Source organism: Gymnoscopelus microlampas (genome assembly GCF_963454915.1).
Source record: "Gymnoscopelus microlampas genome assembly, chromosome: 5".
Taxonomy (NCBI): domain Eukaryota; kingdom Metazoa; phylum Chordata; class Actinopteri; order Myctophiformes; family Myctophidae; genus Gymnoscopelus; species Gymnoscopelus microlampas.
In genome coordinates, this window is record NC_139942.1 from 7800824 (window position 1) to 7945002 (window position 144179).

General features: G+C 41.0%; 6 protein-coding genes, 2 long non-coding RNA genes and 1 pseudogene across 9 annotated transcripts; 1 reads left to right on the top strand and 8 right to left on the bottom strand.

Moving 5' to 3' along the window:
• Positions 1-7791: 7791 nt before the first annotated feature.
• Positions 7792-8380, bottom strand: LOC311045837 (transforming protein RhoA-like; annotated as a pseudogene). The gene has a single exon. The product of its transcript is annotated as a transforming protein RhoA-like (transcript).
• Positions 8381-10520: 2140 nt separating this feature from the next.
• LOC311045836 (rho-related GTP-binding protein RhoA-B-like) lies at positions 10521-11415 on the bottom strand (the record flags this gene model as incomplete). The annotated part of the gene is made up of 2 exons (XM_084057890.1): positions 10521-10659; positions 10967-11415. The coding sequence occupies 2 exons, from the start codon at positions 11413-11415 to the stop codon at positions 10521-10523; spliced, it is 588 nt and encodes a 195-aa protein (XP_083914016.1).
• Positions 11416-13983: 2568 nt separating this feature from the next.
• LOC311044882 (transforming protein RhoA-like) lies at positions 13984-14559 on the bottom strand (the record flags this gene model as incomplete). Its single annotated transcript, XM_084056693.1, has 1 exon — positions 13984-14559. One exon carries the CDS (start codon positions 14557-14559, stop codon positions 13984-13986), a length of 576 nt encoding a protein of 191 aa, XP_083912819.1.
• A 4776-nt stretch (positions 14560-19335) lies between these two features.
• On the bottom strand, positions 19336-20115 carry LOC311045875 (rho-related GTP-binding protein RhoA-B-like; the record flags this gene model as incomplete). The annotated part of the gene is made up of 1 exon (XM_084057942.1): positions 19336-20115. The coding sequence occupies one exon, from the start codon at positions 20113-20115 to the stop codon at positions 19528-19530; it is 588 nt and encodes a 195-aa protein (XP_083914068.1). The 3' UTR covers positions 19336-19527.
• A 6900-nt stretch (positions 20116-27015) lies between these two features.
• On the top strand, positions 27016-39588 carry LOC311045870 (UPF0415 protein C7orf25 homolog). Its single transcript, XM_084057933.1, has 8 exons — positions 27016-27152; positions 30799-30973; positions 31871-31997; positions 32418-32585; positions 33733-34057; positions 36839-36982; positions 37466-37674; positions 38404-39588. The coding sequence occupies exons 2-8, from the start codon at positions 30811-30813 to the stop codon at positions 38567-38569; spliced, it is 1302 nt and encodes a 433-aa protein (XP_083914059.1). The 5' UTR covers positions 27016-27152; positions 30799-30810; the 3' UTR covers positions 38570-39588.
• A 4019-nt stretch (positions 39589-43607) lies between these two features.
• Positions 43608-46626, bottom strand: mplkip (M-phase specific PLK1 interacting protein). Its single transcript, XM_084057940.1, has 2 exons — positions 46033-46626; positions 43608-45472 (listed from the first exon to the last, which is right to left on the bottom strand). The coding sequence occupies exons 1-2, from the start codon at positions 46432-46434 to the stop codon at positions 45287-45289; spliced, it is 588 nt and encodes a 195-aa protein (XP_083914066.1). The 5' UTR covers positions 46435-46626; the 3' UTR covers positions 43608-45286.
• A 3244-nt stretch (positions 46627-49870) lies between these two features.
• Positions 49871-79908, bottom strand: afg3l2 (AFG3-like AAA ATPase 2). Its single transcript, XM_084057927.1, has 17 exons — positions 79679-79908; positions 76342-76423; positions 75564-75620; positions 74573-74724; positions 73252-73404; positions 71240-71314; positions 69903-70027; positions 67897-68176; positions 66796-66933; positions 65547-65700; positions 65311-65418; positions 64434-64559; positions 63650-63760; positions 62940-63055; positions 59477-59677; positions 56724-56918; positions 49871-53170 (listed from the first exon to the last, which is right to left on the bottom strand). The coding sequence occupies exons 1-17, from the start codon at positions 79763-79765 to the stop codon at positions 52928-52930; spliced, it is 2403 nt and encodes an 800-aa protein (XP_083914053.1). The 5' UTR covers positions 79766-79908; the 3' UTR covers positions 49871-52927.
• Positions 79909-81145: 1237 nt separating this feature from the next.
• LOC311045881 lies at positions 81146-85454 on the bottom strand. Its single transcript, XR_014600821.1, has 4 exons — positions 84835-85454; positions 84271-84369; positions 84050-84071; positions 81146-82445 (listed from the first exon to the last, which is right to left on the bottom strand). It is a non-coding gene; the product is annotated as an uncharacterized lncRNA (long non-coding RNA).
• A 29997-nt stretch (positions 85455-115451) lies between these two features.
• LOC311045880 lies at positions 115452-120253 on the bottom strand. The gene is made up of 3 exons (XR_014600820.1): positions 119666-120253; positions 119377-119466; positions 115452-117878 (listed from the first exon to the last, which is right to left on the bottom strand). It is a non-coding gene; the product is annotated as an uncharacterized lncRNA (long non-coding RNA).
• Positions 120254-144179: the final 23926 nt, after the last annotated feature.

The window sequence follows — 144179 nt, forward strand, 5'->3', positions numbered from 1 at the left end:
TTAATTTATATACAAGTCCATAAATATATAATTTAGTTAGGCTTAAACATGAGGAGTTTAAGTGAATGTTGGAATTATAATTATAAACACTTAGAATAATTTTCTAATTTCCAATTTCCAAAATCAAACATCTACAAGTGAAAAGCTTGCCTTTTGGCGGCCGGGGGTCAACGGGGGTCCAGGGGTACACGGGGGGCCGGGGGTCAACGGTGGTCTGGGAGTACCTGGCCCCCCGTGTACTCCCGGACCCCCGTTGACCCCCGACAGGTACAAGGGGGTCAACAGGGGGGGGGGGGGGGGGGGGGGGGGCGGGGGTCCAAGCCGGGGTCCACGGGGGCCAGGGGTACACGGTGGGCCGGGGGTCAACGGGGGTCCGGGGGTCACATAAGACACATTTTTTTCGGGCTTGTAGATCTTCGATTTTCGTATAAGAATTGAATAAGTGTGGAAAAACTCATTGGTTTACGATTGGAGTCGTTGGACTAACAGCTATGTCACAAAACTTGAAGAACAAGGCACTGGATTAATAAAGCTTGGCTGTTAGCCTGGTCCGGACCAGGCTAACTTCACAGCTAAATTGCCATGGTAACTAAGGTAGGATTGCTTCAATTTTCTTTCGTGAAACCGAGTCATGGATAAACATATCCAGGTTTACTGGCTAAGTTAATCTGCCGAGACCTTTCGTGAAACCGATTCATGGTTGATCCTGGATAATTTAAGCCAGGATAGTTGATTAAACCCGGTTTATCCCTAATCCAGGTTTCGTGAAACAGGCCCCCTGGTGTAGGCGGGGGGGCGTCACAACGTTCACTGTCAGTTTTGGTGTAGCTCCGAAGAGTAGGCTTTACAAATGTAACCAAATGGGCAACGAGTCCTCGGAATTTAATGAACTAATATGGGAATCGAGGTGAATGATGGTGCACCCACTTTACCTGACCTAGTCACATGACCAGGAAGTATACTGCACCCATTGCACCCAAGCCCCCAGAGTTGCTGAGAAACATTGAAGCCGCCACCCCAGTGGCCAAAGATGGAACTGCAGGCGGGGAGAAATACATGCACGAGCAAAACATACCGAGATATATTTATATATATAGATATAAATATGTAAACATATTATACATAAATACATATGCATCTACATATAAATAGGCATCTCGAGTGTATTTAATAAACATCTCGCGTTCAATCCTTGACACACGGGCTGCCGTAGAACGCAAAAAGGACACTAGTGCGCATGCTCATAACTCTATGGTGTGTCCAAAAACGACTCATTAATTCTACTTCCGGCAGGCTTCCGGGTGCTTCAAAACGCCAGTGAGCACATTCATTGAAATGATAGCTGGGGGCGGGGCAATCCGCCCTCTAGTTATATTATACCTCTATGATTGCACCTGACCAGGAAGTATAAAAGTCTAGTTCCTCCCAGTAGAGAGCCATTTGACTCTGCTGCAGGGGATGGTGTTTCCCCTCTCATGAAGGGTGAAGGAGAATTCATGGGAGGCCAAAGCTCAACCTTGTGTAGCACATAATAACTATGTGTAAGGCTACCCTTTTGTTTGTTGCGGCTAATGCCACTGCTAGCCTATTGTTTGTTTGAGCACATGCTACTGCTGGTCTTTGTTTGTTAGCCTACTGTTTGAGTACATGGATGCTTACGATGCTTATAGCACTTTAATTTGTATCAACATTGTTGTTTTATTCGATTTTATTCAAATGTTTTTATTATTTATTTCAGTCTACAAATGAAGTGACCAGTGAAACCCTGTGTTGTGTCTAAAGACCTGGAGATACTGGTACAATGGTATACATTCTATGCATTGCCTCTTTGTGTATTTTAAAGTATTTTTAGTTTTGTAACATCACTGTCTTCTTGTAGCTGTGGTGCTGGAATTGTCCCCCGCACTTGTCCCTGCATTGTGTTGCAAGAGTTGTGTGTGCATTCACTGCAAAGCAAAGTAGGTTTATGCTGTTTTTTCAGTGGTGCCAACCATAGACATATAAAGGTAGACGCCTCCTCTGGCTCTGAAGTGTCTGTATGGCGTGCGTGCTTCCGCTTCCTTGGGGGGCAGCTGGAAATGTCCGTGTGCGTCACAGAAGGGGCGTTCAGTAGGCCAATCAGAGGCAGGTGGGGGCGGGACAACTAGATTCTGACAAGTCCTGGAAAAGACGCGCTGTGATTGGCCAGTGCCCGTTCCCCCCATTTCCGGGGGGAAAGGGCACTGGCCAATCACAGCGCGTATGGCGGCCACCATACGAAACAGGTCGCTCCAACGAACTGCAGAGGCCAATGAGGTATCTAGGTTTCTATATCTATGGTGCCAACCACTCACAAGGACTGACTTTGTGTTTGTGTGTCTGTCTGTCCATCCGTCCGTATGTTTGTGGACGGCCTCAACATGTTTGTGGACGGCCTCAACATGTTTGTGTCTGGCCTCAACAGCTGCAGCTGATTGAAACTCAAAGATGCAACCAGTTACACAAAACACAAACAGGAGTGTGCAACACATGTGCATAATGAACTCATCAAAGGCACCACTCACTTCACACTGGGTGTGATTTTTAAGGATTTGAATACAGTGTTGCATTGTGTTTAAATACTAGGACTGGCAACTAATGTGTTTTGTCTTTTTCCTTAAACTTTAAAGGGACCACTCCAGCCACTGTTCTCCACTGTTATTTTACTTTGATTTGTTGTTTATTTGAGTTCATTAATTTGAGGCATGGTAGGTACGTTAGGCATAGATTTTGGGACCTTTGGTTTTTATTGATGTGTATGTAAATCCCTGACACTGCATGTTTTTGTATTGATTAGTATGTTATATTGCATGAGTTTGGTGCCAGTTCTGTCCCCATCTCTTTCTCCAATAGTACCAGTTGGTAGTACCGTGTGTATGGGCCGTCCCTATTAGGGGAGTAACTAACGTGTTACTTTAATTGATCATTTCTTGCCTTACTGACTTACTTGTTCCTGTTTAAGGGAAGTTGGTCATATTACACCGTGTTGAACATTCTAAGGTTTAGGGGTTCCTCCTGCCCCCTCCACAAGCGGGAGGTGGCATAGTCAGGCATAATCTCTGCTCCAGTTACTACACTAACTATAATTACTAAGTCGCTCTGGATAAAGACCAGATTGTAAATGTTAAAGTCATTTTCAGACTTTCTATTCAAGCTTTATACTCAATATATAATATTGAAAGTTAGAAGAACTACAGTACATGAAACATTGCATTTCAATAAACATAACTTAGTAAAAGGAAGTCAGAATAAATTGCCTTTTTTTGCCATGGGGTTTTGTATCAAAAGGGCCCCTGATATGGATGTATCATATGCAGCAATTTCACTGGTTTAAACAACATTTACAGTATGTAACCGACTGAGATAGCCTACTGTACAAGTCTAAAATGAAGGAAACACTCAGAAAACAGCCACAACTGTGCACATTTTGATCTAAATAAGGCCATTAAGACATTTAAAGGCTTAATATAATAACACATGTATTTTAAATGCACTTGCATAATATATGCGGTCTTTAAATCTAAACCTTCTAGATTACTAACCAACACAAAGAAATCCTGGATCCACCCTTAAACTCACTGTGTCACCCGGGGGGACCGGGCTTTTGCGACCGTTGCTCTAGAACGCCCAACCCATGGATCTTAGGCTAGCAGAGTCAGTGTCCTCTTTTAAATCGCTTTTGAAAACGCATCTCATATACTATATAAAGTGCTGTTTTAATGCCTTTTTCCCCCCTTATTTCCATTTATCCTCTATATATATCCTCTTGCTGATGTTTGCTGTTTTTAACATGTCTGTAAAGCACTTTGTAACTGTGTTTGGAAAAGCGCTACACAAATAAAATGCAATCATTCATTCGCTGTTCACTAAAGACCTAGAGAGAAGGCGAGGCCCCCGTTACTCAACAAACACCCTAAAGCAACAATTACTATCAGAATATAGAGCTATTTTAATACGTATTTTATTGTCCAGCAGCATTAGGGTCCGGAGCTCTACAGTGTTGCTGTCACGCTGCAGTATCCACTTCGGTGGTGCGTCCTCTTCCCCCTCTAGCTGTGCCTTGGGTTGGTTCCAGTGGTGGAAAGTAACTAAGTACATGTACTTAAGTACAATTTTGAGGTAGTTTTTACTTTACTTGAGCATTTCCAATCGACAGAACTTTTTCTACTCCACTACATCTCAGAGGCAAATATTGTACTTTTACTACAATTATGCGAAAACTTCAGTTACTAGTTACTTTGTAGATTTTGATTATTATTACAAAACATACATGAACCACTTCAGCCCTATATACAGTACATTTCGACCATTTGAAAATAGCTGATCTGCAAGCTATTTTCAAAATATTTTTATACATTTGAAAACTGCACAATGAGTACTTTTACTTTTATACTTCTACTCAAGCACATTTTGAATTCCGGACCTTTACTTGTAACAGAGTATTTCTACATTGAAGTATTGATACTTTTACTTAAGTAAAACATTTGAGTACTTTTTCCACCACTGGTTGGCTCCAACAGTAGCAGTGAACTCACCATCAATTCAATTTTCAATTCAATCTTTATTTCAGACCCAGGAGGATCCATATCACAAGAGAACAACACCACACAATAAAAACAGAAAATAAAATAAAATAAATAAAAATAATGCAAATAGCTCACATTGTTCAGTGTTCAGTTGTTCAGTTCGCGGAGGCCTCCATAAACTGTGTTTTTGCAAGAGGAATGGGCCGAAATCCCATCTGAGCAGTGTGGGCCATGAGTTTCTTCATACAGGAAGCATCATACAAACCAAGGCTTCTCCACTAGTATTATTTCAGTTGGTGTGTTCAATACTTTTTTTCCTGTGTTATTCTACTTAATTTGATCACATAAGATTATTTATTTATGGGCCTTAATATTATGATTTCTTTACATGTGTGGATTTCTACTATTTCTACTAATGTGGTATTGCTACTTTCACTCAAGCAAAAAAAATATTGAGTACTTCTTCCACCGCAGGTTATCAGTACCTGGGGGTGTGTGTCCTAGTCACTTCTGTAGAAACAGTACTGTATTATTAACTAATTCTGATCACTTCTGTTGCTACAGTACTGTATTATTACCTAATCACTTCTGTTGATACAGTACTGCATTATCTAAATCTGATCACTTCTGTAGACACAGTACTCCAAACATGCAAACACGACCCGCTTTAATTGCTTCAGTCTATATTAGCTTAATGACTAGAATTACAATTATACTGTCTTTTTGCATTTGAAATTTAATAAAAATGTTACTTTTCAGGATTCTAATAAAAAAAAAAAATAGCACAAAAATAGCAGATCTACAAGCTCAAAACGTGTCCCAGTGCAACACGTTTTGAGCTTTTAGATCGGCTATTTTTGCTACTTTTGTGAGACATAGAATGGTTAAGTACGGCATTCATTTACGAAAAAATGTTAAAATACGGAGATAAGAGGTGTCTGCCCAACAGTATGCAATGTGGCCCTCTGGAGTGAGTGTGGAAATATAGTGGCCCTCTCCATGCATCACCAAAGTTGCCCACCCCTGAACTAGACCTAGGTACAGGTAGTTGAGGGGAGTGTATACTGTACTGCTACAGAGGACCATCTGTTTCAGTAGGCTACATGTACTTTATTTTTATTACTAAACAAACATTAACCACTCACAACGTGTCGCGATGCGACGCGCTGTGAGCTTGTAGATCTGCTATTTTCAAAAGATCTTTATACATTTTGAAAACTGAAGTGGGACATGCTGCATAAAGGGTACTTTTACTTTTGGTACTTTAAGTACATTTTGATGCCAATACTTTTGTACTTTTACTAGAATTCCAGACTTTTACTTGTGACAGAGTATTTCTACATTGCAGTATCGATACTTTTACTTAAGTAAAACATTTGAGTACTTTTTCCACCACTGACAACCACTTGGATGAATAATACTATATTTTTTATAATAGAATAGACTGATCTGGAAACTCTCTCCGGCAGGAGGTTGAAGATTGTATGTGTCATCCCCTGTCTGTCTTTTCTGTCTTGTCGGTCTGTCTGTCCGCAGCTATAGTCTCGCAAACTGATAGGCTGTTCAGCACCATCCTTCTTTGTGCACACTGCCAGCAGACCCATTCCTGGATATGTTTTTAATCTGTCAGTGACAACTATGTCATCTTCTTTGTGTATTAATAATCACAGATCAATCTTCCCTCCAGGCTATTAAACATAGTACTTGGCAAAACGCCTCAACAGCTAACATGGAAACTTGGTGTTTCCGTATAACATAGTCACACAAAAACACAAAGTGTTTCCATTTAGTGGAAACGTGGGGAAAGAAAATGAGCTTCCAGTCTTTTCATATTGCATGTGTGCATGGTTCATAATACACAAAGGGTTTTTATCAGACATTTTGGACTTCATGTACTCTAAAGGAATATGGGTCACAGTGTACACATAGCAGCTTACTAACTGGCTGTTGGGACAGACATGGGCTTTACAATTTACCATTTTGGCATTTAGCAGATGCTCTTAGAGCGACTTACAATATGGATTTTAGCACTTGCAGTTGGCAAGTGTGGTATGACACACAGCAGTATCCCTCGCTGATCTCTCTGATTACATAGTCATGCGTTGGCAAAGGTTTCAATGGAGACGATTTACTCATTAAAGTATTAAAAAGCATTTGCTATTAGAACGCAATTGAATACTGACAAAAACCTGACCACTTTTGCTTAACAACTTGAGCCCTATATCCTTGTTTAACCGAGCCCTGTATCACTGATTATTATAGACTGATTTAGTGTGTGACCTTGTGTTTTTATTCTGCTTAGTGCAGGCTATTTATATAGGTGTAAACTATTGTACACTGATGTTCATTATTGGTGGTGCTTCTGTAATGTTATTTCTTCCCTTTGTATTGCTGTATCTTACAGTACTTTTCTTATTCTGTATCGGTAACTCTGTAACTCTAACTGCTGTGCTGCTTCTTGACAACCCAGAGGGATCAATAAAGGTCTATCTATATATACTTAGTTGTACGATGAATAGTGATATTATTTATGTGTATTGATTTATTTTTCAATTTGACAAAAGTATTTGTTGACCCAAGAAAAAAAGGCAGTAGAGTTATATTAAGTCTTTAAAGAAAAACAAAAGACAATGGTTGCAATAATTTCCAATATTTTATTTCCAGAGAATATGAAATAAACAAAACCAAGACAAAAGGAGACAAAACTATATATTACATCCTAAATTAAAATAACTATTGGGAGGGCGGGCCGGTCGGCAGGAGGGCAGACCACGGCCACGACACTCTGACTCAAACATAACCATAAACAAACCTCAAACCTAGATCTCTATATGTGGGCATAAAAGGGACACAGGTAGACAGACAGATACAGAGATCTCCATACATGGGCACAAAGGGGAGACAGACAGACGGGTACAACTACCCGTCTGTCTGTCTACTCTGACAAAGCCTTTGACACTATGACTAAGACATATGGGTCGGATTGCCGGTGCAACGGTGTGAGGGCCGTGTAGCAACCTGAACCTCTAGTATAATTAAATAAACCTAAACCTACGTAAATACACAAGATCCACAACACAGTTACAATTTGTAGATCTATTTTAAAAATGTTGTAATTTAATTCTGTGCCCATAACAGGGACGCCAGGGTTAATGCGGTTAAGACATTACCTTTAGCAAAACGTTGTTTTTTTTTGTGAGTGGGTTGGGGGAGTCGGGGTTGCAGGAAGCAGTCCTCACGCTTCCATTTACAGTAGAAGACATTTGCAATCGCATTTCTTTTTTCCACATCGTCGAGGTCCTAGTGCCAGCCTGGTAGCCATTTCTAAAACTTCCCTCACACCATCCTTTGTTTTTGCAGAGCACTCCATGTATCCAAAGGCACCGATCCTGTCTGCCATGTCACGCCCCTCCTCCAGTGTCACTGGTTCTTGCTTCATTTTGGCCAGCTCCCTGCGGGTGTGCTCGTCATCGCTCAGGTCCTTATTATTTCCCACCAAGATAATGGGAACGTTAGGGCAGAAGTGTTTGACCTCTGGGAACCACCTTTCTGGGATGTCCTCAAGACTATCCGGACGATCGATGGAGAAGCACATAAGAACAACATCAGTATCCGGGTACTTAAGAGGACGCAGTCTCTCATAGTCCTCACCACCGGCTGTGTCCCAAAGGCTTAGCTCAACCTGCTTTTCATCCACTTCAATGTCCAGGGTATAGTTCTCAAACACAGGTACAAAAAGCTCTGGAAACATGTCCTTACTGAACACAACGAGTAGACACGTCTTCCCACTATCTCTATCTCCCACTGCGACCAGCTTTCTTTCTAATTGCTGCCATAGCATATGATCACCAGTGAAATGTTTTCTAATGCTTTTGTAGCAGGCTGAGTGTTTTCTCCCACTCTGTCCACTGCCAGAGTGCATGAAGAGTAGGCTTTACAAATGTAACCAAATGGGCAGTGGTGGACAGTAATGGAGTAAATGTACTTGAGTATTGTACTTGAGTACAGATTCTGAGGATCCGTACTTTACTTGAGTATTAGATTTTTTTTGATACTTATTACTCTTACTTGAGTACATTTCCAAGAAAAATATTTTACTTTTACTGCAGTGCATTCCTAGGAAGGCTGTAAAGTACTGAGTACTTTTAAGCCCACTCCACATCCACAACAATGATTCGCCCTGCAACTCCTTGCAACATGGAACTACTTGCAACTACTTGTCTTGCAACCATTTCCCCCAATGGCAGTTGCAAGGAGTTGCATTGGTGCGGTTGACCTTAAAACGTTTTTGTTGCAGAGTTGCGACTAATTGCCTTGGTGCGGTTTGGCCTTTAGGTTGGCTGTTTTCTTGTCTTCCCTAAAATGCAATTGGCCTAACTTCTGCTCTCACACTGGCCGCGTTTCTGTCTTCCCCCTCCGCTCGCCTCTTTGTTACATCTTGTATGGGTGTATAGGAGTAGAAGTATTTCGTTTTGGTTCCTCAGTCATTTCTATGTTTTTATAGGTGTTTCTGCAGGCTTTGTATAACGTAGTGGTTCTACAAGCACATCAGTGCATGCAGTGCTGTAGCTCTGTAGCTCAGTCATTTTGACTGCGCTACAGTCAAAATGTCCACGGTCATAGTAAGTGTGTGAGCGCATGCCCCTGTGTAATTTATAAATAGTATTTTTGTTGCTTTATTGTAGTTCTTAAACTTTGGGGCATATTGCTTACCACCTGATATTGGGTCTGTGGCCAAGAGAAGATTGCTCAAGTGTGGCGGGAGAATTACTGTAATCTTTTTAACTGTGTTAAAAGCAATGCTCTGGTAATTGATAATGTTGAACTTATGAAACCAGTGGAATTTTTCTATTGACCAGATTTGTCTAGCCAAAAAGTGTATTTTAGACGTGAGGTGGGGGGCTCCGAGTGTGCGGGGCTCCAGCAAACAAGAACAGACAACAATGATGAGAGTAATAAGCCAAACCCTCTGACCTAAGTGTCATCTGATAACAAGAAAACAGAACTTCAGTTCAGATCTGATCTCCAGCTGTTCAGGTCAACATAAATACCTTCACATAGTGGCCATTTTACTCTACATCATACATGGGCAACTGGCAGCCCGGGTGCCACATGCGGCCTCCACCTTCACTTAATGCGGCCCACAGGTTAATATCAGAATACTGATATATTATTGATTTCAGCTGCTACAATTGCAAACATGACCCGCTTTAATTACTTCAGTCGTAGTAGCTTAATGACTGGTATTAAAATTCTAAAATGTTCATTTTTTATGTCCAAAATATTTGTATTTAAGTTCATAAAGTTAACATAAGAATAAGTAAATGCATTTGAAATTAAATACAAACTTTACTTTTCAGGATTCCAATCCATACGTGGGCACAAAGGGGAGACAGACAGACGGGTACAATGTCTACTCAGTCTTACAAAGCCTTCGACACTATGAGTCAGACATATCGGTCGGATTGGCGGTGCAAAGGTGTCTCTCTCGCTCTCTAGGTCGTCCTCAGGCGAGCCCTCCATCGTCGCTTCCAGTCTTCCCAGTTCTCCATATATCTGGCCAGTTCGTTGGTACTTAGTGCTCCTGCATCATTCTCCTACATCCACGTATGTTAGTGTGGGACGTCCTCGTGACCGATGCCCGTGCGTTGGTTCCCAGTAGCACCAATTTGCTGGCTGGCAGCTCAAGCCCCCGACACTTTGACATATGGGTCGGATTGCCGGTGCAACGGTGTGAGGGCCGCGTAGCAACCTGAACCTCTAGTACAATTAAATAAACCTAAACCTACGTAAATACACAAGATCCACAACAGTTACAATTTGTAGATCTATTTTAAAAATGTTGTAATTTAATTCTGTGCCCATAACAGGGACGCCAGGGTTAATGCAGTTAAGACATTACCTTTAGTAAAATGTTTTTTTTTGTGAGTGGGTTGGGGGAGTGGGGGTTGCAGGAAGCAGTCCTCATGCCTCCATTTACAGTAGAAGACATTTATTGCTTTTCTTTTTTCCCTGTTGTCGAGGTTTTAGTGCCGCCCTGGTGGCCATCTCCAAAACTTCCCTCACACCATCCTTTGTTTTTGCAGAGCACTCCATGTATCCAAAGGCACCGATCCTGTCTGCCATGTCACAACATTACATTACATTACATTACAGTCATTTAGCAGACGCTTTTATCCAAAGCGACTTACAATAAGTGCATTCAACATAGGTAGGGAACGAAACTACTAATCACCAGAGGTCTTAAGTGCATTTCCTGTAAAAACAAGCAACCAAGAGTATACCTAGCGCTAAGGTAAAAGTGCAATATATCAGCTATCTACTTTCATAAACACATGAGATAAAATAGCCAAATCAAATGAGCACGAGCTAATAGATCCAATACAACAATACAACAATAGTTCTTACAACTAGTTAACAACAAGTAGGCCAGGCAACGACCCTGCTCCAGTGTCACTGGTTCTTGCCTCATTTTGGCCAGCTCCCTGCGGGTGTGCTCGTCATTGCGCAGGTCCTTTTTATTTCCCACCAAGATAATGGGAACATTAGGGCAGAAGTGTTTGACCTCTGGGGCCCACCTCTTTAGGATGTCCAGAAGACTTTGCGGACGATCGATGGAGAAGCACATAAGAACAACATCAGTATTTGGGTAAGAAAGAGGACGCAGTCTGTCATAGTCCTTATCACCGGCTGTGTCCCAAAGGCTTAGCTCGACCTGTTTTTCATCCACTTCAATGTCCATGGTATAGTTCTCAAACACTGTAGGTACATAAAGCTCTGGTAAGTAGCCCTTACTGAACACAACGAGTAGACACGTCTTCCCACTATCTCCATCTCCCACTACGACCAGCCTCTTTCTAATTGCTGCCATAGCGTATGATCACCAGTGAAATGTTTTCTAAGGCTTTTGTAGCAGGATGGGTGTTGTCCACACATGGGCAACATACGGCCCGGGGGGCGGACCCGGCCCTTTGACCATCTTAATTCGGCCCGCCAAGTCCTCAAAGAAAAACAAAATGACCCCCCCAAAAAATTTACATTCTAAAAGGCTGCCGTATGAAAAAAATATTTAAATCGACTCCAAATAATAGTAATTAATATTTGCCATTTGAGTACAATACCTACCTGCATTCGTCCATCCGTATGTACTCAAATGTTTTATGTTAATAGTGTAACAGTAAAACAGTCAACCTTGAGTCCATATTTATAACATGATACAATGTGTTTGATCAGTGACCTATGGAGTGGTGCATATCAGACAAGATAAGATACTGTATACATTTATAGGCTCATTTAAAAGTTGATACGCCATTGACGTGGATTGTTTTATGCAAGTAATCTTTTTATTGTAAGGCCAGAGTACACCAGAGTGATACAGTACAGTACAGCTGTCTGTCTGTCTGTCTGTCTGTCTGTCCGTAGCCATAGTCTTGCAAACTAATAGGCCGTTCAGCACCATCCTTCTTGTGCACACTGCCAGCAGACCAATTCCTGGATATTTTTCAAATGTGTCAGTGACAACTATGTCATTTTTGTGTATTCATAATCACAGATCAATCTTCCCCGCAGGCTATTCAACAGTTGCCCACTGCTCCTAATAGTTAGGATGGGTAAATGCAGAGGATGAATTCCAAGTATGTGCAATTGTACTTGGCAAAACACCCCAACAACTAACATGGAAACTTGGTGTTTTCTTGTAACATAGTTACACAAAAATACAAAGTTTCCATTTAAACTTGTGGAAAGAGTTTCAAGTCTTTTCATATTGCATTGGTATGGTTCATAATACACAAAGGGTTTTTATCTGACATTTTGGACTTCATGTACTCAAGTATTACTTCACATAATTAAAGGAATATGGGTCACAGTGTATAGATAGCAGCTAACCATTAATGTTGTTTGGCCATGGACTTTACCATTTAGGCATTTAGCAGATGCTCTCATCCAGAGCGACTTACAATATGGATTTTAGCACTTGTAGTTGGCAAGTGCGGTATGACACACAGCAGTATCCCTCGCTGATCTCTCTGACTACATAGTCATGCGTTGACAAAGGTTTCAATGGAGACGATTTACTCATTAAAGTATTAAAAAGAATTTTCTATTGGAACACAATTGAATACTGACAAAAACCTGACCACTCTTGCTTAATTTATATAACCATTTGAGGCCTATATCCTAGTACGACCTAGCCCTGTATCACTGATTATTATAGACTGATTTAGTGTGTGACCTTGTGTTTTTATTCTGCATAGTGCAGGCTATTTGTATAGGTGTAAACTATTGTATGCTGTTGTTCATTATTGGTGGTGCTTCTGTAATGTTATTTCTTCCCTTTGTATTGCTGAATTCTACAATACTTTTCTTACAGTATCGGTAACTCTGTAACTCTAACTGCTGTGCTGCTTCTTGATAACTGTTTCCCTCCGAGGGATCAATAAAAGGTCCAACTATATATGCCTAGTTGTACGATGAAGTGACATCATTTATGTTTAGTGATTTTTCAATTTGACAAAAATATTTGTTGCCCCAAGAAGAAAAAGGCAGTACAGTTATATTTAACATCTTCAAAGAAAAACAAAAGACAATGTTTGCAATAATTTCCAATATTATATCTCCAGAGAATATGAAACAAACAAAACCAAGACAAAAGGAGAATCCTAAATCAAAATAACTATTGGGACGGCGGGCCGGTCGGCAGGAGGCCGGACCACGGCCACATCACTCTGACTCAAACATAACCATAACAAACCTCAAACCTAGATCTCTATATGTGGCCTTAAAAGGGACACCGGTAGACAGACAGATACAGAGATCTCCATACATGGGCACAAAGGGGAGACAGACAGACAGGTACAACGTCTACTCTGACAAAGCCCCCGACACTATGACTCAGACATATCGGTCGGATTGGCGGTTCAAAGGTGTCTCTCTCTCTTTAGGTCATCCTCAGACTCGGACTCAGACTCCATCGTCGCTTCCAGTCATCCCGGTTCTCCATACATCTGGCCAGTTTGTTGGTACTTAGCGCTCCTGCATCATTCTCCTACATCCACGTATGTTAGTGTGGGACGTCCTCGTGACCGATGCCCGTGCGTTGGTTCCCAGTAGCACCAATTTGCTGGCTGGCAGCTCAAGCCCCCGACACTTTGACATATGGGTCGGATTGCCGGTGCAACGGTGTGAGGGCCGCGTAGCAACCTGAACCTCTAGTACAATTAAATAAACCTAAACCTACGTAAATACACAAGATCCACAACAGTTACAATTTGTAGATCTATTTTAAACATTTTGTAATTTAATTCTGTGCCCATAACAGGGACGCCAGGGTTAATGCGGTTAAGACATTACCTTTAGTAAAAAAAAAAATTGTGAGTGGGTTGGGGGAGTGGGGGTTGCAGGAAGCAGTCCTCATGCCTCCATTTACAGTAGAATACATTTATTGTAGAATACACTTTTTTCCCTGTTGTCGAGGTCTTAGTGCCGCCCTGGTGGCCATCTCAAAAACTTCCCTGACACCATCCTTTGTTTTTGCAGAGCACTCCATGTATCCAAAGGCACCGATCCTGTCTGCCATGTCACGACCCTCTTCCAGTGTCACTGGTTCTTGCTTCATTTTGGCCAGCTCCCTGTGGGTGTGCTCGTCATTGCGCAGGTCCTTATTATTTCCCACCGAGATAATGGGAACGTTAAGGCAGAAGTGTTTAACTTCTGGGGCCCACTTTTCTGGGATGTTCTCAAGACTATCCGGATTACCAATGGAGAAGCACATAAGAACAACATCAGTATCTGGGTAAGCAAGAGGACGCAGTCTGTCAAAGTCCTCTTGACCGGTTGTGTCCCAAAGGCTTAGCTCGACCATCAATCCATCCACTTCAATGTCCAGGATATAGTTCTCAAACACTCTAGGTACATAAACCTCTGGGAATTGGTCCTTACTGAACACAATGAGTAGACACTGCTTCCCACTATCTCCATCTCCCACTACGACCAGCTTCTTTCTAATTGCTGCCATAGCGTACGATCACCAGTGAAATGTTTTCTAATGCTTTTGTAGCAGGATGAGCGTTGTCTCCCACTCTGCCCACTGCCCATGCTCCTCCCCCTCATCAGTGGGCTGATTGTTACCTGCAGTATCAATGTAGTCGCCTTTCCGCCCGCTTTATGCGTCTCCTCTGTGATTGTAAACATTGGGCTTTATTCTACCTGGTGTAGGCGGGGGGCGTCACGACGTTCACTGTCAGTTTTGGTGTAGCTCCGAAGAGTAGGCTTTACAAATGTAACCAAATGGTAATGTGGGAATCGAGGTGAATGGTGCACCTGACCCAGTAGAGAGCCATTTGACTCTGCTGCAGGGGATGGTGTTTCCCCTCTCATGAAGGGTGAAGGAGAATTCATGCGAGGCCAAAGCTCAACCTTGTCTAGCACATAATAACCATGTGTAAGGCTACCCTTTTGTTTGTTGCGGCTAATGCCACTGCTAGCCTGTTGTTTGTTTGAGCACATGCTACTGCTGGTCTTTGTTTATTAGCCTACTGTTTGAGTACATGGATGCTTACCATGCTTATAGCACTTCAATTTGTATCAACATTGTTGTGTTTTTCTTTTTTAATGTATTATTTTATTTCAGTTTACAAATGAAATGACCTCCAATGAACCCCTGTGCTGTGTCTAAAGACCTGGAGATGGGTGCATTTCTCCTTTCCGACATGTCGCCTTTCCGACGTTGACGAACCCTATACCTAACCCTAACCCTAACCGCACGCGGAAGCCACTAGTCGGAGTGGTGAGATGTCGGAATGGAGAGTGAACACCCCTGGAGATACTGGTACAACGGTATACAACGGTGGGTTGCACTCATAGTGACGTTGTTTTAATTGGTTCTGACTTCTCTCCTCTCCTGAGCAGCATAGCCTATAGTCCTCATCTACAGTGAAATCCGAAAATCACGAAATTTGCACATAGGAGGTTTTGCGTTTTGGCCATCGTTATGTTAGTGTAACCGTGTTCAAGGCCGGGTCCGCCCTGTTACACAAGGCTTCCTTTCCTCTCTTGGGACTGCACTGTGGGACCTTTGTTTTTTATTGGTGTGTATGTAAATCCCTGACACTTCATGTTTTTGTATTGATCAGTATGTTATATTGCATAAGTTTGGTGCCAGGCCTGTCCCCCTCTCTTTCCCCAATAGTACCTTGGTAGTACCGTGTGTACGGGCCGACCCGCCCTTCCCTATTAGGAGAGTAGGGAGACCGGGGACGAAAGTAACACTTTTTGTATTTGCCTTCATAATTCACAGACTACTTGAAATATCCTAGTCATCTTTTGCTATAAGAAACATATATATGTGCCCTAAGTCACAGTGTTACGTGATTGCCCCTGTGACGGGGGCAGTTGTAACAGTGGTTGGGGAGTTTTGTTAAACTTCTGCTGAGATGAAATTATCATTCTATCCTTCCATAGGCAGAGAGAGGACCCTACTGAGCATGTGCACAAGAAGTCTCACCCCTCTAGCTTGTTCCTAATTAGAATTATTGAGTGTGTTACTTTTGCCCCCTGTTACTTTTGTCCCTGGTCTCCCCCTAACTGTAACTTGTCACTTTAATTGATCATTTCTTGCCTTACTGACTATTCTAAGGTTGAACATTCTAAGGTTTAGGGCAGGCTTGTCAAGGTGGCGGCCCGCGGGCGTTTGGCGGCCCGCGGAAAGGTCAAAAAACAAAAAACATCCTGGGTCACTTCCCCACCTTGCTGTCTGTAAATGTCGCTAATGGAAACAAGCGCAAGATGCACATGTACATGGAAAAAATATCACAGCTGGCAAGTGGGTTCAGAAGCGTTTTAATATCTTTGCTAAAGACAGAATTCTCTGTATTTTGTTTCCCACTTCAGACCAATGCTTCGTCAGATGCTGTGTACAACCTTCCTGGATCCCATGCATGATCTCCAGCTGGAACTAATTGAAATGCAGAATGATCACGCAATTAAAAGATTGTTTAATGGTCCCTTGGGGGAATTTGATCAAAATCTGGGACTGGGAACGAAATATCCTGTGTTTAAAATGTTTGCCTCAAAGATCCTCTCCATGTTTGGCACAACATATCTCTGTGAGCAGGCTTTCTCTGTAATGAACATCAATAAATCCAAACTGCGCTCACATCTGACACATGGACATCTAAATAACATCATGAAAGTGTTAACTGCTCAGAATCTGGTCCCTGATATTGACAAGTTAGTTAAAGCAAAGAGATGTAGGCCTATGGTGTCTTGTATCAGCAAGAAGTAAAAAAAAAAAAAAAAAAAGTATTTTTGACACATTAATTCACACATTAATTCAACAGAAACTAAAAATGGACACTAATTAGCCAACAGAAACTGCAAATGTAAATGTAGGCTTTGACAAGGTAATGTGTGTAAATGGGGCTACTTAAAATATCCATTGTTGTGCGTTTAAAGTCCATATTAAAGTAGCTATTTATATATGTGTATGTGTGTATGTTTGTTTGTATGTATACACACACACACTAGTCCAGGGGCCAACACTGATATTCAACACAAATTGGTACCACCTAAGGTGACCGTAAAGTTTTTGTATTTTTGTCTTCCTACATGTCTCTAGTTTATATTTTGGTATGATAACCCTTCCAATCTTGTAGCTTAATGGCAGTTATCACTACCTACCGGCTAATGTATCCGGTAGGAGACACAAAGTAGAATCTTTGTGTCTCCTACCCCGGGCATCAAATTATTGCGACAAAAAACAAATATATCCATGTATTCAAGGCTTCATGGGGTGTGCAATTGATAGAAAATAAATATTTTTTTGGGTGAACTCCTCCTTTAAGTTTTTCAGGGGGACTCTCTACCCATTCAGCTATGACCACCCCAGACCGAAGGAGGGTCAACTTTTACAAGCTTATGGAAAGCAGTCTTTTTGCAAACACCAAAAATCTGAGAAGTTATCAATTGCACACCCCATGAAGCCTTGAATACATGGATATATTTTGTTTTTTGTTGCAATAATGTGATGCCCGGGGTAGGAGACACAAAGATTCTACTTTGTGTCTCCTACCGGATACATTAGCCGGTAGGTAGTGATAACTGCCATTAAGCTACAAGATTGGAAGGGTTATCATACCAAAATATAAACTAGAGACATGTAGGAAGACAAAAATACAAAAACTTTACGGTCACCTTAGGTGGTACCAAAATATGTCTTGGCCCCTGGACTACACACACACACACACACACACACACACACACACACACACACACGTGGTATGTGTGCCCGTGGTGGCTGCCCACCTCAAGTCACCGTTGGACCAATGTGGCCCTCAACCCAAAATGAGCCTGGTTTAGGGGTTCCTCCTGCCCCCTCCACAAGCGGGAGGTGGCGTAGTCAGGCATATTATCAGCTCCAGTTACTACACTAACTATAAGCACTAAGTAGCTCTGGATAAAGACCAGATTGTAAATGTTAAAGTCATTTTCAGACTTTCTATTTAATGGATATTCAATCTTTATACTCAATGGTGAAAGTTGGAAGAACTACATGAAACATTGCATTTCAATAAACGTTTAGTAATGAGGATGTCAGAATAAATAGTGAACATTAAATTAGATATACTATATATTATATAATATATTTATTATATACATATAGAGCTCTTCACAGGTTCAAAATGACGGACCCAACCCCTAATGGACCCCTAAAATTGGGTTATTTTATGGACCCGACAAACCGAAAATGCTGTTCTAACAGTCAGTGGCGTGAATTAACTTTTTTTGCCGTGGGGTTTTGTATCAAAAGGGCCCCTGATATGGATGTATCATATGCAGCAATTTCACTGGTTTAAACAACATTTACAGTATATGTAACCGACTGAGATAGCCTACAAGTCTAAAATGAAGGAAACACTCAGAAAACAGCCACAACTGTGCACATTTTGATCTAAATAAGGCCGTTAGGACATTTAAAGGCTCAATATAATAACAAAAGTATTTTAAATGCACTTGCATAATACATGGTCTTTAAATCTAAAACTTTTAGATTACTAACCAGCACAAAGAAACCCGACATTGTGGACTTGCTGAACCCCATGAGCCAGTGCGCCGGCTTAGATCCTCGGATAGAGCCCTCCTGGATCCACCCTTAAACTCACTGTGTCACCCGGGGGGACCGGGCTTTTGCGGCCCGGGCACCGTTGATCCATTGATCTTAGGCTAGCAGAGTCAGCGTCCTCTTTAAATCGCTTTTGAAAACACATCTCATCTTATAAAGTGCTGTTTTAATGCTTTTTTCCCCCTTATTTCCATTTGTCTCTTGCTGATGATCGGTCGGATTGGCGGTGTAATGTAGGTGTGAAAGCCGTGTAGTGGCCCAAACCTCTAGCACAGGGGGTCCGGGACCCCTAGGTGGTCCTCAGAGCTACTATAGGGGGTCCGCCAAATCTTTGTTCGAGAGGATTTTTTTTAAAACCACTTGAACCCTAGCATCCCTATTCTGAGGGGAACATTAGCCAAAAATAGCAGATCTACAAGCTCACAACGCCTCGCGCTGCGAGGCGTTGTGAGCTTGTAGATCTGCTATTTTTGGCAAAGAGGTATAGGTGTAGAGGTAAAAAAGAGGATTTAAAAAAAAATCTGAAACAATTTTATACAATATAGAGGGGGTCCCTGCTTCATCTCTCTCTCAGTTAAGGGGTCCCTGCTTCATCTCTCTCTCTCAACTAGGGGGTCCTTGGCCTGAAAACGTTGAAGACCCCTGCTCTAGCACAATTAAATAAACGTACACATACATAAATACACAAGATCCACAATACAGTTACAATTTGTAGATCTATTTTTGCTATTTTGTCATTTTAATTATGTGCCAAAAACAGGGACACCAGGGTTAATGCGGTTTAGACGTTGCCTTCAGTAAAAAAGTTTCTTGTGGGTGGGTTGGAGGAGTGGAAGTTGCAGGAAGCAGTCCTCATGCCTCCATTTACAGTAGACGACATTTATTGCCTTTCTTTTTTTCCCACTGTCGAGGTTTTAGTGCCGCCCTGGTGGCCATCTCAAAACATTCCCCCACACCATCCTTTGTTTTTGCAGAGCACTCCATGTATCCGACGGCACCGATCCTGTTTGCCATGTCACGCCCCTCCTCCAGTGTCACTGGTTCTTGCTTCATTTTGGCCAGCTCCCTGCAGGTGTGCTCGTCATCGCGCAGGTCCTTTTTATTTCCCACCAAGATAATGGGAACATTAGGGCAGAAGTGTTTGACTTCTGGGGCCCACTTTTCTGGGATGTCCTCAAGACTATCCGGATGATCAATGGAGAAGCACATAAGAACAACATCAGTATCTCGGTAAGAAAGAGGACGCAGTCTGGCATAGTCCTCTTGACCGGATGTGTCCACAAGCACTAGCTCGACCTGTTTTTGATCCACTTCAATGTCAGCGACACAGTTTTCACACGCTATAGGTACATGGACCTCTGGGAGCTGGCCGTAATAGAACACAATGAGTAGACACGTCTTCCCACAGTCTACATCTCCCACTGCGATCAGCTTTTTCCTAATTGCTGCCATAGCGTATATGATCACCAGTGAAATATTATTTCTAATGCTTTCATAGGAGGGTCACTGGTATCTTTCAATACTAACCCCACAGCTGGTTCTAAGTTGATCTGATGCTCGTGTTATCACTATGATGACGCTATCACTTATTATTATGAGTAACAAAATGAAACGTTGATACTGATGGTAAATATATTCCTGGAGGACAGCTGACCAGCTGTCAGTGTGGTCGGATGTACTGTCCACATCCAGGGTTATTATAGTTCACATTCATTGTGACTTTTTGTTTTCATTTTCAGTTTAGTTTTGGGTTGTGGGTGAGGTGGCTTTGCTAGTTTAGTTCAGTTTTTTAGCTCTATGATTTTAGTAATAAAATAAATGATATTCTGTCTCACACTTGCGTGTCCGTGCAAAGGCTAGACAGATAGCGTACACACTCCCAATAATAAAGCAGTTTCTTTAGAAGAGTATTGTCTTCACTGTAGGTTGACATTGGGTTGACATTTTTTTGTAAGACTGTAAAACAAACAGAGAAATAGAGTTTCAGAAAAACATTCAAATCAATCTATTACAAACAAATAAGCTGCTACCTAGTAACAGTTAGTTAAGTAACAGCAGTGTTGTTGACTACTGAAAACATATACACATAGATGATGTAATCACAGACAACTGCAGCTCACATGGCACAAATGAGTAGACCAGGGATCAGCAACCTTTTTGACATGAAGTGCCAAGTTTTACTTTTTTTGAGGCAGTGTGTTAATCAACATTACGTTTAATTATGACACCACATCAAAATGTTATATTTCCAACTGATTTTGATTGTCCATAGGCTATACATTATTTTAGGATGTAATGATCATTAGACTCAAGACAGAAATAACCCCACCTATCTCCCCTGTCACAGTTAGGAGTTTGAATGTAGAATTATGTGCAGGATGTAATTTGCATGTAGATATGAGGGGACTTAATTTAACTGTCTAAACTTGTTTTGAATATTTACACTGGCACACTTATGCCAGTGTGCCAGTGATCAGCCTCCCCTGTCCCAATGTTGGCACCGTGCCTAATATGTTGCCTACCCCTGGAGTAGACCAACAACAAACACTACTATGAAATTACAAAAGCAACTCAATTGACTACACATCACGGTTCAAACATTTTCTTACACACTTTGGCACAATAATATTTGAGTTTACTCACAGACATATCTACTCCAAGACACACAACGTTGGAGAGCTGTGGAGAACACACTGCAACATTCTTGCTTCTCAAAGGGCAACGAAGGAATAAACAATAAACTAGTTACTTTCACTTTCACTACAAACTGAAACTGGAATATACCGTCTAAGAGAGCATTAAATAACACAAAGCAACCACTAGGTGGGGTAGAAATAACATTTAAAGAGGTCAGGGGCCAGCACAAATAAACAACTTAAAAGCCTCAGGAGATGAATAGGCTCTATGCACAGCAGCCATATTGGGAATGAATTGGGCCCCTTCCTTACTTCCTTCACAGGTGTTACCAATGATACTAATTAAGGTTCTGTTCCATTTAGTGTGGCATAGTGGTTGTCTTATTTTCAATGACCCCCATAACTCCATAACTCTGAGAGTGTACAAATGGAACCAAATGGACCCTTACGGGTCCATTTGGTTCCATTTGTACACTCTCAGAGTTACACACTCACCATAAGGGGCCATTTGGGAACCAAAATGGAGTGTTTCTAGTGAGCCAACATGCACGATATCAGCACCCTGACCAGAACAGCGCCTTCGTTTATATCATTCATTGGTAACACCTGTGAAGGAAGTAAGAAGAGGCCCAATGTCTTTCCAATATGGCTGCTGTGCATAGAGCCTATTGAATCTTCACTATCAGGTCAACATTTGTGTCAGATCCTGTGTCTAGGTGAGACATGACCTTTGACACGATCCAAATGTCTCAATAGAAGAGCAGGGAGACATAATACAACCACCCCCATTGTATAAGTTATATTGTATTTAACATACTCTGCCATACAGATTGGACAAAAGTTACATAGAGCCGCTTTAACTAAAATGTTCTTTTCAAATTCTAACTTTAGTTATTTCATTTTAGTTAACTATAATTACCCAGTCCACAGCTTTGACACATATATATATGGTCAAAGATAACCCAAATATATGGTTTCTGGTCTGGATTGTGTAAATTGATAACACGTGTTTCAAGCTGGTTAGCGGTCCTCCAGGAATATATCATATTATATTAAATGTATATTATATCTGTCTCATAACAATAAGACAGTCCTTGTTCTATTTTATAACTCAGTTGGCGGCCATTCACAACAATGAGCGGTTGCAAGCAGCAACCATTGATGGTGAGCTCAGAAGGCACATCCTGTATCCATGGTACAATAATAATAGGGCCCACCTTTTTAGGATGTCTGGAAGACTTTGCGGACGATCAATGGAGAAGCACATAAGAACAACATCAGTATCTGGGTAAGAAAGAGGACGCCATCCGTCATAGTCCTCTTGACCGGCAGTTAATGTTTGTCTTCAATTGTGTTTCATTGTCTGTAGAACTCTGACAGTCTGACACATGGTGGCGCTAATTGATTGATTGATTGATTGAATAGCCTACTATATTAGTCAGAAATGTAAAGCATTACAGTACGTACAGTCAGACATTAATGAATTGGTTAATTGATCGATAAAGTTATCAACTATCAATTCATGAATTAATTGATCATTTTGCCTCTGTATCGTGATAGCTTTCGATCGTGAGGTTTTAGGCAATACCCAGCCCTAACACGCACACGCACACGCACACGCACACACACACACACACACACACACACACACACACACACACACACACACACACACACACACACACACACACACACACACAACCTACAGTATGTTGAAGAGGGTTTGTTCTGTCTGATAGAGCTACCTAACCGTTAGTTCTGGAACTTTACGATAAAGACCACTGTCTATAGTGTTGCTGTCGGGCAGAAACCTCATATCTGCATATTTTGACCTTTTGTGTGTTTTCGTAAATTAACGGCCGAAAGTAGCAGATCTACAAACACGAAACGCGGCGCGAAGCCACCCGTTTCGAGCTTGTAGATCTGCTACTTTTGAATTTGAATCCTGAAAATGAACAGTTTTGGATGTATGAGGTTTCCCACCCGACAGAGACGATATACAAGATACCCGTATAAGGAACAGGCCGAGATACCCATACAAGGAGCGGGGTCGAAGGGGCTGAGGCTTCATGCTTTGTTGATTGGCCAAGCATTGCGTGACATTTGCGCCACTGAAGCAATATAAGCATAAACACGCACATTAGGACTCCATTTTGTTGTTGTTCAGGACAGAGTCTTTACATCCAAAAGGATTTACAGTGTGAGAAATGTTCGACTGGACAGTACTTGTGAACAGAGGAACAGGATCTTTTGCTGCTACCGCAGTGAAGCACAAGGTGTACACCTTTGGAATTAAGTATTATGACTCTGGAGACGAGACTGACTTTTATACCTACATTTTCAACACTGTCTTTACGCTGGAGGAAGTTGGCCCCAGTGAAAACTGGAGGTTCCAAAACGTTCATTTTGTTTAAGTGTTACTCGCATACGGGCTACACAGCTGTGCCGATAGAATATATTGTCTACATATGGGGAGGGTCTGCGGGGGGTCTTTACCGCAACGTGCTTTATGCATTTGATGTCGACACCCACAGATGGTTCAAACCTAGGGTGTCAGGGACTGTTCCAGAGGAAAGGGGGAACCACTCAGCCTGTGTCTTGGGGAAGGTCATGTTTATCCATGGAGGATACCACTGGAAGACTGGATACACTAATGACACCTACAGGTTGGACACCACCACAATGGTCTGGTCTTTAATTAACACCAGAGGACCACCACCACCTGTTTCATCATAACACACTGCCACTATCATCGGGACAAAGATGTTTGTATTTGGGGGCAGGGGGGTGGACCACTACAACTACATCAAAATGTTTGACACAGAGACCAACTGCTGGCTGAACTCACCTTCTGCACAGCCTTTTCCAGGAGGAAGCGAGTTACATTCAGCCTTTGCCTACAATGGAGAGCTGTACATATTTGAAAACAGTGAATTTACCTTAAATTGCCTGCGGACCTTATAGGTGGTTACCTGTGGAAGTTCAATCCAGAGACCTTCTCCTGGACTAAGGTTGAGTCCAAGGGGAGAGGACCATTCTTTTCGAAGTGCTGTTGTTGTATGGTGGGAGATCGCGTCATCGTCTTTGGGAGTTCCGAAAATTACCACCGCCAACCCAATGACATGTATATCCTAACCTTAAGTCCTAGCCTGAAGATGTTATGCAAGCTAGCTGTTATTCAGTACCGTGTGGAGCAGTCTGAACTCCCTCACGACATCAGGTGGGAACTGGCAGCCATGACATGAGAGTCTTTGAGGACCTGTAACGTGCAATGTTATACAAGTTGTGATGATGAGTTTGATGATGAGCACTGGACCCTTAAGACACTGGGACCGCATTGATCGGCTGACTTCTCACTATTGATCACTGGTTTATTGTGTCTGTTTTCTGCAATACAGAAGAGCATTATGGACTGTGCTCAAGTCATCTGTGGTTTATGAATCCGTGCCAGCAGGTTATTATTTTAGATTCTACTCAATGTCTTCTAAACCCTAACAGTCTTCTGGAAACACTTATGTTAACATGAAAGGAGGCAATCTTTTTTTTTTAATGTGATTTATGGGTGTACTCTTCTTCGGTGGTGCTTGGATCATTCACATTTGAGCTTTTTGGGCCCTTGTCACATCCGTCCATTCCATTTTACAGGGACCTAGGATGATTCCTAAGTTGCGTTAGAGCGCCCCTTGTGGGAAAAATAAATAAGAAGAATTCTCGTGTTTGGCACTCAATGTGTTAACTCATTGACTGCCAGACTTATTTCTGGCTGTGTTTTCCCACTGCCAGCAATTTTTGTTTCTTTTTACCTTTTCAACTGGTCACAGAAAATGTAAATCCATTATGATCGCTTGCCGACCGTTTGTAAACACACACGGTATCAGTGTGCCTCGCACAGAGAAAAAACATTCCAACCGCAACAGCCCCTTGCCTTGTAACAGCATGTTGAAAATAGCATGTCCCGCGAAATGCAGGGCAAAAAAGGTCAACTCAAGATGCAGCTGTTTTTCTGACTGTCATCCCCCTTCTCTCTCCCTGTTTCCTGTCAGTCTACTTTCAAAGGCAGAAAAAGACCCCAAAAAATATCTTTAATTTAATTTAATTGTTTTCATGGCAATTATTTGATAATTTATTTAACTTTTTATTTGTGAAATACTTTGGAAAAATGTTGGAATTATTTTAAATTGTTTAATGTAGGAAACAAAAGAAAGGATATTTACTCCCGACCCATAAAAATTGGTCCGCGATCCGAACATGGGTCCCGGCCCACTGTTTGGGAAACAGTGCTCAGTGGTGTTCATGCTGTATTAAATAGAGCTATAAGCCCACAGTGAAACGGCAATGGGACCGTATTGATCGTCTGACTGCTCACTATTGATTACTGGTTTATTGTGTCTGTGTTTTCTGCGTTTTTTAAATTGTTTAATGTAGGAAACAAAAGAAAAGGATATTTATGCCTACTCCCGACCCATACAAATTCCCCAGTTCAAATATGATCATGTTGGGGGGTCACGGCCTGAAAAGGTGGAGAACCACTGCTCAACAAAAAATGGACAAAATTACATTTTATTCATAAAAAAAAGTGACATAGTGCTGCTTTAAAAAATGCCCGTATAATTATTTAAACAGCTATTATATTGGAACATCAGACTCTTACAATAAAATGTGCTTTTATACTTGTGATGTGAATTGTGAATACTTGAGTATATTTACTTATACTTTGTCGACCAGTGACCACTGTATACAGTATAAGTGAATCCATTGTGACTCCCCATAGCTGTCACTCTGTTATTTGTAGTGGTGGAAAGTAACTAAAGATTTGAATACATTTTATACACATGCATTATACCTTGCAAAATGGGACATTCTGCAATAATATGTACTTTTACTTTTGGTACTTAAAGTACATTTCGATACCAATACTTTTACACTTTTACTCAAGTACATTTAAAATGTAACAGAGTGTTTCTACATTGCAATATTGATACTTTCACTTAAGTACGAAAGCACTGGTTATTTGACATTTTCTTCTCAAGGAGCAAAACTGGTTCCATGGAAACAAGTGTCCGTTGGGTTCACGCTAGCCCTAGAATGTCTGTGATCTTACATACATTTCAAGTATTCCAAATACACAGTCATAGATCCCCCTCGTAGGCGCGCTGTGTAGTGACGATATGCGCGGCCGTAAAAGTGCTCTAAACTCCGTCTGTACTCACCCAATAATTAATTCCTAAGACTTGGAGTCATTTTTTGTCCTCTAGTGTCATATCCATTTGAAAGTTCTGGCAGAAAACGTGTGTTTAGTCAAATATCTCCACTTTTCCACGAGCTTCACACGGACGCGCTAGGGGGGCGCGACTTGAGTGACGGACCCACACAAGTAAATCGGTCCGTCACTCAAGTCGGCCCCCCTAGCGCATCCAGACAGTCGTCCGTGTGAAGCTCGTGGAAAAGTGGAGTTATTTGACTAAACACACGTTTTCTGCCAGAACTTTCAAATGGATATGACACTAGAGGACAAAAAATGACTCCAAGTCTTAGGAATTAATTATTGGGTGAGTACAGACGGAGTTTAGAGCACTTTTACGGCCGCGCAGATCGTCACTACACAGCGCGCCTACGAGGGGGATGACTGTGTATTTGGAATACTTGAAATGTATGTAAGATCACAGACATTCTAGGGCTAGGTTCACGCACGCACGACTGTAGGATGGACCAGTGACGTCACACACGTGCGACGGAGCCTTTCCGCAATTTCGACGCTTTTCTGTGACGTCGCCGACGGATCCTTGCTGCTCGTGGAGCAACAAACAAACAAACACGTCGCAGGTTTCACACACTGTAGACCCACTGCTGTCTGTGAGTGAATTATGCTTTTTTTTAAAAACAGATTCTTACGTCTCGTTTGCTTTGAAATGACAAACTGTTGACGAACAGGAATAGAAAGAAGCTAACTGTGACTGCTAAAGCTAACCCTCAGCTATAACCACACTGCTAGCATTTGTCTAGTTAGGCTATTATACATGAATACAGTGTTATAGTGAAACACAATGATGTTTGAAAGTTGGCTCTATGCACAGCAGCCATATTAGAAAGAAATTGGGCCTCTTTCCTTACTGCCTTCACAGGTGTTACCAATCATTCTAATGAAGGCTCTGTTCCATTTAGTGTAGCACAGTGGCTCTAAAACTATTTCAATTTCAAGGACCCCCATAACTGTGAGTGTACAAATGGAACCAAATGAGGGTAATGGTCCATTTGGTTCCATTTGTACACTCTCAGAGTTACAGACCTGTAAGGGTCCATTTGGTTCCATTTGTACACTTTCAGAGTTACAGACCTGTAAGGGTCCATTTGGTTCCATTTGTAGTCTCTCAGAGTTACAGACCTGTAAGGGACCATTTGTCCACTCAGAGTTACAGACCTGTAAGGGTCCATTTGTCCACTCAGAGTTACAGACCTGTAAGGTTCCATTTGTACACTCTCACAGTTACACACCCATAAGGTTCCATTTGTACACTCTCACAGAACACACCCATAAGTTTCCATTTGTACACTCTCACAGTTAAGGGTCCATTTGGTTCCATGTGTACACTCTCACAGTTACACACCCGTAAGGGGCCATTTGGAACCCCCTCAAGGAACCATGAGGGTCCCTGGACCACACTTTGAGACCCACTGGTGTAGCAGAGTGTTTCCAGTGAGCCAACATGCACAATATCAGCACCCTGATTCTGTTTGACAAGAATGGAACTGAGCCTTTACTAGTATCATTGGTAACACCTGAAAGAAGTAAGGAAGAGGCCCAATCTCTTTCCAATATGGCTGCTGTGCGCCATATTGGGCCTCTTCCCTAACTCCTCCACAGGTGTTACGGGTGTGTAACTGAGAGCGTGCAAACGGCACCTAAAATGATGCCGTTAAACATTGAATGGTTTAATGTGATTATACGTCTAACTAACTGATTAATGTGGTTAGCTGCAGTTGTGTTAATTTCATCAGTGGTTCTCAAACTGTGGGTTGGGAGTTGGACCCCTAGGGGGGTCCCCAAATGATTTTCTTTTTGCGGGGGATGTCATCTGCTTTAATGTGCAACATTGTTTTCTCACTCAACAGTGAACATACAGTATTTTGTATTACAGGGTATCTGTACATTTCTAAAGTGACAATTTAAGGACTTTTAAGACCTTTATAATACCTTGATCAAATTAAATAATAAAGTAATAAAAAAATAAGTAAATATACTATAAAAATGGTCAAACATTGGCCAAATTGTCAAATATTACCTAAGAAAGAGGCAACATTTTTTAAATTAACAGATACAAGCTCACACCGCCTCGCAACATCTTTTATTTTCACAATACAACTAAATGTAAGGCCTCAACTCCTATAATTCCAAGTCCTTGTCAGGGTGGGGTTCCCCTGTTCAAACATGATTATTTTGAGGGGGGTCCCCAGTTCAAATATGATTATTTTGAGGGCGGTCCCCAGTTCAAATAGATTAGTTTGAGGGGGGTCCCCAATTCAAATATGATTATTTTGAGGGGGGTCCTCAGTTCAAATATGATTATTCTGAGGGGGGTCCTCAGTTCAAATGTGATTATTCTGAGGGGTTGCGGCCTGAAAAACAAACAAACACTGAATTACATCACTGTGTAATATAACGTATAAGGGCCTTATGCAGCGGCGTTGCTTCACTGTGTACTAAGGTATAAGGACCTTAGGCAGCCTGCCGTGTTTTTACCTAACCCTAGAATGTCTCTGATACGTATGTTTTTTCCTTATCAACCATATATATAAATATCGATGCATGGCGAAACATCACATCGATATTTATTTAAGTATTAGAACATTTTCATAAAAGGCGATAAAGAAAAAAACAGACTCAGAACACAGGCAGCCATTGGATGTAATGAAAGATCTTGTATTCAGACAGAGAGAGAGGAAGGTTACAGTATCACAGGTATGGTAGGCATCATCGGTCGTGTCTCTCTGCCGCTAAACAGAGAAAGCACTGGTCTTTAACAGCGTCCGTTAACATAAACATATGACATCATTGAAGATACATCGAGCATCCAGCCGTCGGAGGTGTCATCCTGCCATTGGTGGATAGTGATGATTACGTCGTCGTCAGATGAGGATGATGATGGTAGATGATGAAGATGATGATGATGGTGTGACCGTTTATCTTTGAACAAACAGCGTCCACATGTCTCGAACAACACGTTGGCCTCGGCTCTGACCTGTCACTGGTCAGAGGTAACTTCGTGACACTGCGAGAAGGGTTATGCATTGGAGGAGAACACCAAGATATAGTGTTCTCAAAACAATAGATAGTCACAGAACGCCTGTACTCCCTGTAGCTAGTTTGACCTTGCATAGACAGAGACAGGAGAAAATAGGGAGAGTAGAGTACAGAATTTAGGCCAATATGACACCCTTATATTAATTTGACATTTAAAGCAGGTTTAGGACACTAGACAAATTATGATCAATCAAAATATTTCTATCAGTCTCATATTCCAAACATTACATTATGTATTCTATAACACTTAAATGGTTGATATTCTATACATAACATATTCTTAACACACAAAAATGGATGATATTACATACATTTTCAACCTTATTTTCATATAACTGGTCCACACTCATTATAAAATGGCACCATTTCTGTCTACTCACTCTGTGTCTCATTGGTGGGCTGTGGACAGTTCAAGAAACCTGCCTACCAATGACATCATCGGTAGGCAAGCTTGGTCATCAAGAGAAAGGCTGCAGTTTCTATTAGCTTGGAATCCCGGCCCCATCGATGATGTCACTGGTAGGCAGGTTTCTGAACTGTCCACAGCCCTCCTGAGTAGACAGAAATGCTGCCATCTTATAATGAACAATTATACGAAGATAAGGTTGAAAATAGATACAAAATAGATATCCTTTTCCTTCTGGAATGATTCTTTCTATACTTGTGAGGACCAAATGTCCCCACAAGTATAGTAGAATTTCAGAAATAGACATTGTGAGGACCAAGAAAAATGGCACTTAATGGTTGAAAAAGATTAGTAGAGTTGGAAAAATATTCAATGTTCAATGTTCAATGTTCAATGTTTAAAGCTCCTCTTCTACCCCGGATTTGAACCCGGTTTCCTGCGCAAGAGCTGACTTTTTTTTACCATTGAGCTAATAGATCAAAATTCATGTCAGATCCTGTGTCTAGGTGAGACATGACCTTTGACACGATCTAAATGTCTCAATAGAAGAGCAGGGAGACAATATATAAGTTATGTTGTATTTAACATACTCTACCATGCAGATTGGACACAATTAAAATGTATTCATAAAAATAAAATCAAAATGTCAAAATGTATACAAAATGGCGTTCATAAAATTGCTGTCCTAGAATGCTGATGTCCTGACATGTATATTAATACAAATGTGTATGTATGTGTGTGTGTGTGTGTGTGTGTGTGTGCGTGCGTGTGCGTGTGCGTGTGCATCAAGGCAGAATGCGTCAGTCATGTCCATGCAGTCGATGCTGCAGGACCGCATGGCAGCAGCCCAGGGCCTGCTGCAGCGCGTGGAGGCGCTGTGCGCCGCGCAGCCGCGCAGCGTGGAGGGACGCGCCAAGCTCTGCAGCAAGCTGAAGGCCGAGCTGCGCTTTCTGCGCCGCGTGGAGGCCGGTACGTGTCTGTCTACAATCATTACATAATCGCCTCATCGCTATAAGCTCTATGCACAGCAGCCATATTATCACTTCCTTCACAGGTGTTACCAATGATACTAATGAAGACTCTGTTCCATTTAGTGTAGCACAGTGGTTTCCACCACGACCCCCATAACTCTGAGAGTGTACAAATGGAACCAAATGGACCCTGTACACTCTCAGAGTTACACACCTGTAAGGGGCCCTTTGGAAGCCCATGAGGGTCCCTGGACCCCAACTGTAGACCCACTGGTGTAACAGAGTGTTTCCAGTGAGCCAACATGCACAATATCAGCACCCTGACTCTGTTTGACCAGAATGGAACAGTGCCTTCATTAGTATCATTGGTAACACCTGTGAATGTCTTCATAATATGGCTGCTGTGAATAGAGCCTATCGTTGCAATCATTTCCATGTTGAAGAAGTGTTAATATGTTTTCTAAAGTAGTGGAAATAGCAGATCTACTAGCTCGCAACGTGTCAACGCGTTGTTAGATTGTGTATCAGCTATTTCCACAATATGTATTTCTTTATTTTATTTTTTTACACATGTTGAGTATAAAATGATTAAATATGACATATTTTGGTTGGTGATAGTACATTATTTGTTTATATTAGTGGCACCAGCCATCGTCATTTTACTTTGGCTTTTAGACAAGAACTGCACAGGGCAGATATGACCAAAAAAAATACACAAACAGAGATGTCATTTTTACAACTTTATAATTTTATAACACGGGGATAACAATCGACAGTGTTGTCCCAAATAGAAATTCGATTTTTATCGTTCCAACGTTAAATGGAAAAGCACAATTAAATCCGTTAATCACAATCATTTGTGTGACAATTAAAAGTAAAGTGTCATGATTGACAGGCAAAGTGCTCATCAAAGAGTCCCACCTCCAGAGCACTAACCTCGCCCACCTGACCGCCATCGTCCAATCAGCTGAGAGCCTGACAGACGTCGTGAGCGTGCTTCACGTGTTCTCATACCTGGACGGGTTAGTAGAGTTTTATGTTTTTCATTATTTTTAATTATTTCGTTTTGACTGTTTGTATTCAATTTCAGCTTAGTTTAGTTCTTGTTAAGTGTTGGTTTCAGTTTTATTTCTTGTAATATGGGGTAGTCAAGGGTGAGATTATTTTTGGTACACTAACTTCCCAGGAATAGAAAGGCTGTAGTTCATTAGCTTGGAATCCCCATCGATGATGTCATTGGTAGGCAGGTTTCTGAACTGTCCACAGTCCTCCAATGAGACTCAGAGTGAGTCGACAAAAATGGGCTCATCTTTTATTGAGCATTAGTGAAGAACAATTATATGAAGACAAGGCTTTAAGTCGAATATGTTGTCAATAGTGTAGTTTTGGTTATTTTGTTAGGTGTATTTAATTATAACTATATAACTGTGCTATGTGGACAGGGGCGGGACCAAGCAGTGTCTGGTGGTGGATGTGGTAGCCAATGGGGGACACACCTGGGTGAAGGCCATTGGTCGCAAGGCGGAGGCTCTCCATAACATCTGGCAGGGGCGTGGCCAATACGGAGACAAGAGCATCATCAGCCAGGCTGAGGACTTCCTGGAGGCCAGGTAGTGGTTCCTGTCATATCCAATAGAATTTTACAATACATTTTTATAATAGGCTCTATTCACAGCAGCCATATTATGAAGACATTCACAGGTGTTACCAATGATACTAATGAAGGCTCTGTTCCATTCTGGTCAGACGGAGTCAGGGTGCTGATATTGTGCATGTTGGCTCACTGGAAACACTACCAAATGGCCCTTTACGGGTGTGTAACTCTGAGAGTGTACAAATGGAACCAAATGGTTCCATTTGTACACTCTCAGAGTTATGGGGGTCGTGGAAATCTGACATTCAAAAATCTGAGAACTACTGTGCTACACTAAATGGAACAGAGCCTTCATTAGTATCATTGGTAACACCTGTGAAGGAAGCGATAATATGGCTGCTGTGAATAGAGCCTATTTAGGCATTTAGCAGATGCTCTTATCCAGAGTGACATAACCCATTCAGACCGGGAACGCATCTGTTGTGTCATTTTTAAATGTCATTGGCTATTCAAAAATAGTAATGTAAGCTCATAAGCTTGTATATCTGCTTGTGAAAATGTGTGCAAACCTTTGAATAATATATATTTTTTAAGTGAACGTTTGTAACTCAAATCTTTGCTTCCGGTGATTCTACAAATGTCTTCTAATTGTTTTGGAAAGAACATATGTTGCTATAGTAGTATCAGTGGTTCTCAAACATTTTCATGTCAAGGACCACCCAAAATTATATGTATTTGGCCACGGACCCCCATCTCAAAATATCTAGTTCCAGGGACCCCCCCAGAAGCAAAGATTTGAGTTCAAAATGTTTGCTTTAAAATTATATACATTCAAAGATTTGCACAAATGTTCACAAGAAAAAAAATATATATGTATGTCTGTATATCTGCTATTTTTTGAATAGTTAACGAAATCTTAAAATGACCCATGCGTTCCCGGTCTGAATGGGTTAAAATAAGCAAGGTAAATGCATACAGTTTAGTGCCTCAAGAAACTAGGATCCCAGGTAAACCAAGAACCTTGTTGATTGTTGTTTATTGTTTGTTTACACTTGTGGTTGTTTTATCCTGTTGTACAGCACTTTGGGCAACCTGGTTGTTTTTAGACGGGCTTTACAAATAAAATTCACTCAACTCGACAAATGAACCTTGTGTTGTGTCAGTCGCCAGCAGCCCGTCCAGTACAGCCAGCCCAGCGTCATCTTTGCCTTCTACAACGGAGTGTCCCGCCCCATGGCCGACACCCTGAGGACCATGGGCGTCAACGTGAGGGGAGACATCGTGGCCGTCAACGCGGAGGAGGGCGGGGCGGAGCAGGAGGAGGAGGAGGGGGAGGAGGAGGAGGCGGGCACAGAGCGAGAGGTGATCGACGGCAAGGGGGACAGCGAGGGTGACGACGACGAGGAAGAAGAGGACGACGACGACGAAGCGGCAGGTCTGACCAGAGTGGATCGACACACGGTGGTGGAGCGTCTGGCCTTCCCAGAGGTGGGTAGGGATTCAGTTACATTTAGTTTATTTGTTTAGTTTACATTTAAATTATTTAGTTTGTTTACATTTAGTTTATCCATTTAGTTTACATTTAGTTTATTTATTTAGTTATATTTTGTTGATTTATTTAGTTTACATTTTTATTTCATTACATTTGGGTAGCAATTAGTCACATACACATTTTGAATAAATTGTGCTTGTAAGCGTAGATTTAATTCAACATACTTTTACTTCAGTTTGTTACTTTTTTATACTTTTTCTTTAATTAAAACTTGATTTTCTGACCCCTGCGCTGCCTTCAAATCCACTCCGATATTGATCAGAGTAATAGCCACAGAGTTATGGCTTTTTGTGTGTTTAACACTGCTGTAGAACCCCATTTGTGCTTAGTTTGGGGCAGATTGGAGCAGCCAATAGGAGCAATCAATTGGTTACATATTGATTCTGAATTTAAAACGGTTTCAAAACTCTATTGCTGAAACGTTCAAGCCATGCATTCACCTATGAGCAGTCTCTGCCTAGCTCCGACAGTCACACGCACGCACGCACACACACACACACACACACACACACACACACACACACACACACACACACACACACACACACACACACAGAGGAGATCGGAGCAGCTCAGATCGTCCTCATTCACCGTGAGAGAGAGACAGTTTCTCTCCACGGAAAATAGGCTCTATGCACAGCAGCCATATTGGGAATGAATTGGGCCCCTTCCTTACTTCTTCACAGGTGTCACCAATAATACTAATTAAGGCTCTGTTCCATTTAGTGTGGTATAGTGGTTGTCTTATTTTCGTGGACGCCCAAGGGTCCATTTGGTTCCATTTGTACACTCTCAGAGTTACACACCCACCATAAGGGGCCATTTGGAAACCAAAATGGAGTGTTTCTAGTGAGCCAACATGCACGATATCAGCACCCTGACCAGAATGGAACAGAGCCTTCATTAGTATCATTGGTAGCACCTGTGAAGGAAGTAAGAAGAGGCCCAATTTCTTTCCAATATGGCTGCTGTGCATAGAGCCTATTCTCTAGCACATTGGTTCTCAAAACATTTCAAGGACCCCCTTTTTTGGTATACGGACACCCATATCTCTGCGAGTGTACAGATGGAACCAATTGGATCCGTAGGGATCACTATCAGAGTTACAGACCTGTAGTAGTCAATTTGGTTTCTAACTGGCATAGCTGTGGACCCCCTGGGGGTCCCCGAACCCCACTCTGAGAACCACTGCTCTAGAACGTCTGCGCAGCAGTGCTCAGCGACCTCCCCTCTACACCAGGGGTCTTCAACAGGGGGCCCGGGACCCCTAGGGGGTCCTCAGAGTTACTACAGGGGGTCCGCCAAATCTTTGTGTGATATGATTTTTTTTTACCTTAACCACTTGAACCCTAGCATCCCTTTTCTGAGGAGAACTTAAGCCAAAAATAGCCGATCTACAAGCTCTCAACGCCTCGCAGCGCGAGGCGTTGAGAGCTTGTAGATCGGCTATTTTTGGCAAAGAGGCTATATATAGGTGTAGAGGGAAAAAAGAGCAGACCACGTAAACAAAAAATGTTGAATCTGAAACACAATTTTATACGATATAGAGGGGGTCCCTGCTTCATCTCTCTCTCAGCTAGGGGGTCCTTGGCCTGAAAACGGTAAAGACCCCTGCTCTACACCAAACAAACCTCTTTGGTGAAAATAGCCAGTTTACAAGCTCACAGCAATTCGTATTGGGACCGTTTACAATTTAGGCATTTAGCAATAAGCAAGGTAAACACTAAACACGTACCAAATATATTTTTTAATATTTTATATCAATGCATAAGAGACAGCGTAGTGCCTCAGTAAACTAGGATCACAGGTAAACCAAGAACCTAGCATCAGTCTAAAACATTACTGTCAAAATAATAATCTGTACATTGACACTAGGATACCAGGTAAACTATGAACCTAGCATCTATCTAAATAACATGCTGTCTAAGTAAAAAATTGTAACATTGTGGTCAAGACAAAACAAGCCTAAGTAACGCAATGCATTGAGAGCTATTAGATTGGCTGGCTCATGTTCCCCCTCCCCAGAATAGGCTCTATTCACAGCAGCCATATTATGAAGAAATTCACAGGTGTTACCAATGATACTAATGAAGGCTCTGTTCCATTCTGGTCAAACAGAGTGACAGGGTGCTGATGTTGTGCATGTTGGCTCACTGGAAACACTCTGTTACACCAGTGGGTCTAAAGTTGGGGTCCAGGGACCCTCATGGGCTTCCAAATGGCCCCTTACGGGTGTGTAACTCTGAGAGTGTACAAATGGAACCAAGGGTCCATTTGGTTCCATTTGTACACTCTCAGAGTTATGGGGGTCGTGGAAACCACTGTGCTAGACTAAATGGAACAGAGCCTTCATCAGTATCATTGGTAACACCTGTGAAGGAAGTGATAATATGGCTTCTGTGCATAGAGCCTATAGACAGGTTTCCTGTTAGTAAACATGAGAGGAATATGACCGCGCAGATGCGGGGGAAGCCTATGGGTGCGTTTGGAAATTACGCACCGGAGCACACTCGCCTATTAGTTTGTATTGGCCAGTGCGCTCACTGCCGCTCAGGGCTGTATTTTCGAACGCGCCTTACCCCCACGCATGCGCAGATTGCGCATTCTGCTCTGTGATGACGTCGCTCGGAAACCCGTCTATAGCAACGCTAGGGTTCAAGTGGTTCAAAGTTACAATGCTTTTCCTTTACATGTTGTGTTTGCTCCTCCCCACTCAGCTGAAGGTGGAGGAGTGTTGCCGGGTCAACCTGGACATCACCACCCTCATCACGTACGTGTCGTCGTTGTCACACGGGCGATGTCACTTCTCCTTCAAAGAGGAGGTGCTGACCGAGCAGGCGGCGCAGGAGAGACAAGAGAAGGTACGTTGTGACATCACTGTGACGTCACTGTGACGTCACCAAAAAAAACAGGTCAAGCTGTTCTTTCCCACTGATGGATTTATTGATGCTCTCTTACTGGGGTTCAACAGCCCAATGTCGAACTGTTACATGAACATAAATAAAGCATAACATAAACAAACATTCATATTAACCACTTGATTGGGTAAACTGGGCCTGAATTGTCTCTGTACTTGGAGTGCTTTTTATCTGTCTACACCCAAACCTCTTTGCCAAAAACAGCTTTTGACACGTTGTGAGCTTTTAGATCTGCTGATTTTGGCTAATGTTCCCCCCCTAGAATATGGATGCTGGGGTTCAAGTGGTTAAAACGTAACGTACACATAGTGATTGCAAGTTTTTGTTTGCTTTAAGCCGTCACATAAGTGCAAATGATACAAATGAGTCCAGCTTCTACAAAAAAAACATTAAAACTATCATTCCTCCCATTGTCTTCCTCCTTAGGTTCTACCCAAACTGGACTCGTTCATGAAGGACAAGGAGCTGTTCGCCTGCCAGTCGGCCGTACACGATTTCCACGTGATCCTGGAGACGCTGGGCGGCCCGGGAGAGAAGCAGCGAGCCGACGAGCTGCTGGCCCGGGTTCGAGTGGTCCCTGACCAGCCTTCAGAACGCACACACACACTCACAACCAGTTCAAAGGTCAACCACAGGTCAGTGGTTTACTCAGCTACTGTACTTGAGTACACATTTTAGTTACGTTTACTTCACCTGAGAATTTCCATTTTTTTAATACTTTGACAGCTTTAGTTACTTTGCTCATTTACATTATTATTATAAAACATGCATTACTCACTTTGGTATTTGAAAATAGCAATCTACAAGATCACAACGTTGGTCAAATTTGAGTACTTTTACTTAACTCATCCAGTGCCACATGACGTCAAAGACGTCACGTGGCCTGACGCCCCGTGCGCCACATGACGTCAAAGACGGGTTTTTTTTACCCCATTTTTTGGGGGGGGAAAAACATGTTCAGAACCCAAGATATGATGATTTGAAGATTTGCTGCTCCATTCACTCTTTGTTTAACTTCTAACTTAAAAAGGCTGTATCTCGGCTCCTAAGCACTTTTCTTTTACAATGAATTTTAGCTGTGGCACCCAAAATTCCATAAATAAGCTGGGCACTGAATGAGTTAAGTACTGTAAAGTGTATTTTGATGTCAATACTTTTGCTCTTTTACTCAAGTAAAGTTTTTAATGTAGGCCTTTTACTTGTTACAAAGTATTTTCATATTAAGGTATTTGATACTTTTACCTAAGTAAGATAATCTGAGTACTTCTTCCACCACTGTGTGTGTGTGCGTGTGTGTGTGTGCGTGTGTGCGTGTGTGTGTGTGTGTGTGTGTGTGTGTGTGTGCGCGCGTGCGTGTCTCGCAGGTCTCTCATGATCTTCGGAACGGGCGACGGCCTCAGGGCCATCACCATGACGGCCAACAGCGGCTTCGTCAGGGCGGCGGCCAATCAGGGCGTCCGGTACAGCGTGTTCATCCACCAACCCCGCGCTCTGACAGAGGGGAAGGAGTGGAGGGCCACGCCCATTTGACAACATGCCATCCAATCAGTTTTGGTTTGGTGATCATTAAAGGTAGTTTAAGAGATATTTATTATTTGGGTACAACAAAAGTTTTTTTTGTTAATAGCTCTATATTCTTATAGTTATATTGCTATAGAGTGTTTGTTCAGTAACAGGAGTCTCCCTGTCTCTCCAGCTCTTTAATAAACAGAAAATAAATGTTCAGGTGGGTTGCCTATTTCAGTGGTTCTCAAACCTTTTCATGTCAAGGACCCCCAAAATGATATGTATTTGGCCGCGAACCCCCATCTCAAAATATGTCCATTCTGTATGTTCCAGGGACCCCCCCACTCGGTGCCGCGCTATGAGCTTGTAGATCTGCTATTTTTGAATAGCCAAAGTATAAAATATGGGGAAAGGGGTTAACATGATTTTGACGCTTTATTAACTAATTTAACTAATTAACTAATAATGCTGGGGACCCCCTGGTACACCCCCAAGGACCCCTGGGGGTCCCCGGACCCCACTTTGAGAACCAATGCCCTATTCCATCGAATCAGGAGAGGCTACCCATTTATCATTTCTCTGTGTCATCACTTCCAATTTAACTTGTTTATTCTGTATCCTGTATGAGTTCTCTCTCCTGATTGGCTAAAATGTGTATCCTGACCTGACAATGTATTTTCTGTTTACTAAAGAGCTGGAGAGACAGGGAGACTCCTAATGAACGAACACTATAGCAATGATTACTATCAGAATATACAGCTATTTAACACTCAGTCTAACAAAAATGACATCACTTAATCACCTTTAATACTTGATGCTGTTTAACATGTTAACGGTTTGTTTATTCAGTCATGAGCCTTGTTTATTTTTTTTGAAAGAGTTGCTGCAATTCATTGTGTATTATTTTTCCTACAAGATGTACAGGATGTTTCTGTCGGTATCTGTAGATGGAATATTAACTTTATGTACAGATAAAAGTATAGATATCTTGTATGATTACTCTAAGTTTAAAAAATGATAATAAAGCATTCAAATGACTGAAACGACATGACTGGCTGAGTTCATTTATACTCTGTAGAATGACGGTGTTGTTTGCTTCTTAACATTGCAGTGATTCTCAACCTTTTTAATTTCAAGGAGCACCATGATATAGTTGCTGTTGGGTGGAAAGCTTGTATGTCCAAAACGTTACTTTTTAGGAAATGGGAAAAAAATAACCTGATGTTCCAATGGATCCAATGTAGATCACAATGTTAGTTACAAGCTCTGTTATACATTCATAAAACCCTCACACACACTTAACTTTCACATGAACAAAAATAGCAGATCTGCAAGCCCACAATGCATCACATCACGCTGTGAGCTTGTAGATCTGCTGTTTTTGCTACTTTTGTCTACTATAGAATCTAGAATAACTATATGATGAACTAGGGCATTCATTTACAAAAAACAAAAGATTGAAATATGAAGAGGTTTCTGCCCTATAGCAACGATAAAAGTTGCTTTATATAAAAGTAAAAGAACCAACTTTAAGATATAAAATTGCTAAAATATGCATTAGACCACGCCACGGACCCCCAGTATTCATTTAACTCTTGAGTTTACAAATGGACATGTATTTGGTTTCATTTTTACACTCAGAATTCAATCAACCACTACAAGGATTTTACAGTTCCCAGATGTAGCAAATTGTATGAAATGGCCTCAAACTGAAGCTAAGAACGTTGAGAAGTTATAGTGCTGGACAATAAGTTCCGTCAGAGCTGATCGTGTGTGTGTGTGTGTGTGTGTGTGTGTGTGTGTGTGTGTGTGTGTGTGTGTGTGTGTGTGTGTGTGTGTGTGTGTGTGTGTTATTTTAAATGTCCATGTCCATTCTGGTGGGTCACTGTGACTCATTTAACATAATACTGAAAAGTATCAGGAGGTCATTGCATTCCTTTCATTTCAGTACAGTATTGCTGAAACGGTTGACTCAAACCTTCAAACTAGAAAGACATCTTACATGCTGAATGTCATTGTGTGGTGATTTGTTGTCAAAGTTACATTGTTATGTTTTAATGTATTTTAAAGTTGGGTTTGAAACTGAAATGTAACTAAAATGAGTCCCCGAAAAAGAATGAATACATTTTAAGCTTGACATGACTTATTACTACAATGTGTAGAAAACATTGGGTAAGTTTGGAAAATGACTGGTTTATGCAAACTGTGAATAGCAGGCAGAACAGTCAACAGCGCCATCTGGCTGCCACCTGCCTCATTTAAAGGTCACCTATTAGCCCTGCACATGAACTCTGCAGCCGCACTGAGGCCCCTGCTGGAGAGCATCCCAGCCCAAACATTAACGTAACTAATGATTGGGCAGCGCGACCCGGAAATGACCGTAATAATCCTAAAATGGCCAGTCCGCCCCTGAATGCAACCAGGACATTTTTCCAACTTTTACCTGACTCTTGCAAGAGACCACAGGAAGTATGTACCATGGTGGAGCAGTGGTTAAGATACAGGCCTTGCACACAGATGGTCCTGAGTTCAAAACCAGCAAGGACATCTTTCCAACTTTTACCTGGGGCTTTTACCTTTATCTAATCTTTTAGTGAATACCACGCAAGTTAACAGAATAATAAGAACCTCTGTGGTGCAGTGGTTTAGATACAGGGCTTGCAACCAGACGGTTCCCGGTTCAAATTCAACCAGGACATTTTCCCAACTTTTATCTGACTCTTGTGGTCTGTATCTAATCTTTCAGTGAACAGCCTGCAAGAGACAAGAGAAACTATGAACCATGGTGGAGCAGTGGATAGGATACAGGCCTTGCACACAGAATGTTCTGAGTTCAAATCCAACAAGGAATATTTTCCAACTTTTACGTGGCTGTTTCACCTTTATCTAACCTTTCAATGAAGAACATGCAAAGATGAATTACAGTGGTGCAGTGATTGAGATACAGGGCTTATAACCAGAAGGTTGCTGGTTCAAATCCAACAAGGACAATTTTTGAACTTTTACCTGACTCCTGCACCTTTATCTAATCTTTTAGTGAAGGACACGCAGGTGAACAAAGTCAGTAAAAATCACTGTGGTGCAGTGGTTAAGATACAGGGTTTACAACCGGAAGGTTCCCAGTTCAAATCCAACTTGGACATTTTTCAAACTTTTACCTGACTCTTGCACCTTCAAATCCCACACATGCTGATTTGCCATTTCCAGGATTTGAGTCTTGAGTCCCAAGACTCAAGACCCAAAAGAGTCTTGAGTCGAACCAATTACTCCCACGGAGACATCAAATTTCTCTTTTGGGCCTTAAGTCCCAAGACTCAAGGCCCAAAAGAGAAATTTGATGTCTCCGGTTCGACTCAAGACCCAAAAGAAGGTGAACTGACTGTAATGATTCAAAATGTCATATATAGAATAGAAACCCCATTCAAACTTTAAAATGTTCATCCTAATATGGACATGTTTGCCTGAAAAGGGATCTTTGAAATGTTTCATTGTTTTAGAATAGTACTCCTTTAAAAGTTCAGAGATTTATAATGGAGGTCGATGGAAGATTTTGGGACCTCAAACGGCACGGGAGCGAAAATATATATATTTTTTTAAACTTTTTTTTTTCTTCAGTCCACTGGCGTAGCGGCCCACCGGGCATTTGCCCGGTACGCCAAATGGCCAGTCCGCCCCTGGTAGCTATACAACAGGGGTGGGCAACTTGCCAGTCTATGTCTCACAAAAGTAGCCAAAAATAGCCGATCTACAAGCTCAAAACGCGCCGCACCGTGAATTAGAATCCTGAAAAGTAACATTTTTATTTCATTTCAAATGCATTTAGTTATACTTATGTAAAAGACAATAGAATTGTAATTCTAGTCATTAAGCTACTAATATATCTAGGTAATTAAAGCGGATCATGTTTGGAATTGTAACAGCTGAAATCAATAATATATTGGGCCGCATTAAGTGAAGGTGGGGGCCGCATGTCACCAGTTTCCCATGTATGCTCTGCAATCTCACAACACATTGCAGTGATAATAACCATTGCGAGCGTGTAGATCTGCCATTTTCGGTGCACGACATGATGTGCAACAGACAATACGTTTACAAGCCAAGAGAAACACACTGGCCTCTATAAGAGTGGTTCTCAAGGGTCCAGGGAGCATATGGGGTCCTTGAGGCGGTTCCAAATGGACCCTTACAGGTCTGTAACTCTGAGAGTGTACAAATGGAACCATTTGTTTCCATGTCTACACTCTCAGAGTTATGGGGGTCCTTGAAATAAACAAAAAGGTTTGAGAACTACTGCTCTATGGAATCCAATTGACTGAGAACTTGAATCCACTGAATTAGTCTGACACATCAACACAAAGACCAAACCTAACTACTCAACTATTAGCATTACAATACTCACTCACTAGCTGTTGCCTGCTTTACATGACTTTAACCTGACAGAACAGAAAGTACTGTAAGTACCATACTTAAGTACTCATCAGGGTGTCGGCTGGTTTCACACATTTTTAGGACATTAACATCCCAACTAGAATTAAAAAGGTAGGGCAAGTGATATTATTTTGTTAAAACAAAAAGCTGGAACAAGTTTAATGCTATTTAATAAACAGAAAATATATTTTCAGGTGGGTTGCCAATTTCAACTAATCAGGAAATTGGCAACCCATTCATCAAATTCAATTTGACATCGTTCCAGTTTTGTCCTTTGTCATCACTTCCAAATTTCACTTGTTTATTCTGTATCCTGTATGAGTTCTCGCTCCTCATTGGATAAAATCGGTATCCTGACCTGCTTACTAAAGAGCTGGAGAGACCCGCTACTGATCAAACACTATAGCAATGATTACAAAATATAGAGCTATTTAACACTTATTTCAACAATGCGTTACCTTTTGTTGTACCCAAGTAATAAATATCTCTGGGTTAGAAAATCACTTACTGTACCGTTAAAGACTTTAAAAAAGAGATTCACTTTTATGTAAATACAAATATATACACTATAAACATGAAACAGTCCAGTTTTAGATCTGCAAAAATATTTGATGAAATCCACAAACCTTAGATATAAGTTGTCAATGTTACCATTTATTTAAAAAACAAAGGTATACAAGCTGCATTTACCAAAAGTAAAAGATAATGCATATATTTGCTGATGTGTGGAAGAGTTGACATTATTATAAAGACCTTTCATTTCCACTGTAAAGACAAACATCTTTACTGGGTTTTCAAATACATTCACACATTCTCCTTTTGATTAAAAACCAACAACCTGAAGTGTTTAGGTGTGTTGTGTCACTTATATGTATATATAAAACTACACATAATTTGCGCAAAACTATCAACTGTTTTCACTTATCGTCGCTGCTGGGCAGAAACCTCATATCTCCAAATGTATTGTAATCTTTACTAATGCCCAACTTTGTCACACCAGTGTCTCACACAAAAGCAAAAATAGCCGATCTACAAGCTCACAACGCGTTGTTATCTTCTAGATCTGCTATTAGTGTTTTAGTGTGTCTGTGGCTTTTATAAATAATATTGAACCAATGAAAAGTATTAACAATAGCTTGTGACTAAATAATAACTACATTGGAGCACAGGTTCTTTTTTTTTTACATTTCCTGAAAAGTAAAATTCTCTTTTTTCTTTTTTACATACAAGGTTTCCGCTTGACAGCGACGTTATGAATCGCTTAATGACATCATATAGGATGTGTTTCTACATAATGACATCACAGAATGCTTCATTATGTATTCACTACATAATCACATATTTAAATGAGGTATCTCATTCCCTGGCTGTTTTGGTTTGCTGGTGAATCGTCCGTACTTTAGAAAAAATTAAACAAATCGTATTCCCTGTAAAATACCAAATAAACAAACAAATATATGTCTTTCATTTAGAGTTGTGTCCAGACGTATCATGTCGTGGATCTACAGAGTCCAGTCACACTTGCATCAGGGTTGTCAATTGTTCCGCAGTGTTTTTTTTTATAAAAGGGTAAATAAAATAATTTCTCTCTGCTCCAAGCACCGTGTTGTGGCCTCCCATCTTCATAAAACGGACCTTAGTTGCACTGCACTTGGTCCACTCTTTTCCCCCCTCTATTCCCGGCTATTTTTGAGTGGATAAAAGGTCAATACAGGCTCCTTCCGACGTCAGAGGAACAGGTCCGTTTCAGACAGGCTTTACCGAACTAGATCGTAAAGTCAAGACATCCGAGGGGTGCAGGAGCATTCACCGCCAATTCCGAAAAACAAAAGTCAGAAGGAGCTAGCTTTAACCCATTAAGACCGGGAACACATCCGTGTCATATTTAGATTTCTTTGGGCTATTCAAAAAGTCTTCTTCTTGAAAAATCATGAACATTTGTGCAAATCTTTGAATAGATGTTTTAAAGCAAACAACTCCGATCTGTGCTTCTGGGAGGGGTCCCTGGAACAACATATGTTGAGATAGGAGGTCCGTGGCCAAATACATATCATTTCGGGTGATCCTTGACATGAAAACGCTTGATAACCACTGATATAGCAACATACGTTTTTTTCCTTAGAAAAAAAACTTCAAAAATAGCAGATCTACAAGCTTGTAGAGCGGCACTCGGTGCCGCGCTACAAGCTTGTAGATCTGCTATTTCTGAATAGCCCAAAGAAATCTAATAAATGACACACAGATGCGTTCCCGGTCTTAATTGAGGTTGAGATGTGCCGGAATACAAGCAAAACCAGACGGGGGTTTCCCCGATCAGAAGTAGCGGTTCCCGGACGGGGCTGAGTGGGCCTGGTGGCGCTGCTGCTGCTGTGGGCTGTGTGTGTTCTGCTGAGAGCCCCCCACCGGGACGGGTCTGAGTCCAGACCAGGGGTCCTGAAGCATGGACGGACTGAAGTACTTCTCCACCCCTCCTCCGTTCCGCTGGCCCTGTGGTGAACCCTGGAGACAAACATCACTTCATTAGTCACACATTCTATTGAAAGTCATGATTTAGGTTAAAACAAAAAGGGTTTAGCACTATATTCAGATAGTAATAATTGCTATGGAGTGTTACATTGTTTGTTTGCATAGTATTGTATATTGTTGTTTGTCAGTGCTTCCTTGGGTTCAATCCTTTTGACATTGTATTGTATTCAACTGTACTTCCCTGTAAATTCCAATACTTTCACTTCTACTCCACTACATGGCAGAGGCAACATTTGTACTTTTACTCCACTTACAATTATTTGAAAACTGCATTGTGAACTTGTAGATCTGCTATTTTCAGATGATATATATATATATATTTTTTTTAAATATTGAGTACTTACTACTTTTTGTACTTTAAGTACATTTTGATGATAATACTTTTGTACATTTTTAATTCCGGACTTTCACCTAACAAGAGCACTTCTACATTGCAATATTGATACTTTCACTTAACTCAACAAGCCAAAAGTCGCTTATAACAAGCCAAGACATGGCAACACTGAACATAAGGCGCTTGTTTTTGTTTTTACCTGGTAGCTGTTCCTGTGGTTGTGAGGGGATCGTCCATAAGGGGAGCGATGGAACCCTCCAGGTCCTCCTCCCCGGGGACTGAGGCTGTGGCGCGGCTTGTGGAGGCTCCTACCCCCGTAACCCCCACCTCCTGATCCTCCTCCATAACCCCCACCACCTCCTCCTCTGTTAAAATGAACCGGAGATCCACCAGGAGAACCTCCATACTGTCCTCCTCCTCCCCGGCCTCCACGAGGAGGCCCCCAGGAGGAGGAGTGAGGAGACTGGGGGCCTCCTCCTCCGGGGCCCCATGGAGGAGGAGGAGAAGCCCAGGGAGGAGACTGGAGGAGCCCCCCGGAGGGGGAACCTCGGTGGCCGCCCCCGGGGCTCTGCTGCTGCTGCCGCACGTTGTTCCTATGCATTTTATATAAAAGCTTTAAATGTCTAATAAACGTTAACTAAGTGAACCGACTGGAAGCTGTTGAGGTAAAGCCGTGTTTAGATGTGTTGTCAGGTAGATTGTGGTTCAGTTAGAGCTCTGTGAGTGAAGTTAATGAACTGAAGAACTCACTAACTCTGAGAGTGAACTGAACTAACGACCCGCTCTGCTGTTGTTTATATCCACACAGGAACCGGAAACGCTAAACGTGTTCCGGTTGTTAAAGGCGAGCGACCGGGCTGCGACACACCGCCACCTAGTGGTGATTACACATTCCTTTACACACAGAGACTGTTAGTCACATTTAGTATCACTGCAATGTAGACATACTCTATTACAAGTAAAAGTCCGGAACTAAACATTTACTTGAATACAAGTACACAAATATTGGCGTCAAAATATACTTAAGTACTAAAAGTAAAAGTACTCATTATGCACAATATCCCTTTTCACATGTTTCCAAAATGTTTACATTTTTATTTTCAAATAGCCATGGCTGAAGTGGTTAATGTATGTTTTACAAAGTAACTCAAGTTTTCAAATAATTGTAGATGAGTAAAAGTACAATATCTGCCTCTGAAATGTAGTGGAGTAGAAAGTATTGGAAATTGGAAGTACTCCAGTAAAGTAAAAATACAGCAAAATTGTACTTAAGTAGTACTTGATACATGTTACTTTCCACCACTGGCTAGAGTATAATTTACTATACTATTATAAATAGTTACTAAATAACTGTTTTAAGAGTTGTGTTCCATATCATGATGAATGCCAGTGTTTTAGTTGTTCTTTTACCATGAGTTTATCACTTTATGTGAATCTGTGTACAAATGTGTGCAAATATTCAGGCCCTAAAACCAAGAATGCCCGCCCGCTATATCTTCTCCTCCAAAACAGAGCTATATCCATGGTCATATTTGTTTTAACCTGAAACATTGGGGCCATGATTTATTATTGTCACCAAAGCAAACATTGTTAGAACTTGATAATTAAATAAAGGGGTGTAAACAGTTGTTGTTCATGTACTGTACATGCAGTTTATACACACTTAATAGTGTCAGAAATCATATCTATCTGAGACTTTCTATCTTTCTATTATTCTCTGCTACAATACAGTTGAGTTTAAGCAGTGGTGGAAAAAGTATTCACATTTTAAGTAAAGGCATCAATACTGCAACGTAGAAACACTCTGTTACAAGTAAAAGTCGGGTATTCAAAATTTCCTTGAGTAAAAGTACAAAAGTATTGGCATGAAAATGTACTTAAAGTACCAAAAGTTGAAGTACTCATTATGCAGAATGTCCCATTTCACAAGTTTTCAGATGTATACAAATATTTTGAAAATAGCCAGATCTACAAGCTCACAATGTGTCGCATTGCAACACATTGTGAGCTTGTAGATCTGCTATTTTCAAATGGCCGGAATGTATATAGGGCTGTACTGGTTAATGTATGTTTTGAAATAGTAACCAAAATCTACAAATTAACTGGTAACTAAGTTTTCAAATAATTGTAGTGGAGTAAAAGTACAACATTTGCCTCTGAGCTGTAGTGGAGTAGAAGTAAAAGTATTGAAAACTGGAAATACACTAGTAAAGTAAAAATACCTCAAAATTGGACTTAAGTACAGTACTTGAGTAAATGTGCTGAAGTTTAGGCTTCTTTTGAAAACTACAAAGAGTTGGGGGGCCAGGGGCTTGTGCTACTAAAACCTGTGCCCACTTTACACCTGCAAAAAGTCATGTGAATATAGAGGAGTTCCATTGTTTCACTGCTTGGTTTTGATTGCCCCCCCCCCCCCCCCCCCCTCCAATGTAAATCCATCATGAAATGATGAAACAGGTTTCTGTTCCTTTAGGTTTCAGTTCAGGCCTTGATTAGTCCAGCAATTCAAATGGACACATCGACTCATCTCTCTTTCATTCAAAACAATGTGCTTTGTTCTGCCCAACAAACACATGGGGTATGTAGGCCAGAATGTCAATTCAATGAACGTCACATTGTTGGCAAAAAGCACAATCCTTAAATGGATAGTTCAACCCCAAAATGACTTTTTCTCTAAAGATTAGTCACCCCATAGAGACTTGAATTCATGGATATTTAGTTTTTGGGGTGAACTCTCCCTTTAACATTGGAACAAGCTGGTGATTAATGTAGGCCTAATAGCTAAACTGTGTGAAAGTAACAAGATGAAAAACAAGCTTAAAGTAGCCTCCTATACTTATATTACATCAAACAGTATTTCCACAGTAGCAACAGCCCTGTAAAGTGGATATCTGTGCTTCACCAACAATAAAATGGTTTTAATTATAAAAGGTAAAAAATAATAATAAACCTTTTCCTTTTCAACACTACAGGGGTATGTACAGCGATGACGTCGGTCCAATATTTGTTTTACAGTCCAACTGTAAAACAAATAATTTGGAAAATGGTCTGAAATAATGCATGGCACATCATTATCAGACCAAAATCCTTCAACTCATTGTTTATGCCCAAAATGACTGGCTATAACACAAGGTTTGTAGCAATTGTAAAGAGATATTAGGCCTTAAATGCCAAATGTTCAATCATGTAGCTAAACTTTACATTACTTCAGACCATTTTCCAAATTCACATTTAGGAAATATTGTTAGTGCCCACAATGTTTAGGTGGCCACTCTTTCCTGTTACCATTCTAAAGCATAAAGTATGTATTAATTACTCCCATCGTTACTCTTTTAATTGGTTTATATTTATATAAATGCATATAAATGACTATTACTGTCATGTTAAGCGCCTGACCCAAATTAACAAAGGATTTCCATGTGATAGGCTCTAATGCACAGCAGTCATATTGATAAGAAATTGGGCCTCTTCCTTCCATTTAGTGTAGCACAGTGGTTCTCAAACGTTTTAATTGCAAGGACCCCCAATAACTTTTGTACACTCTCAGAGAGTTACACACCCATAAGGGGCTACTTAGAACCCCATCAAGGAACCATGAGGGTCCCTGGACCACACTTTGAGACCCACTGGTGTAGCAGAGTGTTTGCAGTGAGCCTAACATGCACAATATCAGCACCCTGACTCTGTTTGACCAGAATGGAACAGAGTCTTCATTAGCATTCATTAGTAACACCTGTGAAGGAAGTAAGGAAAGACGCCCAATCTCTTTCCTATATGTATTCTGTGCACATAGCCTACTGCCATACAGAGTAATTTGTACATTACTTTTAGTAAATATAATGTAAAGTATGTAGTAATGTATTGTTCCACTGGTCTGTTGGTTGCTGTCGTGTTTTATTGAACCCTACTCATGGAACCCTTGAGCAAGGCACCAGCCTCAGAGCTACAAAGCTCACTTCAACTCATAGCCGACACACTCGTACATTGGCTATTTTATAAAAACGTGAGATTTTTCAACGCTGAACGCGTTTTGTGAACAGTGTATTTAAGTCACTTTATTAAAACAAATATATCTTCATATTCCATATTATTACCGTTTTACAATGACAACATTGTGCACGGTGACATCACAGTCACAACATGTGATGTCATAAGCTTCCTCTGCACCGACAGGCGGTTCGATTTGAGCGCGTTCGTGTGTTCACAAGGTGAAAGGGTGAAAATATGACATTAACATGCGGTTTGCATCACCAGTGGAATTCATATTCAAAATCAACACTTTGTCACTGCCGTGCAGAAACCTTGTATCTCCATATTTCAACTTTGTATGTTTTTTTTTTGCAAACTAATGCCTCCGTCATACTAGTGTCACACAAATAGCAGATCTATATGCTCACAACATGCTGTGAACTTGTAGGTCGGCTATTCTCTCCATTCCAACATTTTGAAAGTCAAAGTGTGTGGGTTTTATGAATATTGAACCAATGAAAAGTATTAACAATAACTTGAGACTAAATAATAACTACGTTGGAACACAGGTTCTTTTTTACATTTGTTTTACAAAGTAACAGTTTAGGACATACAAAGTTTCTACCTGACAGTGACAATTTAGTCATTCTGAATAACTTCCTCTATACAATTATCTTCATGTCAATTAACACATGGAACTTTAAATGACATCATATACTTCACATGTGTTCCCGTTTTCAGCAAATCCCTGAAATAACAGAACACTTGTGACTTTACTGAACAATGTAAAGTATTTTTCAATAACGGCGTTCAGACTTTTTAATGTTTTTTTTATTTATTTAATTTTATATTTGTCTTTCTGACCAGTTAGAGATTTACACTGAAACCAAAACAACCCCTTAGGTGGAACAAAAGAACACGATAACTTCAAATAAACAAACTCTATCGTATTGTCAGTCAGTAAGGAGTGTGCTTTATTATTATTTACAATATTAAATTTGGCATTCCATGTGTTTATTAATAGTATACTGTATGAGTTACACCAGAACACACACCGAGTTCCCTTGCAAGCCTTCAAAATGTCACTTCATTGCTTTTCATAATAATGACATATTCTATACTGCCTGACAACTGTAATAACGTCCCAGTAATTCCATTTACTTTGAGCTGTTTGATAAAAGTCTACAGAAACTTTCAATATTTCACTTTGGTGCAACTTTAACATTTTAGTGCACGTACGTGCATGGCACGCACACTCTGGACACACATACATTTTTTCATACATTAACCCATTCAATCCGGGAACGCATCTGTGTCATTTCAGATTTGAGCAATAACCATTATTTTATACTTTGGCTCTTCAAAAATAGCAGTATAGATCTGCAATTTTTTTGAAAAATCATGAAAATGTGTGCAAATCTTTGAATCTATATATATATTTAAAGCGAACATTTTTAACTCAAATCTTTGCTTTTGGGGGATTCTACAAATGTCTTTGTAGAAGATGACAGTTTTTTGAAAAAAAACTTGTGTTGCTATAATATCAGTGGTTCTCAAACCTTTTTCATGACAAGGACCCCCCCAAAATGATATGTATTTGGCCGCGGACCCCCATCTCAAAACATGTTGTCCCAGGGACCCTCCCAGAAGCAAAGATTTGAGTTGAAAATGTAAAAAATATATATATATTCAAAGATTTGCACAAGCGTTCACAATTAAGCGCACCGAGTGCCGCGCTATGAGCTTGTAGATCTGCTATTTTTGAATAGCCAAAGTATAAAATAATAGTTATCGCTAAAAAATAAAAAAATAACACAGTATGCGTTCCTGGCCTTAATGGGTTTAAGTAATCTAATCCCAAGTGATTTGCGGTTGACAGTCTGATAAGCTGTACTCAACGGCACAAACATTTCTACCAGCAGTGAATCTTTTTCCACTGCCTCAGTCACGACAGGGGGGGGGGTTGTGGGTTAGATTCCCCCCCAGGGCGTTTGTTGCTCCCGTCTCCCTGCCCGGGCTCAAGAGCAGAAGGTTTTTTTTGTATCAGTCACACAGCTCCTGATCCGTAACACAGAAGAGAGTTGAAGAGACCAGGAGAATGTTCCAGAACTCCATATCCATCATTTCAGCACACACAGAGAGAGAGAGAGAGACAGTTCTAGAACGCATACCGTCTGTGTCAGACACACACTCAATCAGACAGAGAGACAGACAGAGAGACAGAGAGACAGACAGACAGACAGAGAGACAGACAGACAGACAGACAGGTCTAGAAGGGCATTCCTCCAGATATCCGTCTTGCCCCCCTGTTCCTCTTGCTGTCGGGGGCGGGAAACCTCTTATTCTCCATGTTTTAACTTTTTATATATATATTTTTTTCTTTTCGTAAATCAATGTCCTATTTCGTCATTCTAATCTACAGTGTCGCACAAAAGTAGCCAAAAAAAATGACGTGCCGCGTTTTGAGCTTGTGGATGTTTTGAGCTTGTACATCTGCTATTTTTTGCTACTAACTGTTGAATCTGAATTCCGAAAAGTTACAGTTTTTGTGAGGTTTCCACAGGACTGCAACATTATTTTCTTTAACATATTAAGACCGGGAAGGGAACGCATCCGTGTCATTTTAAGATGTCTTTGGCTATTGAAAAATAGCAGATCAACAAGCTCGGCTATGAGCTTTTAAATCTGCTATTTAAAAAAAAAAAAATCATGAAAATTTGTGCAAATCTTTGAATATTATATTTTCTAAAGCGAATATATTTGTAACTCAAACCTTTGCTTCTGATTTTTCTGATCTGATTTTACAAATGTTTGCTTCAAAGATTTCCCCCCAAAAAAATCACGATTTAAAAAAAATAGCCAAAGAAAAAAATGATGCGTTTCCCGGATTGAATGCGTTAAGAATAGTCATTCAGACAGACAGACAGAGACGTCATTCAGACAGACAGACAGACAGACAGACAGACAGACAGACAGACAGACAGACAGACAGACAGACAGACAGACAGACAGGTCATTCAAACAGACAGACAGACAGACAGACAGACAGGTCATTCAAACAGACAGACAGACAGACAGACAGACAGGTCATTCAGACAGACAGACAGACGGACGGACGGAACGGTCTAGAAGGGCATCCCTCTGCCGATCTGCCTCGCCACCTGCTCCTCTATGGTGACGGGCTCGTCCGCCTTGCGGTCCTTGTTCCAGTCCTTGAGTCCCTCGGGCAGCGAGGTGTCCTCGTCCTCTCCGCCCGTCCCCTCCACCATCTCCTCGTAGGTGGACTTCTCGCTGAACGGCCGGCTCCCCAGCAGCTCCACCATGTCGCTCTTGTCCAGCACCTCCTTCTCCAGGAGACGCAGCGCCACCTGGAGGACGTTGGAGGTCATTATCAACAGCTTTTTTTCCTTTTCGTTTCAAGGAACTGTTTGTCCAGCTGAATACACTTTACTGGAACGATGAGTCATCAATCTTAACTGCACACATCTGTGTCATTTTTTCATTTGAGCTAAAAAGCATGATTTTACACTTTGGCTATTCAAAAATAGCAGATATACAAGCTCGTAGCGCGGCACTCGATCTGCTATTTTTGAAAAATCAAGAAAATGTGTGCAAATTAATATATTTATATTCTTTTAAAGCGAACATTTTTTAACTCAAATCTTTGCTTCTGGGGGGGTCCTTGGAACAACATATTTTGGATGGGGGTCGGCGGCCAAATACATATCATTTTGGGGGTCGTTGACATGAAAAAGTTTGAGCACCACTGATATAGAAACATAGGTTTTTCAGAAAACTGTTGGTATTTAGAAGACATTTTGTAGAAATCGGCTTCAGGTCTTAATGGGTTTAACATAGACCAGGGGTTCTCAAACTTTTTTATACCACAACCCCATATTATGAGGGATTTTTTTTGGCGACCCCATCCTCCACTCATTTTTTCTTTTTCTTATTTTGGTTGCCAAAGCGCGACCCCAACGGCACCCTCCCGCGACCCCACTTTGGGTCACAACCTATATAGTTTGAGAACCGCTGATATGGACTATAATATATTTATAAGAAAAATTAAATATTACAAAATAAATGATAATAATAATAATAATAAACAGCGTCTTCTATCTTTTGCTTTCTGCATATTCCATATCGTCGGTGTCCAGGACGAACCAGCTAACTAGTTTTTCATCTTTTTTCTTTTTTTTTTCATAAATCAACGCTATTGAACACCCTTTACGTCTGTGTAAAAAATGAAAAGCACCTCTGACAAAAACTCCCAACTCCATTGGATCCTCAAACTGCCTGTCAAAAACAAACAACTCCCCCCTCTCCTCTTCAGTGCTGCTTTTTAACAGCATTAGCAGAGCGCACTGCGCAGTGAGCAAGGAGGAACACGTAAACAAGCTCCCCGTAGTCTGTTAAAACTATGCAGTGTACCTGTTTATCAAACTTAGCACTGACGCTAATGTTATGAAAACAAGTAATTATATTTCTAAAATCTATGAAGTGTTTAATGAGGAGAGCAATGTGACAAGAAGAAAGGCGTTCATAGCATTTCTGTCGTGCTAGTTCTACTCCCTCATTGCAGAAGTTATTGTAATATTTAAAGTCCTGTTTATTGTTGTAGGCCTATATAATAAGTGGCATGAAGCATCAGGACATTAATTCACACGTTGTTGTGATGCATTGTGAGCTTGGAGATCCATTGTTAGCTTTTGGGATTTTGTACCCATTTGAAACCTCTCCCTCAGCAGCGAGTGGAGCTACTGTTGTTTGGACACCTAACTCCACTTCAGCTTGATTTCTGCTCGTCTGAAACTAGTACTAACTCCACTTGCGCTGGGTAAGGTGTTGATTTACCCGCGATTTGGTTAAAGTGTTGATAATATAATGACACATGCAAGTATCTGACAATATATAAAGTCACTATACCAACTTTGATGAGGCAGTATTGCTTTGTTTTAAAAATATAAGGTTTTCTTCATTTCCTGAAAAACGTATATTTTGTTTTTTCGTTTCCTGAACAATGAGCGTTTTGGAGTTAGCAGGTTCGCGCTGGACAGCAGAGATATATTGGAACAATAATTATCCTTACAGGAGGACAAAATAGCAGAACCGCACACATAGCAGTCTCTCAAACCTGCCATTACAGATGAGAGACTGCTTGAATGTCTCGTGGTTCAAAGTGATTTGCTGCCCGCACGTGGTTAACAATGGACATCAATATCCATTGTATCTTTTTGACTGACATAAACGCAAAATAACGGAGATTTGTTATTTTTTCACATGTGACAAACTCCTACTATGGCGCTTGAACGTTCTGCTCCACACAGCTGGACGGAGAGACGGCTCATTCTGCCCTACAAAGCCAGAAGTGCAATAACTACGGTCAACTGGTCAGCCAAATGAGATATCGTCCTGTAAGTGATATTACACTAATTATATATCCGTTCTTGAGGTAATTGTTTATCCCCCAAAATCACAAAGGCTAAATAGGCTCTATGCACGGCAGCCATATTGCAAATACTTCCTTACTTCCTTCACAGGTTTTACCAATGATACTAATGAAGGCTTTGTTCCATTTCATGTAGCACAGTGGTTCTCTAACCTTTTAATTTCAAGGACCCCCATTACTCTGAGAGTGTACAAATGGAACCAAATGGACTTAATGGAACCAAATGGACCCTTACGAGTCCATTTGGTTCCATTTGTACACTCTCAGAGTTACACACCTTTTAAAGGGTTAGTTCAGATTTTTTGAGTATTTTCTGTAGGAAATACTTACCATTAATGTAGTGGTTGCAAAGGTATTAATTGATTGCCCGAGTCCCGTGGTCAGAGTTATGGTCCGTTTCTGATAAATATGAAGTAGTTCCAGTAGATTAGTAGATATGGTGGGGGCCGCTCATTACAAATACATTAATTTAAAAAACTAGCGTCATTTGTATTGTTGACCTATTTCTACCATATAGAGCAGGTTTCGTTCAATTTCGACCCCTCTGTCACATGGTACTATTTTTTGTGTCATATATTTTGTGCGTGAGTAGGCTGCTGCGGCGCAGTGATTCTGGACACAAACATTAGTACCATGTGACAGAGGGGTCGAAATTTAACGAAAACTGCTCTATATGGTAGAAATAGGTCAACAATACAAATGACGCTAGTTTTTTTTATTAATTTATTTTTAATGAGCGGCCCCCACCAAATCTACTAATCTACCGGAACTACTTCATATTTATCAGAAACGGACCATAACTCTGACCACAGGACTCGGGCAATCAATTAATACCTTTGGAACCACTACATTAATGGTAAGTATTTCCTACAGAAAATACTCAATCTGAACTAACCCTTTAAGGGGCCATTTGGAACCCCCTCAAGGAACCATATGGGGGTCCCTGGACCACACTTTGAAACCCACTGGTGTAGCCAGTGTTTCCAGTGAGCCAACGTGCACAACATCAGCACCCTGACTCTGTTTGACCAGAATGGAACAGAGCCTTCATTAGTATCATTGGTAACACCTGTGAAGGCCCAATTTCTTTCCAAAATGGCTGCTGTGCATAGAGCCTATTGACCTTTGGGATACACAAATAAGTCGGCGTGTCCAAAAACGTAGTCACTGCACCTCGGCTTTGTAGGGCAGCATAGACAACCCATGCAGAGAAGAGAGAGTGCTTATCTCTGTCAAAAACAAATTGGGCGTTCATTGTAACGCATTGTAACACGGCGTTACTTGGATTAATAACTATAATATTATTACTGTTTTGGCAATTGTAATAATTGTTACACTGCTTATTACTGGGGAAAGTAATATTGCAGTAATATATTACTTAGTAAGGAGTTGCTGGCCAACACAAACAACACAATAACAACTGATCTACAAGCTAAGCATGCATTGGTGATGTGAGTGTAAATGAGACGGACCTTCTCCACGTCCTCTTTCTTGTCGGTCAGCAGAGCGAGTGTTCTCTGGTAGGCCTCATGGATCAGAGATCGCACCTCGTGGTCGATGAGTCGGGCCGTCGCCTCGCTGTACGGTTTCTCCAGGACCATCTCACCCTGACGGGGAAGGTCAAAGGACACCTGGCCCACCTTGTCGTTCATGCCGAACTGCACGATCTGGAGAACGCACAAGGAAACCCCATCACAACACAGTACAACATATCACATTACTTCAACTTGAAATTGAGTAAAATGTTCTCACAGATGATCGGGCCACCCGATCATTTTCAAACCATGATTAAATCACTGCTGTCTGAGTGGGGCGACAGGGGTGGCGTGTGAACGACAAACAAACTGGCAGTGAAACAAGACATCATTTGCAACATTTTGTGAAAAGAACGGTTTTACGAAGGGTGAACATGAAACACGGAGCCAGTGGCGAAGGGTCATGAGGGCCAGTGGGGCCATGGCCCGGTCAGTAAAGACCCTGCCTGCCCCGTCTAGCTCAAACTACAGGGCAAGATTCGACAGAAAAAAAAAATTCTGCTCCAACAACAATAGACACAGCCGCCGGCCGCGACGCTCACGTTACTGCAGTGATTGTCAACCGCGGTAGATGGTACAGTAAGTGTACCGCGGATACTTGCGAGGTGTACCGTGAGCTTTGAAGAACGTGTGAAACCAGCCCCTCGAGAACAATGGCGCGTCCGTCAATCGATACGGCCGTCATCCGGACCGTGGAAATGGGGGCGGAACACAAAACGCTGCTGCTGCACACCGAAGTAGGGTGGCTTTCCAGAGGGAAAGTTTTGTCCCGTGTCTATCAACTGAGGGAGGAATTACAAAGCTTTCTGTCTGCTGAGCAATCCGACTATGCAGACCTGTTCGCAGATGAGTACTGGTGTGCAAGACTATTATACATGGCGGACATTTTCACCCATCTGAACGAACTGAACAGGCGAATGCAAGGAAAAGATGAGAATATCCTCACAAGCACAGATAAACTGACGGGATTTCGGGGGAGACTGAAACTCTGGCGTCAGCAGGTGGAGAAGAGCAAGCTTGAAATGTTTCCCCTCATCAACACTGGACACACAATCACTCGTGCTTTGCGTGGGGTCATTGCTGAGCATTTGAAAAGTCTCGAGGAGAGATTTGCCTTTTATTTCCCCTCAACGTCCATGGCAAACTTCGACTGGGTCCGTGACCCATTCAACGAAACTGCTGAAAACGAGAACAGTCCATTTGAGGAGCAAGAGCAGCTAGTGGAAATAAGGGAGAACCGTGGCTTGAAAATTAAATTCAGAGTTCTAAGCTTGGACAGTTTTTGGTTGACTGTTGGAAAATAATTTCCAGCCATCTCAGACAGTGCAATGGCAGTGTTGCTCCCATTTTCAACAACCTACCTGTGTGAGCTCAGCTTTTCAACCCTGACTTACGTAAAAAGTAAACACAGAGAGAGACTGAGAGCAGTTGACGAGGAGCTTCGTGTGTGCTTGTCATCAGTCCCAGCCAGGATACAAACTCTGTGTTCAGCAAAACAAGCTCAAGTTTCACACTAAGACAGTTGTATTGTGACCTAATTTTTTCTTTTCTTTTTACAAATCTTTTTTATTGAGTTTTAAAGTATTTTTTCTAAAAAGGACTCAAGTTTCAAACAAAGACATTTGTACTGGCTTAAAAGTGTTTTTTTTTTCTTTCTAAAACAATTTCACACTAAGACTATTGTGGCCAATTTTTCCTATATATTTAAAAAAAAATCTTTTTGAGTTTTTAAAGTATTTTTCTTGGGAAGGTGAATCCAACTCCTCTGTTCATTGCAATGACAAGTTTATATATTTGTAGGCCAAATTGAACATGTGTGTGCTGTTTTTTAGTTCAAGGTTTCTTTATTATGACATCAAAGCAAAACAAGTTGTTTCCAAGTATGTTTCCAAAAATAAATCGGTGAAACTGAGGCACTGTCTCTTTCCTTTTTTTTCATCTTCTCCATTCATTGCACTACCCCAAGTTTATATATTTGTAGGCCAAAGACATTTTGTAATGTTCAAGGTTTCTTTATTAAATCTTGTGTACATGAGAGTAAATATTATATATATATATATATATACGCACCATATATCTAGGTGTACCCTGGGATATTTTGGCTAAGCCAGGTGTACCTTGGCACCAAAAAGGTTGACAAACACTGACTGCAGTGATACATTGGCTGCCCCATTCGCACCTTTTACAAAGCTAAAGCTGCCGTCTCCTGCATAACAATGGTCCAAGTGTAACCTGTTAAGTACTGTAGTGTGTAGGAGGCCTAGGCTACTGTCAGATCATGTCCTAAGGAGTCCAAAAGAAAATGGATCCTGGGATTCATGAATTATTTTACAGAGGTGAGTAAATAAGTACATGTACTCAAGTACTTTTTTTACTCAAATCTTTGCTTGTCCCTATTACGAAATATTTTGAGATGGGGGTCCGCTGCCAAATACATGGGGGTCCTTGACATGAAAAAGTTTGAGAACCACTGATATAGAAACATATGTTTTTCAAAAAACTGTAGGATTTAGAAGACATTTGTAGAATCCCCAGAAGCAAAGATTTGAGTTGCAAATGTTTGCCTTAATGGGTTAAGATCTGTCCGGAAAAAGTTAATCTTGTCACGTTGGCCGGCCAGGAAAATGCCTAGCGGAAACCCTGGTGTATGTGTCTGTGCGTATGTGTGCGCGCGAGTGAGTGTGCTCTACCTGTGCGTATGCACTCTGTGTGACCTTGCGCAGGTCATCTTGGGCTCCGGTGGTGATCCGTCCGAAGAAGATCTCCTCAGAAACGCGGCCTCCCAGAGTCATACACATCCTGTCCAGCAGCTGCTCTTTGGTGTACAGATACTGTTCCTTAGGGAGATACTGAGCATAGCCCAGGCCTTTACCTCTGGGGATAATGGATACCTGTAACACACAACAATACCAGAATATACACAACGATATAAACACACAAAAATACTGTTCTTTGAGAAGACACTGAGCATAGCCCGGACCTTTACCTCTGGGGATCATGGATACCTGTAGTGGTGTAAAAAGTACTCAAATGTTGTACTTAAGTAAAAGTATCGATACTGCAATGTAGAAGTACTCTGTTACCAGAGCATGTGAGCGGAGCGGAGCGAGGAGTGGAGCGACGCGATTTTGACGTGAGCGTGGAGCTGGTTTATAAAAAGGTTGGAGCGCTACTCAGAGTGAGGACCGCCTGTCGCTCCAAGCCGCCCCGGCGGGGGCCGCGCACCGAATGTTTGAGCATGCCGGGTCGCACGGACTCAGAGACACACAGACATCCAGCAGTGCACAGCACACCGAGATTTCACTAGAATTTCTACTTTCTTTTCCTTTTTTTTTACTGTTGAGCGACCCGGTTTGAGCGCAGCATGGAGCGAGAGGTGCGCAAATCAACGTGAGCGACGGAGCGGCGGGGAGCGGAGCGCGGGGTGGGGGGGGTCAACGTGAGCGAATAGCGAGCGTGAAAACAGCCCCCTGGAGCGCCGTGCGGCATTTCCACCCGCTCCGCTCACGTGCTCTGTATGTTATGAGTAAAAGTCTTAAATATAGACTTGAGTAAAAGTACAAAAGTATTGATATGGAAATGTGCTTCAAATACCAAAAGTAAAAGTACTGTGAAAGTCGTGATGCGACGCGTTGTTAGCTTGTAGATCGGCTATTTTCAAATAGCCTTGGTATAAAATAGGGCAAAAAGTGGTTAATGTATGTTTTATAATGTAATAATTTATATCTGCAAAGTAACTAGTAACTCAAGTTTTCAAATAATTGTAGTGGAGTAAAAGCACAATATTTGCCTCTGAGATGTAGTCGAATAGAAGTAAAAGTATTGAAAATGGGAAATACTCCAGTAAAGTAAAAAGTGCACTTAAGTACAGTACTTGAGTAAATGTACTTAATTACTTTACGCCACTGCCTGTAACACACAACAATATAAACACTTATTACACGGCTTGGTTGAATGCTTGATTCGGATCAAGGGGCAAGTCCTACATATTCACGATGAGGCCGACAAAATGGCCAGAGTGGCGCTGTTTTACCCTGCGCCGACCTGTGGTGTCAGAAAGAATTTATTTTAACCCAAGTGAATGGGTTTTTTGACAAACTTTAGACTAGATTTTCTTACTGTAATAAAAATTGTCATAAATTCTATATGCTTCCAGTCGCTAGTTTAAAGTCTCCTTTCAATCATCAGGATATGCGTTTTGCTAAATTATGGTCCTATTTATTATAAAATTGACGATAAAGTAGGCTATTCTCTAGGAGGGGCGGGGTGATTTGATTGACAAGCAACACAACCAATAGCATTCATTCCCCGCCCCCCGCTCTTGATTGACAAGCTACCCAACCAATAATGGTCTGGTCTCATTCTGACGCGTATTGAAAGATGGCAGACCTACAGTCTTGCAACAATCGGCTTCATTTTCGGTCTATAGAAAGCAGCGGAGGGGGTTTGCCCATCTCATTTATACAGTCTATGATTCGGATTGGTCGATCACTGAATGCATCGGTTTGATTAGACAGCGGTCTGAACTCTGAACTCTATAACCAGGGATGCACATAACTTTTTAGGTCTAGTACGCAGAAGTACTAGACCTACCTACCACCTGGAGATGTGACTTGGTGCGCAACAAATAAATGGTCCCGTTTGTCAACGGGGGGGGGGGGGGGGGGGGGGGGCGGGGGAGTCAGCACGGTGCACACCGGACAGTTTTGTCAACGGGGGGGTGCAGCTGCGCGAGGGAAAAAAAAGAGGACGCTCTGCTTGCAAATTCCGCCGATTTTCGCCGTTTTTTTCCTCTCACATCGTTTGGTGAAGCCCCCAAGGTTGGCGCCCTGTGCTGCGCTGCTTTTATCTGCCAGATTGGGACGTTCACGGCATATTTTGCACCATCACGGTGCGTTCATCATCGGTGACGACTGCCTCTAAACAGCCGCTGCTGGCTGCGTGCACGCAGCGAGGCGATGCGAGACACTGACACAATCACGTGCAGCATGCGTCCTCGATCTCCAGGCTTTTACTTTTTAGTTTTGCTAAAAAATAAAAGCTTGGTAATTCCTGTCCCAGCTGTTGGTGCGCAAAAGCGCCTCACGTCGTCTGATGTGGTGCTCATTTTTTATTTTGGGTGCGCATGCGCACCTGCGCACCAGTTATGTGCACCCCTGTCTGTAACGGACCGCTGCCTAATCAAAGACTCAGAGCACCTGGCTCATAATCTCATATCAATCTGCGGTGCTTGATTTTGGGCCGTATCCAACATGGCAGCCATGTAAACAAACACACAGTGTCATTTACAGCCTAAACAATACCCTCAAGAATGTTTTTGAAAACATTTGAATCAAGAAATAGACAATGCAGTAACGGAATATTAATTCTATTTGATCAACAGTTCCTGTTGTTTTCCGTGCCGACCGCGTTGCACTGGTAAATACACGTTCATTACTCTAAGCCAGTAGTTCTCAACCCTTTTCATATCAAGGTCCATTATTTATTCGGCATTTCAGCCACGGAACCACCATTTGATGAGATTTAGACTCTCAGACCCAAAACTTAGAATATTTTGTTGTTGTCCACAATTCCATGCTGTGTTGATGTTGGTACCAATAGGAGAGATAACAGGCAAACGTTTATCAGAATAACAATTCTTCTACATTCTCTAATTGCGTAAATTAAGTAAATCAGATGTTTAACAACACTTTAACTCTTGAGAGCGTAAAATGAAACCAAATGGACCTGTCAGGGTCCATTTGGTTTCATTTTAACGCTCTCAAGAGTTAAAGATCTAATAAATAAGGGTCCTTTTGGTTACCAAGTCTCTATCATTTAGCTGGGGACCACCTGGAACCCCCTCAAGGACCACTGGTGGTCCCCGGACCACTGGTCGAGAACCACTGCTGTAAGCGATGAAGCTGGAGGCTGGGATGGGATCCACAAACATACCTCGACAACTTTAGGCATTTTGTGTGCACTCCTGTTTTGTATGTAATTTGTAATTTTCAACTTAGTTGTGAGGCAATATCACACACCGAAAAATAGCAGATCTACAAGCTCACAACGCGACGCGTTGTGAGCTTGTAGATCGGCTATTTTCAATGCTATCCAAAATAATTTGATGTCCTCACAAGTACAGTGATACAAACGTGTGTGTGTGTGTGTGACCTTGATAAGTGGATCAGCGTGTTCCAGGAACCAGCCGGCGACAGCGTGTCCGGCTTCGTGGTACGCCACCGTCTTCTTCTCCTCTGGCTGCAACACCTGAGACTTCTTCTCTAAACCTGGGGAGAGCACAATCAACATGATTATGAATATGAACATGATTATTGATGACATATTACCGGAAAGGCCTGGTTTAGCCACATGAACCCCCAGCGTGCCCCTATTCTTGTACAGCCACTGTTTTCGGCTAAGCGTTTTGGTGTAAAGGGAAAAAAGGGAGCCGACTCCAGTCATCTCAGTATGGGTTTAAATGGTTAAAGGGATAGTTCACCCCCAAAATGACTTTTTTTCCCAATTGATTAGAGACTTGAATTAATGGATATCTTTTTAGTTTTTGTTGCAATCCTAAGCCAATAAGTTGATGACCAGCGGACCGGTAGGCAGCGGTTCCGGTAGGAGACACAAAGAGTCTCCTTTGTGTCTCCTACCGACATTTTTTATCGTGCAGCCCCAGAATTCGCAAGTAGAAAGTAAAAAATAAGTGTTAAATTGAACGTTAATTCAAATTTTGCTCATCATTTTATAATGGACGATATGTAATGGACTAGAAGTCCTGGTAGGAGATAAAACCAGACGTACTAGAGGTCCTGGTAGGTGATAAAACCAGCAGTACTAGAGGTCCTGGTAGGAGATAAAACCAGCAGTGTTCTTACCTCCTATAACTCTCTCTATAGCTTGTTCAAAGTGCTTGTGGTTGATGGCATCAGCCAGATGTCGAGCAGCGATCAGCGCTGCTTCGTTACAAACATTGGCGATGTCAGCACCTGGAGAACAAACACACACACAGCTAAAATACACACAACGCAACACAATACATCCTTGTACTGCAATATTTGTAAGGATATTTGTTAGTCTCTATGCAGGAGTGTAGTCCAAGGTGTCCAGAAGGTGTGTTTACACTACATGGAAATGTTGTATGCTGTTCCTATACTTAGTACTTGATATGCTTATGTATACTTTAGATGTCATACTACTGAACTTAGTTTTCATACTATTAAAGTGATGAATGTGTAATTATTTTTATATAACAGCTCTCAGTGTGTAGTAGACTAGTAGAAACCTGTGTGTGTGTGTGTGTGTGTGTGTGTGTGTGTGTGTGTGTGTGTGTGTGTGTGTGTGTGTGTGTGTGTGTGTGTGTGTGTGGCTCAGTATCAGCTATTATAGGAAGCCGCTCAATTTGGAGGAGGCGTTGTTTCCTTTACCAATGATTTATGTCTGCTGTGTCTGACAAGTATGTCAACTATATTGTATGTAACAATGTTCTGCCGTCTATGCACTTTGTAATTGGCTGTTCTGTTCTCCTATTGTCTGACAGCAGTGCACTGACAGTGTTTATGTCCCTTGTACAACACATTCTTGTACTTCTGTTTAGTGGACATAAATAAACATTTCAAGTGTGTGTGTGTGTGTGTGTGTGTGTGTGTGGGCATTGTTTACCAGAGAAACCTGGTGTGAGGGCGGCCATTTTCTTGGCCAGTGCAATGCTGTCGGTGTTAACATCTAATTTCAGAGGTCGAAGGTGAACTTTGAAGATGGACGCCCGACCTTTGATGTCTGGAGGACCTGAGAATCAGAAGCTTTATTGTCACATCACAGGTTTACTGAAGTAAAAAAGTGGGTGAAATAGGTTTTTGTTATTTCCATTGAAAAAAAAAGAAAGGGAAGGAGAAGAAGGGGGGGAGGGGCAAGGGGGAAGAGAGATCAATCAAAGAAACAAACAAACAAACAAACAAATAATCTATTACATATAGTACCTGATAAAGTAGGTAAAAGTAAGTAAAATGGGTCAAATATAAAGGTGCATGAGCATAGCAGCAGATGTATACTGTATACATCATACATGGGCAACTGGTGGCTCGGGGGCCACATGCGGCCCCCACCTTCACTTAATGCGCCCCGCAGGTTAATATCGAGATACTGATATATGATTGATTTCAGCTGTTACAATTCCAAACATGTCTATATTAGTAGCTTAATGACTACTGTTAAAATTCTATTGTCTTTTTTATGTCCAATGTATTTGTATTTAAGTTAATAAAGTTAACAGAAGTATAACTAAATGCATTTGAAATTAAATACAAATCTAACTTTTCAGGATTCCAATTAAAAATAGCAAAAATAGCAGATCTACAAGTTCAAAACACGTCGCGCTTGTAGATCGGTTATTTTTGCTACTTTTGTGTGACATAGAATGGCGAAGTACGGCATTCATTTATGAAAAAAGTTAAAATATGGAGATAATAGGTTTCAGTGAGACAGGCAGACAGTGGGACAGTATTTACAGTATTAAGTATTAGCAGTATTCAGTATTTACTCAGGTAGATCTGTCTGTCGAAGCGTCCAGGTCTCATCAGAGCTGGATCCAAGATGTCAGGTCTGTTGGTTCCCGCCAAAACGACTACGTTAGTGGACGTGTTGAAGCCTGAGGAAACATACAGGAAACATATTACTATTACCAGTAGCTGGTTCAGTGTTTTACTAGTATTTTACTAATATTTTACTAGTATTTTACTACCATTTTACTAGTATTTTACTAGTATTTCTACCCACCATCCATCTCTACCAGCAGCTGGTTCAGAGTGTTCTCTTGTTCACTTTGTCCTCCAAAGTTTCCTCTGCCTCTCTTCCTGCCCACGGCGTCGATCTCATCGATGAACAGGATGCAGGGTGCGTTCTTACGAGCCATCACGAATAGATCCCTAACCTACACAACACAACACAATAAACACTCAACAACATTACAACACAACACTGATGAACAGGACGCAGTGAACGTTCTTACGAGTTACAAACAAAACTATTAACTAAGGTTTTCTAAATGTTAATTTAACATCATATTAACAGAGCGAAAGTGCAAGTTTATTTTCCTGGTGGTTCTGTGCAGTCCCTGAAAATATGTGGCTAATTACATGTATAACCTTACGGTTGACACATCTAACATTTGTTGTATCAATGTACAAGATAATGGAAGTAAATTCGAATCATGTATTGAAAACAAATTGATGCATCAATAATCGTTTTATCATCCAATCGTAACCATCTGAATCGTAATAGAATCGAATCACCAGGATCCTAGAGATTCCCACCCATAGTTTGTAGTTGTATGAAGTATAACAGTTATTTTGTGTGTCTTACCCTGGCAAGTAACTAGGTTAAGTCATTAACTAGCTTTACAGTCATTAAAGGAAGGGTAAGTGATATTTTTTGGGTTAAAACAAAAAGTATTTTGTTAAAAGGTTAAAGCACTATATTCTGATAGTAATCATTGTTATAGAGTGTTTGTTCAGTAACTGGAGTCGCCCCGTCTCTCCAGCTCTTTAATAAACAGAAAACACATTTTCCGGTAGGTGTCAAAATCTCAGCCAATCAGGAGAAAGTACCCATTTTTAAGCTTCATTTTTAAAGTGTTCCAGTTAAAATTTTGTCTGCTCATTTCTTAGTGTCATCACTTCCAATTTCACTTGTTTAATCTATATCCTAATTGAGTTCTCTATCCTGATTGGATAAAATTGGAAATGAAACTGAAACGAAAATGCATTTTCTGTTTTATAAAGAGCTGGAGAAACATGGAGACTCCTTTTACTGAACAAACACTCTATAACAATGAGTACTATCAGAATATAGAGCTATATAACACTTATTTTAACCAAAGAAAATCACTTACCCTACCTTTAACTAGGTTAGAGTCATTAACTAGGTTTACAGTCATTAACTAGGTTAGAGTCATTAACTAGGTTTACAGTCATTAACTAGGTTAAGCCATTAACTAAGTTTGTAGTGTTTTTGTTGAGTGACCCACCCTGGCAGGCCCCACGCCCACAAACATCTCCAGGAACTCGGATCCGTTGACGGTGATGAAGGGAACGTTAGCTTCTCCAGCCGTCGCTTTAGCTAGCAGCGTTTTACCTGTCCCTGGAGGGCCCGTTAATATCGCCCCCTATAGAACACAACACAACATGACAGGACATAATAAATGTTTTAGTTGTCACATCAGCCCTGCAAACTGAAGTGTTGAATATCGACCTGTCAAATCTTGTCAAATGTTGACAAATCTTCTCGTATGAGGGTACCTGGCACCTGGTGTAGATTTGCCAATGTACACCTCACAACATGACTCGTTGTGAGCTTGCAGATCGGCTATTTTCGCAGAATGTTCGCCCCCAGAATAGGGACGCTAGAGTTCATGTGAGTTCAGAGTTAGTGTCGAAGTGTCCTTGAGCAAGACGCTGAACCCCTAATTGCTCCTGATGAGCAGGTTGGTGCCTTGCTTGGTTTCCTCTGCCATCGGTGTTTGAATGTGTGTGTGAATGGGTGAATGTAATGCACAATCTATTTAAGCGCTTTGGATAAAAGCGCTATATAAATGCACCATTTACCATGTATGTGGTAAAGGTTAGAAAAGAAAGCCACCACTTTTGTTTTGGGGTTTATATGAACTAAGCACCCCTGGAACCCCCTCAAGGACCCTGGGGGTCCCCGGACCCCATGAGAACCACTGCTCTAACTCACTTAATCTTGCTCATGTAGGTTACATTTACTATATTTTTGAAACATTTTAACAACACAAATCCTCTATGGGGATTTGTGTATAAATAAAAATGTTACTTTTCAGGATTCCAATTCCAAAATAGAAAACCTAGCAAATCTACAAGCTCAAAACGCGCCGCGATTCGAACCGTTTTGAGCTTGTAGATCAGCAATTTTTGCTAATTTTGTGTGACATACTAGAATGACGAAGTACAGCATTAATTTACGAAAAAAGTAAAAATATGGAGATAAGAAGTTTCTGCCCCGACAGCAGCAATATGCAATGTGGCCTCCTGGAGTGAGTGTGGAAATATAGAGGCCCTCTCCATCATCAAAAGTTGCCAACCCCTGGTATAATTAGTATAATTGTTACCTTGGGGATCTTGGCTCCCAGGTCCTGGTACTGTTTGGGGTTTTTCAGGAAGTTGACGAACTCCATGATCTCCAGCTTGGCCTCCTCGCATCCCGCCACGTCCTTGAACTTGACGTCGATCTCGTCCCGCAGCACCTTGGCGGTGGTCTCGCTGACGCTGAAGAGGCCGCCCATGCCCCGCCCACCTGGGCGCCCCCCGGCCCCCGCCGCCCCTCGCCGCAACATGAACAGCAGGAAGCCAATGATCAGCACCGTGGGGAGCATGCTCAGTAGGAAGGTCCTGGAGGGAGAGGAACACAAGAGGGTTGAATGGATATTCGATTATTATTTATCATAATAATCATAACTTTTATTATTGTTATCAAATCACTCAGAAGAACAGGTCAAAATGATTAAATCTAAAACTAGAATGATATTTATGTCTTCTGCTGCAGTGGTTCTCAAAGTGGGGTCTGGGGATCCCCTGGAGCCCTCTAGGCGAGCTATGTGAGTGCACTGGCGTTGGGGAAGTCCCGGCAAAGACGCACTGTGATTGGCCAGTAGTCACTTAAAGGGGCTACACCATGAATTTCATTTTTTTTTAGGTTTTTAGTATTTTTTGGGCTCCCCAGTGTCTCTTGTACCCAAAAAAATATTTTTTTTTAACATTCAGTCATTCATGCTCATTTCATGGATTTCCTGAATGGGCGTGTCTGAACAGGCCATTTCAGAATGGCTGTGCAAGTGATGTCACTTGCACAGATTTTGCATTGACAATGGCCAGACAGAATTGCTCAGTAGCTCCCCCCTGCCCAATAGGACGTTTTGGTATTGCAGCTGAAAAAGCTTGGAATGACAGACAGTCAGATTGTGAGAAAAAATATCTGGATGTTTTTTAGGCTTACAACCTGTTTAAAACGTATTAGGGGGCAATATTTATATATAATATATATTTTTTTAATTCATGGTGTAGCCCCTTTAAGAGTGGCAGTTGGGGCAAACGCTCTTCCCACAACATGATTTACGATTCTGTGCCTAACTCGGTACATAACTCGGACAGGGCTGAGTCGGCTCAAGCGAACTTTGCAAATTTCGCCACGGCAACTCGGGCGCTTTAGCGCGCTCGGTGGTGCCTCTCGTGGCTCAAGTCCGCTTGAGACTGCGCCCCTCCGTCGCGGTCCAAAACTATACTTTATCGGCGGAAGAAAAGTAGTCCGCGGTTGTTGGAAAAAGTGGTGTTGAAAGCGGGAGTCGAACCCAGGCAGTGTGGGTTGGAAGTCTAATGATTAACGAGGCAAGCCACTGAGGCTGGTGCTGAGCTAGGGTATTCAGTCTGTATTAGAATGTGACAACGCCCACCGTTTCCAACTCTTCTATTGTAGAGCGAAAGAAGGGGGAAGCTCTCCTGTATACTTCCATATGTCGCCAGGGTTCCAGTGGGTCCCCAGCGAAATCAGTTTAACCACTTTAACCCTATGCGATGGGAGAGTGTAGACTAGCCAACACCAAATCGGGACTCCTGAATCGCTGCCTTCCACACCCTCCTGTCTAGCATCAGGGTCTACGTAGGTGGTGCGCTTTCTTTCCTTTCCTAGCTGGGCCCTGGGTTCGCTCCCACAGTACGTCTGGTTCATACGTGCTGTGGGAGTGAAAAATAGCCGATTTTTTGGGGGAAATATTTGAAATATTGATAAGCTAATGTTGTATGCGGGTCCCTACACAAAATATTTTCAGATGGGGGTCCGACTTGGCTACATATTTAGGGGTACTTGACATGAAAATGTTTGAGAACCACTGTACTACTGTACATGAGGGATGACGTAAGACCAATTTGCCAAAACTTGTAAAAATGTGTGGCATACCTCTGGACAAATGAAAGGTCGCAGAGGTTTCATAAATACTCTGCATACTCTGATTGCTTGGGAAGACGAAGCAAGCTTTGTTACCACGAGACCACATAAACATTTTGTGGGTGAAGCTACACCCACAGTGCTGGTCATCAGGTGTAAATGTGTGGCATTTCTCACCCGTCACTCTCAGTAGAATAGACGACAGGCAGTCTGCTCTCTCCCTCGATGCCCAGCTCATACTGACAGCTCTCCAGGTTCCTCTCAAACGTATCCACGCTGCCGATGTTGAACCACACGTATTGCTGAGAAATTACAATAATTAATTATTATTATTATTAGTACCGTAGTAGTATTAGTAGTAGTAGTAGTATCCAAACTGCCAATGTTGAACTACACATACTGCTGAAGAATTATTATTATTATGAGACCATGAGAGAGACGGAGATCGCTAAACGCTGAAACCCAGGGTAATGTAAGGGTTACACCTGAAGCTAACCTCGCTAACCCCAGAATCCAGCTTCATAGTAGGCTAAAGCCCCTTGTAAGACCAGGCAAGAGCGACTGTTTCAACTGCGTGACATTTACTTACATGTTTGGTGCGCTTCAAGTGCAATGTGAACGCAAACCGAACAAAATTTAAAAAATGCAACAATGTAGCAATTTCACCCCCGAATCCCACCAAGTCTACCAAACCATTATGTCTGAACGCGCCCTTAGATTCTGAAACTGTATTTATTCGTGGATGATCTGTGTTTCTGTTGTTTAGAAAAGTATCAACATAATAATACATACAATATATCGTCACTGTCGGGCAGAAACCAGCTAACTCCATTTTTCAGTTTTTTTATTTATTTTCATGAATCAACGCTATTGAACACCCTTTACGTCTGGTGTGGGTTAAAAAAAACTTTAACCAATGAAAAGTATTAAAAAGCGCTTCTGACAAAACCAGCTAACTCCACCCCCTCTCCCCTGCCGTGTGCACAGAAAACAGAGCTGCTGCAGAGCGGAAGATAAATAGACTTTAATGAGGCAGGGTTTTTATCCCTAGTCTGTTAAAAGTAACTATTACTATGCAGTGTACCTGTTTAATAAACTTAGCAGCACTGAAGCTATATGAAAACAATTCATTCTATTTCTAAAATCTATGTAGTGTTTTCTGAGGAGAGCAATGTGACAAGAAATTAGTTCATATAGCATTTCTCTCGCTAGTTCTACGTGTCAGCTGTTCTTATCAACGGACAAAACCTCCTACTCCACTTGAGCTGGATTTGGGTAAAGTGGTGATAATATAATGACACATGCAAGTATCTGACAATATATGAAGTCACAATACCAACTTTGATGAGGCAGTATTGCTTTGTTTTAAAAAATATACGTTTTTTTTTATTTCCTCAAAAGAATATATTTAGTTTTTTCACTTCCTGAAAAATGAACATTTTGGAGTTAGCTGGTTACTGCCCGACAGCAGAGATATTATAGTTTTATATGTACAGTATGTTGTAAACACTCACCCCGTCCACAGGACTCTTCCCTGGAGAGAAGATCACTCTGACATAACGTTTGTTCACCACTTCTAGACGCTCAACCTGCACAAACATAACACATTCTAGTCTGCCATCACACCACAATCTACAAGCTCAATGCCCAATAGGCTCTATGCACAGCAGCCATATTGGACAGAAATTGGACCCATTCCTTGCTTCCTTCACAGGTGTTACCAATGACACTAATGAAGGCTCTGTTCCATTTAGTGTAGCACAGTGGTTCTCAACCCTTTTAATTTCAAGGACCCCCAAAACTCTGAGAGTGTACAAATGGAACCAAATGGACCCATTTGGTTCCATTTGTACACTCTCAGAGTAACACCCTCTCAAGGAACCATGAGGGTCCCCGGACCACACTTTGAGAACCACTAGTATTTCTAGTGAGCCAACATGCACAACATCAGCACCCTGACTCTGTTTGACCAGAATGGAACAGAGCCTTCATTAGTATCATTGGTAACACCTGTGAAGGAAGTAAGAAGAGGCCCAATTTTTCTCCAAAATGGCTGCTGTGCATAGAGCCTATTATTATTCAATTCAATTCAATTCAAAGGGCTTTATTGGCATGAGAAAACATACGTTTACATTGCCAAAGCAAAAAGCACAATACAACAATACAGCAATACAATCAAAACAAAAAATGTACATTTGAAAGTCAGAATCTTCAATAGATCAATTTCTATGTACCAAGATCACTGGGCGCAGGTATAGTGCAGGAATATATACACAATGATTAGTCTTTAGGGTGGTTGTGTTCCGTTCGATATCCTTCTCCTATCACAGCAACTCACGAATCTTGCTGCTGTGTTTGCACATTGTTGTACTTCGCCCAGCAGATATGGGAGTTTTTTGTCATTGGTCATGTTTTCAAAATCTCTGTGTGTGGTTGTAATCTGTGGGAAGTATGTGTCTCTGATGTCTTGGTACAATGGACAGACGGTTAGGAAGTGTAGCTCGGTTTCCACTTCCTTTTGTGTGCAGTGGGTGCATAGTCTGTCTTCTCTCGGGATACAGGTCTGCCTGTGACAACCTTTCTCGATCGCAAGACTGTGCTCACTGAGTCTGTACCTAGTTAAGATTTTTCTTTTTTTTGGGTCGGTCACGGTGCTCAGGTATTCTGCCACTGCGTATTCTCTGTTTAGGGCCAGATAGCATTCTAGTTTACTCTGCTTTTGTGTTGCTTCTTTCCAATGTGTCAGGTAGTTTTCCTTTTGCTGTTTTATAATTTTGTTTGGTCCGATGGGTTTTCTATCTCGTGGCTCTGTTTGTGTTTGTGCCCGGAGTTCCATGGCCAGCTGGCTGAGGGGGCATCTCTCTAGAGTTTCGCTGTGTGTGAGCGCTTTGTTATGGAGTGCATCTAGGTCGCTTTCTTTTAGGTGGTTGTAGAACTTAAGTGCTCTCTTTTTTATTTTGATTATGAGTGGGTATCGTCCTAGTTCTGCCCTGCATGCATTATTTGGTGTTTTTCGCTGGGTACGGAGAATGGATTTGCAGAATTCTGTGTGTAGGGTCTCGGTTTGGTGTTTATCCCATTTTTCAAGGTCATGGTTTGCTAATGGTCCCCAGATCTCACAACCATAGAGGGAAATTGGTTCTATCACAGAGTCCAGTATTTTAAGCCAGGTTTTAATTGGGATGTCTATTTTGATGTTTCTTTTGATAGCATAGAATGCCCTTCTTGCCTTGTCTCTCAGGTCCTTTACAGCTTGGTTGTAGTTCCCTGTGCTGCTGATGTTTAGGCCAAGGTAGGTATAGTTTTTTGTTTGTTCTAGTGGGATCGTATTTAGGAAAAATTGATGGTTTTGGCGGCTGGATCTTTTTTGAAATATCATGATTTTAGTCTTAGTTAGGTTCACTGTCATTCATTATGATTCATTATGATTCATTATGATTCAGGCTTAAGTATATCATGGGAAATGATCTTCAGATTGAGTTTTAAGTCTAAATCGGCCTATACAGGCTTCCTGGCGTTCCCTTACCACTCCTTTAGAGAGGAAGTTGTTGACGAAGTCCTTCCAGGTCACTTCTCTCCCTCCGTCCCGGAAGAAGAAATAATACGCAACTGATGTCCAGAAGGCTGTGGAACCCAGCATGTAGAGACGGAACTCCTTGTCATCCCACGGAATATCACCCTAAGCACACAAACACATAGCAACGTACACATTCATATTAATATTAACCCATTGAATCTGGGAACGAATCTGTGTCATTTTAAGATTACTTCAAAAATAGCAGATCTACAAGCTCATAGCGCTCATAGACGCTATGAGCTTGTAGATCTGAAAAAATGTGAGAAAAAAATAACAACCCAAATCTTGTAAAAAGATTTTCAGATGGGGGTCCTCACCCAAAAATTAAGCCCCACATATTAATTTGGGGGTCCTTGTCATGGCAAGGTTTGAGAACTACTGCCCTAGAGGACATGCTGCCAAAGGGTCATAGGGTCACACAAACAATTAGGGTGCAACCTCCAGGGAACATGAATCCATGGTAATAAATCCACCCAGTACCATGTGAGACATCCTCTGGTCATCTTCTGTACCAGTTAGAGTCAGAATAAATACATTTAACACATTGAGTGCCATAAACGGTCCGGACCGTTTTTGAGAAGCCATGCGTCATGTGCCATAAACGGTCCGGACCGTTTTTGGCCCATTTTTTTTTTACACGTGGGGCCCACGTGGGGCGCTCTAAAGAAACTTTGGGATCATCCAAGGAGTCTCTGAGAAGGAGAGGCCGGATGCCGATCCATGTCAAAAATATTTATCTCCATTTCTTTTTAACGTGGTTGAAGTGAGACGTTTTCGATCGGCGATCACTCTGCAATGGAGGATCGCGTTAGAAATATTATTGTTCCAGGCGTTAGTCGGGACCCTCCGCCGTCTCGCACGCACGCTTTGTTTACATGCACTTCCGCGTCGGGGCTTCTACAGCACGAAACATATCAACGTAAGTGGATGGAAGATATGCTGGCACTGAACGTACCCTATTTTAATAAACCTCTGGCACACGATGTGTTAAGAAATTAATAAAATAAATATAAAATAAGAATAATACCGCAGTCAGCTGTACAGTAAGAGTCATAATGAATCAATTAAATAAATATTAAATAATAATAAAAAAATAATACCTTCTGCAAAAGGCTGTACCAGTTAGCCATAATAAATGTATAAAATAAATATAAAATAATACTAATACCCTTTGCAGTCAGCTATACAGTACCAGTAAGAGTAATAATACATCAATTAAATGAATATATAACAACAATAATAATAATAATAATAATAATAATAATAATACCTTCTGCATACGGCTGTACCAACTAGAGTAGTCTTTACGCCCTCCTCGTTTACCACCTCCTGATGCTCCGCCCCCTCCTCCCGATGCCCCGCCTCCTCCTCCTCCTCCTCCTGTTCTCTCATTGGCTGTCTGGCTGTCAGGCGGCTTGGACTCTGACAGAGAAACAAAACAGTAGCAGTAGCAGTACAACATCAGTACTGTAACAGCACTACATGTGTGTATAGATGCCTTAACAGACAACGTCACACTGATAAGAACCAGTATGCGCGCGCAGGCCGGCACCAAATGAACCCCACTGTTCATAATTGCATTCATAAGATGCAATGTAAAAAAGGTCACAGCCTCACGTGTAAAAATGCATCCCATCAAACTTTAAGATGCTGTTTTTCTCCCAGTATGGAGGAAGAATACTTAGGATTTTTACAGTGATCTCTCGCTTTTGAAATATATATTTCTTGGTTTCTGTTGTGTGTAAACAATAATAGCAACTCAAAGCAGTTGTCCCCCAAACCACACCTCCAGTGGCTGTCATAAGAACGGAGGGAGCGCTCTATGATCATGGCACCAGAGCCTGCTCTTGCTCACGCATCTGCAGCCAGTCAAGCCTAATTTATGCTCCGTCCCGCGAAGGTGTCGTGCGCAGAGAACGGCCGAGAATAGCAGACCTCCAAGCTCACAACGGTCTCATCCGCGACGCGGTTGTGAGCTTGTATGTCAGCTGTTCTCGGCACGCAATACCGTTGCGGGGTGAAGTACATATGTCTCGCTAGGGCGCACCTCACTAGTCAACACACAAGAGGGGGTTGAATGAACTGAAACCAGCGCACCCCAAAACAACAGGTTTGGGAATTGATTACATGAAACAATCACCTGTGTACAGTCTCAATGTTTGTAAACAAATAATTGGTCGACTATAGGTGTGTAACATTGTGAGTTAGGTGTGTGTAGGAGTGTAACATCGTGTGTAGGTGTGTAACATTGTGTGTTGTACCTCTGGTCTCGTTGTTTTGGGGAGTTTTCTTGCCGTCAGGGAAATACTTCTCAAAGCCTGACAGAGGAAGTAAAGTTACAACTCTGTCAATTAATAAATGAAAACATGTATTTATTCTGTTATTTCTGCTATTGTTGCTATTTATAATAAAATCATGAATTTCTTTTACAATTTTCGCTTATAATGAAATGGCCAAAATAGGCCAAAATACATCTAAGAATTAACTGATTTGAAGGTTTACAATGTACACAAGGCTGCACCAATGACAGATATTATTCAGTGGTGTTTTGGTCGTTGGACGGGACACCACGGCGTGTCGCCAGTATTTTTTCACACGCATGTACGGCACGGTATGGTGCATGCACGCCACCGCTGTACCGCCGGGAAAGAAATCGCCACCATTACACCACTGGTAATAATGGTCAATTTAAAAACTGTTGAGGATATAAATGCATTAGCAGTCAACTCAATTAAAAATTTCAATTCAAAGGAGCTTTATTGGCATGAGAAAACATACATTTACATTGCCAAAGCAAGTGTCAAAATATAATTAAAACTGTTTAAGAAAATGGGGAAAGTATACAGTTGGAGGGGGTATCGCATTGTGTTAAACAGAGCCATGTCACAACATAAGTATACAGTTAATTCTGTGTTATATTGCGGCGTGTGTGTGTGTGTGTGTGTGTGTGTGTGTGTGTGTGTGTGTGTGTGTGTGTGTGTGTGTGTGTGTGTGTGTGTGTGTGTGTGTGTGTGTGTGTGTGTGTGTGTGTTATTGTACCTTTGGGAGGTTTAGAGCAGTGTGTGTTGAAGTCTCTCACACCACTGGTACATGCTGCCCCCTGCTGGCACCATACAGGTAACTACACCAACATAAAACAAAAAAATAATGCAATTTATCACTGTTTATTTATTTGTTGCTGTATGGCAAGTGCTATAGGATTATGCAACACTGCCCATCAGTTATTTTGTATATTGTATGGCATATAATACAAACCATAGAATATTGAAATATTACATATTATGTACATTAGCAGAGAGCCCAAAATCATCTTGTATCCTGTAATAAAGTTGATCTTGGGTGATGACTGATTGAAGCAGACACCTGGTCTGAGTTAAATTAATTACACTGAGCTGGGGCACGTGCACGTTAATAGTCTGTTGATTAGATACATCGTACAATGTAAGTCAATGGGGATTTTTTTTTTAACCAACGGATCAACTATTGAAGATAACGCAGCAATATTTAGAGCAGTGGTTCTCAAAGTGGGCTCCAGGGACCCCCAGGGGTCCTTGAGGGTGTTCCAGGGGGGTCTCCTGCTAAATGATAGTCAGCAAACTAATGGGCCATTAAAAGGTCTGTAACACTGAGTGTACAAATGGAACCAAATGGACCCTTAAAGGTCTGTAACTCTGAGTGTACAAACTACAAATAGAACTAAATGGACCCTTACAGGTATGTAACTCTGAGACAGTACTAAATAGAACCAAATGGACCCTTACAGGTCTGTAACTCTGAGACAGTACTAAATAGAACCAAATGGACCCTTACAGGTCTGTAACTCTGAGTGTACAAATAGAACCCTTACACTTACAGGTATGTAACTCAGAGAGTACTAAATAGAACCAAATGGACCCTTACAGGTCTATAACTCTGAGAGAGTACACATGGAACCAAATGGACCCTTACAGGTCTGTAACACTGAGAGTGTACAAATGTAACCAAATGGACCCTTACAGGTCTGTAACACTGAGAGTGTACAAATGTAACCAAATGGACCCTATGTAACCAAATGGACCCTTACAGGTCTGTAACTCTGAGAGTGTACAAAATGGAACCAAATGGACCCTTACAGGTCTGTAACTCTGATAGTGTACAAATGGAACCATTTGTACACTCAGAGTTATTGAGTCTAATAGTACTCTAATGCATATCAAACTCGGGCTCCTTGAAATTAAAAAGTTTGACAACCATGTATTTGGAGTTACATCACGGCAAGGTTCTACACAATGTTGGCAACTTATATCCTTATGTGGCAAATTATATCCTTTTTAAGCCTTAGTAATTATGAGCACATGACTTATATCCTTATATGGAAATATATATATCCTTTTTAGCCCTAGTTATTAAAGAGCTAATGTGTGTGTTTTTACTATTACTGTTTTTCAAAGTCCCAGTTACTAAGAGCAAAAGTATGTGTCTTCCTTAGTACTGTTGTATTGCTGGTCACATAGACCCTCACAGATAACACATTATTGACTTATGAAATCACTATAGCCTTGCTAGAATTATATCCTTAGAAATACAGTCACTGTGATAAACATGATCTATTCGTATGGCAGAACGCTGTGTTATCTCCCAGAAGACACAATTCACTTCTAATGTCTAGGACCGTCACGGTCAGAGAGAGAAATACAATGGTGTCTGCATCTATTTTTTGGGGAGGGTGTTTATGGCATTCTGCAGGTGGAGAGACTAGGCCTGGGAAATCGAAGGTCGTCTGCGGGACCTGTAAATCAGTTTGAGGCCACTTGCACACCCTGGGAAGAGAGCTTTGGCCAATGAGGATGCTCACTGATAAACCATATTTGACAATGATGTATAATATAGGCCCCAGGGATAGATAGATCTGCCCACTTGACTTCGTGAACTTGAGGGAAACACTTGTTATTGGTTAAGGACAGTCTTCTGGGGGCCAGAGAATTCTCTGTTAAGTAACTTTTTTATATTCAATCTGTATTAATGCTAAATTGTCTTATTAACTGATACACACACCATTACTTTTTGACTTTCTGTTTAATTAATAAATACACTTAATTTTAAGTCTTGTCTGTTCTCAATTTCACCAATACAACGGACGCGGGGAGACGTGTGGTCTGAAGGGTGTCAACTAAACTCATTGCACAATGTGTCTGCTGTTATTAGCTCCGTCTCCTATCAACAACCGAAATGTATTTTGCTTTAAGGCTATATAAGTGTCTTATTTATTGCACACAGGCTCATTCTGGTTTATATTTGTATGAATTGAGCTAAATATCTCATGTGTGAAACACAAAAAAAAACATTATAAAGAAAAAACAAAATGTTTGATGCTTTATAATCCCACAAATAACATTTAAAAAGGGGAAGAAAAGAGGCTTTCCACTGGTATGAAAGTTATTGCCAAGAGGCATTGTTCTATGTTTATCTCATGTGATAAACAACACAGCAGCACGCCTGAAGAACAACACAAGATGATCTTTAAAGTTTAGATGGCCTCATGATGTTTAAATTACTGTTAGGATGTAAAACTGTGTGCATATAGGATCCTCTACTGCGCTTTGATTCAGTAGAACTGTAACATAATGATGTTTATAAAATCAATACAAATATAAATAGCTCCCACACATCATATATCTTATTAATGTTCCTCCTGCTCGTCTTCAGGCCTAATTGACATAGTAATAATAATAATAACAATAATAATAATAACAGTGGTGTAAAGTAACTAACTACATTTACTCAAGTACTGTACTTAAGTACAATTTTGAGGTATTTTTACTTTACTGGAGTATTTCCAATTTTCAGTACTTTTACTTCTACTCCACTACATCTCAGAGGTAATATTGTACTTTTTACTCCACTACAATTATTTCAAAACTTTATTACTAGTTACTTTTTTAAATTTTGATTATTATTACATTAACCACTTCAACCATACATACATTTTGGACATTTGAAAATAGCAGCTCACAATGCTCACAATGTGTCGCGTCGCGAGCTTGTAGATCTGCTATTTTCAAAAGATTTCTATACATTTGAAAACTAGTGAAATGGGACATTATGCATAATAGGGTCATGCATAATGGCTACTTTCTACTTAGTACATTTTGATGCCAATACTTTTGTACTTTTTACTCAAGTACATTTTGAATAGGCCTACTGAAATTTCTACATTGCAGTATTGCTACTTTTACTTAAGTAAAACATGTGAGTACTTTTCCCACCACTGAATAAATAACAATAATAAAAATAATATTAATAATAATAACAATAATAATACAAATAATAATAACAATACTAATACATACACAAATAACAATAATAATAATAATACAATAAAACAATTATAATGTACCTGTCGTGTTGTGATGACATTTGGAGGTAGCAGGGACCTCACAATGTTCCTGAATCCCTCAGATAAACGCAGGTATCGATGAGCCATCCTGATCGATAATCACTGAGCACTGACTACTGTCCGTTCCATAACCCAAGCAGTCTGATCGATCAGTTATGAATCTAGAGTCTAATAATCAATCCTTAAACATCTGTGTGTCGCTCATAACCTCAGCACTCCGCCATCTTCACTGTTATCCAAGGGACGTAATGACGTCATGATGCACGTGTGACACCGACGACATGACGCATGAGTGTGACGCCGTGTTCTCCTTCGCTGCGTCCAATGGGGAGTGGAGAGAGTGGTCACATCGCCCCCTGCTGTAGACGTGAGTGAACTGTTTAATAACTGTTTAATGCAGGGGTCTGCAATAGGCTCTATTCACAGCAGCCATATTATGAAGACATTCACAGGTGTTACCAATGATACTAATGAAGGCTCTGTTCCATTCTGGTCAAACAGAGTCAGGGTGCTGATATTGTGCATGTTGGCTCACTGGTAACACTCTGTTACACCAGTGGGTCTACAGTTGGGGTCCAGGGACCCTCATGGGCTTCCAAATGGCCCCTTATGGGTGTGTAACTCTGAGAGTGTACAAATGGAACCAAATGGACCATTTGTACACTCTCAGAGTTATGGGGGTCGTGGAAACCACTGTGCTACACTAAATGGAACAGAGCTTTCATTAGTATCATTGGTAACACCTGTGAAGGAAGTGATAATATGGCTGCTGTGCATAGAGCCTATTTTTTTTTCAGGACAAGGACCCCCCATACTAGGCTAGCTGAGTGAGAGATGAAGCAGAGACCCCCACTACATATTGTATATAATTGTGTTGCAAATTACATTATATTAAATTATTTTTTGTTTGTATGTTTGTTTGTTTGTACATACCCTTTTCTACTAATATGTTGGATTCGTGTTTATTTTCAGACACTTAAAGGGATAGTTCACCCCCAAAATGACTTTTTTTCCTATCGATTAGTCACCCCATGAATTCATTCATGGATATGTTTTTGTTTTTGGCACATTCCTAAGGCAATAATTTGATGACCGGCAGCAGTTCCGGTAGGAGACACAAAAAAATCTCCTTTGTCTCTCCTAAATATCCATGAATTTAAGTCTCCATAGGGTGACTAATCTATCCCTTTAACTCCAACCCTCAATATTTAGTAAACTTGACCTTTCACTCTGGTCTACTCTTTTCTCCCTCTGATCTACAAGCTCACAACGCCTTGCAGCGCAAGCCGCTGTGAGCTTGTAGATCAAAGGCAAAGGAAATGCTCAACCACACAAGAAGGCAAACACACGCGCACGCACGCACGCACGCACGCATTGCCTGGGTGTTATGGCTTGTTCTTGTTCTGGTGGATATTGAGCGTAATACAATTTAAAAGCTGACAAAAAGGGAGTCAAGGACAACAAATGTACACAAAAATAAAGCATTTATTAACAAACTTGAGGACTTACAAAACCACAAAACACATGTTCTGAACTTTAGCTAAAGTTTGTCTATTGACTAAAACAGTCACAGTCACACACTCCCTGAAAAAGAGAGAGAACACTGAATACCGGTGCCTACACAACACTACACTTAGAGAAAACTCAGTTGTGCAAAACACATACCATACACACCATCAAGCTATTACGACACAGTAAAACTGTGTCTACTGTGATCTATAAGCTATAAGCTCATAATGTCTTGCGTCAAGACAATTTGTGAGCTTGTAGATAAAATAGAAAATGTAACATAGGCTACCTGTACATGTTAATATGATTAGAAAATTAAACTATATATACATATCAACATATCACCATATATATATATATATATATATAAATACATTATTTGCACTGTTGTTAAATTGTTAAATATGATCTGAAACCATGTTAACATTAGGATTAAAACAAAAGTATAATAATAAAATCTACAGAGAAGACGTGAGAGAAGTATGGAATATTGAAAAAGTGTAGGAACCCTGTTACATGACTCTCTTTACAAAACAGTAGTGATGCTGGCTTGCACGTAAACTCAGCATACTGTAACATGAGCACCAATGCAACATTGACAAGAATAACATAATAAAACATAAACACATTTATGATGCATGTATACAGTGCATCTTCATGGAGGTGGAGCAGAGCTGAAGCACAGATCTACATGTCTTTAACACCAGAACATTTCACAAAACCACGCCCCCATCACTGTGACTTTCCTCATCAGGTGTTGAGGCTCATGAGACACTGTGAGCCGCTAGGTGAGCATGTTCTCACCACCGAGCAACTGACGGCCTCGTGCATCGACAAGCACGCTGTCTGAGTTGACAAGCCTGAGTGGACACAATATTTTTATCACCTGGTTCCAAATTGCACACATTAGAGGGATAGCTAGCTAGCTACATAATGTTAACAGACTGGCTAAAAGTGGGAGCACGTCACTTCCACCCAGCCAAAGGGAGGACAGTGTAGCCAATGCAAATAATGGAGGCAACGTTTGTGAAATGTTCTGGTGCAAAAGACATCGGCAGCGAGGGATGGAGAAGAGGAGATCTGGAAGTGGAGATTTGGTCGATGATGTACTGTGTTGAGGCCAGGTCTGGCTACTGGGCAGAGCTGATGTGCGGTGGAAGGCAAGGTTCTATTTCATCATCACCACTGCTGTTATCTGGTGATCTGACATCAGGGGACGGTGCAATATTTTGCATTTGCATCGTATTGCCAGGGGGCTCTATAATGAGCAATTGATTAATTAAAGTATAAACTACACACTGATATTGACACACAACAGCACATTGCAGATCATCTTCATAGAGTCAGAGCAGAAGTTTAGGACAATAGGATGGATGAACAGATGGATGGAGAGGGGGGGCAGATACCTATAAGTTAACATTACTAGAGAGAGAGAGAGAGAGAGAGAGAGAGAGAGAGAGAGAGAGAGAGAGAGAGAGAGAGAGAGAGAGACGTGGGGTAGAGAAGAGGGGGGAGAGAGAGGGGTAAAGGTTTGGTCTGAGCTGTTGCCAGATTCTGTGAGAGAAACAAGCGACCAGGTCTATGAAACAAGCCCTAAAGAAACAACCAGTTTCACCACTTTATAGCCCTTTTATATCAGCCCTTTTATACCAGCTATTTTCAAAAAAGAATCTTGAAAGCAGTCCAAATAAGCAACTACACTTCAGAAACAAGCCCAAACAACAGCAACTATGAATATTTACAAGCGAATATTTACCCAGCCTGCCAGCTATAATGGCCGACAGTTTCTGCTGAACGAAATGCCAACTTTTGCCAACAGATTTCCAGTCTGATTTTGATTTTGATGACTTTAGACTTGCTTGATCAAATAAAAATAGACTTGGACTTGCTTGGGACTTGAATGCCAATGACTTGAGACTTGACTTGACTTGAGCCCTCTTGACTTGAAATTTCATGTATTTTCAAGTCATTTAATACCTTACAGCAAGCCCAAATAATATTAACATGTTCGCATCAAACTAACTGGCCATCAGTGACACCTAGTGTAGTGTTGCCGCTTATTTACCGCAACTTTTGGACACAATTTTGCTTGTTTTTGGCTTTTTTTTAAGGTTGGTTTACTTATTTCTCTCACGATACTTGGCAACACTGACTCAGTCTCACACACTCTCACTGACACACGCCTCACTGACAGCAACGAGACAGGACCACACATAAATCACCCTTTCATTCATATTGCCTCCCCAGACCTTAAAATACAAACTACTACTTTGTAGTCTTTCAGTTTTCAAATACGGGACGGTATAGGCTATAACCTAACTTAGTGTCATATTGTAGTAGCGCCTGTGTTCCATGTGTTGCACGTTATAAACAACACACACCTTCACTCCTGCCGTCGCTGCTGAAAGCCAGGTGGAAGACAATTTTCAGTACTTTTACTTCTACTCCACTACATCTCAGAGGCAAATATTGTACTATTAGGCTACTCCACTACAATTATTAGAAAACTTTAGGTACTAGTTACTTTGTATATAGGGGGGAGGGGGCAAATACCTATACGTTAACATTAATGTAAACGTAACGACAGAGAGAGAGAGAGAGAGAGAGAGAGAGAGAGAGAGGCTGAGAGGGGGGCAGATACCTATACGTTAACATTACTGTAAACGTAACGACACACACAGAGAGAGAGAAAGAGAGAGAGAGAGAGAGAGAGAGAGAGAGAGAGAGAGAGAGAGAGAGAGAGAGAGAGAGAGAGAGAGAGAGAGAGACTATTTCTCCCACGCAATAATTACCAATTAAAATAACCAAATAAAAGAAACCCAAATAACCACAGAATCTATAAAATGAAATAGAAGAACATACCGTTCATGTCCTTCATGTCCTTCTAAAGAAAAAGAAAAAAAAAGAGTGAAGATATTAGTCCAACACAGATGTGATCTTGAGACCTAATTCAGTCAAGAACAACTTTTTTTGATGAGGAAATGTATATGAATGTCTACACAGGTGCTTCTAGATATCAAGATATCAAATTGGGAATAGGTTCTCCCAAAAATAAGAGTAACAATAATTCTCCTGGTACCCACCGTCTTGTCCTTCACGTCTTTGTTTGGCGTGCAGATTACATAAATTGCATATAGTATGACTTCCACACAGAGCAATATTAGAAGATATAAGCCTTTCCACTGGGACACAAAGCACACAGTTAAACAATGGTACAATAAAAATGACCAGGAAAAACGAAATAAAAACTAAATAAATTATAAGTTAAGCAAACAGCATCAGCTCTGCAGTAAGGTTCATACATATATATATATATATATATATATATATATATATATATATATATATATATATATATATATATATATATATATATATATATATATATATATATATATATATATATATATATATACATATATATATATATATATATACATATATATATATATATATATACATATATATATATATATATATACATATATATATATATATATATATATATATATATATATATATATATATATATATATATATATATATATATATATATATATATATATATATATATACATACATACATACATACATATATATATACATGCATATAAAACTATATATTGCTAGGAGAATATTGAACTTACCTGAGACTCAATGATTTGCGTTGTTGTGTCTTTCTCACAATCTACTTTAGTTATATTACCAATGAACAGCTCACAGTATCTGTGCCCCGCTCCATCTATAATACTCTTATAACTACCATTACAATCTTTATGTGTCATGCCACAAGCAAAGTACCGGCCGTCGAGGAAAAGTAAAATCATCCAAACGATGCTGGGGACTAAACTGGTCAACACACCAATTGTAACCTTGCATACCGCTATACATGCCGCTATACATCCAGCTGTACATCCCGCTATACGTGCCGCTGTCTGTAACGATGTCTGTGCCGCTGTGTCCACTGTCTGTGCCGCTGTGTCCGCTGTCTGTGCCTCTGTGTCCGCTCTCGGTGCCGCTGTCGGTGCCAGTGTCGGTTTACATAATTTACCTGGAAACTGGATGCTCAGCATCAGGAAGAAGGCTATGACAGCAGGAATGGCAAAGAAGTAAGCTACAAACAATCCATTTTGATCTGATTGACAAGGACATTGAAACTGCATCTCTGCAAGCTTCTCTAGTGCTACGAGGATGAAGAATAAAGATATGTTTGTTAACACAGGACTCGTTTTCAATGCTTCTTGCAGGTGGGTAATCCAAATTACTGCCATAGTGGATTGAAATGCACCCAAATGTCACACTTCCACTTGTATTTAACAGAGGAGGGTGTGTCCTCTGTTGTGACATCTACTCAGTTTATGGTTCATGAGGGCCTTGAGGCGGGCTTACATATTAAACAGACAAACTGGAGGGAGGGAAGTACTGAGCAGAGAGCATACAAAAAAACGTTTATAGATTTATAGGACTATAACAGCATAGTTTATAAAACATGTATCTATGATATGATTATTTGAAAAAATATATATTTGATCATAAATGTTTAAGAGTATGGATTATATACATTGCAACACCTATTCTAGTGATCACATTTGTCCATGCAGGGCCGGCGCAAACCAATGTTTGCTAAATATCTGTAATATCTGTAATTTGAAATGTTTGCAAAATATAATGTCTTCAAGTCTCCATAGGGTGACTATTCGATAGAAAAAAGTATTTTTTTTGGGTGAACTATCCCTTTAATGGGTTAAAAACATCAACAGACTGTGGAGCTCTGAGCTGATCTGGGAGTAAGTTCCACAGTGGAGGGGGTAGCTGTACAGAAGGCCCGGTCAAACCTGCATGGTGCGGAGCTTAAGGTGACGGGGGAACGGAGGCGGTTATTGTTTCCAGAGCGAAGGTTGTGAGTGGAGGTTTGTGGCTTGAGCAGTTCCTTGAGGTAGGAGGGTAGGACGTTTTCCAAAACGTGTCAACCTCTTTTGAAAATAGCAGACCTATTAGCTCACGATGTGATGCGTTGTGAGCTTGTAGATGAGCTATTTTAAAAAAAAATGTATTCTTTGCAATAGTAATAGTAAATCTGCAAAGCCACTTGCAGCTAAACCTGTCAAATAATTGTAGTGGGGTAAAATTACAATATTCTCCTCTGTGATGTAGTGGACACACATGGGTTAACATAAACAACCATCTAATGCAGGGGGTCCCGAAATGTTTCAGATTATTCCCAAGAGAGAAGAGAGAGAGAGAGAGAGAGAGAGAGAGAGAGAGAGAGAGAGAGAGAGAGAGAGAGAGTGTGTGTATGTGTGTGTGTGTGTGTGTGTGTGTGTGTGTGTGTGTGTGTGTGTGTGTGTGTGTGTGTGTGTGTGTGTGTGTGTGTGTGTGTGTGTGTGTGTGTGTGTGTGTGTGTGTGGTTTCCTGTCATGTTTATATAGTGTAGGTACTGGTGTAGTGCAGTGAGATATTGATGTATGTATGTACTGATGTTATAGACTATAGCCCACACACTCTCACACACACACACACACACACACACACACACACACACACACACACACACACACACACACACACACACACACACACACACATCCTGTCTTATCGGTTCGACATGGAAACATCAGCGGTTGCTGCCTGTCACGCGAGCAGCCCGACACGACAACGCTGATGCTAAGTAACAAGAAACCACATCCTCTGAAAATACGTTTACAAAATGTATTGAACACTGTTCTACATGACCTACATAACAACACACACCATCTACCAGGGGTGTCAAACTGGCGGACTGCGGACCACATACGGCCTGCTTGTCGCTCTAGCTGTCTGTACCTGTCTCCTCCTTGCTGATGAGCTTGGTGTGTTTAAATTTAGCATTGTTGTGTTTAGCATAACAATAGAATAGAAATAGAATAATAGAATACATCGCTGCATGCGGCCGGGCTCGGCTCCCGCTGTCTCTACCTAGCTTATTATGTAAGCAATGGGTCTTCGCATTGAATTATGTGGTCAGACACAGTAGAAAAACTCAGATACTCTGGTATGACAATGTTCTGATGGTTCAAAAGTCCATCCAAAAAAAGAAAAGAGAGAGATTTCAGCTGGCTGAAGCAACAAGGGGAAAATTAATGACACTGTTCAATGCACTGCTACATCTAAGCTAAATGAATTATGTCTCAGGGTCTTCAACAGGGGGTCCGAGACTCACAGTCAATAGTTCGGCATGTTTTTTCTGAACATACATGGATCCAACATATTAGCAAAGATAATGTTTAAACAAACTACAGTTAACCTACACAACACTTATGGTTGTGCTGTCAAACAAATCTATGAAGCTATTAGATAGCTTGCACCATCACTTGGAGACAGATAAAAACCTAGTCTCCAATCTCTCAACAGTCAACAAACATTGATGAGGCAATCAGCTCAATGTGAGCTAGATTAGAAAGACTCCTATCAAGTAGCATAGAAGCTTTCTCAAAAGAAAGATATTTTTTTTATTAGAGCAGTTGACAAAGTCCTGAAAAGTGTCCTTAAATTATTTCACATATTTAAGTTAAAATCTATTAATTAATCATCAAGGGAGGATAAATGAACGACAGTTGGTAAGTGTGCGTGTTAAATTCTGTAAGTTTTTCTCATCTTTTTAGCGGTGCCAACCGCTCTACATTTGACCGTGTCTCCGTGTCCGTCCGTCCGTCCGTATGTTATGTCCGTCCGGCCGTATGAGCACGGGATGAGCACGGCAAAGAAGTAACACATACAAACACACGCACGCACGCACGCACGCACGCACGCACGCACGCACACACACACACACACACACACACACACACACACACACACACACACACACACACACACACACACACACAGACTTGGAGATCGGCTATTCCATCTCTCCTCTCCTTGGCCACACATACCACTGGTTATCAAAGAGGGGTCCAGGGACCCCAGAGTGTCTGTGTGTCCGTCCGTATGTTATGTCCGTCCGTCCGTATGAGCACGGGATGAGCACGGCAAAGAAGCAACACATACAAACACACACACACACACACACACACACACACACACACGGACTTGGAGATTGCCTATGCCATCTCTCCTCTCATTGGCCACACGTGCCACTGGTTATCAAAGAGGGGTCCAGGGACCCCCAGCGTATGTTATGTCCGTCCGTCCGTATGAGCACGGGCCTTTAAACAGCTATAACTCCAGTTTGCAGCATGCCACCAAGTCCAAATTTGGTATGTGGACTTAGACCACCAATAGGGACGGACGAGCATTAATTGCTGAAGCCCCGCCCCCTCTGTCTTCCCATTGGCTGGCCTTTAAACAGCCATAACTCAAGTTCGCAGCATGCTACCAAGTACAAATTTGGTAAGTGGACTCAGACCACCAATAGGGCGAACTGAAATTAGTTAAGCCCCGCCCCAAAGGCACCGCTTCCTTCACACAGGGTGTGATTTTTTTTGAGTAATGCGAGCAGCTTCTAATCTAGAAGCTAAGCTGACCACAGTGCCAGGGTACATAGAGGCACTTTGGTCGTTTCCCTTTGTCTGTTCTAAGAACACAAAGGTGTTAAAACCACTCGGCTCTATAAAACACGAATCTTTCACACTTCCTTCACGTCACACACATCTTTCCAACCACGAATGCAGATGCCTAAAGATGTTTAATGTAGCACATTAATATGAAACATAAGACATTGTATTATTTTTTTTATCAATTGCACACTATTATAATTGTATTTCTTGTTGAAAGTCATTTGACTAAAGCCATTTGTCATGTCAAAAACATTCATGTCAAAAACCCCAACAATAGCCTCAAAACTCTAAAACATTCACTTTGAAAATGATACCAGAAACAAACCATCATGAAGTGAGTGTTTATCTCTGCAATTTATCTAAAGGACTTAAGATGGCCTGAGAACTCCATGCTATATGGACACTTCAACTCTGTAGGGGTACAAACAAGTTTGGCTTTTCCAGAAGCCAAAGGAGATCTAGGTTTACTACATACTCTCGCTTGGCCCTACTATACCATACAGTACGTAGAGGCTATAGTCTGTCTATAACATCAGTACATACATACATCAATCATATCTCATTGAACTACACCAGTACCTACACTATATAAACATGACAGTAAACCACACACACACACATACACACACACACACACACACACACACACACACACACACACACACACACACACACACACACACACACACACACACACACACACACACACACACACACACACACACACACACACACACACACACACACTCTCTCTCTCTCTCTCTCTCTCTCTCTCTCTCACACGTGTGTGTGTGTGTGTGTGTGTGTGTGTGTGTGTGTGTGTGTGTGTGTGTGTGTGTGTGTGTGTGTGTGTGTGTGTGTGTGTGTGTGTGTGTGTGTGTGTGTGTGTGTATGTGTGTGTGAGCGCAGATTCCGCACATGCCCGAGCAGCACCCACAGGGAAAAGGCACTCTCTAGGTCTGCTCAGATGCAACAGACAAATTGAGATGAGACCAAACACTACCTAGACTCCACATGGCCTCACATACACTGTGTGGCATAAAGGCCACAATGCAAAACAAGTTGATCTACCCAGACGTTACATGTGCACTGTGCAAGTTTAATTTATGTCAGATTAACGGTAAGCGGTACAACCAGCCCCAGAGACTTAAAACAAATAAAACTAGAAAAAGTGCTCCTTGGAGCACAGGTCTCCGCCAGGTCGTACGATATTCTGGCCTCCTGGTGGAGCTATAATAGGCCAATGTGAAAAGGGTGCCATTTATTCTTAGGTCGTTCACGGCAATCAGACACTGCATTCATGATTTGAGGCATTTTGTTCTAAAAATGTGTTTTGCTAAATTAGACCTGCTGGTGGCGCTATAACAGGCCAATGTGAAAAGGGTGGCATTTCTTCCTCGGCCTAGTGGGATTGCGCGTGTGAAAATTCACGGAAATCGCAAGCTGCGTGCATAGTTTGAGGCTTTTTGTAAAAATCACACCCAGTGTGAAGTGGGCGGCGTGGTCACAGTGGTCATCACAGTGATGGAAGTGATTCACTTAAAAAAAAAACATAAAAGTGTTTTTTTAAAGTCCATACTGCTATTCATAGGGCTTCACATGTGTCATGTGTTTCGCTAGCCAATCACAGTCCTGACACTAGCTGTAATGTGATTGGCTGACTTTGCAAAAGTATAGATTTGCATTGACTGTGGAAGGGTTAGGGTTGTAAACTGCGTTGTAGACTATTGGCCAATCACGGTGCAGGATTGGTCAGTGTCCAAACCTCACTTACACCGCCCCAAAAAAATGGGTTTTGCTCAAATCGGCCTCCTGATGGCGCTATAACAAGCCCATGTGAAAAAATTGGGGCAGAGGTTCTGAATTGGCATCCAGGGGGGGAAATAAACACAGACACCGCCCCCCTATTACTACTTTGTTTAAAATGTATGACACATACATACACAGAATAATGTCTGACACATTTCCTGGCGTGGCTTGTACAGTACAGTGCCGTGCTCATAGCAGTGAGCCTGAAGACGTTCCACAGTGCGTATTTGACCACCACCTGCATACCTTCAGTGTTTGCCAGTGGGCTTACAAGGTATTCAGTGAAGGGATAGGCTTATCTTTGTCATGGATCACACCAAAATGTTTGATATGATTAGACTAGTTTTTGAATATGCATGTAACGCATGACAGAGGTAATTATACTCCATCCCTTCAGTGCACCTTCCTAGAGACGTGTGCTGCTGTTTTGCAAAAAAGAGGGATTGTGTGTCCCTCCTTGCCCCACCATGTTTAGGAAAGTTAGCCTGGAAAGGCTGGCATCACACATTACCTGAACTTTTATGTAGTGATATATTTGACTGATTAATGCATTAACATTAATGGAAGGTGGTGTGAGGAATGTGACCTTACTGTATCCCCGGTCCAGTAAACGCCCAACAAGAGCACCTGCACTCATTTGAGCATTGGGTTTCTCTCTGAGGTTCCAAATTATGATATAAGCTTAATGCCAAGTTGGGAGACGTTTATTTTTTTTTGTGCATAAAATACAGTAGGACCCTGTCTGCAAAGGCCTTTAGGCTGCCAGGGGTCTTCCAAGTTGGACTGGGTTCACTGGATAGGCCTGTTGGTCCCAGCGATTTGGGTCTGACACCGCTCCATTGTGAATCCATTTCCTGCTCCAGTGGTCTGGGGTGACCAATCAGGGCCCAGTATTCAAATATGGGAGACTGTGATTGGTAGTTAGTTGTAGGTCTAACCAATTGCGTCCAGAGCCATTGTTTTGAACCCGGCCCCTTGGGAAAAAAACGTCCTCATAGAGGCACCAGACTCATATCCACGCAGTGATATAGTCTGGCTACGCGAGGCTAAGACCAACACACTTCCACGAGAAACGCAGCGATATGGTATCTAGACAACTTGGGAGCAAAGCACATGTGTTGGAAGACACCGCAGTGCCCGTCGTTCTGTGCTAAAAGTGGCTTAGTGCCGGCTTATCGCCAGCTGAAGATATAGGGCTCTTTATTGTATTGCCTCCAGATGTTTTAAAGGAATACACCATGCATTTAAAAATATATTTGATATTTAATATCATATTGTTTATGTCCCTCAAACGTTTTTCAAAAGGTTTGAGCCTAAATCAAGCCTCAGATATATTCATTCCAACTAACTTCTCTCTGGCTTAAAGCACTTTCACCTGCAATACCACATTGTCCTTATTTGGCACGTGGCGCTATTGAGCCAGTTTGTATTCATGTTATCTCCTGGTTCTGTGGAAAAAGAAAAAAAAAGATGTCTTTCTTTTCTTTTTCTTTTTTTTTTGCTTTGTAGGTTCTTTGTAGGTGCTTTGTAGGTGTTTTGTAGGTATCACATGTGACGTCACAGGTGGGACGCAAATCAATTGGCCTGTTTTGACCAATTTACATAAAACCCCAGATATGCTGTGAAAGCCTGAGTGCTCAAACTTGGGTATTTTGGGGGATAGAAGAGAGGTAGTGGAGACCAAAAACACACAAAAAAAGAAGGAAAAGTTAAAATTCATGGTGTAGCTTTAATGTGTTTACATTCAAACACTTGTAAAGTTAATTTTGACTGATTTAATTATTTAAACAGATCTCTGTTGAGATGGACTGACATCTATGTTTGTTTCATTGTGTTTGTTTAGGAGAAGAAGGAGATCAATATTACCCTGGATGCTGTCTATGAATATGTTTTGGTCATGTCAAGTATGTTCCACTTTATTTTATTTTGTAGGTTGTTTTGTTTTGGTACTCAGTATTCTCTCTCTCTCTCTCTCTCTCTCTCTCTCTCTCTCTCTCTCTCTCTCTCTTTCTCTCTTTCTCTCTCTCTCTCTCTTTCTCTCTCTCTCTCTCTATCTCTCTCTTTCTCTCCTTCTTTCTCTGTCTGTCTCTCTCTCTCGTCTGACATCACACATAACATAAACCATTGAACTTGAACAAATTATTTGTAAAGTGTTGCACTATATTGTATTGTCTATGTTTATGTCCTTGATGCTATTGGGAAGATAGCTAAATATTAAGCTAAAAGAAAAGAATATGTATCATTTGCATTGCTCTTGAAATCAAGTCTGTGAATGGTTTTGGTGAAAAAAAAAGTGTATCTCTATCCCTGAATGTCCACTGAATGTCAATCTCCACCTGAAGAGAATCAACCTAGTGCCACGTCGCCCCCTAGTGTCACATCACCAGGGAGCAGCACTAGCCCTCCGCCTGAAGACACTTTACATCCAGTAGGTTGACTTAGGCCTACACCCTCAACATTTACAAGAAACACATTTTGCCTCCATAGAGACACACGGGTGGAAACGGAAGGCCTACAAATTCACGCCCACTTTTGAGACAGCGCTGCTACTCGGGGTCCGTTAGAAAGATGAACTGCAGCTCTCAATGCAATCTTTATGAGAGGCATTGTAAAATACCGTCATTTCATTGGTTAACTATTGAGGCTGTAGCGACTTTTTTGGTGTTCTAATAAAGTGTCCCATTTGTTTGATTTGTCCTTTTTAATGTCCCATATCTGTCATGTCGATATACTACCCACAATATACTATAATATACTCCATCAGTATGTCAAAACCGCTAGCATCGGAGATCTAGACTTTAAGTGGTCGCATGGTATATACGTCACGGACGCATCCCTTGAGGTTTTCAATACCCAGAAAACTGGCGAAAGTGTCCGTTTTCAATATGTTTTGGTCATTATCTCTGGAACAGAAGGTCCAATCTGCTCAGTTCAAAGCTTGTTGGGTGCGTGACTTTGAGGACATTAAGCACGCAATGACACATTTTCGGGTTATTTGTTTTTTTTTTAGGGGAGGCGAGATCTTAGTTGGGCAGGCGACCGCCTGTCCTTCCTCTACAGTGTGGGTACACCACTGGTCAGCGCTCGGAGCTCGTAAAGACAGTGATGTCACTGAAATGCGACAACTTGTCTGTCTGCCGTCTACCCTCTGCTGTGTTAACATTATGGGTAACTCGTTAAAGTGGCAAATTAAATGTGAAACACATCAACTATTAAGAAAACAAGAAGATATGTTGACAAAGACACTCCATACATTTGGAAACATATTTTTATTTAAATCAATATCGTCTCCAGTTAATGCAGGATCATTTTAAAAGTAGGCTAATTCTCATATCCTCTCATAGGGAATGCATTGAGAGCTGCAGTTCGTCGTTCTAACGGACCTCGAGTTGCGGCGCTATCTCAAAAGTGGGCGTGAATTTGTAGGCCTTCCGTTTCCGCCCGTGTGTCTCTATTATACTTCATTAAACACAACATGCTCATATTGTTGCTTTTGATATGAAGAAAGATATACATGATAAATAATTACAGTATAATAGATAATTATACAAAACATGTGACTGTGGTTATTATCTGACTCATTATTTCTCCATAGTTCATGTACATTACATTTATGCATATTATGGGGTACAACCATAGAGGTATAATATAACTAGAGGGCAGATTCCCCCGCCCCCAGCTATCATTTCAATAGAGACACACGGCCGGAAGCGGAAGGCCTACAAATTCACGCCCACTTTTGACACTCGGGGTCCGTTAGAACGATGAACTGCAGCTCTCAATGCAATCTCTATGAGAGGCATTGTAAAATACCGTAATTTCACTGGTTAACTACTGAAGCTGTAGCGTTTTTTTTTTGTGTTCTAATAAACTGTTCCATTTGTTTAATTTATCCTTTTTAATGTCCCATATCTGTCATCTCGATATACTACCCACAATATACTATAATATACTCCATCAGTATGTCAAAACCGCTAGCATCGGAGATTTAGAGTTTAAGTGGTCGCATGGTATATACGTCACGGACGCATCTCTTGAGGTTTTCAATACCCAGAAAACTGGCGAAAGTGTCCGTTTTCAATATGTTTTGGTCATTATCTCTGGAACAGAAGGTCCAATCTGCTCAATTCAAAGCTTGTTGGATGCGTGACTTTGAGGACATTAAGCACGCAATGACACATTTTCGGGTTATTATATTTTTTTTTTAGGGGAGGCGAGATCTTAGTTGGGCAGTGGTGTACCCACTGTCCTGTCCCTACAGTGGGTACAACACTGGTCAGCGCTCGGCGCTCGTAAAGGCAGTGATGTCACTGAAATGCGACAACTTGTCTGTCTGCCGTCTACCCTCTGCTGTGTTAACATTATGGGTAACTCGTTAAAGTGGCAAATTAAATGTGAAACACATCAACTATTAAGAAAACAAGAAGATATGTTGACAAAGACACTCCATACATTTGGAAACATATTTTTATTTAAATCAATATCGTCTCCAGTTAATGCAGGATCATTTTAAAAGTAGGCTAATTCTCATATCCTCTCATAGGGAATGCATTGAGAGCTGCAGTTCGTCGTTCTAACGGACCTCGAGTTGCGGCGCTATCTCAAAAGTGGGCGTGAATTTGTAGGCCTTCCGTTTCCGCCCGTGTGTCTCTATTATACTTCATTAAACACAACATGCTCATATTGTTGCTTTTGATATGAAGAAAGATATACATGATAAATAATTACAATATAATAGATAATTATACAAAACATGTGACTGTGGTTATTATCTGACTCATTATTTCTCCATAGTTCATGTACATTACATTTATGCATATTATGGGGTACAACCATAGAGGTATAATATAACTAGAGGGCAGATTCCCCCGCCCCCAGCTATCATTTCAATAGAGACACACGGCCGGAAGCGGAAGGCCTACAAATTCACGCCCACTTTTGACACTCGGGGTCCGTTAGAACGATGAACTGCAGCTCTCAATGCAATCTCTATGAGAGGCATTGTAAAATACCGTAATTTCACTGGTTAACTACTGAAGCTGTAGCGTTTTTTTTTTGTGTTCTAATAAACTGTTCCATTTGTTTAATTTATCCTTTTTAATGTCCCATATCTGTCATCTCGATATACTACCCACAATATACTATAATATACTCCATCAGTATGTCAAAACCGCTAGCATCGGAGATTTAGAGTTTAAGTGGTCGCATGGTATATACGTCACGGACGCATCTCTTGAGGTTTTCAATACCCAGAAAACTGGCGAAAGTGTCCGTTTTCAATATGTTTTGGTCATTATCTCTGGAACAGAAGGTCCAATCTGCTCAATTCAAAGCTTGTTGGATGCGTGACTTTGAGGACATTAAGCACGCAATGACACATTTTCGGGTTATTATATTTTTTTTTTAGGGGAGGCGAGATCTTAGTTGGGCAGTGGTGTACCCACTGTCCTGTCCCTACAGTGGGTACAACACTGGTCAGCGCTCGGCGCTCGTAAAGGCAGTGATGTCACTGAAATGCGACAACTTGTCTGTCTGCCGTCTACCCTCTGCTGTGTTAACATTATGGGTAACTCGTTAAAGTGGCAAATTAAATGTGAAACACATCAACTATTAAGAAAACAAGAAGATATGTTGACAAAGACACTCCATACATTTGGAAACATATTTTTATTTAAATCAATATCGTCTCCAGTTAATGTAGGAATATTTTAAAAGTAGGCTAACTCTCATGTCCTCTCATAGGGAATGCATTGAGAGCTGCAGTTCATCGTTCTAACGGACCCCGAGTAGCGGCGCTATCTCAAAAGTGGGCGTGAATTATTGGTTCGATTTTGACCACACTATAGGCTCAATTCCAAACTCCGCCCTAAGCCCTCAAGCCCTGCACCATCATTAGCTTAAGTCAGCTGGTAAGTGCCTGAGTGTGGGAGGGTTTAAGGGCTCCAAAAGGGTACAAAAGCAATGGAACAGCCCTTTGTGACGTCCCACGTTACCTTGACGACAGATGACAACGTTGCCGTGACAACCAAAGATGCGACTGACACTTGGCTCCCTGGGCCTCTTAATTCTGCATTTATTTCTCGGCCAGCGACGTCGCAGAAGAAAGGCCAACATTGTTCCACTCCTTTTGCTCGTGAACATGGACAACAGGTAATTGCTAAATAATACCTATCATTTATTTTAAAACCAGCATTAATGATAGGTTAAGTGATATTGAATGGTTAAAAGGTTAAAGCACTATATTCTGAAAGTAATCACTGCTTTAGAGTGTTTGTTCAGTATAAAATGTACATGTATGTATATATATATATATATATATATATATACATATATATATATATATATATATATATATATATATATATATATATATATATATATATATATATATATCCAATCTGCTCAGTTCAAAGCTTGTTGGATGCGTGACTTTGAGGACATTAAGCACGCAATGACACATTTTCGGGTTATTATATATATTTTTTAGGGGAGGCGAGATCTTAGTTGGGCAGGCGACCGCCCAATATATATATATATATATATATATATATATATATATATATATATATATATATATATATATATATATATATATATATATAATTGTACATGTATATATATATATGCATATATATATGTGTGTGTGTGTGTGTGTGTGTGCGTGCGTGCGTGCGTGCGTGTGTGCGTGTGTGTGTGTATGTGCGTTATTCTTATAACAAAGAAAATGTATTTTTAGTTCAAACTTTTATCTGAATCATTACATTTTATACTGAACAAACACTCTAAAACAGGGATTACTTTCAGAATATAGTGCTTTAACCTTTTAACCATTCAATATCACTTAACCTATCATTAATGCTGGTTTTAAAATAAATCAATTGTTTGATGGCCTCTTTCCCTTTTAAATCCGGGCACCGTGGGCGTCGGCGTCCTCTGGTAACTCCCACTACGCAATGTATTGTGGGCAATTTCTTTGCCAAAGTCTCCAAAGGTAAAGACTTACGGAAAGGGTGCAGAAAGGGGCGTTCCCGAGCCCTCGCTGACTTCAGGCTGACTTTCCGATTTCATTTGGAACAACCCTCAAGCCCTTACGGAGCTCACATGAACGCGCACCCAAGTCAATGAGTCAGTGAGGGGGTGGTTTGGAATTGAGCCATAGAGTTATGAGCATGCGCACTAGTGTCCTTTTTGCGTTCTACGGCAGCCCGTGTGTCAAGGATTGAACGCGAGATATTTATTAAATACACTCGAGATGCATATTTATATGTAAATGCATATATATTTATGTATAATATGTTTACATATTTATATTTATAAATATCTCTCAGTATGTTTTGCTCGCGCATGTATTTCTCCCCGCCTGCAGTTCCAGCTTTGGCGGCTTCAATGTTTCTCAGCAACTCAGGGGGCTTGGGTACAACTGCTTAACCCCTCCTTCTTCTGCCCCACCTTCTCCTTTTTTTTACTCCCACTGGAGAGCTGAGGAACATAATATATTCTCGTAAATAAATGACAATTAGAATTCTAATGAGCATAACTTGTCACCTCCATTTGTGTTTAGGTTAGATAAGATTCATAGATTTTATGAAGCTGTTTTTGACTGAATGAATTTACACATTTATCACATCTGTGTTGTAATGGACTGATATCTTCACTGTTTGTTTGTTTAATTGAATTTGTTTAGGAAGAGAGGAAGGAGATACGTATTAACCTGAATGATGTCCATGCATTTATTTTGTCAAGACAGGTGTGTTCTATTTTAATGTACTTTATTTACAGGTTTTGAGGTTAATTTGAGGTCCCTTGTATTTGTATCCCTTGTACTTGTATTCCCCCCCCCCTCTCTCTCTCTCTCTCTCTCTCTCTCTCTCTCTCTCTCTCTCTCTCTCTCTCTCACACAAACGAAGGGGAGAGATGGAGAACTTTGTGCATCAACTTTTATCCCAAATGAGCTTCTAGAACATAAACCCTTTGGCAAGTTTTAAGTCTTAAGTAAAGACTTAAGTAAAGACTGGTGGTGTTATAATAGGCCAATGTAAAAAGGGTGCCATTTCTACTTAGGCCTTTCACAGCAATCGGACTGCATTCATGATTTGAGGCATTTTGTTCATAAAATGTGGTTTGCTAAATTAGACCCGCTGGTGGTGCTATAACAGGCCAATGTGAAAAGGGTGGCATTTCTTCCTCGGCCTAGTGGGAATGTGCGTGCAAAATTACACGGACATCGCACACCGCGTTCATGATTTGAGGAATTTTGTTGAAATAGGACCTATCCTGCAAACTTTGGAACAAATGTTAACCAAGTAGGATGGAATATGAAATATTGGACACATCCATCTAGATCACATGACTATAGAGATACTGTGTACCGATTTTTGTGTTTTTTGGACAGAATCTGAAGGCAAAGCAAAAAATGTGTTTAACAAAAGTTAGCCCTCCTGGTGGCGCTATAACAGGCCCATGTGAAACATTTGGGGCAGAGGTTCTGAATTGGCATCGAGGGAGTGTGTGCGCACAGTGTCGCAGCGACCGGGCCAACGGTGCCGGAGATTAGCTGGTCACAGACAGAAGGACACACACACACGGACGGACATACGGACGGACGGACAGACACACGGACATGGTGCAAAACATATTCTCTCGCCATGCCTTTCGGCCTGGCGGAGACAATAACCTTAACATCTATTCTAAAAGGAACAGGAAGCCAGTCAATTGAGGCCAAGGAAAAAAACTATTCTATTCTAGTCTATTGATGACAGAGTTGATTATGAAATTTTATAGACCAAGGTTTTTGGTCATTATTTTCCACCAACATCAGAACAGGTTTAATTAACACATCGGGTGCCAAACACGGTCTGAACCGTGTGTTTACTTAGTGGCGGTTCCGAAGCTTCGGTGCCGTTCACGGTCTGAACCGTGATTTCAGTATTTTTGTTTTTTTCGTTTTTCTCCGCGCGGGCGGGGCTAGAGCAGCTCTGGGAGCACCCATTGTAATCCTGCTAAGGAAGTGCCAGATCGCTCACCGGAAACACTTTTCCCCCCCCCATCCGCTTCCTGTCTATTTCCTACTTTGAAACGCCTATATCTCCAAATCTGTTTCCTGTGGGGGAAAACGGACATGACGCGATGCGCGATCCCCCCCCGTTGTAACTCGCCAGGGTAATGTTATGGTTCCAGCCTGTAGCCAGGCTCATGGGACAACATGAATCGCTGCTTTTTTTTTGCGTGGATTTGCTTGTAACGCACACGGAAGGTTTAAACAGCAAAGCGCAGTCAACGGGGAGAATGCTGGCACCACGGTAAGTTGTTATGAAAAAACGCTGGCACCCGATGTGTTAAAATCTGTAGAAACTATAGGGTTAGGTTCAGGTTAGCCTTCCCATAATAATTAATACTATTTGAAACTCGTAAAAAGATTAGTCAACACATGTTTTATTTTTAAGTCCAACTACTGGTTCCAGTTTCATTCAAACTAACTTGACCCTATTGGAAGAAATCAACATTCTTCTATAAAAAAAATAAAAAATAAAAGTAAAGTAATAATTTCTTCTTGAAAATGAGTTTGTGGACAGTTTAGTGACAGTGGAGCGAAAAGTTCATTATGAAGTCCACTTTGAATTAACACACAATTTGTTTGACTATAACTAAGGAAACTCCAGCTGATGCCAACCCTGAGAACAGCGAACGCCAGAACTGCTGCTGCTTCCCTACATCGTCTCAGCGTGAGTTTGTGGACTGTTTTGGGACCATGGTGATAAAAGTTTATTTCTAGCAAAGATTTTCGACTTTGAAATAACTGACATCAATTCTTCAACAGGAAACAACAGAAACCAAATGCCAATAGATCCTCTGTCATCTGAGGAAGAAGGATCAAAGTTCAGCCCCAGCACTAATGTTGAGCCCAGCACATCATCAACCAGCAGAGAATAAGTTCCACATTCTCCACTGCTCCCCGTCATCCATCCTACTGTCTTAAAGATCTGCTCTGTGCATCCATCCTACTGCATAGCCTATTAGCCGTGGAAACTATTTTGACCGGGGGGGGGGCAATAGCAGTTGGCACAGCGTGTCACATAAACTGTGTGCCTTATGCTGATTTGCTACCAACGTTTTTTCTTTTTAATTCCATTATTCTGCTCATTAGTGGCAGATGTAGGATTTTGATGAGCTCTAATGATTTGTATTCATGTTGATTGAGTTTTGTGTACTTGCGTTATATTGTACAACAAGATCCTAGAGGACATTCTTTTCATAGGTTTAAATTAACAATATAGGCTGTAGACTCGTACTGATACTCCTTCTGTCTACATTTTAATAAAGGGTTAAATATCTCATTATTATTTAGGATTTTTACATTTAGAATGTACAATTCAGGCATTTAGCAGACGCTCTGAATCCAGAGCGATTTACAGTAAGCAAGGTAAACACAAGGTAATACATCACAAGTATGTGAGGACCCCATTTGAAACAAGCCATTACGGCTTTTCTGTGCCTTTTCAATCCTATTTAGTTGACCTTGTATTGTGAACTGTACTTCCATGCGCTTCTTTCTCTGCAAACTTCTAAATAAAGTATTTAATCATTCAACATTCAATCAATCAATCAAATACATGGAGACATTGTAGTGCCTCAGTAATCTAGGATCACAGTGTGTCTGTGGCACTCCTTCTCTATTTTGTTGTTTTTAAACTGATTGAACTCTCTAGATCAGATCTGTGTTGAGAAGGACTGATATCTTCACTATTTGTTTCATGTTATTTGTTTAGGAAATGAAGCAGACGTGCGTGCGTGCGTGCGTGCGTGAGAGAGCAACTGCACGTAGCCAGTAAACATAACAGTCATTGAGGTGTGAGAGGTGAACTCCAGCAGTAAATACACAATGGACACAATGGGAATGGCTAGACCAGTGATCGGCCGAGATCGTCAGGTCAATCACCAAATAGTCCGGGGACATTCTGACCATTCTAATCCCCCCCCATCCTATCGTAGTCAGGTATATTGTTAGTACCAGTTATTACACATGTTTTTATAAACTGTATTGCTATCGTCCTATCAATCTATATATGTTTTATAATGTTTTTATAAAGGGCTGCACTCTGCTCAGTACAACAACTTCCTTTCCTCCAGATTGTCTGTTTAAATTGTAAGCCCCCCTCAAAGCCCTCATGAACCAATCAGCTGAGCAGCTGTCACAACAGAGGACATACCCTCCTCAATTAAATACCAATGACAGTGGAAGTGTGACATTTGTTGCATTTCAGTCCACTATATGGCAGTAGGAGGCCAGCTGAAAGAAGGATTCCTTTGTTTTATTTCAGCTTCATCCTCGTGTGACTAGAGAAGATTGCAGAGGTGCACTTGGACTGAATCACTATTCCATCACATTGGTTCAATATATTTATTATGATGGTCACTTATTTTCTCTTAGACTATTTGCTGTCCTAAATCTTGCTTTTTGCACTCATTCAAAACCAAATGTTCATGGTCGTGGAAGTAATAATAATAAATATCAATTATAAGTATCAAAAATAATGTTGATTTAAAGTTATTGTCATATATTGCTATTTGTGGCCTATACTGACACCTGCTGGCAAGAACGCACTTTGTCTGAAAAGTCTCTGGAATTATCTGTAAAGTCCAAGTGCTGACAATAAACCAATTCTGAAATATATCTCCACCAGGGAAATGCATTGTTGGATGTTATCTCTAATTCTAATAAATAGATTTTCATGAAACATCCTCAACATTATGCAAATCACAATATTTCATCATTTCATGTTTAGTTCATAGTTGCTCAATCCATTGTCCGACCCATGCACAGCTTTCTATTTTAATTGCATGCAATTAAAATGTGTAATCATTTTATATACAGAATAACTGATGATTCATGTCAGTTTGTTGAAGTGGAATTTGTTGAAGTGGAATTACACTAAAACGCTATAAAACATTGATACAGTAAGTCAGTTTAATGTGATAATAAGTATCAAGTCATTACAGTATCTTCAAAAGCAGTATGTATGGGCTGTCATCAGGAGAATGTCAATTCTTAATAGCCTGCAGCGGTGGAAAGTAACTAAGTACATGTGCTCAAGTACTGTAGGTTAAGTACCATTTTGAGTGTGTTTTTTACCTTCTTCAGTATTTACAAATTTCAATACTTTTACTTCTACTCCACTACATCTCACAGGAAAATATTGTACTCTTACTCCACTACAGTAAAACTTTAGTTACTTGTTACTTTGTCGATTTTGATTATTATTACAAAACACACTAACCACTTCAGCCGTACATATGTTACAGGGAAATTGAAAATTAATCAATTCACTTTGATTGCGACTGGTGACGTTGATCTGTCTATCTAATCAACACACCTGTTACTAGGCAATTCTAAAAACTAGAGGACAATGCAAGCCACACTATTTAACCTCAGTAAAACTATGCCTAATCCTAACCTTAACCCTAACCCTAACCTCAATAAAACTATGCCTAAACCTAACCTTATCCCTAACCCTATTAACCTCAGTAAAACTATGCATAAACCTAACCTTAACCCTAACCCTAACCTCAGTAAAACTATATTTATTTTCAGCGCTCCTCAGCGTTCCCCTAGCGTAGCTTCCTGGTTGCTATGTTGTTGTTGTCGTCGGTCCGCCTCGCGTCAAAGCCCCGCCTCGCGCCGAAGACCTGCGCCGCGCCTAAAAACGAGCATACCTTTCCAATTTCCCAACGAATGCCAATTTCCCTGTAACATATATATTCTTATCTTGTAGATCGGCTATATTCTAAAGATTTTTTTAATACATTTTGAACTTGCGAAATGGGACATTTATTATATCTCTGCTGTCCGGCAGCAACCAGCTAACTCCAAAATGTTCATTTTTCAGGAAATGGAGTTAGGAGGTTTTGTTCATCATTGATAAGAACAGCTGAATGGACCTCCAAGCTCACAATGAGGTTTGAGGTCAAAAGGGGGTGGAGCCTGGAGTCAGCTAAACCAGCTAACTCCACCCTCCTTTGGTGAACTTGGTGAGCTGGTTTAGCAGAAAGTTTGAGGATCCAATGGAGTTAGCTGGGTTAGTCAGAAGCGCTTTTTAATACTTTTCATAGGTTCAATATTTTTTTTATCAACACACAGTAAAGGGTGAGCAAAAAGGAAAGAATGTGCCAAAAAGGCACAAAAATCCAGGTCCAGGCACTCAGGTGGATTTGAAATAAAAAGCCTTTATTGGGCAATGGGCTTACAAGAACATTAAAAAACACCAACGCGTTTCGGCAAACGCCTTCTTCAGGGTGTTGCTGAACAAAGACAGGAAGTAGGCTTAATTATAGGCCTACCAGGTGTGTCCACAGTGAGGACCTGCAGTCTGCAGCCTGCAGGCCCCCTGGTGGCATCATGCACATGTTATCTACACATGAATGAAAGAAGATTAAAAAGTTTAAAATTCAACAATGGTTGTAAAGGTTTAGAGAACAACATTACGACTGATCAGGGCAGCATAATCTAACAAAAAGAGAATCAGAAGCACTCAAATGGCTTTCAGACAGAGATGACACCATCATTAAAAGTGCTGACAAGGGAGGGGCAGTGGTTGTATGGGGCAAAGAGCAATACATAACAGAAGCTCTGCGCCAACTAGAGAATAACCAATACTACTCTGTTCCCCCAGCAAACCCACTGAACAATATGAAAAGAGAACTGGAAGAGCTACTGAACACTGCAATGGACCAGAAATGGATATCCAAGAAGGAACATGACTACCTACTATGCCAACATCCACGCTTCTCTTCTTTCTACATGCTCCCCAAGATCCACAAAAACTTGGAAAACCCACCAGGTAGACCAATAATAAGTGGGAAATATAGCTGCAAGCAGCAATGAGCGGTTTCGAGAATAATGGCAGACTGGCAGACTGTGACAGAGTGGCAGACTGGCAGACTTTGACAGAGTGGCAGACTGGCAGACTGTGACAGAGTGGCAGACTGGCAGACTGGCAGACTGTGACAGACTGTGGCAGACTGGCAGACTGGCAGACAGACAGACTGTGGCAGACTGGCAGACTGGCAGACAGACAGACAGTGACAGAGTGGCAGAGTGGCAGACTGTGACAAACTGGCAGACTGGCAGACTGTGACAGAGTGGCAGACAGACAAACAGACAGACAGACTGTGACAGAGTGGCAGAGTGGCAGACTGGCAGACTGGCAGACAGACAGACAGTGACAGAGTGGCAGACTGGCAGACAGACAGACTGTGGCAGACTGGCAGACTGGCAGACAGACAGACAGTGGCAGACTGGCAGACAGACAGACAGACAGACAGACTGTGACAGAGTGGCAGACTGGCAGACAGACAGACAGTGACAGAGTGGCAGACTGGCAGACAGACAGACAGTGACAGAGTGGCAGACTGGCAGACAGACAGACAGACTGTGACAGAGTGACAGAGTGGCAGACTGGCAGACAGACAGACAGACAGACAGTGACAGAGTGGCAGACAGACAGACAGTGACAGAGTGGCAGACTGGCAGACAGACAGACAGTGGCAGAGAGAGAGAGAGAGAGAGAGAGAGAGAGAGGGAGAGGGAGAGGGAGAGAGAGGCAGTGAGAAAGAGAGGCAGTAAGAGAGAGAGCGAGAGAGAAGAAGTGAACATGCATTAATTAACAAAGTCATGATTTTTGTTCAGTAAATTATATTTGGACCGGTTAAATTGGGGTTTGAACCAGGGACCTATAGACTTGTGGGTAGACAGTGTAAAGGATAAGGATAATTCCAGGTCCGTTCATGAAAGTCCTTGCGGTCTTGTTTCCAATGAGGGCCTGTGAGCAATTAGGGGTTAAGAGTCTTGCTCAGGGACACATTTCATTTCATCGACACATTTGCTGGCCTGGCCTGGAATCGTACCTGGGGCAACCAGGGCCTCTGGCTCCCTAGGTGGGCTCACTAACCACTCAGCTATGGCCACAGTACAGACTGAGCCATTGGATAGACAGAATTGGATTTCATATGTGGTAAGTTATCATACAGCATGGGTTGCTTATTATATACATACAAGCTCATAACGCGTCACATTGTAGATCGGCTGTATGTGGTTACTGTAGGTGTTGTATTAATAATTACATCTGCAAAGTAACAAGTAACTAAAGCTGTCATCTGCTGTAATTGTAGTAGAGTAGAGTAGTAAAGTAAAAGTACCTAAAAATTGTACTGTGCATGTGGCAGGTGTGATTGGTGATGAGTGAGAGCAGGTGAGAGGGGTGGATCCAATCCATGGGAATAGGGGGAATTCCAAATGATGATCACCTCAACGCATTGTTGGGGACAGGGATCGAACCAGCGACCTATGGATTCACAGGCTGCCTCTCTTCTCATTGAGCTAAAGATATGGCCTCCCTGATGGTGTCTGTTGATATCTATAGGTTTTTCCGTCCTATAGGTTCTTCCGGTGTGAGATTGTAGATCAGCTATTTTCACAAGAAAGTATGTCATACATAAAAAACAACTACTCTCAAAAGCAATTCATTTAACAATTGCATGTTTATTCATTGATACAGTCTTGTTGTGTGCAATGCAATTGAGTTGAGGTCTGCATGAGGTGAGATTTGAACCGGCGACCCTCCGGTATCAAGGCAGATGATTAAGCCATTGGGCCAACAGACCCGAACTGATGAAAAGGGAGTTCACACACATGACACACTTTCACGCAAATTGCTCAGAAATACTGGATTTAAATGTTTTTCAAACTGCTCAAAATTGCAGACAATCTAAGGGCGGAGTTTACTGGTTAACAATTGCACATGCATTCATTGATACAGTCATGTTGTGTGCAATGCAATTATAATGAATTCTACATGACGTGGGATTCGAACCAGGAACCCTGTGGTTTCAAGGCAGATGATTAAGCCATTGGGCCAACAGACCTGTACTAGTGAAAAGGGAGTTCACACACATGACACACTTTCACGCAAATTGCTCAGAAATCCTTGGTTTAAATGTTTTTCAAACTGCTCAATATATTTCGGAATGGAAACTAGTGGAAAATAGTCGATCTACAAGCTCACAACGCGTTGCTATCTAAAAAGGTGTGAGATTGTAGATCGGCTATTTTCACAAGAAAGTATGTCATACATAAAAAAAAACTACTCTCAAAAGCATTTCGTGTTTTTGTCTAAACATTGCACTTGTCTGAATTAACAGGGTCATGTTTTGTACAATGCAATTTAAATGTGAACTGTAATAAGTGGGATTCGAACCAGAGACCTTCGGCACATGAGACTCACACTCTACTGGTGGAGCTATCCAATACACAGCCTTAAACAGTGAAAAGGGAGAATCCAACAAAACAAAACAAAAGCGCGAATGAAGTACGTCATACATTGAAAATAACTACTTTCAAGTATTCATTTCTCGTCATCTTTAACAATTGCACATGTATTCATTGATATAGTCATGTTGTGTGCAATGCAATTATAATTAAGTCTACCTGAGGTGGGATTCGAACCGGTTACCCTATGGTTTCAAGGCAGATGATTAAGCGATCAAGCTATTGAACCAACACACCTGAACCTGTGAAAAAGGGCCTCAAACATGTATTTGACACAGTTTCATGCAAATTGCTCAGAAATCCTGGATTTAAATGTTTTTCAAACTGCTCAAAATTGCAGACAATCTAAGGGCAGAGCTTACTGGTCAAAGTGATACATGTGTTCCTCATGAGTCAAGGCACATGTGTAAGCAGGTTTAACGGCTGTCGGCCAAACGAGGCATGACTTTTGCCTGTTTAAAGTTTGCATTTTCAAAAAATTGCTATAGCGCCCCCCTTTGACCAATTGGAGTAAGATTGGTTTCAGTGATACTTGGAAGGACCCTCTACAATATTGCAAAGTGTCAAACAAATGTGAGTCTGCATGTATGTGTTAGGGGCAGATGAATAATTTAAAAAAAGCTGCAGTTTTCATTGGCTTATAAAAGCTTAACGTTTTCACTTATGGAAAATCCGCTTGGTTACGTCTGTCGGCATTGGTCCAAAGTTCATGTGTATACAGTTTCGTACAGATTGCTCATAAATCCCAGGAGGAGTAGGCTTTTTACTGCTTTTTACTGCTTTTCATAGAAATCGAAATGGTGGGAGATCTAAAGGTCAGAGGTCAAAAGTCAAACAGTGAAAGTTGTTAGGCATGAGGAGACGCATGTGTGTATCGAAGTTTCATGGCTGTAGGTCGAACAGGGCATGAGCTGTACCTGTTCAAAGTTGGCATTTTCAATTGAGTGCTACAGCGCCACCCTTTGGCCAATGGTTGTGAGTTTCGGGTTTTCGCCGTTTGGCATAGCCCTCTACCATATTGCCGAATTTCATAAGAAGTGACCAGGCGGTTAGGCCAGAACTGGCAAAAACGGCGGAATAATAATAATAAATATAGCTGCAAGCAGCAATGAGCGGTTTCGAGAATAATGGCAGACTGGCAGACTGTGACAGAGTGGCAGACTGGCAGACTGGCAGACTTTGACAGAGTGGCAGACTGGCAGACTGTGACAGAGTGGCAGACTGGCAGACTGGCAGACTGTGACAGACTGTGGCAGACTGGCAGACTGGCAGACAGACAGACTGTGGCAGACTGGCAGACTGGCAGACAGACAGACAGTGACAGAGTGGCAGACTGGCAGACTGTGACAGACTGGCAGACTGGCAGACTGTGACAGAGTGGCAGACAGACAAACAGACAGACTGTGACAGAGTGGCAGAGTGGCAGACTGGCAGACAGACAGACAGTGACAGAGTGGCAGACTGGCAGACAGACAGACTGTGGCAGACTGGCAGACAGACAGACAGTGACAGAGTGGCAGACTGGCAGACAGACAGACAGTGACAGAGTGGCAGACTGGCAGACAGACAGACTGTGACAGAGTGACAGAGTGGCAGACTGGCAGACTGGCAGACAGACAGACAGACAGACAGTGACAGAGTGGCAGACTGGCAGACAGACAGACAGTGACAGAGTGGCAGACTGGCAGACAGACAGACAGTGACAGAGAGAGAGAGAGAGAGAGAGAGAGAGAGAGGGAGAGGGAGAGGGAGAGGGAGAGGGAGAGAGAAGGTGAGAGAGAGAGAGAGAGAGAGAGAGAGAGAGAGAGAGAGAGAGAGAGAGAGAGAGAGAGAGAGAAAAGAAAGAGAGAGAGAGAGAGAGAGAGAGAGAGGGAGAGAGAGAGAGAGGCAGTGAGAAAGAGAGGCAGTAAGAGAGAGAGCGAGAGAGAAGAAGTGAACATGCATTAATTAACAAAGTCATGATTTTTGTTCAGTAAATTATATTTGGACCGGTTAAATTGAGGTTTGAACCAGGGACCTATAGACTTGTGGGTAGACAGTGTAAAGGATAAGGATAATTCCAGGTCCGTTCATGAAAGTCCTTGCGGTCTTGTTTCCAATGAGGGCCTGTGAGCAATTAGGGGTTAAGAGTCTTGCTCAGGGACAAATTTCATTTCATCGACACATTTGCTGGCCTGGCCTGGAATCGTACCTGGGGCAACCAGGGCCTCTGGCTCCCTAGGTGGGCTCACTAACCACTCAGCTATGGCCACAGTACAGACTGAGCCATTGGATAGACAGAATTGGATTTCATATGTGGTAAGTTATCATACAGCATGGGTTGCTTATTATATACATACAAGCTCATAACGAGTCACATTGTAGATCGGCTGTATGTGGTTACTGTAGGTGTTGTATTAATAATTACATCTGCAAAGTAACAAGTAACTAAAGCTGTCATCTGCTGTAATTGCAGTAGAGTAGAGTAGTAAAGTAAAAGTACCTAAAAATTGTACTGTGCATGTGGCAGGTGTGATTGGTGATGAGTGAGAGGGGTGGATCCAATCCATGGGAATAGGGGGAATTCCAAATGATGATCACCTCAACGCATTGTTGGGGACAGGGATCGAACCAGCGACCTATGGATTCACAGGCTGCCTCTCTTCTCATTGAGCTAGAGATATGGCCTCCCTGATGGTGTCTGTTGACACTCTCACACTCTACTGGTGGAGCTATTGAATCGACAGCATCAGATAGTGAGAAAGGAGAATCCAACAACACAAAACAAAAGGGCAAATGAATTACGTCATACATTGAAAATAACTACTTTCAAGTATGCATTTCTCGTTATCTTTAACAATTGCACATGCATTGATACAGTCATGTTGTGTGCAATGCAATTGAGTTGAGGTCTGCATGAGGTGAGATTTGAACCAGCGACCCTGTGGTATCAAGGCAGATGATTAAGCCATTGGGCCAACAGACCCGAACTGATGAAAAAGGAGTTCACACACATGACACACTTTCACGCAAATTGCTCAGAAATGCTGGATTTAAATGTTTTTCAAACTGCTCAAAATTGCAGACAATCTAAGGGCGGAGCTTACTGGTCAAAGTGATAGATATGTTCCTCATTGATACAGTCATGTTGTGTGCAATGCAATTATAATGAAGTCTACCTGAGGTGGGATTCGAACCAGCAACCTTGTGGTTTCAAGGCAGATGATTAAGCTATCAAGCTATTGAACCTACACACCTGAACTAGTGAAAAAGGAGTTCAAACACATGACACACTTTCACGCAAATTGCTCAGAAATCCTGGATTTAAATGTTTTTCAAACTGCTCAAAATTGCAGACAATCTAAGGGCAGAGCTTACTGGTCAAAGTGATACATGTGTTCCTCATGAGTCAAGGCACATGTGTAAGCAGGTTTAACGGCTGTCGGCCAAACGAGGCATGACTTTTGCCTGTTTAAAGTTTGCATTTTCAAAAAATTGCTATAGCGCCCCCCTTTGACCAATTGGAGTAAGATTGGTTTCAGTGATACTTGGAATGACCTTCTACAATATTGCAAAGTGTCAAACAAATGCAAGTCTGCATGTATGTTTTAGGGGCAGATGAATAATTGTCATAAAACTGCAATTTTCATTGGCTTATAAAAAGCTTAACGTTTTCACTTATGGAAAATCTGCTTGCTCACGTCTGTCGGCATTGGTCATTCATTGATACAGTCATGTTGTGTGCAATGCAATTGAGTTGAGGTCTGCATGAGGTGAGATTTGAACCGGCGACCCTCTGGTATCAAGGCAGATGATTAAGCCATTGGGCCAACAGACCCGAACTGATGAAAAGGGAGTTCACACACATGACACACTTTCACGCAAATTGCTCAGAAATAGTGGATTTAAATGTTTTTCAAACTGCTCAAAATTGCAGACAATCTAAGGGCGGAGTTTACTGGTTAACAATTGCACATGTATTCATTGATACAGTCATGTTGTGTGCAATGCAATTATAATGAACTCTACATGACGTGGGATTCGAACCAGGAACCCTGTGGTTTCAAGGCAGATGATTAAGCCATTGGGCCAACAGACCTGTACTAGTGAAAAGGGAGTTTACACACATGACACACTTTCACGCAAATTGCTCAGAAATCCTTGGTTTAAATGTTTTTCAAACTGCTCAATATATTTCGGAATGGAAACTAGTGGAAAATAGTCGATCTACAAGCTCACAACGCGTTGCTATCTAAAAAGGTGTGAGATTGTAGATCGTCTATTTTCACAAGAAAGTATGTCATACATAAAAAACAACTACTCTCAAAAGCATTTCGTGTTATTGTCTAAACATTGCACATGTCTGAATTAACAGGGTCATGTTTTGTACAATGCAATTTAAATGTGAACTGTAATAAGTGGGATTCGAACCAGGGACCTTTGGCACATGAGACTCACACTCTACTGGTGGAGCTATCCAATACACAGCCTTAGACAGTGAAAAGGGAGAATCCAACAAAACAAAACAAAAGCGCGAATGAAGTACGTCATACATTGAAAATAACTACTTTCAAGTATTCATTTCTCGTCATCTTTAACAATTGCACATGTATTCATTGATATAGTCATGTTGTGTGCAATGCAATTATAATTAAGTCTACCTGAGGTGGGATTCGAACTGGCTACCCTATGGTTTCAAGGCAGATGATTAAGCGATCAAGCTATTGAACCAACACACCTGAACCTGTGAAAAAGGGCCTCAAACATGTATTTGACACAGTTTCATGCAAATTGCTCAGAAATCCTGGATTTAAATGTTTTTCAAACTGCTCAAAATTGCAGACAATCTAAGGGCAGAGCTTACTGGTCAAAGTGATACATGTGTTCCTCATGAGTCAAGGCACATGTGTAAGCAGGTTTAACGGCTGTCGGCCAAACGAGGCATGACTTTTGCCTGTTTAAAGTTTGCATTTTCAAAAAATTGCTATAGCGCCCCCCTTTGACCAATTGGAGTAAGATTGGTTTCAGTGATACTTGGAAGGACCCTCTACAATATTGCAAAGTGTCAAACAAATGTGAGTCTGCATGTATGTGTTAGGGGCAGATGAATAATTAAAAAAAAGCTGCAATTTTCATTGGCTTATAAAAGCTTAACGTTTTCACTTATGGAAAATCCGCTAAGTTACGTTTGTCGGCATTGGTCCAAAGTTCATGTGTATACAGTTTCGTACAGATTGCTCATAAATCCCAGGAGGAGTAGGCTTTTTACTGCTTTTTACTGCTTTTCATAGAATTCGAAATGGTGGGAGATCTAAAGGTCAGAGGTCAAAAGTCAAACAGCGAAAGTTGTTAGGCATGAGGAGACGCATGTGTGTATCGAAGTTTCATGGCTGTAGGTCGAACAGGGCATGAGCTGTACCTGTTCAAAGTTGGCATGTTCAATTGAGTGCTACAGCGCCACCCTTTGGCCAATGGTTGTGAGTTTCGGGTTTTCGCCGTTTGGCATAGCCCTCTACCATATTGCCGAATTTCATAAGAAGTGACCAGGCGGTTAGGCCAGAACTGGCAAAAACGGCGGAAGAATAATAATAATAATAATGAAAGCCAAGGAATGTAATAGGGTTCGAAGCCTTACAGGCTCTCGAAACCTAATAATAATGAAAGCCAAGGAATGTAATAGGGTTCGAAGCCTTACAGGCTCTCGAAACCTAATGAATCCATCACAGAACCCGCCTCTAAATTTGTTGACTTTTTTATAAAACCTTTTGTCACAAAATTTCCATCCTATATTCAGGATAGCACACAGGTTCTGAAAAAAGTTGCAGAAATACACAATATAAGTACCTGCATTATGGCAACTATGGATGTTGAGTCTTTGTACAGTAACATTGTCCATGATGAAGGCCTGGAGGCCTTGAGATACTTTTTGAGGTCTAGACCTGATGACCTTATGCCTCCTAGTGACTTTATTGTGCAACTCACTGAGTGGACACTCAAAAACAATGTTTTCCTTTTCCAGGATAAACTGTACAACCAAGAAAAGGGTACAGCGATGGGTGCATGTTTTGCACCTAATTATGCTAACCTGTTTTTGGGACGATGGGAAGAACAACATATCTTTTCAAACCTCAATCCATATAAGGATAAAATTGTGTGGTGGGGGAGATATATTGATGACATTCTTTTGTTCTTCTCAGGCTCAGAACAAGAGCTCTCAGACTTCCATGCTTATGTGAATAGTGTCAATGAAAACCTAAAGTTGACCTTGGAATATGACCACCAAGTTATTAACTTCTTGGACTTGCGGATTTCAAAGGATGATCAAGGAGACCTACACACCTCCATTTTCAGAAAACCAACTGACCGAAACACTATCCTACATGCAGACAGTTTTCACCCCCCTTGGCTCATTAAAAACATCCCTTATGGTCAGGTACAAAGACTGAGGCGCATATGTGATTCGGATCAGGATTTCCAGACTCAGTCTATGGGCATGCAGCAGCGGTTCAGACAGAGAGGGTATCAGCAGCACACTCTCAATCAGGCTCATGACCGAGCCATGTCACTCGACAGAAGAAATCTGCTCACTCCTAAACCAAAACAAGAGCTCTCACAGAAACCTTACTTTGTCACTCGCTACAGTAAAGAAGCTCTCCAGATCAAACACATCATTAACAAAAACTGGGACATTGTTGAAAGTGACAGCTCTCTACGGGAGGTATTCAGAGAACCTCCAGGTATCAGTTTTAGGAGGGCCCCAACCATCAAGGACAAGTTGGTCAGGAGTCACCTTCCTGCTTCCAAACCTAACACATGGCTTCGCCGACAAAAGGGCAATTTTTGTTGTGGTCACTGCAACTATTGTACAAATATGGTTAAAACTGATATTTTCAAAGATGTGTTCAGCAACAAGACCTATACTATCACAAGCTTTTTAAACTGCAACACTACCCATGTTGTATATCGACTTGAATGTACTTGTGGTTGTTTCTATATAGGTCTTACGAAAAGGAGACTGCGTGACAGGGTAGCTGAACATAGGTATGCTATTCGCTCTGCTAATATGAAGTACCCCATGGCCAAACATTTTATTGAAGCTCAACATGGGAGTGATGCAACCCTAAGAGTGTTTGGTATTGAAGCCATAAGCTCTGATACAAGGGGTGGGGACAAAATCAAGCGCCTCAAACAAAGAGAGGCATATTGGATTTATACTCTCAAGGCCACTTATTACCCGGGTCTAAATGAGGACTTTGACCTCTCATCATTCTTATAATCACCCTTTTCTTTTCTGAACCATTACATTACACAAGTTTTTTTTCCTTGTTTTTTCCTCTAAAGTAACTACTCAACTGGGTTCATATATGGTGTACAGTACTTGTGACCTATGACTTACTTAAGTTGTTCTTGTTTTTTTCCTCTAAAGTAACTACTCAACTGGGTTCATATATGGTGTACAGTACTTGTGACCTATGACTTACTTAAGTTGTTCTTGTTTTTTCCTCTAAAGTAACTACTCAACTGGGTTCATATATGGTGTACAGTACCTGTGACCTATGACTTACTTAAGTTGTTCTTAGATCTGTTGTATTTCACATCAGTCGTAATGTTGTTCTCTAAACCTTTACAACCATTGTTGAATTTTAAACTTTTTAATCTTCTTTCATTCATGTGTAGATAACATGTGCATGATGCCACCAGGGGGCCTGCAGGCTGCAGACTGCAGGTCCTCACTGGGTACAAACAGACATGTCCGTTCGCGACGGAACGAACGGCCGGAAGTCCCATCCACTCCCATGTTAAAAAAAAAAACGGAAAGACGGACGCGTTTCGTTTCCGTTTTTTTTATAACATGGGAGTGGATGGGACTTCCGGCCGTTCGTTCCGTCGCGAACGGACATGTCTGTTTGTACCCACTGTGGACACACCTGGTAGGCCTATAATTAAGCCTACTTCCTGTCTTTGTTCAGCAACACCCTGAAGAAGGCGTTTGCCGAAACGCGTTGGTGTTTTTTAATGTTCTTGTAAGCCCATTGCCCAATAAAGGCTTTTTATTTCAAATCCACCTGAGTGCCCGGACCTGGATTTTTGTGCCTTTTTGGCACATTCTTTCCTTTTTGCTCATTCATTGTATTCCCTTTCATGAGCACCGGTGGTTTGAGGGATACCAGTAGCGCTCCTGCCATCTCTCTTTCTCTACACAGTAAAGGGTGTTCAATGGACAGCAACGATATATTATAATAGATTTTGATGCCAATACTTTTTAAGTACATTTTTAATACGGGACTTCTATTTGTTACAGTATATCTACATTGTATTGACACTTTTACTTAAAGGACGACTTCACCGATTTTCAACCTATCTTCATATAATTGGTCCTCACTAATACTCATGATAAAAGGGTACAATTTTTTTCTACTTGGTCTGTGTCTCATAGGAGGGCTGTGGACAGTCCAGAAACCCGTCTACCAGTGACATCATTGTTAGGCATGATTTTTTCCCCCACATTTTTTATTTAGATTTTTATTAACACGAGAAAAATGGCTTATTTTATTGCATTGCAACTTTCCAGGAATAGAAAGCCTGCAGTTTCTATTACCTTGGATTCCCCATTGATGATGTCACTGGTAGACGGGACTCTGAACTGTCCACAGCCCTCCTCTGAGACACAGACCGAGTAGATTTTTTAAGACCTTTTCATCATGAGTATTAGTGAGGACCAATTATATGAAGATGGGTTGAAAATCGGTGAAGTCGTCCTTTAAGTAAACATGTGAGTATTTCCACCACTGACAAGCCTGTCAACCAATTCTTGTGATGACAGACTGACAGACAATACTGCCATTTTTGGAAATTTAAAATTCAAACATAATTTCAACAAGAATATGTATAAACAAACAAACAAACAAACAAACAAAATACATTTGTTTACACAACAGTGCTGTCAAACAAGTCTATATGAAATCTATGAAAAGGTTTAATCAGCAACACAATTATACAATATGTAGTGGGGGGGTCCCTGCTTCATCTCTAAGGGGTCCTTAGAGATGAAGACCCCTGTTATACATATACTTCCCGGTATGGCTTTATGAAGAACAGATCTACGGACAGCTGAATGCAGAATGCAGCATGCTAACAGTGCACAGCTATCTGGAAGATATCTAGGTTCTAAACTGGGTAAAATGGAGAAACCACTTGCAAAGCCACAGGCAGTTTTGTCTGGAGACCCTCAAGGCGGGGTTTTATCCCCTCTCCTTTCAGCAGCACTTTAAAAGAACATTCTGTTAATAAGCTTTAATTAACTGTCAATCAAAAGTCATTTTAAGATGCATATTAATATTATTAGTTGTTGATAAGCTATGTATGTGTTAATAATAGACCTCTACACAAGTACTGTAACGCCCAACAACGCCCCCATTAACAATAACTAATTGTATTAATAAAACATAGAAACACATTTAGGATACATTTTTACCTCACATTTACATGTCCCCAAACATGTCACCTTACTTTACATTATTGTTCATATACAACATACATTGAAAGCAAACAACAAAATAACAAAATATTTGTTTTTAACAATGATGGGATATGTGTGGATTTATTCAAATTAATACAGAACAAGTAGCATAGATAGTCTACAGTCCATATTGTTTATTGAAACAAAATGAATGTTCTCTTAGATTAGATCTTATCATACAATGAACAGTATCATTCAATTAAACTACTCAATTAATGTGCATACACATCATTAGAGCTCATAAACAACACCATTAGGCTACATCTGTCACTAATAACCATTATAAATGGAATTAAAATAAAAGTGTGGCGTCAAACCAGCATGTTAGCACACCGTTTATGGACTAATAGAAAATATACATAGAAATAGAAAACTTAAAAATAAAAAGGTGTACACAATGTCCCTTTGATATCAGAACATCTTCATGGATACCCCAATCACCAGAGGAAACGTTGTCTCTCCAGAAACGTTCCATGACAACATTTCTGGACCACAAATTGAAGACGTTAAGTTTAGGATTCTGGGGGGTTGGGTTTAAGGCTCCCGTTCCGCCTGCATGGGGGAAAACATGGCACAGGCTGACTAAATAAGAATCTGAGAGCAGGGGGGAATACCTTTACGTTTTGGATACGATCTGCGAAAAAAAGATAATAATCAACAATATTGGCCACCGTTCGCCGGTGTCACACTCTGACGGAACTACGCAGAGGAACCTTATCTCTGGAGCTATACAGCGGAGGGAGAGGTTCCAATTGGAGCTATGTTAAGGTTAGGTTTAGGGTTTGTTATATGCAACTTAAAGTCAACATCTACATGGTCTGTGCCTGTGGAAACATTTTGGGGATTCAAAATGTTGTCATTGAACGTTTCTGCAAAACATACTGTGAACGTGGAGCAGAACGGATGTCCAGTGGGATGTGTGTATGTCTTTAACACCAGACCATTTCACAAACCACGCCCCCATTGCTGTGTGAGTTTCCTCATCAAGGAAGCCGCTAGGCGAAAGTGTTCACATGCCGAGCAACTGAAGGCCTCGTGCATCGACAAGCACAAAGCACTGTCAGAGTTAACAAGCCTTGATGGACTAAACATCTTATCACCTATTTCCAAATTGCACACATTAGCAGGCAGTCTAGCTAGCTAGCTACATAATGTAAACAGACAGGCTACAGCCGGAGCAAGTCACTTTCACTCAGCCAAAGGGAGAACATTGTACTATAGACAATGTAATGGAGGCATCTTTGGGAAATATTCTGGTGCAAAAGAGGCAAACACGCCTGCAGTGACGGATGGACAAGAGGAGTGGAGATCTGGGAGTGGAGATCTGGGAGTGGAGATCTGGTCGATGATGTACTGTGTTGAGGCACTGTTGCTGTATAGCTCTGGCTATGCATGGGCACTAGAGCTGTCCCGTGGATCTAAAGGACTGCTTTCTTCCAAACTGCCATATTGGCACTGGCAGCACTTGTTGAGCCACCTCACCAGGGGGCAGCACTTGTTGAGCCACCTCGCCAAGGTGCTGACCTAGTGAGTAATTGATAAGGGGGAAAAAGGTCATTTTGGGGGTGAAGTATCCTTTAATCTGGATACATAAATAAATAAACAAAATAAACTTGTAAGAAATCCTGCATCGTTCCCTTCATAACACAAATTACTTTGAATATCCGTAGTCTAATCAGAATCACAAGTTCAATACAACAATTAGCGTTTATAAATACAGCTCATATGGGTCCCAAGTGTCATTTCACAATGATGTCTATTTGCATGTTATCCATCATAGAACAAATGTCACAAATGTCAGAGACATTTGAAGTGTTCAATTGAAGGCTGTGGGATATGCTGACACTTATTCTATCAACAATGTACGCCCATAAATAAGTTAGATAATAACTGGCCACAGTGGACTTGTAATGAATGCAATATGTTGTTTCCTTACCATGATCTTGATAACAATGAATGTATTAACCTGCTATCTGGGAATACATGTCTTGATCATTTTGAGCACTTGGTTTAGAATCCTTTTGACATTAATGATGAACATTACTTCAGATATAATGGCTGCTTTGATGCTGACTCAAATTATTACCATCAAGCAACCAGTGGGTCTTGTAAACGAGAGTCAGTTTAATTAATTCTGTTCCTTCCCATTTGATACAAGCATTTTTCTTCTTGTCCCCTCAACATACGCAGTCTCATTAAAAAATATGGGAAGTGAAATCTTTCTTTGTCTAGTTTGAAAAAATAAATTCTCTATTATTCAGAAACTTGGCTGCCCAAAGATTTTACATGATTGCAACATATTGTCGAAGATAATGTATAAATGTGTGTGTAAGCCCATGCAGAGGCTTATGATTACTGCTCATAAACCATTTATCCTATTTATTTAGCAAGAATTATGTTCGGGTGGCTCTTAAAAGATCTGTTTTGAGTGTTTTTGTTACTTTGAGAGGGTAAAATGAACGAATGATGGTGGAGGGTGGCGCTGGAGGGATCCCTGTGTAAATTGTATCTGTTGTATGTACCAGCAAAGTAAATAAGCCCCAGAATCACCCTCCACAACACTGCAACACCAGGAGAAAATAAAGTGTCCCGTTCTGAACTGCAGAGCACTCTGAACTGGCATGCTTTCCCAACTGACACGTGTTCTAATCAGCACACATTCCCAATGGGTATGAGCTTCAAACGAGCACTGCACTAGAACAACTAATTGTCATATTGAACGAGAGAGAGAGAGAGAGAGAGAGAGAGAGAGAGAGAGAGAGAGAGAGAGAGAGAGAGAGAGAGAGAGAGAGGGAGAGACTATTTCGCCACGCAATAATTAGACAATACTCAATATAATACTCAAAATAACCCAAATAATTACCACAGAACCTATTAAATGAAATAGAAGAACCACCTTTTAAGAGGAAATGTATATGAATGTCTACACATTAACAGGTGCATCCAGATATCAACATATCAAATTGGGAATAGGTTAAATTCTCCCAAAAATAAGAGTAACAATAATTCTCCTGGTACCCACCGTGTTGTCTTCGTTTGGCGTGCGCATTACACATATTGCATATATCATGACTCCCGCACAGAGCAATGATAGAAGGCCTATGCCTCCCCACTGGGACACAAAACACACAGTTAAACATATAATAAATGTGACGAGCCAAAACAATTTTACAAATGAAAACTAAATTAAGAAAATTATAAGTTGAGCAAAGTTTTTTGCTTAACTTAACTAAGTTTTTGTAATAGTGTTTTAATTGAATATAAATCCTTTTACCTAAAACTATATATTGCTAGGAGAATATTGAGCTTACCTGAGAATGAATGTTGTATGTTGCTGTATTTTTCTTACAATCTGTACCACTACCAATGAACGGCTCACAGTATTTGTGCCCACCTCCATCGCCAAGACTTGTATAACTACCGTTACAATCTTTGTGTGTCATGCCACAAGCAATGTACCGGCCGTCGAGGCAAAGTAAAATCATCCAAACGATGCTGGGGACTAAACTGGTCAACACACCAATTGCACACTCTATTTTTTCTTTTACTTTCTGTTCCTTTATCGGTTCCGGTGTCGGTGCCGGTGTCGGTGCCGGTGCCGGTGCCGGTGCCGGTGTCGGTGTTGGTGCCGGTGTCGGTGTCTCTGTCTGTAACGGTTTAGCCTGTGCACATTTACCTGGAAACTGGATGCTCAGCATCAGGAATAAGGCTATGACAGCGGGAACGGCAAAGAAGGAAGCTGAAAACGGTCCATTTTGATCTGATTGACAAGGACATTGAAACTGCATATCTGCAAGCTTCTCTAGTGCCACGAGGATGAACAATAAAGATATGTTTGCCAACACAGGACTCTTTTTCAATGCTTCTTTCAGGTTGGTAATCCATACTGCCATAGTGGATTGAAATGCACCCACACTTCCACTGTCACATTTGTATTTAACAGAGGAGGGTGTGTCCTCTGTTGTGACATCTACTCAGCTTATTGTCTCCGCCAGGCCGAAAGGCATGGCGAGAGAGTATGTTTTACCCTCCGTCCGTCCTTCCATCCGTGTGTCCGTGTGTGTGTGTGTCCTGTCTGTGTGTTACCAGCTAATCTCCGGCACCGTTGGTCCGTTCGCTCCGAAACTGTGCACACACACTCCCTGGATGCCAATTCAGAGCCTCTGCCCCAATTTTTTCACACTGGCCTGTTATAGCGCCACCAGGAGGCCGATTTGTGCAAAACACATTTTTTTTACATTACTCCTACAGATTTTATCCAAATATCATGCAAATCGGTACACAGTATCTCTATAGTCATGTGATCAACACTTATCTGTCCGATTTCCCATATTCCATCCTGATTGCGAATGGTTGGCTTCCAAAGTTTGCAGGATTTTTTTGAACAAAATGCCTCAAACTATGCATGCAGCTTGCGATTTCCGTGAAATTTCACACACACATTCCCACTCGGCCGAGGAAGGAATGTCACCCTTTTCACATTGGCCTGTTATAGCGCCACCAGCAGGTCTAATTTAGCAAAACACATTTTTGGAATAAAATGCCTCAAATCATGAATGCAGTCTGATTGCCGTGAAAGACCTAAGAATAAATGGCACCCTTTTCACATTGGCCTATTATAGCGCCACCAGGAGGTCAGAATAACGTACCTGACCTGGCGGAGACCTGTGCTCCGAGGAGCACTTTTTCTAGTTGGTTCATGAATTCATGTTCAAATAACAAATACATCATTTAGAATAGCAGCAATATGTTTGTGTGTGCAGTCTCAAAGGGCAATTGAAAAAGTATTTTAAAGTGAAAGGGTTATCTTAGTTTAAAACACTTCTAGGATAATGTTAACGTCTACTCTGGCTTTTGGGTGCACCCCAGACAGTTTTTAAGTTGCCTGATTCAATATTTACATACGGTATTTGATATTAATTTGATCAGACACACCAGCTCCTATATAAACACATTCAATTTCAAACTCCCTCCAGCTCGACAGATTAACTGAATTATCAGTCAAGTTTATCTGTTTATCAGATGTATCTGTCAAGTTTGAGGCAATCAGTATAAAGAATATATAACCCTCCAATCAGGTTTGTTTTCACTAAAACAGCAGAATGTACTTGTAGAGGCTGAACGTATGCTTATTGTTATCTGTCTTTGAAATATAGTGGAGTGAAAGCCAGAAGTATCCAAAAAATACAAACACTCAAGTAAAGTACAGATATACTAAAAAATAAAAAATCACAGTAGGCTACTCAAGTAAATGAATACTTTGTTACTCTCCACCACTGGAAATAAGTTCATGATATTTTTTGTGTTTCAAAATCAAACTGCTTATAACCAGTATTATTTGCTTTTCAACTAAACTAAGCTAAACAATACTAAACTAAACTAAACTAAAGCTCCTGTGTTAGCTCTCCTCCCGTGTCCACTCTCTAGCCCCTGTCTCCTTGAAACAAGCCATTGGCTTTCTTGTTTTTTTTAATCCTATTTAGTTGACCTTGTATTTGTGAACTGTACTTTCATGTGTTTTTTTTCTGCAAACTTCTAAATAAAGTATTCAATCAATCAAAGTCTGTGTTTGTTTGTTTGTTTGTTTGTTTGATTGTTCCATGTTCCTTTTTTTGAGTCTCCTATCAGATTGTGTGTTGTGTACTTTTTTGTTTTTCCTTCCTGGTCATGATGAGTCTGCATGTAATGTCTGCAGTAAGACATTCCAGATCCACTGATAGACGTGCAAAATCATCCACATTATCATCTCTTTTCTCACTGCACACTCCAAAACAAATTCTCAATTTCATGCATTGGTTTATCTGTAAGACTGTGATGTGACAAATAAAACTGATTCTAGCTCTGATTTAGAGTAGCCAGTTTTGTTTTTTTGTTTTTTACCCTTTTGTAGTTGTTATACCAATAGATTCCTCCCCACACACATGTCTGTGTTGTCACATCTTACTGACGTAGAGCCTTTGTCCTACTCCTCCCGCCCAACAACACTCCCCGCGGATAGGTGCCGCCAAAGCCCGTAGGAGTACATACAGTGACACATATCACCCTCCCCGTTTGTGGCGGAAAGTCTGAAGATGCGGTTTTGCCAGTTTGGCATCGAATCAACCAAAGATGTGGGATAAGATATGTACGCCTACAGTAGAATTAGATTTACAGCTTATTAGAAAAAGAGAGTACTGAGCTTCATAATTACAACCAACTCAAAGCATGTGAACATGTATTTTGAATTGGGCCTACGTGATGGTTAAGTTACGAAGTGTAGCTATCCACAATGCAGTTGAGGAAGCTTGGCATATTAGACCTGCCAACACTCCTGAATGATTGTTTTTCTCTTGCTCTGCTTCTGAATTGTAATTTTGTCTGAAAATATCTCTATTTTTGGGCAACTCAACCCAGTCTCTATGGCAAAAGTGAGCATGCATATGGGTGTTACACTACTGTATATGCAAAATACAACTTAGCACACATAGGACTGGACCTGTGTGCTAAGTTGTGTTTATTTGTATGCATGGGAAGCAGGATGTCCTGGTTAGATAGAAGAAGAAAGAAAGATCAGAGATTACAATTACCACTGGTATGTGCATATTATGGCATCTTATGAAGAAAGTGATAATAATAATAACTAGAAAAAGTGCTCCTCGGAGCACAACTCTCCGCCAGCGTCCTATTCCTCTTGTCTATGTAAGTGTCCTATCCATCCTGTTTGTATAATTGTCCTATCTGGCCTGTATGTGTAAGTGTCCTATCTAATTGTTACAGTGTCCGCCATTTCTGAGCCATTTCGTGATTATTCCTGAACTTGTCTTACCTTATGCTTTCAAGACATCTGGTGAAATATATAGTGTTTTCTTTTAAATGGTTGAAAAAAAAAAACGTAATTATTAAAGTTGTTAAACCCCTCTTCCCTCCTGTTTATGTAAGTGTCCTATCAGTCCTGTCTGTGTAAGTGTCCTATCCGTCCTGTCTATGTAAGTGTCCCATCCGTCCTGTCTGTGTAAGTGTCATACCCCTCCTGTCTATATAAGTATCCTATCCCTCCTGTCTGTATACGTGTCCTATCCATCCTGTCTGTATAAGTGTCCTATCTGTCCTGTCTGTATAAGTGTCCTATCAGTCCTGTCTGTGTAAGCGTCCTATCAGTCCTGTCTGTGTAAGTGTCCTATCTGTCCTATCTATCTGTCCTATCTGTACTATTTGTCCTATCTGTGAGCCTTGACCAACCGGTGTGTCATATTTAGAAAGTGAAAACAAAGTCTCCTGGCGGAGACAATAAGTGTACACGTGATGCGGAAGTCTGCCGCGGAGGAGCTGTTGAGAGTGGTCGACGATACACTTGATGTACACTCGCTCAATGCGGAAGTGGAGAGCCTCCACTTCCGCATTAAGCTTAGCATCATCTTCTTCTCCAGTTTCTGCAGGCTCCTCCTCTTCGTCTTCCTCCTCCTCATCTTCATCCTCTTCCTCCTCACCCTCTTCGGCGTCTGCGTCGGCGTCAGTGTCTTGTTCCTTGTTTTTCTCCTCCTCTTCTTTTCGCTTCAGGTCATCTTGTTCCTGCTCCATCGTCTTCTCTATCTGTCCAATTATGTATCCTATCTAATTGTTACAGTATCCACCATGTCTACGCCATGTCTACGCCACTTTGACGGTGGCGCAGACACCGTCAAAGTGACGCCATGTATATATAGGCCACTATGCGTCACTAGCCAATCAGATCACAGTATTTCACCGTATTGTCACGTGTCACGTGAGGCTTGACCAATCGGTGTGTCATATTTAGAAAGTGAAAACAATACTCTCCTGGCGGAGAGTAATAATAATGAATTGCATTTTATGGCGCTTTTCTAAGTACTCAAACTTACTCAAAGCGCTTTACAATGGTTCATTCATTCACACATTGGGAGGTGAAGCGGTGAACAGTCGACGCCAGCGTCCTCACTTCCCACACGAATGGTGGCAAGCTAGCACCAATCGACACATTGGAGGCAACGTAGGGTTCAGTGTCTTGCCCAAGGACACTTCGACATGTGGACAGGAGGAGCGGGGATTCGGACCACCAACCCACGGATCACTCTAACGACATGCTCTATCTCCTGAGCCACAGCCACCAAATACAATATTATAATATACTAGTATTGTTGTGATAGGGCTTACTTACTTATACTTACTTACTTGCTTGCTTGCTTGCTTACTTACTTACTTACTTACTACTTGTGATAGGGCAGTACAACCATCTTCTGTAACAATCTGTGATGTGTGTAGCATATGAATCAGTTACCTGAATACCTGAGTTAGCCTAGTTTGGATTTGCACATTCTATTCACACTCTCATGGGCTGTGGGACATTCCATGTGGGAAGTGTTTAAAGATTATGTGAACACTTACAGAGAGAGAGAGAGAGAGAGAGAGAGAGAGAGAGAGAGAGAGAGAGAGAGAGAGAGAGAGAGAGAGAGAGAGAGAGAGAGAGAGAGAGAGAGAGAGAGAGAGAGAGAGAACATGCATGACGAGATAACTTCACAGTTATCGACCTCACAGTACATTTCGGTTCTTGAGACTGTTAGGACTCTGTGCATAAACAGGGCCCTTTTCTGACCATCTTGAATGAGCCTTTGGTGTCCCTTATTGCTCTGGGCCACAAGTAGTTGCCTATATTTTACCTGTTCATAACATATATCTCTATTATGGGCTCTTTTTATTTCAGGTTCTGAAATTCAGGGTCAGGCTCTGGAACAGTAGGTCTCCGTCGGCCCAGTTTTCTAGAGGACCCCCCTGACCTTTGGCCCCCCCTTCAGTTGAGGAAGTTGGGCATAGGACTGGACCTGCGTGCCAAGTGTGTGTTTATTTGCATGGGTAGCATGATTTCCTGGTTAGATAGAAGACGTTAACATGGCTTCTGCCAACTGTAAAGGAATCTGATATTACAGGTATTGACACTACACACTAGACAACAACATCAAGTATAATGCTGTCTTTGTGTGGTTTCTCTAATGCACTGGTTCCCAGACTGGGGGTCAGGACTGGGGGGGTCCCCAAATTAGTTTGGGGGGTCCCCAGATGATTAGCTTAATTTGCAACATTGTTTTCTCACTCAACAGTAAACAAACCAACATACGGTATAAGTGTATACAGGGTATCATTTTCTAAAGTTATAATTTAAGGACTTTAAATAACTTTTTAATACCAAATTGTCAAATACGTATAAGAAAGAGGCAAACATTTCACAACATTTATCTGTGTCACCGAGTCAAACTAAATGTAATGCCTCAACTCCAATTCCAAGTGCTTTAGTGCTTGTCAGGGTGGGCGGTCCCCTGTTCAAGTATGATTTTGGGGAGCCACAGCCTGAAAAGTTTGGAAACCCTTGCTCTATTGTATAGTGGCTATTGAGAATTCATCCTGCCTATTCATCCTGCTTACAGGATGAACACCTCCTACTTTTATTACAGGATGTAATTCAGGTTAAAACATGGTCTAATGGTCTGGACTGGCCTGTCAGTGCAATAGTGTGTATCAGTACAGCAGTACAGTACAGACTGTTCATTTAATTAAGAACATATTTAAATCTGTGCTTGTTTCTGCAACCACTACATCAGTGATTCCCAACCTGTGGACAGAGACCCACTGGCGGGCCGTGAGGATATTTCAAGTGGACCCCCAGATAATTGGCAAAACACTAAGATGTTTATTGATATAATATAACATTAATATTAAGAAATTCATGTAACAAAAGTCTTGGTATTTTCTCTTTAAAACCTTGACATGTGTTATCACTATGATATCCTACTGATAAATACATGTAAGAAGTATAATATAGTAAGCCAGAACACAATGATTGATCGTAGTAAAAGTCCGGAATTCAAAATGTACTTGAGTAAAAGTACAAAAGTATTGGTATCAAAATGTACTTAAAGTACCAAAAGTAGAAAGTAAGCATTCTGCAGAATGTCCCATTTGACAAAGTTTTCAAATGTATCAAATGCATAAAAATCTTATGAAAATAGCAAATATACAGTAAATCGGCTATTTTCAAATGGCCAAAATGTACAGTATATAGGGCTGAAGTGGTTTTGTAATAATAATCAAAATCTACAAAGTAACTAAAGTTTTCAAATAATTGTAGTGGAGTAAAAGTACAATATTTGCCTCTGAGATGTGGTGGAGTAGAAGTAAAAATACTGAAAATTGGAAATGCTCCAGTAATCCTCAAAATTGTAGTTAAGTAGTACTTGAGTACTTGTACTTAGTTACCTTACACCACTGTCGCACAAACGCACGCACGCATGCACACACTTTCATGTTTTCATACAGTATGTGCTCCATGGTTTTGTAGTATTAGTAGAGAGAGAGAGAGCAAAGGGTTAGAGATAGAAAACAGGGTTTGATTGACACAGCGTTCAACATGCTGGGAAAAAAGTGCCACATTGCCCTCTATTGGCTGCTATTGTACATTATCCTGGAATTGCTTATTGTCTCCGCCAGGCCGAAAGGCATGGCGAGAGTATGTTTTACCCCCTGTCTGTCCGTCCGTCCGTGTGTGTGTGTGTGTGTGTGTGTGTGTGTGTGTGTGTGTGTGTGTGTGTGTGTGTGTGTGTGTGTGTGTGTGTGTGTGTGTGTGTGTGTGTGTGTGTGTGTGTGTGTCCGTCTGTGAACAGCTAATCTCCGGCACCGTTGGCCCGGTCGCTCCGAAACTGTGCACACACACTCCCTGGATGCCAATTCAGAACCTCTGCCCCATTTTTCTCACTTGGGCCTGTTATAGCGCCACCAGGAGGCCGATTTGTGCAAAACCCATTTACTCGGTTAATCGGTACACAGTATCTCTATAGTCTTCTGATCAACACGGATCTGTGCGATATTCCATATTCCATCCTCATTGCCTAAGGTTGGTTTCCAAAGTTTGCAGGATTGGTCCGTTTTGAACAAAATGCCTCAAATCATGAACGCAGCTTGCGATTTCCGTGAATTTTCACACGCACATTCCCACTAGGCCGAGGAAAAAATGGCACCCTTTTCACATTGGCCTGTTATAGCGCCACCAGCAGGTCTAATTTAGCAAAACACATTTTTGGAACAAAATGCCTCAAATCATGAATGCAGTGTCCGATTGCCGTGAAAGGCCTGAGAAGACATGACACCCCTTTCACATTGGCTATTATAGCGCCACCAGGAGGCCACAATAACGTACCTGACCTGGCGGAGACCTGTGCTCCGAGGAGCACTTTTTTTAGTTTTGTTATGTTATTGTTGTTTATCACTGTTATGTACATTATAATGAAATTATATATCAGCCTTTACAGTATATTTTTTGGGGGAGGGGGGGGGGGCGTCCGCCACTGGTTTACATGCAAGCCACCATCACTACTGTATTGTAGAGAGAATCATATAGCAGGGTTCCTACTATTTTTCATCTCAATATTCCATACTTTACCAGACATCTCCGTAGATTTTTCAGACCATAGTTGACAGCAGTACAAATAACTAGATTATCATTTTGTAACATGTTAACATGTAACATTTATGTTCCATTTTGACTATATAGAATTATGCCTTTACATTGCCAAATAATTTCACTTGTGTGCAAGTACCAAGAGATGCCTGTCACATGGTGAGAATAAAATAGCTGATCTACAAGCTCACAAATTGTCATGATGCAAGGCATTATGAGCTTATCAGCATCATGCCCAAAATAGACATACTGTGATAAATTGTACTCTGTGTTCGACTAAGAGGACTGCACTAACATGTTCTATGATCGACTGCTCATGTATTCATTCATTCCCCCCACGTTCTAAGTAAACTGAAGCTGCTGCTACAAACTACTCGCAAGTGTGTTGTCCAGTTATTATTATAAAGAACCCATTCAAAACTATAACACATAGGCCTACCAAGCTTATTATGTGACTGATTTCTTGCTTTAGACAAACTTTAGTTAAGTCAAGTCATTTTCATATAACACATTTCATACGACAAGCACAGACTCACTGTGCTTAAAAAAATAAAGACAAGAAAAATGTATAAATGCTTTATTTTTGTACATTGTTGTCCTTGACTCATTTTTCTCCCTGCTTTTAAATTGTGTTACACCCCACATCCGCTAAATCAGCGCCGTAACACCCAGGCAATGCTAAAACTGCAATGTTCTTCAGTTTGTGTAAATAACGGTATATGTAGCCTACAACCCTACACTATAACAGAATAGATGTTGATATAAATCTCACCAGGGAACTAGAACAGAGATTAAGTAATTGACCTTGCTTTTGTTTTGGACATTAGATGAAAATAAAATATACTTGAAAACACTGTTTAATAAATCCTATAATAAAATTGCCTAGACATATCACAATATAAGCATGAGAAGAAGAGGAGCACCACAGGAGCGGGATTCTCAAATTAACAGGCATGTCATCAGTGATTTATGGATATCATGATAGCTACATTAATGAGCATGTCATTCCAATACGTTACCAATCACCAAAATCATTCAAACAAATGCATAAAATAAATTGTGAATATGTTTTTAACTAGATTATAATGAAAATATATCATTGTTCCATTTTTCCGCTTTTGCATTTTTTCCCCCATAAATCAGTGCTATTGAACATTCTTTACGTCTGTGTTGATTAAAAAAACTATTGAACCAATGAAAAGTATTAAAAAGTGCTTCTGACAAAAACAGCTAACTCCATTGGATCCTGACACTTTCTGCTAAACTAGCTAAGTCCACCAAAGGGTGGAGTTAGCTGGTTTTGCTGACTTCAGGCTCCACCCCCTTTTGACCTCCAACCTCATTGTGAGCATGGATGTCCATTCAGCTGTTCTGATGAACAAAACCTCTTAACTCCACTTTTTGTTTTGTTTTTGTCATTTCCTGAAAAATGAACATTTTGGATTTAGTTGGTTTCTGCCGGACAGCAGAGATATAATTAAAACATATACTGTAAAGACTGATATATCATTTCATTATAATGTACATAACAGTGATACACAACAATAATAAGCAATTCCAAGATAATGTACAATAGCAGCCAATGGAGGGCAATGTGGCACTTCTTTCCCCTCAAGCATGTTGAATACTGTGTCAATCAAAGCTGTTTTCTATCTCTCACCCTTTGCTCTCACTCTCTATACTCTCTGGTGTTCTCACAGAATACTACAAAACCATGGAGCACATACTGTATGAAAACAAGAATTTCACCCACTTCTTTACAACTGTAAGCCTGTGATGTGAAAATAAAACTGATTCTGATCCTGTAAAAGTGTCCTGTGCCTGCTGTGAATCAGGTGTGTGTGTGTGTGTGTGTGTGTGTGTGTGTGTGTGTGTGTGTGTGTGTGTGTGTGTGTGTGTGTGTGTGCGTGCGTGCGTGCGTGCGTGCGTGCGTGCGTGCGTGCGTGCGTGCGTGCGTGCGTGCGTGCGTGCGTGCGTGCGTGCGTGACAGTGTGTGACAGTGTGTGTGTGTGTGTGTGTGTGTGTGTGTGTGTGTGTGTGTGTGTGTGTGTGTGTGTGTGTGTGACAGTGGTGTAAAGTACATGTACTCAAGTACAATTGTGAGGTATTTTTTACTGAAATTGGCAAATATTGTACTTTTACTCCACTACAATTACTTGAGAACTTGAGTTACTTTGTAGATTGTGATTATTATTACACAGCCCTATATACTGTACATTTCGGCCATTTGAAAATAGCTGATCTACTATTACTATAGAGCTTATATTTTCAAAAAATATATATGCATTTTATACATTTGGAAACTTTGTGAAATGGGATATTCTGCATAATGAGTACTTTCTACTTTTGGTACAAGTACATTTTGATACCAATACTTTTGTACCTTTACTCAATTACATTATGAATTCCGGACTTTTATTTGCAACAGAGTATTTCTACATTGCAGTACTGATACTTTCACTTAAGTAAAAACAATTTAGTGCTTTTTCCACCACTGGTGTGTGCGTGCGTGCGTGCGTGCGTGCGTGCGTGCGTGCGTGCGTGCGTGCGTGCGTGCGTGCGTGCGTGCGTGCGTGCGTGCGAAGATGTAGGTTGGGTCTCTATACAGTACGTGGCCCACACTCTCTCTGAACTGCTTTCTTATGTTGTGTCTTTCCAGCCAGTCGTGCACCTACAGTACTCAGCAAATGTTGTCAACACACAGTTCATCAAATTAATCATTATTAATCCCAACATTTTCTGGAACAGGGCCCACTCGAAAACCTTGAGAGCCTTCGTGGCCCACCCAGCTCACCAGTTAACACGGCAGCAATTCAGCTGCCATGTTAAGTGGTCAGATGGGTGGGCCGCACGCCTTTTCAGAGCATGTTTATTTCAACGGTTGTTGCGAAGTAACTCATGCCTAGCTTGAAGCCACCTAATTCGGGCACGAGGCCAGCGTGATGCCACACTTGTGACAAAAATAAAATGTGGCAAAAATAAAATATTTATGAAAATGTCCATCACAAGCTGGCATGGTGATGACCCTGATCACATGGTGAATACATTATTTCAACTAGCACTGAGCTGATCGCTGATGTGCACAGGCGTGCGCGTGTATGTGCGCATGCACGTGACGTCATAAAATAGAGCCCCACTAGCTCAAAAATCCACAGCACATCACTGGTAGGAGGTGTTCATCCTGTAAGCAGGATGAATAGGCAGGATGAATCACGCAAATACTAAATAGCCACTATACAATAAAGCAAGGGTTTCCAAACGTTTCAGGCCGTGGCCCCCCAAAATAATCATATTTGAACTGGGGACCCCCACCCTGACAAGCACTTGGAATTGTAGGAGTTGAGGCATTACGTTTGATTCGGTGCCACAGATAAATGTTGGGAAATGTTTGCCTCTTTCTTATACGTAATATTTGACAATTTGGCCAATTTGGTATTAAAAAGGTCTTTAAAGTCCTTCAATTATAACGTTAGATACCCTGTATACTTATACCATATGTTGGTTTGTTTACTGTTGAGTGAGAAAACAATGTTGCACATTAAGCTAATCATCTGGGGACCCCCAAAAATAATTTGGGGACCCCCCCTTGAAAAAAAGAGCACCTTAGATTGACAATGAAATTAATAAAGAACAGCTTGGTATTAAGAAATATTGCTAAGCAAAAGGCAAGTGAATGTGGTTGTCTTGGCAGATACACTGTAAATGAAGGAATAATGTGACAGAAAGATAAAGGATAAATGAAATACAGAATTATAGTAAATTGCTGTGGCTCCTACTGATGGGGCTTATATTATTAAGCCATATCACATTATGTTTAGTTTTAAACCCATTAGCTCTGAGGAGGTGGAGACAGAGCCGGATCCATCCGGCTGGGTCCTGTTGGGCCCAGGCCCAGGGGCCCAAAGGTCAGGGGTGTCCTCTAGAAAACTGGGACAACTGAGACCTACTGTTCCAGAGCCTGACCCTGAATTTCAGAAGCTGAACTAAAAAGAGCCCACATAAATAGAGATATATGTTATGAACAGGTAAAATATAGGCAACTACTTCTAAGCAAAAGGGCCCTCTTTCAAGATGGTCAGAATTGGATTTTCTGCACAGGTTCAAGAACTGCCTCTGCTCACAAAATGGCAAAACATGGACTTTAGCTGTCCTTTCTGGTTGCCCAAGGCCCCCTAGACCTTTACACTCTAGTCTAGAACAGGGTTGGGCAACCTTTTTATGCCTGAGATAAATCACCACCACTTTTACTTTTATTTCAATATACACTGCTAATCAAAATAATGCAAACAGAATGTCAATAGGTTTTTATATGTAAAATAAATAAGGTTTCATGCATATTAAACTATAATGCAAACATGCAACACACTTTTAAAATACTGATGAAAGCACATCCAGTTTCATGGTCGAACTTTACTGTCAATAACTGTGAAGTTATCTCGTCATCCATGTACTCTCTCTCTCTCTCTCTCTCTCTCTCTCTCTCTCTCTCTCTCTCTCTCTCTCTCTCTCTCTCTCTCTCTCTCTCTCTAACCTAACTTGTATGGAGTGAAGTGTTTTATGTGTGTAAACAGAGTGAAATTGTATTGATACTTCATGTATCTTTTATTTATTTTTTTGCTTCTGTTTATGCATTAACCTTGTTTGTTGCATAGTATTTTATCTTATTTTTTTATGTTCTCTGTAAAACACTTTTTTGCTTTTTGTATGTTTGTATTGTTCTGTGTGGAGTAGGAATAATAGCTGTTGCCATGTGTGACAGCTAATGGGGATCCTAAATAAACCATCATTGCAGTGAGCTCGGGTACCTGTTAACAACTGAACTACTGCACATATCTTTAAACACTTCCCGCATGGAATGTCCCACAGCCCATGAGAGTGTGAATAGAATGTGCCATCCAAACTAGAGGGTAACTCAGGTATTCAGGTAACTGATTCCCATGCTACACACATCACAGATTGTTACAGAAGATGGTTGTACTGCCCTATCACAAGTAAGTAAGCAAGCAAGTAAGCAAGCAAGCAAGCAAGCAAGTAAGTAAGTAAGTAAGTACGTACATACGTACGTACGTAAGTAATTAAGTAAGTAAGTAAGTGAGCCCTATCAAAGCCCTATCACAACAATAATAGTATATCACTTTCTCCATAAGATGCCATAAGATGCACATACCAGTGGTAATTGTAGGCTTATTGATACTGGAATTGTAATATACTGCACTATAATTAGGAGCTATCTCTGATCTTTCTTTCTTCTTCTATCTAACCAGGACATCCTGCTTCCCATGCATGCAAATAAACACAACTTGGCACACAGCTCCAGTCCTATGTGTGCCAAGTTGTGTTTTGCATGTACAGTTAGGGTTGCCACCTTTCAGAAATTGAAATAAGGGACACTTCTTACGGCCGCGCGGCAAAGCCGCCATAGAGTCTGGCTTGAGTTGCCCAAAAATAATGATATTTTCAGAAGAAATTACAATTCAGAAGCAGAGCAAGAGAAAAAAAACATTCAGGAGAGTTGGCAGGTCTGATATGCCAAACTTCCTCAACTGCATTGTGGACAGCTGTATCATTTTGTAACTTTCACCAACACGTAGGCCCAATTTAAAATACATGTTCACATGCTTTGAGTTGGTTGGAATTATGAAGTTCAGTACTCTCTTTTTCTCATAAACTGTCAAACTAGTACTGTAGGCCTACATATCTTCTCCCACATCATTGGCTGATTCGATCCTCCCTTCCTCTGGAGGAATGAAGCATCACATATTTTAGTATTGTCATATCTGCCACAACAGCAAGCAAAAGAACCCTGAATTATATGGTTATTATGCCCTCAATGGTTAATTGAGGGCAGGAGGAGATCAACCAATTAAACCATTTTTTGTTTTGTTTGTCATGGAAGTTTATGTTTTGCATCTCTCTGTGATAAAGTCTTGGGACATTACTGGGATTCCATGCGTAGCTGTGTTGTAAGGTATGCCAATGGAACAATGGAAACAAGAATTTGAGAGTCAAAACAGATGAGAGAATAAATCATTAACAACACCTGTTCTGCTCATTTGCTCAAGATCCCTAAAACATACTCTACTCTCGGTTTGTTGTCGTGTCAGTCTGCTGCAGCCAGAGACTGGAACCTAGAAATAAGTTTAAAACAGGACACATTCTTGCCTAGATAAGCTTTTAAAGATGCTATTATGGGTATTCCTACAGACAAATACAGTATGACTATGTTAGTCATATTTGCCTTATCTGGTCTCTGCCGTACTGTGTGTGTGTGTGTGTGTGTGTGTGTGTGTGTGTGTGTGTGTGTGTGTGTGTGTGTGTGTGTGTGTGTGTGTGTGTGTGTGTGTGTGTGTGTGTTTCTCTTTTAACTGGCCGACAGACAGAGACAGAGAGAGATAGAGATAATGAAGGGCATGACACTATTTAAAGGAATGCAGTGTTACAACTATTGATGCTGTATCTTGATAGTCAGCAGCCAGTCAAGACACCTATCTTACCTCTGGTGCCTATTTTTTTTTTTTTAGCAATTTTGTTGCTAAAAAAAACATTGAAGTTGCATTTTTCTCCAGTACTGCCCGTCACCCCTGATTTAAAGGAATGCAGTGTTACAACTTTAGTTTGATGTTGTATCGTGACGGTCAGCAGCCATTCAAGACAGATACAGAGACAGAGAGTTCCTGGTATGTCTTTCTAGTGTTGACCTGTATTCTTTCTTCCTTTTAGAACAGAAGACTGGCCAGAAGTATCACAGTAATTATGTCCAATTGTAGCGGGAGGAGGCTTTAGAAGGGGAGATACTAGTAAAACACACAATATAATTGAATTAAACTTTTCTAGAAGGAAGGTCCTCTTTAACAATGTACTGGTTATTAGCGGTGCCAACCGCTCTAAGCTTGACTTTGTCCGTTTGCGTGTCCGTCCGTATGTTATGAGCCCGGGATGAGCACGGCAAAGAAGCAAACAGCTATAACTTCAGTTTGCAGCATGCCACCAAGTCCAAATTTGGTATGTGGACTTAGACCACCAATAGGGACGAGCATGAATTGATGACGTTATCAAAGAGGGGTCCAGGGACCCCCAGCACCCGTATGAGCACGGGATGAGCACAGGATTTATAACAGCTATAACTCCAGTTTGCAGCATGCCACCAAGTCCACATTTGGTATGTGGACTTAGACCACCAATAGGCACGAGCATGAATTGATGAAGTTATCAAAGAGGGGTCCAGGGACCCCCAGCGCCCGTATGAGCACGGGATGAGCACGGGATTTTAAACAGCTATAACTCCAGTTTGCAGCATGCCACCAAGTCCACATTTGGTATGTGAACTTAGACCACCAATAGGGACCAGCATGAATTGCTGAAGCCCCGCCCCCTCTGTCTTCCCATTGGCTGGCCTTCAAACAGCCATAACTCAAGTTCGCAGCATGCTATGGAGTACAAATTTTGTACATGGACTAAAGCCAGCAATAGGGACTAACTGTCATTACTTAAGCCCCGCCCCCTCTCTCTGCCCATTGGCTGGGCTTTAAACAGCCATTATTCCAGTTTGCAGCATGCTACCAAGTACAAATTTGGTAAGTGGACTCAGACCACCAATAGGGACGAACTGAAATGAGCCTTTGAGGCCCGCCCCAAAGGCACCGCTTCCTTCACACAGGGTGTGATTTTTTTTGTCTTTACTTGAAAAAGCTCTCTATTATTTTTTTTCCCCCATGGGGACAAACAAGCACATTTCAAACATACATTTAATACCATAGATTGGGCTGACGTATCAGAGAAGGAGAAGAGCACACCAGCATGGAATGAAGACATTCTTGTACTATTAGTATTCTACTTACTAAATTACCAGACAGCCTTTATAATGTATAGTTTACATATCCATATTTATATAAACTCAGCATACTGTAACATGAGCACCAACACACTGTTAACAAGAATACATTTTATCAATAAAACATTTAGGATACTATTTTGCATCTCATTTAGATGTCCCACAAACATAAGACCCTCCTGGTTATTGTTCAGATGCAATTATACTGTACATTGCAAACAAAAAACTGAACATTTAATTTTATAATTATGGGATATCTGTGGCTTTATTAAAAATAACACGGGAAGAGTATAGTCTAGATAGAGTCTACAGTCCATATTCTTTATTCACGCCTATGAAAATAATGCTTTCTAGGATCTTATCGTAATGTAGCTACAATGCAACAGTATGATTCAAATCAACACAACTCAAGCAAAACAAATAAAAATCCTTAGAGATCATAACAATTCAGTTTACAAAATACAAGATACAGCACATCAGAAGTAAATTTAGGCAGTATACATATATAATTAGTACAACAATATAGCAGAGCAAGGACAGTAACAGTACGTTAAAACAGCATAAGAGTGAACAACCATTACTAAGGGGAGGGGATGTTTAAAAGGCCTGGGAGAACAGGTAGTATTTTGTATGTGTATATTTAAAGCATTTTCCTGACAATTCATCAAGGATGACTTTCATTTGCAATGAAATATAATCTTTCTATAATATTTGGTAAAAACGTGGCACGGGGGGACACACAGCTCCTGCAAACTCATCTATTGACAATTAACTTCAAGATTTACCTAACTTGCATAATAAATCTGCAATATCTAATCTAAAAACCTCATGTTATTTTAAAGTGTTATACAGTAGTTGTGTCCTAAAGACATCACTCTGTCCATCTACAGCCTAATTATCAATACGTTTATTTAATATCATAATTATTTCCAGTAATTTGACCACGCTGTTTTCTTTGGCTTCACAGCATGGAGTCCTTGGTTTCAGTCCCACTCTCCTTGTTTCCTGTTGAAGAATTCATGTCAGTTATTTCAAAGCAGACAGGAATCAGAGCAAAACATTTTCTTTTTCACCTCCGTCCCAAAACCATCCCCAAACTTATTTTCAAGAACAAATGCAAATGATTTATTTTCTTGTCAAATTGAAGGTGAGGTTATAGCTGAATGGGAAAGCTTGAATGTCCTAAGGTTCGATTCCTGGCCTCGGCAATATGTCAAAGTGTCCATGAGCAAATCACCCAGGAAACCAGGTTCAAATGCGGGGTAGAAGAGGAAAGTTACATAGAGCAGCTTAAAATAAAATTAAAATTAAAATTAAAAAAATCATGCTGGCTACGGTAACATACACTCTCTACACTCTAAATCTGCATTCAGTCTAATGCAGTCATTAATTCAAATCAGCAGTGGTCTTAAATTATGTATTGATTTTAAATATTTAAAGCTGCACCAATGAAGCCACCAACAAGTCTGTATTGCAATCAGTTCAAAAGAGAGAGAGAATGTTTCACCCACGCCATAACCCAGGCAACACGGTCTAACCTCAAAACATAGACAGAATCAAACAGAAGAACATACCTGACTTGTACAAAATAAATTCATAGACATCATCCAGGTTAATATTTATCTGCTTCAAGTCCTATGAGAAATGACACAAACAAGGAAGATGTCATATCAGTCCACACAGATCTCTTCTGGAGACTATAGTGACAGCTTTAATCGGGCCTGAAAAGATGAGCATGTCCCGACCTGAGCCTGACACAATTCTGCCGAAACCTGACCCATGACTGATCTGGATCACCTTTTATTAAGCCCGAACCCCGACCTGAGCCCGGCATTTTTCTGAACAGAGGCAGCAGTCTTTCTTCTCTTCATTAAATCTTAGGCCTACTGTATTGGTTATTCATAAAGAACAATTCTACGTTTTTTGCAACTATAGCTTTTGCGCTCATTCTGTTTTTCAAACAGCCTCAGCAATTATTGATTGGATGTAACACATTGAGAAATTCTACAAGCACTTAATTCTATGGGAAGCGCACTGCCTTTGATGTGCCAAGGTGCACTGCTGAACTGCATTTACTGTGTCAAAAGACGCAATATTAACGTTTACTTTATACTGTTGGATTCATTCAACATATTGCATCACATACAATGTTGTTGGCCACCACTGAATCTAAATAATATCAAAATAAGCAGCGCATTAAAAGGGGGATTATCACCTTGTAACATGTTTTATGAACTCGGGTGCATTTCTCCTTTCCGACATGTCGCCTTTCCGACGTTGACGAACCCTATACCTAACCCTAACCCTAACCTTAACCGCACGCGGAAGCCACTAGTCGGAGTGGTGAGATGTCGGAATGGAAGGAGCACCCCTATGAACTCCAGTTAAGTTTTATTTTCATTTCTAAACAAAGGGCTTTTGTCTGAAACCTTTGTTGATAGAGAGACATTTGGCAGTGGAAAACATTTAATGAAAGACAGAGTTGACGATGACTGAAGCTCACTAGTTTGTCGGCTGTTTGTAATGAGACTGCTGTTGGCTTGCACACAGGCTACTGACGACAGCTCCGTCCTATAGTGTCCTAAGCTCGTGATATAAAAGGCTCCTATTATGAATGTATACATGTAAACCCGATCCAAGCCTGACAAAATATATGACACATTGAACCCAACCAGACCCGAGGATCTCTGCCCCGATGGGGCATTGTGGAGGCAAAATGTGTCCGTCGTAAATATAAATGTTGTGGGTGTTTTCATATTGAGTTGTGAATACACTGCAGTTCTCTTAAAAATAAGAATACAAAAACTGTTCTCCAGGTACAGTACCTACCGTCCTGTTCAGTGTGTCCTTCATTTGCTTTGAGTCCGCTATGTCAGGTTCCTTTTTGTCGCAGCACCAGCAGCAGCAGCAACTGACGATTTTTTTGGTTATATATAGTGCAATTGCCCCACAGACGAGTATCAGAGGGGCTATGCCGTAATACTGGGACACAAAACACAAAAGTTGTTACTGTAGTAACAAGTTAAGCAAACACTTTCAGCATTGCACTAAGGTTTTTTTAATGTGTATTCTAAAGGATTAGAGGTCCCTCATCACCTGAATATTGTACAGTATAAAAAGAATATTGTACTTACCTGAGAATCAACGTAGAACCCTTGTGTTTCCTTCATATGTTCACGGGCATAGATATATATAAAGGCTAGATGACTCACCCGCGCTGCTGGCCAATGGAGTACGACGTTGCCACATGGCGGCCATCTTGGGACGGTCATTCATAACATTATCTCTATGGTGCATATACTTTGAAATAACCATAGCGTGCTCAATTTTCATCCGATTTCCAAACGGTTTGGTGTTTTGTAAACACCAAAGATGTAGTTATGATACTGCATACTTATAATTAAAATGTTTTTTTTTAAATATATATATAAAAATACAATAATATCATAACTACATCTTTGGTGTTTACAAAACACCAAACCGTTTGAAAATCGGATGAAAATTGAGCACGCTATGGTTATTTCAAAGTATATGCAGCATAGACATAATGTTATGAATGACCGTCGCAAGATGGCCACGGTTGAGCTACGCTTGCGCCGCTCCCTTGAGCCATCTAGCCTTTATATATATCTATGTTCACGGGTACTGTTATCGGGTGGTTCACACATTCTCAGTGGACTCGCGTTGTGAACAATTACATATCTACCTTCCCAATTAGTCTGCGCACAAGCATAGTACCGACCGTCGAGGAGCAGTAACATCACCCAAACGCAGGAGGGGCCCGCAGCGGAGACCAAAGTGAACAACGTACGCCCACAGTCCTGAATTTTGCAGTCTTTGATCATGAGCATCATGAGAAAGGCCATGCCAGAAGGAACGAAGAAGAAGAGAGCTGATGTCCAACGGTTGTCCATTAGATGTCTACAAGGACACTCAAAGTGCCCCTCCGCAATCTTCTGTAGTCCAAGGAGGATGAAACTGACAGCCGCGTTTGAAAACATAGGATGGTCTTTCAATCCTTCTTTCAGCTCGGTAACCCATCCTCCTGCCATGCTGGATTGTATTCAACAATTGCAACAACAAATGCAACAAGTTATTCCACACTTCCACTGTCACTGGTATTTAACAGAGGAGGGCGTGTCCTCTGTTGTGACATCTCCTCAGCTGATTGGTTCATGAGTGGTTTGACATTTTAAGCAGACAAAATGGAAGACGGGGAGCAGTTTTACTGAGCAGAGAGCATCTTTATAAAAACATGCCAAGAATAATAGGACTTTAACAATACAGTTTGAGTCATGAACTCTTTATAAAATCATATATTCATAGTTTATCAGGACAATAACAGTACAGAGTGAGCCAGAGATACACTACATGTAGTAGTATAACATCATAGAATGTATGTATTGAAACACATTTTACAATTTTGATCGATCACACAATTGCTGACTGACAGACACTTCTAGGCAAAATGATTACTGTATTATATGTGAAAACTGACTCGATAACTGCAACTGGTAACCATTCATTATACTGGATTACATGTGCTCTTTTCATGACAAGTATAATCCTAGTGTTCATTTAAAATTAGATATTCCTAAAAAAAAGTAGACTGATGTGCCCCTTTGGACATTTCAGCCCCTACCCCTCTATTTTTCTGTGCATGTCCCTATTCCCACTTAACCCCCTATTCTGTGGCGAACATTTGCCAAGAATAGCCGATCTACAAGCCCACAACATGTTGCATTGTGACACGTTGTGAGCTTGTAGTTCGGCTATTTTCAGTGAAAATATTTAGTATATCCCATTGGAATACAGGGTTTAAGTGGATCAAATTGTAATAATATTTAAAAATGTTTCATGCTATACATGCAAAACTGTCATACTTTCACATATTCACTGGGGGGAAAAGAACATATTTCGTTTTTACGTGTAGGCTAGAACCTTACAGATGTCATACAAAAGACAAAAAACAACAGACACATTAGGAGTCCATTTGTATACATTTAGGGCTAGGCCAATGTGTTTTTGGTAAAATGATTATGGTTGCCTTGCCTAGCTTTGATTGATTGATTGATGTACTTTATTTAGTAAGACATGAGAACAACAGTACATGGAAGTACAAATTCACAATACAAGGTCTACTAAACTGGAAGACTCATAAAAGCACAGAGCTTGTTTCAAATGAGTTCCCCATGCACACAAATCATGATGACATATAAGAGACAGACAGATATACACAACTACTATAGAATGTCATACAATCAGTTTACAGGTTACTGGTATGAAGAGTGAGAAATATGTACAAAAGGAGAAGGAGAGAGGGGGGGGGGGTAGGGGGGTAGGTTAGGTTAGGACTTAGACAGGGGCCATTTTCCAATTGCAGCCTCCTGAAGGTGTATCTTTAGGGCTGTTTTGAAAGAGAGTAGGGTTTTACACTCCTTTACTCCTTTTGGTAGGGCGTTCCACATTTTTGATGAATAGCATGAGAACGAGTTACTTCCCTTTGTTGAGCCAAAAAAGGGTTGGACAAGGTTTGTGGAGCTGCCTCTGGTATTGTGATCGTGGACATAATTAACATTTTGGAAGTATTTTGACAAATACAGGGGGATCCCAATGTTGTGATATATCTTGAAGACCAGGCCCATAGCAAGTTGCTGTACTCTGTCCGCAACCCTAAGCCATCCAATCCTATCAAAATGATCAGGGGTTAGATGGATTTTGTAGTTGAGGCCAAGAAGTAGCCTTACAAGTTTGTTTTGGGATGTTTGGAGCCTTGTTTTTAAGGCCTTGGTGGTGTTGTGATACCATGAAGTACATGCATAATCGTAATGACCTTGTATGAGGGCCACTGCAAGAGTCTTCAGAGTCTTCTTACTGACTTTACGATCAATACTCCGCAAATAGCGTGTTTTTTTGTGGACCGTTTTGATCGTTTTTTCAGCATTTTTGTCACCAGAGAGGTCAGCCTCCAAGATAGAGCCCAGGTAGGTAATTTCGTTTTTTCTTTTGATGATATCATCACCCGCTTTGATCGTGAAGCTTTCTGCCTTTCTGAGGTTAGGAGTGGACCCAAAGAGGATGCATTCCGTTTTGCCCAGGTGTAATGAGAGCTTGTTGTCGGAGAGCCAGATGCAGATCTTGTTGAGTTCAGAGCTGAGAGTTTTCTCAACCTGCAGCCTGTCCCTGTCCGAGACTAGCAGGGCCGAGTCATCTGCGAACAGGAACAGGTTGCAGTCGCAGGCTGACGACATGTCATTCACATATATCAGGAACAGTAAGCTCTGGTCCATGTTAGAGTTCTCCTCCTAACACTATGGACCAGAGCTAGTTGCTTCCCATTCTCTCTCTGGTTGTGGTCTCCTCCTGTCCTCAAGTGACTCTGTCTCCTCTGCAAAGCCATGCAGAATATTCACTCAAACACGTTTGTAACTTATGTCCGTATGGTAGAGTGGGTTCACCATCTTTGTCCATAATCATGCCAGCTAAGTCATTCATGAAATTCATTTTCAAAGAGAGAATAGGCAGCTCCCTACCTCTGTATCTTTCATACCAGCTGTGTTATCATTACAACCAAATGGTTTAGCTGGTAGAACTTGATCTCTATCTGTCCTGAAGTAACACTGTCTTTTGAAAAGCCAGCAATCTCTATATTAGCCAAATGATGTATAATACGCACCCACTCACCTTTGCAGCTAAGTGGCCCTTTTGAGGTTGAAGCACTGTCTGTACTGATGAGACTCAACTATTATAATCCAAAATAATTAGGATTTAATTTGTTGGTCGCTCAGTAGTTAAAGCAGACATACTGTAGGCCTACTATTGTTTTAAAATGTGCAGCACATTGGAATAGACCCTATGACACATTAGGAGTCCATTAGTATACATTTAGGGCTAGGCCACTGTGTTTTTGGTACAATGGTTATTTTGCCTGTCCGTGGCAAAAATGAAATATTAATGAAAATGTCCATCACAAGCTGTGATGGTGATGACCCCTGCTCCCACCTCATTATCCTTGCAGCTGCAAACAACTTGATTTGATACAGGCAGCAAGCATGTTAAGTTCACTCCCCCATCAATAAATTGTTGCTTTAAGTTTTACACTTCACGTTCTGTGCAAATTAGCTAGCTGTTGTTAGCTTAGTTTGTACAGAGTCAGGTTCATAGTTTCTCCCTATTTCCAATCTATGTGATTAAGTAAACTGGCTCCTGGCTGTAGATACAGAATTATGTCTCCCTGGTCTGCTACTGCTGAAGCATGCATGTTACTGCATGCTGCATTAGTTTCTCACCTCAAATTGTTTTGCAGGTACATATTTTAGTACATTTTGATCTTCACCTGCCTTATCTGTTTTATTTGATCATTAGTATTGAAGAATGAAAATGGGAATGATGGCCAATAGGCTACATAGAGAAATGTTAATTATTTAAATTTGTACATGGTAATGAGAACGTAATGCTTATTTTACTGACATTTGCACTGATGAAAGTCCCACATGGACTGAAGCTGTCAAATGAAATTGTAGTTACTTTGCCCTCATCTTACAGTTAACGTGTTAGGCTGTTTGTGGTATGATGCAGGGATAACGGGATAGCTGGGCACTAGGGACATCTGGGCACCTCCATGTAAAATTGGCTATTCTGTCCAACATGTTAAACAAATAAAATATTTGTTTAACATGTTTTAAAGTAAAGTGTACATATTCAGGTTTCTGTCATGGACATTACACTCGTCAAGTGAGCTCAGGTCATCTGGTAGTGCCAAGCCACAACCTAAATAGTATGACGAGAACTGTTCATTATAGAGGTTTTTCAGCTTGGAATATGCTCCCCATAAATGCTAAACAAACCAGAAGTAGATTTTCTTTTAAAAAGTTACTTAAACATAAATTGAGTCCTATATAGTTGTAACTTGTGTTTTTCACAATTTTTGTACAGTAACATTATTGTTTTCTGTGTATTTTGCGAACAATCTGTATTGTGACTTGATTGGTTATTGTTGTCTCTGTTATTATGCAGAGTGACTTATTTTGCTGATAATTATACTTTGTCAGTTTTTTTCTAGTCATATTGCACAATTTTAACTATTGTCTGTTTTTATTGTATACATGTTATGTATGTGAGGACCCCAGGAAGACTAGCGACCACCTTGTGGAAGCTAATGGGGATCCTAATAAAGAATAAAGAATAAAGAATAAAGTACATGATTAGAATATGCTTAAACATTCGGCAATTAAGGTCTAACATTTCTACAATTGCTACAAATTGCTACAAAACAGATCCAGTCATTTTGGGGCATAAACAAGAAGTTGAAGGATAATCTGATAATGATGTACCATGCATGTTCACATCATGTATACTTTACATTACTTTCAAATATATAAACTTTAAAAAATTTGGTCAAAATAACATGGCCCAGTACTGGCAGTAATGACATGGGCCATGTTATTGTGGAACATCTTGCTCCATTAGCATAAGACATCCAACATACTACATTTCTGGTGTGAAACGGCACGAGGGACACCCACAAAAACACCACCCCAAAAATCGGCGTGTG

Excerpts from the sequence above, each read along its gene's own strand:
- LOC311045870 (XM_084057933.1), top strand. The coding sequence starts at position 30,811 with ATGTCCATGCAGTCGATGCTGCAGGACCGCATGGCAGCAGCCCAGGGC. Across the intron at positions 30,974-31,870 it reads TCTGCGCCGCGTGGAGGCCG|GCAAAGTGCTCATCAAAGAG; the intron begins GTACGTGTCTGT and ends CATGATTGACAG. Across the intron at positions 34,058-36,838 it reads AGCGTCTGGCCTTCCCAGAG|CTGAAGGTGGAGGAGTGTTG; the intron begins GTGGGTAGGGAT and ends CTCCCCACTCAG.
- mplkip (XM_084057940.1), bottom strand. The coding sequence starts at position 46,434 with ATGCATAGGAACAACGTGCGGCAGCAGCAGCAGAGCCCCGGGGGCGGC. Across the intron at positions 45,473-46,032 it reads ACCACAGGAACAGCTACCAG|GGTTCACCACAGGGCCAGCG; the intron begins GTAAAAACAAAA and ends GTTTGTCTCCAG.
- afg3l2 (XM_084057927.1), bottom strand. The coding sequence starts at position 79,765 with ATGGCTCATCGATACCTGCGTTTATCTGAGGGATTCAGGAACATTGTG. Across the intron at positions 75,621-76,341 it reads CTGCTCTAAACCTCCCAAAG|GCTTTGAGAAGTATTTCCCT; the intron begins GTACAATAACAC and ends TTCCTCTGTCAG. Across the intron at positions 66,934-67,896 it reads TGGGAGCCAAGATCCCCAAG|GGGGCGATATTAACGGGCCC; the intron begins GTAACAATTATA and ends TGTGTTCTATAG.